Raw genomic sequence first — 144,179 nt, forward strand, 5'->3', positions numbered from 1 at the left:
GCGGACGCATAGGGGGCGAGGAAGAGAGTGCGGTGATGTCCCCTCTCCCTTCCTGCCACCTACGAAGGAACTTACTGTCAAAAAACCGCACTGACCCTCCTTTCTGCGGTGAAGAAATGCCTCGTTTAAATGTAACTGCCCGCTTCGAGAGACGCTCACAAATCGGACCCTCCACCCGGCACACAGCTGGCGAGCTGATTTGTACTTCGCGGCGCAGTCGTCACAGAGCGACGTTGCTTTTCGTTGGGAGTCATCCCCGCAGCAAGAGGGTGATACGACAGTGTGTTGAAAAGAGAGAAACGCTTTCGAGCAACAAACTTTTCACCTACGCGGTTAAGTTTTTTCGATGCCCTCTAAGCTTGTCGGAGTCGGTGAAGCTTCGGAAGAGTGGCGGTCGCGGTATCTCGAGAACAAGAAATGAACAGCTCAGTGCAGACCATATAGTGCGGCCATCCATTCTGCTGCGCAGATAAGATGTGAATGTTCTTCTTTTCTTCCTTTGCGTAGCTGCAAGCTGTGTGTTAAACATGCCGCAGAGCGCGCCGCTAACAGCGCGCTTGTTCAACCGCCCTGCCGAAAACTTTGTGCAGCTTTTCTGTTAGACACCAAAGCTTCGTGGGGCAGGTTGCGGACGATTACGGGTGATTGCGAAGAAAAACACCTAGATCGCAAGGAAACCAGTGGAAATTATCACACGCCTATGCTACTATTCCATGCTATTGTCCCATGCTAAGGACACAGCTAATTCAGACAGGTGCTGATGACGTTTTCATTAAATTAAAAGTGACATTAAATAGTGAATTCAACTAAAGTTGTGAACGAAGTCCAAGTAAGTTAAGCGGTCAGGCAGCACGTCTACGTCGTCCACCCTCTTTAGACCCTTCGCATCATAATGGCTCATACCATTCTAGTGTTCAGACGATCAAGATATTTGATCTGAATCCTCAACCCTTATTTTCTATTGTTTAAGCCGCAAACGACAGCCACATCATTAGAAATGAAGGGATTTTTCTCTTATTATATACAACGGTCTGTACTTGAAAAACGTCACAACATCACCGTCCAATGGCTGACGAGCCAGAGCGGCATTGCGGGTAATGACCTTGCTTGCAATGCTGCCCTATCGGCCCATAGGAGTGCGCAAGGCGTCCGCGTCTCACTGCAAGCCCGGCCTTTACCGCTGCGGTGCAACGTCGTTGTACCGCTTGTGATCTGGTAATGGCACTCACAGGCGCTTGTTGACATCTAACTGCAATGGCAGACTCTTCAGCGGGTGAGCACTGTAGCTGCGAAGAAACGATAGAGCCCCTACATTTCCCTTGTCCCTGCTTTAACAGCCAAAGAACGCCTCGAGGTTGCATTCCGGCGCTTGGACACAGGCCTCCTAACAGAGGCTAAGGTTCTGGGTTCGTGTCATTTACTTTCTTTAGATAGGAACGCCATCAAGGCGCTCCTCATACTTTTAAAACACACAGGTTTCAGCGCCACGCTGCCGATGGCAGCGTAAGGTAGGGAGAGTAGCCCCCCCCCCCCCCCCCCTTCGCCTATTGCGTAGGGTAGTCAACCTGACATTTCCTTGCTAATCACCCTGCCTGTCCGTTCTTCTGTCTCCCTCTCTCTCTTTATCTTATCTGCTTGTGCCTCGCAACAGCTCATGCTTTTCCATTTCGCTCCATGCTGCTGTGAAGCGATTGGTGTTGAAGGAGCTAGGACACGAATATTCCTGGCTGCAGGACCAACGGAATTGGTTTTTACTGTTGTGTGGAAGTATTTTAATAAAACAGATTGTCTGTATCATGGAAGAAGGAAGGCTCAGGATAGGCCCTCGCCGTCCGAGCTGCATGACAAAAAATATGCCGGAAGTCATGTCTTTTCGCAAGGACTACTGGGAGTCTTTGGCCAATGGCGCAGTCAGTAGTAACGATGGGCGCAGCGGCGTCGTCTGTTACATTGTCTGCCGCGCATGCGCAAGCGCGCTGAGACGGCAGCCAAGTAGTGACAGGGAGCCTTCATGTCCGGATTCAAAAGATGTGACATAACGACCTCTCCTGAGTTCTTTCCTTCCACCATGGTCTGTATCAAAATTCTGCGCCGAGTATTGTATCGGTAACGAACGAAAAGTGGTGTGGTGTGGACCATTAGTGTCTAGTGTCTAAGTTTTAAGTGCCTTGATAGTTGCAGATCAACATGAACTACACAGCAAAATTGTAGTAGATATAGGCCTGCCGTTTTATTGCTGTCGATTCAGCCGACACCCTCTTCATGTTCGTCCTCCGCCCTCTTCCAGCCATTTGTCTAAGCTGCACACTGTCTCGGTGAAATAAAAGGTTGTTGCCTTCCCCGTTGGAAAGGGCGTTCTTGAAAGAAGTGAGTGCCGTTAATAACGCTGACGAAAGGACTCCGCCGGGGGTTGCTGTTCTCGACGCCGCTGTTCGGTGTCAGGGTAGCTGCTTCCAGACGCACGGTACGGCGATAGCGCGGGTAGCTGGTGCGTATAAAACCAGCGCGGTATAAATGCATCAAGCAAGAGGGCAGCTCGGGACTTGATCCTCCCACACCACGACCCCCGACGTTTTTCGCTCGTCGTTATAGCTTTCCCACAGATCGATCTTGCGAGAAGGGCCGGCCGCGTGTGCTAGGCGAGTGGCCCAAGAGCGCGGGACCCGGCGGGCGCGACGACGCGAGAGCGACGCGTGAGACGGCTATTTTCAGTGCTGCCTCCTCGAGGCCTGCTCTGTGTAGCGAATCCCTCGCCAGCGGCGGCAAAGAGTGTGCTTGCAGTGAAGCGCGCGCCGCCCAAGACGTAAACCAAAACACGCGGGAGCTCGCTACGTGTGACAGCTTCCTCCGGGGCTCCGGCCGCGTCTCACGTTCGCGAGATAGCCGTGCGCGCCCACCGACGCCGAAGCGCTTATCGGCGAGCCCGCGGTGCTGCTGCCGCTGCTGTCTTGGACGAGTGGGCCACTCCGGACGGCCTCTCGATGCGGCTTTTCGTAAGCAACTTTCCTCTCGGCGGCGTCTCGATAAAACGCGGCGGCTTTGCTGCCGCCGTGAGGACACAAAGGCATCAAAGCGTCCCGTCGCCGCCCGCAATCTGCCCAAGGCACTCCAAGAAGAGACGGATTCGACCGAATCCCAGAGGAGGATGGGCCGACTGACGGCGCCTGTGCGGAAGTTGGCAGCTATACGGGCAACACAGCTCGCGCGACTGCGCGTTATCGCGCCCTATTCAAATACTCCCGAAAAGTGCGTCGCATAACCAGCGTCTGCTCGATGGGTGTAAGAATAAGTATGAAAGGGCATGTGCTCTAATACTGACTGCTGCAGGGCCGGACACACTGGCCGCAGAATAAAGTTAGTGTTGCACAGGTTATAAGCCATGGATCCACCAACAAGGGTATACTACCTCGAACACTCACTCCCAGAACGATGTTGCCCATTTATTGCGTCAAGCTGTCCTTTAATAGTGTGGGCTCAACTCAGCCAACAGCGAGTTCTTCCGGTAAAAATAGATTTTGGCAGCTGATAAGGGTGGCATGCAGCTGCTTTCTTCATCACTTTTCGACGCGGCGTACCCGGCTCCAATGTTTAGCGCGTATGCGTAAGCGACCTGAACGGGAGCCGTGCGCGGAATTTGCATTCTTCATCCGCGGCCGTTTTCGCGCGCGGGCAGAGGTGAAGCTCGCAGAGAATGCGGCCGCCGAGAGCAGCGCTGATTTATCCCGCGCCAGGGCTGCAGTGCCTGGCGGCTGCAGTCAGGCCCGGCATCGATTCCCTCGGCAGCTCTCACCGCTCAGCGTGTTGTCGGGCGCGCGATACCGTTGCCGCGCCAACATCTCCGACGTACGTGACACGAGCGTGCGTAATTAAAGCTTGACGCGGGAAGAATTTTCTCATTTTAAACTTCACACTCAGCACCACGCGCCCCGTCAGGCAAGGCAGACGCGTCAATAAGAAAATCATTCGCCGCGTGACGGGACACATATTATAGCGGCATTCCAAGACAAAGGCGCCCCCCGTCTATGGCCCCTCTGAGTGGTGCGCTCCGATCGAAGAAACATTGATGGTCGTTAAATTACTGTCGATCGAGGATCGATCACAGCTCGGCCGGTCGACTACCGGCCGAGCAGCATACCGCACGCGGCGCCCTCTCCGGTGTCGCAACACGGCGCGGCCGGGGAGAAGGGAGCCGGAAGAGAGCATTACTCTTCACTGCCGACGCAACATCTGGCGTGCCGGCGCTCATTCTTCCGCGCGGACCCTCGCACCAAGCTCGCCGCCCCACTCCGGGCCTCCCGACATAAAAGAGAAAAGGAAATTTACGGTGCATCACAGTAAAGCTTGTGGCTTTTCTCGGCGCGGCACTCTTCCATCGGCGAAGTCTAGTAATATTGTCTTCGAGCGCAAAGTAACAATCGATATGGAACAATTCCCATCACTGCCATGCACCTTTGGGCCGTTAACGTCTACACAGCTGCTTGAACTCGAGGTGGAGGGTCCCAATGCAGCCGCAGCGGCCTCATTTAAGAGAAGAAAGGCGAAAACACCCACGTATACTCAGATTTCGGTGCACGTTAAACAACCTAAGGTGGTCAAAATAATCCGGAGCCCTCCCCTATGTGGGGTACCTCGTGCTGTTTTGTCCCGTAGAACATGTATTAATAATGATTGTTATGCAAATTACGTTGCTATATAGCCGGATTTCCGGTTCCGTCAATTTTCGTTCTTGTGCATGACTGCAGCCCGAGGCACTTTTAGCGCAGGGACACAGCTTACACACCCTTTAAGTACATGTGATTTAAGGTGGTGGTATTTCCATACAAAATGGAGTATTCAGTGTGTGAGGATTCGCCGGGAATCCAGCGTTGATATCTTTATGTTCATAAATTTTTCACAATAAAAATGAAGAATAAGGTGTCATAAATTAAACTACGAACTGAATTTCGTGAGACGGATGAGTGTGAGGGTAAAGGACCTTATGTGCATAGCTTCGCAAGCTTGTCCACAGCGACTGAACAGAGCGCTGCGGGGTGCGCTGACACCGTTTACGAGTGGCCTAGGGGTCTAAACCGTATCTTTCGCGCGTGCTCTTCCGTATGGACCATACTTTACTGTACACGCTTCAAAAAGCTATGCCAAGCCCAGCAGGCAGTGACAAATGCCACCATAGCACGCCGCAGCACTTCCTTCGTGTGGTCTAGACAGTTGTAGACGTCTGAACAGGAAAAGAAGGAATTGGTGGACACGAACTTTAAAGGAAGTAGCAAGAGTAAAATTTTATAAGTATATCCATTCGGTTCTCAAAAGGCGGTTATATATCGTGCAGCACACATCACTGCGACCGTTTCCAAATATAGAAGTCACAAGGGAGAGAAGGACTTGAACGGATAAACTCTGTCCGAACAGTTTAAGCTTCTTTCCATGCGACATAACCTCCTCGTATTCAGTGGGAGAACGTGGAGCAGCCTGCAATCAGTGGAGGGCTCGGAATTAATTTCGACCTCCCCGGTTTTTACAACATTGCACAGCCCACGGGCGTCTTTTTCACTTCGTTTCTTTCTCTATTCCTTTTTTCGTTCCATTCTGCACCCATTCCTTCACAGGGGCGGCTGAAGTGTCCAGCGAGATTCAGGCAGTTACAGCGCGCCTTTCCTACCTTGATCCCTTTTTCATGCTTCCCCACCTCTTTCACGTGTCGTTAGCCTTGGAAGCTTTAGCCCGCCGTCGCTTAGTATTCGCAGTACGAGAATTTTATTTCTATTTTAATTTTATATTTTCGAAACTTTTCCAGGGAGTCTAACACCACGGTCTTTGCAGCGTTGCTAGGTTAAAAGCACCGCAATACAGCACAGAAAGTTACAAGTGCCACTGCCAAAGTAATCTTGAGAAGGAGGTTGTCGTCAATGTAAATTCGCAATCATCAATCTCCGGTGCGTCTATAAGCGTGCAACTGCGCTCCTACCACCTACCTTCGCTTACAGACGGCGGCAGTGCAAGAAGACACACGAAGTTGGGTATAGCCTTGCACATCGCGTTTAACAGTGTCGTAGGTACGCATAAGACCAAAACTTTGGTTTATGGTTTATGGGGGTTTAACGTCCCAAAGCGACTCAGGCTATGAGGGACGCCGTTGTGAAGGGCTCCGTAAATTTCGACCACCTGGGGTTCTTTAACGTGCACTGACATCGCACACTACACGGGCCTCTAGAATTTCGCCTCCATCGAAATTCGGCAGCCGCGGTCGGGATCCAACCCATATCTTTTGGGTAAGCAGCCGAGTGCCATAACCACTCAGTCACCGCTGCGGCTAAGCCCAAAAGTAGCACAGAAAGTTACGAAAGCAGCGCATCATCTCTATGCGTATGCGGCTAGTATAAATGTGCATTGTGTATAATTTTCCACCACAAATGCTCATCGGTTGCCAATAAACTAGTCCAGATAATCTCCGACTTTGCCTGCCACGCCTGTCAGGAAAGATAGGACGAACTACGTCCGCCACTATGGACGAGGGTGGCGCTTGTGAACACACTCAAGGTTATGTCACACGCAACATAAACACCCCTGAAAGTAGAAGAATGAACAGCCGCCGTCGAAACTCACCGTGTTAGGGCACCGTACGCAACATAGGGAGGCTGTGGACTGGGATCCCATTGGCGACATGTGGTCGTTTTTCTCCTACTTTCTGGTCAGTTATCTTTCAGGTAAGAAAGGATTCAAGTTGATATAAATAAACTTGTTACCAAATAAAGTTTTTACGAACCAAGAAAGGATTACACTACAAATTTACCGTTCATAAACACCACACAAAAATAAAAACATTGCCCTAAGCTTTTCTTTGTTACAGTCACTGCTGGCTTCCTTCGTATGTATGTCTTAACGAGCTCCTGGTTTCCCTACTCCTGCCTGCTCAATATCCTCGTGAATGGGAATCTAAACAAGCGCAATGTGGACAAAATCGACAAGGCCGCCTAGCGAATCAAATGACCGTGAGCTCCGAGCTACGCCATCGCACGACCCGCACTATGCTATCATATCAACCTGAATTTGCTCGGTTACAACCAATAGTGTACGAAAACACAGCCTCATGCCCGTGACCAAACCTGAACAAGAAAATTATTTTGTAAGACGTGCCGATCTTTGAAAAATGTTGACTGGATCTGTCCGATGTGCCCCAGAAAAAGATCTACCCGGCCTGGCCGACATCTCTTTAGCCACAGTGGTTTTCATACACCAGTCAGCGATTACTTGTTTGTCGTTTAATCGAGAAACGAAAGACTGCCTGGCTTCCATGAGGCTGCCGTCAGCGACAAAAAAGCGCGACTTATCGCGAAATTCTTACAAAAGCGCAATTCTATTTATCTTCCCCAAGAAGCAGTCCTCCATAACGCCGTCACTGTGGGTCGATTGAGGCGCCCACTCTGGGTCGTGAAAATCGCCAGTAGTTGCACACCAGTCGGTGCAGTAGCTTATTTCCGACGCAAGAAATTCAACTGCCTGAAAGCCTGTGCAGATATATTATGGATATGAGAATCTAATTTGTACGCATGACAACGTCACATCCACATATTGTGCAGTCTCTGAACGCTGTTCTTCATGTACTAAGCGAAGATGTCCTGTATGTTTTTATGAATAAAGCCCATGTACATTTTTTTGCTGATATAAAACTTCATTCCTCATCTTGCACACCGGTTTGCAATATTGTTTATTGACAAGTTTAGGCTGATTTGATGGTGCGGGGAACTAACAGTCTAAAGGCAGCGCCAGTCTGAAGGCAGTGCAGCTTCTAGAGCGACGCTGTAACAACACTCAGTAAGAATGGAGATAGTTGCGCGGCGTGTCGTTTAAAGTACACATTGGAGATGTTATGACAGCCGGACTTTTTTTTTTTCGCATCACTGTTTAAGAGAAAGTTCAGCATACCTGGCTCAGTTGTGACGGATCAGGCATCACTAAAAGACACACAAAGGAAAGGTCCCTCGGACGGGAAGAACGTGCGAGTATGAACATAGAAAAAATGTTAAAAGCGTTAGCGGTAGCTTGCGCTTTACTTGTAACAGATCCAACGATTTCTATCTTTGTTGTTGGGTTTTCACGATTGGCTAGATAGCGCCAGAATTCTTGCGGCTGGTTATGGAGGAGATTTTTACTGTGCGAAAAATGTTATCTTTCGCTTATTTTAGATCTAGTTTAAATGCTGCAGACAGGTTAGCGTTGGCCAATTTTTTTTTTTCTGCGCAATCTTTGGAATTTTTTTTTCAAGGGGATATTTGAGGGGGAGATTTTTTTTATTTCATTTATTTGCTCTCAGGACCGATTGAAGTTACAGAAATCAATGGGTGAAAAACAAAGCACACATGTGTACTGAGCAGATTAAGGAAGGTGATCCGATACAGCAGACTTGAAAGCGTCGGGTGCGGAAAGGTAGTTCTACTCCGTGCTAGTCTTTGGAACAAAAAGGTTCAAATTAAAGATTTGTTTTGTAGCTTGGCCCCGCCAACTTAAGATCGGTGCTCTATGCGGGATGAATGGCAAGTAGGAGTAATAAAAATGGACTGTCTACTCTTTGACTGGTGAAATAAATTTGCCAAAACGACATAACCGAGAAATGTGACGGCGTACAGAAACCTCAGGAAGATTTATATGTTGTATTTATGAGTTTTGCACTAGATAAACGAGAATAATTGGAAAAAAATAATGAATGAACCAGAGTGATTTCGGATTAGGTTGAGGGCTGGTATAAGACATTTTATCCACGGTGTTTTCTGTTTGTTTTGTGTAAAGTAGGATCATAGTATTCCTCACAATGTTTATCACCTATAAATGTTACCCACAAATTGTTAACATCATAGGAAGGAAGTACTGAAAATCTTCAAAAGCAGTTTCTAAAGACATCATCTGCTTCACTGAAACCTTCCATTTCAGCGTGTGGACGGTTCTTGGCATACGTCTGTGACGTTACTTCGCGGAAGGTCAGTAAAATTGTGTTATGATCCGATATGTCATCTTCTATGCTAATTTTCGTTTTGAGACCGTTCCAGGCAAATTCAAGGTCCATCACTGACGCGGCATCCCCCTGCTGTAGTGTCGAGTGCTGAGCAGAAATAATGAAAAACGAAGCATTCGGTTGATCAACAGGTCACATCTGTGCTTTTCTCCATTCCCAATTGTAGGGCTAGTCCACGTCTATTCCCACAGGATTGGAACCGCCGGTTAATACCAGTTAGTTCTTCCATCCACCTTGGTGCCAAGGAAACCATGAAATTGCGTCGTGCTTCATATTTCAACAGCGCGGGAAGACAGAACACGAAGAACACACGTCCTTCGTGTTGCCGTGTCCTTCCGCGCTTTTCAAGCATGAATCAATACAAACTTCCACAAATACAGGAGAGTTAGGACGCCTGTACCCGCCACCCCTCATAACCAACGTACTGCACACTCAAAAGGTGTACCAGGCACCTGCATGGTAGGCTATGCACAGGTGTTTTTGAAATGAAACGCTCTTCTGGATTACTAGGGTTACACCTCCACTGTGACCGTCACGAGCTATGGGAAAAAAAAAGGCCATAAGACGCTGGAACCAAATGAGAATCATGGACATCGGGGTGCAGCCATGTTTCCGTAATAACCATGGTATCAGGAGAGTGTGGTAGCAAAATTTCTTGGAATGTTTCTCTTTTTATTTATTTATTTATTTATTTACAGAATGCCTGCGTCGCCTCGAAGGCATTACCGCAGGGGAGACAGTTTCAAAACAACGCATTCATTTTCACACAAAAAGCAACAAGAACATTAAGCGAAGTTAACATCAAAGTAAAACAAAACAATAAGTGAACATTATTAAAGGTAACAGAAATCTTGAACAATAGTAGGAAAGGATTAGATTGTCAGGAATACAGTCGACAGTAATGCTGCGACAATGCTGCGTGCATTCAGGCATTAAGTGGAGGGAGCCAGTGCTTTGCTGGAATTTAGCAGCGCTGCGTGGATATTACCCTCTTCATCTGTGCGCTTAAGAGCTCTTACTTGTTAATGGCAGCAGCAGCAGTAGTGGCATTAGCATTAGCAGCAGCAGCAGCAGTAGTAGTGGTGTTGGTAGTAGTAGTAGTAGTAGTAGTAGTAGTAGTAGTAGTAGTAGTAGTAGTAGTAGTAGTAGTAGTAGTAGTAGTAGTAGTAGTAGTAGTAGTAGTAGCAGCAGTAGTAGTAGTAGCAGTAGTAGTAGTAGTAGCAGTAGTGGTGGTGGTAGTAGTAGTGGCGGTGGTGGCAGTAGTAATAGTCGCACTATTATTATCATTATTATTATTTTACTATTACTTACTGACGTGTACAGGGAGGAGATGGACAGGAAGAAAGGGGGAGTGGAAACAAAACCGATTGGCGAAGAAGACTAGTCCGCAGGTACGTACCTATCTCAGGCACCCTGCATGCACCTATATGCCTTAATAATAAAAATAGCAGTCTACAACATCATAAACACCATTTTTGTTTTAAATACAGTTAGTAACCGTATCATCACTCAACGTCTGCGCAATGTCATATTGTTCGCCTGTCTCCGTCCCGGAAGCGCTAAAAGTCCAGGCGTCAGTTGATATCTCCAAAAAAGGATATGTCCTGTGCAAGCATAGCCAGGCTTACGCCCTTGTTGTTATCTCGTAAAACAAACACAAGTGCACGACACTACAGAGCGAAACTTGCATCAGTATAGCTTGGTTGGTTTGGTTTAACGTCCCAAAGCGACTCAGGCTTTGAGAGACGCCGTAGAGGAGGGCTCCGTAAATTTCGACCGCCCGAGGTTCTTTAACGTGCACTGACATCGCACAGTACACGGGCCTCTAAATTCAGCCGCCGAGGCCGGGATCGAACCCGCGTCTTTCGGATCAGCAGCCGAGCGCCGTGTTAAGGTCCTAGTACACGGGCCTGGAAAGACTACTTCCCGACGTGTGTCATCGGGAAGCAAGATGCGGTGTCAAAGTCGAAGAACGCGGGTCTGGGAGAGATTACCACCAGACGTGGGTCGTCGTTAAGCAAAGACGCTGCGAAGGCTAAGCACCGGCGGAAGCAGCGGCGACTGCGGCGGCGTCCAGTGGCCGAGTCTACCCGGGGTCGCCGAACTACAGAGCGGTGCTCGCAAGATCAAGCTGTTGCTGCTCATCGTACCCTCACACGCAGGCTGCTGGCGCGCCCCTACTCTCGACACCAGTCGCCATCTATCGGCGCGCGCGGACCGATGGACTGCAGGTCGCGCCGGCGCCGCGCGTAGAATGCATGTTTACGTGTTCGCTTCTGTCGTTGTAGTGCTTCATCATAACGTATGAGGGTGTGTGCTGTGCGTCACTACTCGCATTTTCCCTCTACCAGACAGTACTGCGGTTATCTTGCGCGCAGTTAGTCGTTAGCGTGACATCTCCGAGTTTTTTTCCGTTCATTTGGACGTGAGTAAGTGCGGCGAGGCAGTGCACGTCTGTCTCGTTGTTTGTGCCCACCATGATGATATTGATATTGATCATTAGCGCTCTGTCTTCACCTTTTCTGTGTCTCGTTTTTCGCGCTACGTTTTTCAATGATGATATTCTGCTGGCTCAGGATTCTAAACGCTGGCACCGCAGCGCGACGCTGCTCCACCCAGCCGCTGGTGCGGCGGCGCTGCCCAGGGAAATTCTGGAATAGTATTGCAAACAGCAAGGATTTTTCACGCGGAGTAGTCGGCCAGGTAGTGTACGGACTGGAAACCGGCACTTCTGAGAAGATTTCTGCGCTGGCGTGTCGTTTGTTGCCGTCTTTTACGTGCGCTATCATCTATGATAATTTTAGGCGCAGGAATATGGATTTATTGATTTGAATCAGTGGTGTAGTAAATGGATAGGCGAGCTGCAGACTGCAGATTGTCCTGACGAAGCGCGTGTTTTCGATCACCTCCTTGCGCTGAGCTTGCTCTAGTTTCCATTAAACACATTTCATGCACGGGATTGTAAGCACGACCGCTACCGATTTCAGCTGCTCTTTCCGCACGCATATCATAGGGATCAAGGGGGGGGGGGGGGGGGGGGGGGGAGGTAAAGGATTTACCGTAGTGTCTTTCTGCTTTTGCTATCTACCTTAATCATAGAAAAATATGCGCGATTTTAATACATTCATTCACACTTAGCCAAACGCCTACGAAACGCTGTCACACGCGGCGAGAGCTACAGAATAAAATGAACGCGACTTCGGACCTCAGAATTCGCGAAAGCTGGATTCGCTGCTGATATCTATTCAAGCTTTGATAATTTGAGCGAAAGTGCGTTCTTATGCACCAGGTTGCATAAACCATGACAAATTTTGTTTTTTGTTGGCGCTGCGACTCAGTTAAGCTCACAGCGGTAATTTGTTGATAAACTGGCGCACCACGCATGCGACAAGAAAGCCCTGTTTGTGGGTGGTACTTTATGGCCGAAGGATTAAGAGTGCATGGGAACTGGAACTGCATGCTAGCCGCACACCTAATACTTGATACTGAACAAAAAGTTTTTTTTTTTTTTTGCAGTGGAGCACCAAGTGGTAGCGATATAAGCACGAGCGCGTTCTAAGCGTCAGCACAATTCACGTGAATGTCAAACTAAATGTCATTAAAACGCATCTATGTGCTCCTTTTGATAACGTGAATACTTCCTGCAACACAGCCACGCTGCGCAAGTATGTTCGGCAATGTTTTTTTAGCGCCTGAAGCGCGGCTATATGCAGGCGCGGCCGCGGAGCTGCCGCAGCCCCGCAGTCCCCAAAGAAACGCCCGCACCGCGGCGCACGAGTCGGCGGAAAATGGCCGCGCCCAGGAGCGGCTCTGGATTAGGAGAGGGAGAAATACTCTCAAACACGTGCGTTGCGCGACACCCCACTGTTGCCGTCCTCCCCTGGGCTGATAATCCGGCGCGCGCAGCAACGTCCGCGGCTGCTTAGCTACCGATCAAGCGCCCGTTTGCGTCTGTGCAACAAAAGCAGCAATGCTGTACGGAACACCAACGTCTTCTAGACATCATTGTTTTATTGTCGGGTGCGGAAATAGTCGACGAAAGTAAAAAAAAAACAATCGCCGCCAGTATGTACGCGCACCATGTTATGCGAAGGTCTCAGCACGTCTGCGGTGTCCATTTCTTCACCGCTTTTCCGCCGGTCCCGAGTTGCATTGGCAGTGGACGTAGTTGGTGAACAAAAAATACTTGCGCCAACAAAAATCTTAAACGTTAGCACACTTTGTGAACGAAATGCAGACAGAAACAAACCCACTGCCTCTGCCTAATATCGGGCGCGGAACGAAGCGCAGTGCCTGGGTTACCAAACTATACTCTGTGCATAATTTTAAGAGATCAAGTATTTGGACGGCCTTGGCAGAGCTCTTTTAATTCACAGTACACTATGTGAGGACTTCACAAATTTGTCCACAACTTCGTTTCGCCGCCCAACATGATCGTCAATATTGGGAGGGTGTGGGGATCGCCACCTGAAAAAGGTAAACATGTCGTTAGTGCAAAAATTCTAATTTAATTTTCACAGCATGGCATGAATAGAAGTGGCGACATGAACTTTTACCTGACTGCAAAGTGAGGAAAAATGCAGCCATGGCAACGTAAGATGAAAAAATACACGACATGCACAGGACGGTAAACTCTGTCATGCATTGGAATAAATTATTCGACTGAAATCGCATCGAATGTACTGTAAAAAAAAAAGAAGCCACACTATGCATAACCGTACCAGAGATACAACAAACGCAGCGACTTGAGCAGTGCCCCGACCCGATTGAGATTGAAATTCTTAACACAGGTGCGGTGATTCTGCCTGTCAGTAAGTGGTAATAGCGTTCCATTAGCGTACCAACCTATTAGATCGTGTAATTGCACATTTTCTGGTATTTGTGCACCAGTGAGTACTGGCGGGAGCGGAGAAGGCGAGAATGCGAATTGCTTTCAGTCAACTGGCTTGTATACGACCAGCCCTACGCAAGCGGCAGGAGGGGCCGAGTTTCAATTTCATCGCGCGTATCTCCGCAAACAAACATTGCAATGATCAGAAGTGGATTCGTTTCAGTCATGTACTCACTGTTTCCAAAATGTTCAGTTTGTAAACGGGGTACTCTGTCGCAAGCTCAGCATCTAAACTGTCACACTCGCCATGTCCAAGCAGGCAGTGAAAGCGTTCATGAAAAACTGCGCTCCACGAAAAGCTAGATATTCATTGCTCTCCGCGATCTTGTGTTTCAACACATTTTGCTTTCGTTTTTCTAACATGCAACACCGCGCCGCATTTGCCCTACAGGCAACCGGTGACAGAAACTACACGCGTGAACTATGAACATGGCACTCACCGATGCTGATCGTTCGCTGCGTCGAGAAATGGTCGCTTGCTCCCAGTTGGTTATTGCAGGAGCTAATGGCATAGCACACACGAGGATGGACACGAGGCGAACGCCCACCCAGAATTTCTAGGCTTGGCAGGAATAAAACGGGCGAATGACACTTTCAGAGATCGCACGCTGCTTCGGCTGCAGCCCACGGGCTGCAAACTATCAGCCCATGATGGCGTCGGCGGTAGGCGGCGCTCGAGTAAAACAAACATGGCGGCGCCCAGGTATCGAAACTAAAATCATGTATACTCGACAGAGGCCTCGTGCTTCGGACATCCGGCGGGGGAGTTCGAGGACGGTCGTTCACCTGCTGGGAGGGAGCGAGCAGAGGACTTGCCGCAGTGATCAAAGTGACCCATCAGTTATAGTGCCTAGAATATACTGGCCAGTATTCTAGGCACCATACATCAGTGTTTGATGACAGTGTTTCTTCCCCTTCCCATCTTCCGAGCTGAGAGAGAGCCAGCACCGCCCCTGCCGTGGGCGGTTCCACCAGCGTCATCAACTGGCCATTCTATTGGACAGCGTTCTTCAAGCTTAATTCCCCAGTCCAGGGATCTGGGGAATGCAAACGTTATTTAACGGAATGTTTTTTGGTGACCAGGGCACTCCCGGCACTCCCGTTTCGACTGTAAATATGTGAATAAACCTTCTGTATAGTTTCCTCCTCAATGGAGTTCGCCATCGTCCTTCAAAGCCTGAACCTGCGGGCCTAAACGACCCACGCAACTCCAGGGCCCCTCCGTCCGCAACAGCCGTAACCACTGAGCCAGCGCGGCGGCCTAATTGCATAAGTATAAGTGATTTTTCTTTCACAGAGTGCAGTATACATCTTTTACATAATGTTTACAGTTTCATTTAGCGCATGTGCTTTCTCGACTGTGCGCCGCAAACCCACTAAGCTGTCTCTGCGAAATCCGCCGATCGCAACGTGGTTGGCACAGTCGGGCGGCAATATGGCATCACCCAAAAGGACAAATTTGAAAATGTGTATAGTGCTAAGTAAACACCTTTCTTCCTGTCACAGCGCAACTTTTAGAGCCAATTTCAACGCCGGAGCATTCATGCACGCAATTTCTCTAGGCCAGAGATTTGAAGGCCGCGAGAGAGACCATGTTTGCTCGAAGACGGCTTATTGTTTGTCCATGAGAAAGCGCACCAACGTCCACCACCGGCATGCACATGCCATTGATGTAACTTTATTGCGCGAGAGAATTCGAGGCAACGAGTGAAAAATATCCGAAGACGATTGAGCGCTCCATTTAGTTTTGTCCGCGCCTGTACATGAGAGAGGAAGTGCAGACACATTATGCTCACGCTTTAGGACATCCCTCCCCGCCTTCATCCTCTTCGGTGGTGGCGTTTGTGTACTATCGGGAACAAAAGTAACTGAGCCCCCCTCCTCCAAGTTTCAAGCCGAGCCCGCATGCGGGCGCCACCTGACAACGCACTCATGGTATCGAGATGAGCGCACTGCATGCATGCAGTGCTGAACGGTTCGTAATTTGCAGGAGGGAGGAGGGTCAGGGGTCAGTTACTTTTGTCCCCGATAGTACAGACTGGGTTTGCCCGTCCATCCGGAGTAAGATACCGCCACTTTCCTTTCTTACAAACTCGCTTCTTCGGGAAATGAGCCAAGAGTTACCAGCGTTGGGGACATTGCGACGCATAGTCCTGAAAATGACGCATGAATTCGAACGCGCTAAGTTTACTATTGAACTTGATTAGATTGCTTGTTATATCCGATTGGCTTTCTGACGAATACATGACGTTCTTCAGGAAGACGCTAGCGGTTGGCCCCAATAACGCTATGCAATGAAGCGCTATAACACTGGCGTTGTTGACTTTGAACGCTATTTAAATAATTGCGAAACAGTTTTCATTCAGTTGAACCACACCGCGCGTATGTCAGTCCACCTAAATGCATATCAAAAGGAGCCCCCCCCCCTCCCCCTCCCCCGAGTAAAAAAAAAGAAACGGCGTTATTCTCTTCTGCGTAGTCGATATAGCCCGGAAAACCCTTAATGCCCAAGAAAGTTGGGACATTTTCTACTTAGCGGTGGCCTACATCGGCTAGAATGGTAGCGTCTTAGGATTGAGGCCCCGCGAGATAAAAAGAATTTTGAAAAAGCCCCCATGCCTCCAGGTCCAATTCCTTTCATGAAATCTCTACACCACGGCCAACCGCCTCGACAACCCTCCGCAGCGCACCAGCGGAACATGCATGCTGCAACGCGAGACACGAGTGTTCACTCACACCGCGAGTACAGCAGGGAAGATTGTCGCGACAAGCCGTTCCGAGCCACGGTCAATATTCATTTTCCAACCGCATTGGGAATCAAAATAACAACACAAAGAAATAAAGGCAGGGCGCGAAGAGGGAGTAGGATCTTCTGCGGCTCCAAAAAAAGTTTGCGTGTGTGTGTGTCCTCCCGCTCGGGCTAATTTATCTAATCCTAATTACGAACGCTCCAAAATAATTAATTATTCGAGCTTAATGATGACGCTGTTCATTAAGGGAGAAAGACGCTTCCATTTTCGCCCCGGCGACGGTAAAGCACACAAATTGGGCGCAAAGTTAAGCGGACTCTCGGAGCGCGCGGCGATTAGCCGGCGGCGGACGAGGGAGGCGGGCAGTAGCTGCGCCGAGCCGAGCTGCCAATCGCCGCCCTCTACTCGCCGGTTGGCGAGCCGAGCTAAGAGGAACAACGGCCGGCCGAGCACTGCTTCGGGTTCGATTGCCGCTGATCGAAGCGTCGTCATTGTGTTCGGCAGAGAGGGTTCGGCTCTCGCTTAAGCGAACAGATCGATTTCTCGCAGCCAGAGCATGCAGGCTTCCTTCGATGGTAGGCATAGCTGCTCACTCCCCTGCGCCTAACTCGATGGCTAGTATTCCTTCTCTCCAAGAAAAAAAAAAGGGGCAGACCCGGCAGGGCTCACTTAAGAGAAGCTTAATGATTTGTGCGGACGCGTGAACCATTAGAAAAAAGAAAAAAAAAAGTGGTAGACGGCCTGATGCTTCGGCGCACCGTTTCAGGTTTGGTTTTTGTTTCCTATCTGGCTGTTCCTGCGATGAGATGAAACGAAGGAAGATGTGCTCACCAGAGTTTTTACAAGGAAAGGCGGGGAACCGACCAGGAACGCTCTTAGCATTGCGCACAAATGGAAGAGAAGAAAAAAGCAGCAAAAGCTGGGTGCTCGCTACTTTCTTAATCCCACGACTGCGAGACGAGTTCGCGGGAACCCCGAGGATAACGGCGATGATAAAGAAAAGTTTGCAGTGAACGGGCAGATGACATTTCGCAGATTGCTTGTTTTCGGCAGCACGTTCGGTGCAGTATTAAAACCGTAAGCTGAAAATACACGGGGATCATAAATTACAGCGAGGCGGTAATATTTTAAACATCTGCGTGGCCATAAAAATAAAACTCAGCCGAAAAAGGTCGATTGCCGAAGAAAAGAGAGGAACGAGGAGCATGTGCGTGGGCTCTTATGGCAATAATTATTTCTAGCAGGGGGATTTGCGGGCTATAAACATATGACCCTCTTGGACTGCGGCAAATAATTAGATCTTGTAGCTGGCCCAGGAACCTGCGGACGGAGCATTAATCTTCAGCTGAGCCCTGATCGGGCAGCGTTTCGTACCTGCCTCTCGCTGGTGCTCCGCGGAAACTGCGGTCAAGCTGGGCCTTCGCGTGTTTCAGGCTGTGCCGTCTTTAATCGAACATCCCTTGCCCTATCGTCCTTTGACGCCGCGCTGCCGCCCACTGCTTTGCGGTGCCGCTATAAATTTTAGAGTGATTATTTCGTCGTGCCGCGTGGAGCCTGCGCTAATAATGGAAAATGACGCTTCAAGCATCGACCGGATCCGGAAGTAAGGAGCTCACTACAGCACTGGATGTTGCGTCAGAAATATCTAAACGGGCTCTGAAAGGGGGCTCCGAATAAAGTCGCGGTGTGCCTAGAATGCTAAAGGACGCCGCTTCAAAAATATCCTCCAGCAAGAATTTTTTTAGTGAGTTTTGTGGAAGCTGAGTCATCTGTAGTCAAAGGTTGAATTTACGCGTCTTGGCGCCTTTCTCTCTCCTCCCGCCACTTTTTGCAATTTGAAATGTCGCCGCTCCTCCGCCGGCTGCCGTCGAGCGTGGGAGGGGAGCTGCGTCCATGGTAGCTGCGTGACGTCAGAAATGGACGTCACGGCGAACCAATGAAAGCCCTTCGCTGCTGACGTAACGAGCGCTGCATGACGCGTTGGGCGCGGATTCGGGCGGAAGCCCAGAACCGCAGGTCAATGCGAGGAATGGAAGCGCGAATTTCTGAAAATACATCGTAAATGATCGGTTCGCTTTTGAGGTCCTGTACGTGGCATGAACACTCGGTGGCCTGTAATCTAAACTCCCTTTTCAGGGACCTTTTAAAGCTGCGTTAACCGGATTGACCATTCTTAAGACGCACTTTCTCATGCCACCGTGTTGTCTTCCTCTCGAATGAAACTAAAATCGCCATTAAATTATGCTAAGAGAAACAAATAAGAGGGGCCAATTCACTGTGATTAGTTTAGGCAAAGGCCAGGCGCGTATTCAAGTAAAGGGGGAGGGGGGGGGGGGCTGAGGAGTCCCACACCCCCCTTAAAAATCAAGCTTACTCTCCCCCCTTCCGTTCTCCTGGGAAGTACTTTCGTTGATCGTGCACCAACCAACACTACCCAGCCCCCCTCCCCCTCGGTATACAAAAAAATTAACTCGGGCCCTCCTCGAAAAAAACAATTCTTGCTACTTGCCCGGCTAAGGCCGTAGCTTTTTCATAATTTTTCGTAATGAAACTCCTGCGTAACGCTATGGAAAAGCTTTGCATGCCGCCTAAAGTGACCATGCCGCGGCGCCGCGTCGAATAAAGGGCACAGCGTTCTGTAAGCGCAGAGACGGACGCTGTTCAATACACACACAGCCTCAGAGATCACCAGTTTCTTGTAATCTTGTACAACACGCAAAAAAACGCTACAAAAGCCTAGAATTCTTCTCTAAATTGCATTCACTGTGAAAATTTAGATGCCACTCTTTTGTTGTTTTGACCAAGTGTAACTCTTGTGTCTAAGTGTGTTTCACTTAATGAAACTAACCCATTCTTTGTGGCACTATAAGTTCTGTCATGACAGAACGGAAGCTTTCTGCCCTTCAATCGACCGTGCGCCTTTCCTAGTGGCTAGTTCTGCTTTCGTGTGAAACTGCGATCAGTAATTATATCAAAGGACCCTACTAAAGCTTAGCATCCATCTGACGACGGCTACCGCCATTGCTTGCACGTCTTCGCCCTTCATCCAGTGGCTTAGAAGTCTCGAGGTTTTGAACGGTAAAATTGTGTTCATTTACCTACGAAGCGCAAGAAATAAGCCGAAGCTTACAATATCTAAGGATATTATAGTTTTTTTTTAAATAACAGCAAGAAATCAGAGACATTCTTATGCATATTAGATTGTTAAGGTTAATTTCTGATCGCCATATCATTTCACAGCACTGTGTTCATGATCCCAAAATTTCACAAGCTTATGTATTTTAAAACCTCTACTATCCTCTACAGCACTGTCAAGCGAGAAATGGAAGAACCGTGCAGCAAATTCTTGCGCTGGTTGTCGTGTGCGTGTGTTTGTAAGTGAACAAGCCCAGGACCATAAGCCAGAGGAGTTGACCAGTGTTTGCGTGCGGACAAACCCACTAGAATTAGTCACTGTGAACGATATATAGTTTTCGCAAAAGCCTAACTTGCACAATTTTCTCGAATAGCGTTAGGCTATTCTAAGGCGGAACTTGAGGGTCCCCTCCATTTTTTTATTCCCCTAGCCCTCATAATTCTAGAAGAAATTATACAACGCGAATTAATAATAAAAAGCTAAGAAAAGTAGGTGGAAATGGCAATGTCCCCTTGTCTTCGCGCATGCATGTTGCTCTGCTTGTGATCACTCAATAAACGCCTACATTTGCTATCCGCCAAACCGCCCCCGGTGTCGTCCGTCTTTTCCTTTTGTCCGTCGCGGCTTTTTCCTGCTAGAGAAGCTGACCAGATGAGAGGGACTGTGCACTGATCTCGGACCAGCTAAAAGAGGAAATCCTTCGCGTACCGGCCCAATGCCTAAACGTCTTCCCCGCTTGACAGCAGGGAGCAACGATACGAGGCTGGTTGGCGGGACAGTAAGTGCTGTCTCGACGTTGCGTTCAGATCTGCTCCGTTCCTTGAGATCGCCGGGCTCGCGGAGTAGTATGTGACAGTGCCGCCTGCTTGGCCTCTTTCGCGTGCAGTACATTCTCCTTTCCTCTCCTCTTTGTATTCCTCTTTCTTCCCTCTTTCCCCCTGCCTCCAGTGCAGAGCAACCAACCATGACGTCTTCTAGATAACTTAGCTGCCTCCCTTTTCACTTTGTCTTCTATCGAGAGCAAAGGTGAATCTAATGCAGCGCAGGAAACGGGTGCACATACAAGCGCTGCAATCCGATAGGCCCCTGGAGTTCTTACGCTGTACTTTGTGTTCTACACACGCCCGGAGCAACAGCCAGTAAATGCGCCGCTGCGGTGGCTCAGCGGCTATGGTGCTCGGCTGCTGACCCGAAAGACGCGGGTTCGATCCCGGCCGCGGCGGTTGCATTTCTTTGGAGGAGAAATTCTAGAGGCCCGTGTACTGTGCGATGTCAGTGCACGTTAAAGAACCCCAGGTGGTCGAAATTTCCGGAGCCCTCCACTACGGCGTCTCTCATAGCCTTAGTCGCTTTGGGACGTTAAACCCCATAAACCAAACCAAACCAGTAAATGCAGCCGCACATTTTACTCGAGTCGCAGGCAGGCATGCAGTGAGTTTGTATTCGACAAAACACTGAAAAAAAAATGTACTTTCATCAATTATTCTAGAAGAGGCAGAGTACTCCTCAAACTTGAAAGCAGCAAATGTGTTTCTGGGCGATGAATAGTTGTCAAGACCTTGTGAGCGGGGCTTGAAGTACTGGACTGGAGAATGCGACACAGGAAGTCTTGCAAACATGAGTAACGAAAGCTTCTTTTCATAACACGTCAAACGTAAGTACAGGTCGCTATAAATTCAATTTGTTCCTGGTCTAAGTTTCGATCCGCTACATTCAGAAAGCAAAAGTTCAGTTGCTACAAGAATGCATTCAGAAAGCAGCGTAATGAATGAGACGCAGAAAAAAAAAAAACCTATACGGGCGTGAGGACAACTTCATCCAAATTTTTGTTTCAGTGGAATTTGATTGCTTGCCTCTTTATAGCTCTGTGGGCTTCGTTCAGCAACAAAAGATGCATTCATTAAGGAATTTGTAGTTGAAAAGGGAATATTTTTTCCCGCCTCTCCATTCAACCTCGTGACGTTAATGACGACGTCGAGAGTACTGTGAACGCAGTGATCTGTATCTGGAGGTGGATGGCGGTGTGGTCAGCCACAGAGATCCAGGCAAGCAAAATATTGCTTGTTTGCTAATTGTAAAAAAAGTGCTTTTCGGCCTTTTACAGCTTAAAAAAGTAGCGCTTTCAGCGAAACCAGACATTCGTCATTAGGACGCGGTATTATGTTGACACAGGCCAATTTAGGTTCGTCCTCAGCTGTTAAGACATACGGGGCTGTATTTCTTTTACTTTTAACGCGACAGCGTTGTAGGTCTAGTTCGGAGGAAAACCCGTGACTGGAAAATCCTGATTGCTCGAGAGGATAGTGGCGTAGACATTCGTTTTCGCTTAAAAGTAAAAATGGCGGCCAAGCAGACCGAACCGCTGTCCATATGGGTCGGGAGCCGGACACGCTCCTCATGCAACACAGAAATGTTCGTTGAGTGGCATAAATGGAGGCTTTGTACGAGCATCCCAAACCGCACACCAAGCGAATTATGTCACACGAACACAAGTTAATTAGGTTCACTAATAAAGATTCACCAATCAATGTAGACGGTGACGTGTAATAATGCAGTATGTGGTGGCAGCAAGCGTGTTGATGTCCGAAGGGTGCGCTAGGTGACCCGCAACCGACCGTAATAACCCACTCATGCTATCGCGTCATACTCTTAACATGAACTTATAAGTCTCGCTCGAATTTCTTTGGAAGGACAAACTATAGTTAAATCAAAATATTGTTCTAGCCGACCTGGCGAAAGAATCACTCAGTGCCGTTTACTACAACCAATAGGAGACACTTTTTTCGTCGTTCCGATCCATTTGTCAGCTACGTCATACTTCGCATTAGCTTCAACCGGCATCGCTAAAGAAAAGAAGAAAACAAAGGATATTGAATCGCTGTCATGTCTGAAGCGGCCCGTACGAAATGAATGCATCCCACACGCGCTTTCGGGTGACTTGAAAAAAGGCGTTCAGCCTCGCGGCCTCTTCAACGCTGCTACACGGCATACGTGCTAGAAGTGCCGTCGGGTGCACTATACCAGTGTATCGCTTTCTTCTGCCGCAGATCCTCAACACTGTAAACCCAGAATTCAGTAAGCAAGATTTAAACCTGGTGACCCGAAAAGAGCTCCACAAGCTGTCCGCCACCCTTTGTTATTTTCGTACGCAGTTAGTGCGCGAGCGTCCGCCTTATTTATTTATTTATCTTCTTTTTTTGTGATGTGTGAAAAGAAGTGGCTGTAATCTCCACTCACCGAAGCTCTGTCATGGTAGCATAAGCACAGGGGCTACAAATTCCAGTTTTCGTGAGCCTAAACAGGGTTCTACAATGCAGATCTACTTTGAGACGGCAAGGGCCCGTATACTGCAGCTTTTCAAGGCGCATATTTCTCGGTAATTCTAATTATTTCCTCAATATTTTGTTTTGTGCCTGAATAGAGGCAGGCGGCTTGGCGTATATAATTTCCTCTCAACTCTATTTTACCATGCTCTCTAGAAGTTCAGTGACACGTTCAAACATCGGGGCATTATTAGCTAGCTGCAGGCTAAGTATACAAATACTCTGCGCAGAGCGTCAGAAACCTTAAGTACCTGAAGTATGCCATTCATTGCGCGCAGCACGAAATTGGCGCGAGGCTCTTTTCGCTACGACGGAACACCGTGTGAATCATATCGAGCTTCCTTCCTTGGAGCCAAACTAAAGGTGATAAAGTACCGCAGGCTCGTATACTATTCAGCGGAAGGCGGCAATAAGTTCCCGTTCCGAGTGAAGTCGATTCGTTTATATTTAGAGTCTCTCGCTTCCTTGTCTGTACAGTCTACAGACGACTAATTACATACTTAATTAAAGCATGCAAGGAAGTGTACAGTACTACTAGACAACCTGATTTCGGTCTTTTATTTCGTTTTTCGCTAATAAAAGAGGCGGCTAGAATAAATGGCAAGAAGAAGGAAAAGGAGAAACGGAATTAAAATAAGTGCCTGCTATTTCCGGATGTGCAGTACTGCATCGTCGGTGAACAGCAAGACTCGCTTTGGCTGTAGTGTCAAAAATATTGCCCTCCTAAAGCTTGACATCAGCTGCCCTCCTTATTCTTTTAGGACGATCCTACCTGCACATTTTTCTCTGTGCGAGTAGTGAGTTCACCGGCTCAAAGGTTGTTTTTCGGTTATTTTCTTCGAGACTACCTTTGGCGGAAATCTCGTGCAGTTTCCATTTGGTCATTTTTTCTCATGATTTCACCGCATTGTTTTGCAGGCTTTCAGCAGGTTTTCTTTGCGGCGCCAAGAAGGGACTAGGGGCTGCGTCAACCATCCCAAATATTTCTCGGGCCCCCCTCTCTCAATTTGACGAGCGCATCCTTCAGACCCTGACGAGGAGGGCGTTTCCACATACAGGAGTCCATATTAGGCCCCATCGGTGGCAAGCGAGTATGCTACTGAGCTGTCGTCGCTGCATTTTGTTCACTGAGTTGTCTCTAAACGATGCCACAGAGGCATCATGCCCAGCCAAAGTTTCACTCAACCCTTCAAGGACCCTTCGCATTCCTCCGCACCACCTTACTACGATTATCCTGGTGCCGTCCCTGTGTGTGAGCCCGTCGTGCTTTGCTCCTCTCTACGTCTTGATAATGGCTTTTTTTCTCCTAAGCGGCGATTTCCTAGGGAAGTCTGGAGCCCCCATCATGGCCTGTCGTTTCGCAGGCTTAGCCACTGCCACCCGCCCATGGACGCAGAGTGCTCCTGATGTTGGAACGGCATTGTCTCGTGTGGCCCTTTCTTCCCGCGATCACAGGAGGGTCGGTAGCATTTCAACGGAGGAGGCGAAACGCAGACCCGTTTGTGTGCTGAGATTTTTGGTGCACGTAAAAGGATCCTAGGTGATCGAAATTGACCCACAGCCTTCATGCCTAAAACCACAGGCTTTGGCACGTTCATGAATTATATTTTTTGTTTCAATTTCCATGTGAATACGGCAGATAAGACAGATAAAGGGACGATATCAGCTCGCTAATTTTGTACTCTAGAGCATGTATGGTCGCTGGCACGTCATTAGCCCTTTACTGTACAGTGTCCTGAATTCGCGACATACGATTTGCGCGCCGTCCTATTCGCAATTGCAGATCATTGCTCTCCACCTAGCGGCCTGCGCGAGAAACTGCCGATTCAGTTCCAGCATAGTAACGTGCTTCAGTTTTTCCTTATTCGCGTGCGCTGTAAAACGTCATCTCTGTTCTCGACGAGTCTCAATGCTGTCGCGCTATGGACGAAAAACGTAAAAGCGAACGTCTAAAAATTTTACTCGTTCCATTTTGTGTGCCTTCTCGCTTGAAAATCCGCACAGCGTCATTTTTCCTTTCCTGAGGGAAGCGGACGACGCGCTCCGGAGAACATTATTGAATAAAATACTCAGCACTGGAAATAAGTGACCGCGGCCATGGTCGGTTGTTCGGACCATTTCACCCGGGACAACTTCTTCCTTTCCGGTAATCATCAACTTACCTTGTAATCACTCGCTGAATATCGCACGATCGTGTTGGGATCGCGGTTCCGTTTTGTACGCGCGCCGCCATTGACAACTGAACTTGCTGGAGCATTCCGTAGTATCTATAGGTATTACGTTGTTGTAACTGATGCTTGCCCTGGACGAGTAAACCATGATGCTAACAGTCCCTCGCTCAGAATAGCCGTATGTAAAAGCGACGGTGCACTGCAGAACTGTGCAGATTTTATGAAGGACAAGGAAGTGATGAAATGGTTAGACAGGCAAACGTAGATAATGCACTACGGGATGTCTCCGGGATTTATCTTGCTCTTGTTTTCTCAACCTCCAACAGCCATCCTTATCCCCCCCCCCTCTCACCCTTCTTACTTCCCTTTAAATCCGCTCTTGTGAGGGACCTGCACAAGGAAGTTGCAAAGCGCCCACGATGTTCGCATGCTGCCTTCCTTTCTCGAGGCCACACGTCTCACACAAGACGCAACTACCGGTCATTGGACAAAGACGGCGAATCGGTCAGCGGAGGGAGGTATAGGTCTATGTAAATCTGTACGAACGCGAAGCGACTTCTGTATACGTTCCCCTCGATATACAGTTGTTTACCTTTTTGTTACACCATGCATGAGAATAGTTTTTCTAAAAAAGCAAGTTACACGAGGGCCACTGTTTCTTCGGTATACCGAGTGGCTTAATGCCTACGCGGCTCGGCCCCCCAGAAGTTGTCAAAGCGGGGTTCTTAAATTCTTGTCAGTGCGTGGCTTACGAAACTGCGGATTCACAGCAAGCGCAACAAGCTCGCCGTTTCTCATGCCACCATTTCAAGCTGCTCGAATGAGGCAGCAATAGCCGACTGCACAGAAATCCAGCGTCTCACTAATCAAGCGGTTAAGAAAAGTCGAAAGTTAGCGTTTGTTTATGGAAGTGAATAAGGTATTAGTAGCTCATCGTTACAAGACAGATATAGCGACGATAGTACGAGGACGAGACAAGCGGCATGCAAGACGAGCGGTGAAAACTTCAAACCGACTTGCCTGTAGCAATGAATAAGTGCCGCACACACGGATTTACACCTTTCAGAAAAGAGGGTAGTGCGCTCGCCTCCCAACGCGTCGGGCTCACTGAAGAGGCATTTCATCTAGAGCCATCTGGCGCGGCTAACGCTGCGATCCTGGCGTCTCTATTCACAGAGTTGCATGGCTGCGATTTCGACGTGGTCATCAGCGTGATTCTCCAATCCGATTAGGCAGAACGACTGGGTCTGTACAATCCGCTCGCCTTCGACAATGCACCGCGATTCCACTGCACAACCCAGAAATCGAAGCACAGCACCAAGCGAGAGTGGCGCCGCGTACCCGGAGAGGATGGCCAACTTTCCTAATGTTGCGCGCTGAATTTTGTGCGGAGTTGCGAGGTTGATGTCAACATGCTCTCAGGAGACAGCGCTTTCCGGTCAAAATATTTGGCGTTACTGTGATGAAGCTGTGGGAAGAGAAAGGGGGCTCGAATGAGTGACTTCCAGCCAGCGTCCGACAATTCCTCCTCTCTTATTTTCTGACAACGTTTTCGGAAACAATACATAGAAGACACATTTGTAAGAGAAAAAAAATTGATTACTTTCTCTCGGGTTTAGAGTTGGTTCGAGGCCTTCGATTTTGTCTCGCACACATCTCGGACTAGCTGCACAAAACGGACCAAGTGCTAATTGTTCAATTGGCGACGCATCGATTTCTCAAATTTGAACCGCGCTAACAAAATTTCGTCATTGGTTTTTGGGTTTGGGTACACCAGCTAGCATAGTGTGAAAGTAATGACTTTTTTCCTTGATTCCTTCATATATTGGGCAATAAAGGGTTAAAGTTCTGCATGGTTATTTGCACCTAGTGCTTGCCTCATGCCGTCATACTGACGCCTCAAAGGGCGCATTTAATATTATTATTATGATTTGGTTGGAAAACATGAGTCCGTGTAATTTGTTTTTAGACTCCAAGTTCAGCTTCCAAACGTCTTTCATATTGCAACAAGGAATGACGCAATATACGAGGAACAAGAGTGAACTGTGGTTTGGGGAACGTCGCCATGTTGCGACTCTGAAGCATTTGTCTTTGTTTCTATTATATATGCGTTTATACACATTTTCTTGAAAAGTACTCCACCATTAGTTCTGACGCCATCCATAACGTTAATGGAAGAATATCGACGGCATAGCTTTGGCTGATATTCATTGCGATGTAACATCGTCAGTCTGGCTCGGCTGATCGCATGTGACATAGCAAGCACTGCTGCGTCAAGTGCACTAAGTAGTTCACGTGGATGGAGGTACCAGAGGCTTTGCGATTTATGTGCCTCATAATAAATGAAAACGACGCAGAACGGAGAACGGACGAAACTTCAATGCTATTTTATACATAGGGTTCAGCTTTTCGGTTTAAACCGATAAATGTGCTACGAATTCAATTTTCGAAATCCGGTTTTAACTGAAGAAGGCCAGTACCCTTGACATGCACGCGGCAGCCAGCTGGCTATCGAGTAGAAGTTGCATTCAGTAAAAGGACCAAATTAAAACTAATTGCGGAAGTCAGGGTGGTAAGAAGGTAAACAATTGAATTAAGCAGCGCTGTTTTGAGTTATGAAGTATCACACCGCTACCTTACAGGCCTCTGCAGACTGGAAGGCTGCATGCTCATAGTCGCCAAAGGTTGGTTGCTACCGTTCGGAATCATATCACCCGCTTTGGGTGATGAAGCCATGCGAAACTTACGCGAAACCATGCATGAGCGTCACGAAGAAGTGTCATGTTCTGGCTACCGCGACGGTTAAGCGACAGTTCCTTCGCTGCCGTCAACACACAGACCTCTCGCTGATCCCTGCACAACAACCCACAGCAACCCAGGGAATGTATCTCGCTGCAAGGAGCAAGCGACGTTCTCGCTGGCCATTAGCTAAAATGAATGCAGGCGTTATTTCACTGTGTCGCCTTGTCGAAAAAGGGCTGGGAAACTGTTGAGCCATACGATGCTTCTGTTGAGGCCACGAAAAAATTGACTGGGCTATTTACGCCGTCGTGTACAGGGTGTATAGGAAGCAGGTTGTGCGAACAGGGCTGCATTTTTCTCATTGCGCTTGACGAGGGTTCATTGGTGCTGATAGAGAAATGATAAAACTTGGTATTCTAAGGTCAGTGTTGCAGTGGACCGGAAGACAGATCAGCCCATGCCAAGTAGACTGATTCATTGTTAGAGAGCACCGGAGTGTTTCCTTACCGCGATCAGGAGTTGCCTGGGCAACAACAGCTTTAGCTGTCTCGACTACTCTAGCATGTGGGGGTTCATATTAGGCCGTTAACCTTTTTTGAGGCCTAGGGCGCGAACTCCCCTTCCGGTAGCGTACGCCACGTGCCACCGTCTTTACGGCGTCACCGAGGCTATGCGAAGCAGGACACAACACAGAGAATGGGACAGTTTGCCCGGTGCCAAACATTTATTGGGTGCTTTCCCAAAAGACTGCTGGCTGCTGAGATGATCTGCGACCCGTGGCTTGGTCTGGCGGCTGACGGGCAACATGCCGACAATAATGGAAGGAGCCAGGGGTGTTTACCTCACGTCGTCTCGCTGTCACGGCTCGGTGTGGTCTCTCCCCGGCCGCGGCCGGTCCCCGCCGGTTTCGGCATATTTGCCCGTCCTCACTTTCGGGCAGTCAGCGTCCGCTTCTGCGGTGCTCGCGATGCGCACTAGCGACCGGTTTGGGGAAGAGGGGGGACCCAGCGCTCCCAGGCTGGCCGCTTGGCTACTCGTTCTTGGAGAGGCAGGAAAGTCTTCGCTCCCTCTTCACCCACCGCGCGCCTCGTCTGCAAGGGGAAAACGTGGCATTCCATAATTCCTACAAGCAACGGGCAAACTCTTTAGGTGTTTAGAAGCATACGACGTAAATAAGTTTCTACCGGAATGTTACTGCACAGTTGCACAACTTATCACCTATTAAAAAAGGAAAGGAACCTCTTCTTTCTCGTACACAAAAGAGAGCGTTGTTCCGTGAAGAACTTGAAGCAGCCGCATATATGAAAGCAACTTCCTGTCAAGCAGACCTTTCCATCGGGCGAGGATGTTGTCGAAACGCTTCCTCTCTGGACTGCCGGAAACCGGTTCCGCCGCCGCTTCCACCGTGCTAGCGCGAGGTGCCCACTACAGTCGGAAGATATCTCACGCATCGGCTTTGGTGGACTTCTTCGAGTGCGTATGGACAAGTACTGCTGCTGTCGATTGTTTCACCGGTTCAGTAAAGGGTGCAGACTTTCTTGCACTTACCAAAACTCAGTGCACTGCGGGTCAACTAGGCGCTATAAGAGCGGTGTCCGCATCTCATTTGCCACAATTATGATACCGACAGCTGCGATGGATTTTGTACTGGACACCATGCTGCAACGTAGAAAGCTGCCGGCTATTATGCTGGTTCCTTCACTCAAATGAAATTTATCATCGACGCCGTGTGGTGCTAAACTTCTTGCTTGCTTCATCTCCGCCCTGTGAGGGACTCGTGTGAACTCAGAAGACTTTCATATTACTTTGCAGTCTTGTCAGGACGACGCTACTCATTAACTGCATTATATTAGCTTGTATTACACTTTATTCATCATGAAAACCGTGAGATGGCATATGGAGCGAACAACGGCATAATCTATTTCGAATAGTGGGCCACTTCAGGGTATTCAGATATTGGGAAGCAACGATCATCTAAACATTCTAGCACAGGAAAGGGCACTCCACCAAGAGGGGGCATGTACTTGTACCCGATGACCAGTGCCATGGCTCTCAGCATCCGGCCTTACTTGTTTTCAGCCGGCTTTGTGAGTTTGACCCATGGTTATCAGAAAGTTCTAGACCGGCCGCGAGCAGCAGCCGCGGTTGGTGTAGACCATCATGGCGCAAGTGTAGGCTTATGAGAGAGAGAGATTGCTAGACACCTTTTCTAATGTGGTATAGGCGCTCTGTAATCGTCGGAATTAAGTTTGTATATTTTGAAAGCCATAAGGAGGAGTGAGATTATACTTCAACAAGTTACCGTGCGTGTAGTGGCCGCCCTGTAAAACCTTACGTTAGAGTCTGCTTTCCCGCTTTGGGTACAGCAGCTGTCTTGAACGGCATGGTACATCGTGTGAAATACGACATCTGTATAACACGAGAATGGTCCTAACTCAAGACGAGTATTATATATAGCCTTCTCGTGCATGAAAACTTCTATCACTACTTTTATTGCATAGCCCGCGCACGAAGCCGCGACTGCGCATATACCTCGCAGACACAATACAACATAACGACACCAGTGCACCATCTCTGAAGCCTTTCAAAAGTCGCTGCCATGTTGCAATGGCCTTGCGCTGTAGCTTGGTTGCTGTGGGCGTCTGTCAAGACAATGTTAGTAGACAACGGGTGTTTTTAATCTTATGTCGTACCTCCTACTTCGTAATTTTTTGCCTCAGAGCTTATTTCATACTCTTTCCAGCTCAATACACGTAATGTACGTCCTCATGCTGGTAATCTGTAGGCAGAAGCGTCGGTCCAGGAGGTTCGCGGAGAAGGTCCGCTTTACATTGATTCGCAACTGCTGCCAGAGTGTCCGCATGCGCGACGCGAGGCTGCTGCTCTTTATTTCGCATTGTTTCCATCACGTTTCCGACTGCATGTGTTTTCTTTCTTCTCTTGCATTTGTGGTCCTTGTTGTCGGGGAAGAAAGCGAGGACCCCTTTTTCAGGTACAACTTTAAGTTTCATTCCTGTCTTGCTACGCATTTGAAAGTGGTTCCAAGCCTGCTCGCGATTTGAGTGACATCGCTGGCAACGACTAACGGGAAACTGAAACCGCGCGACCCCTTTTCATTGCACTTCGCACTATAGGAAGCGGCAGTGGTCTCATCTTGTTTCGTACAGCTAGCCTACACATGTGTGACCTTATTTCCTGGAGTCCTCGTTGCGTGCTGCGAGATCGTCAGGTGCCACTGATAGCGTGACCCCACGCTGACTTCAGTATTGCGTGAGCGTATTGTTACTGGCATGTAAGGTGTCCCGGCTCTGAATCCAAGCCTTGCGTCATTTGCCTTAATAGCTCTGCCTTTTTTTTTCTATTGTGTACCCTTCGTAATCAACAGGGGGCCAGCCGTGTCAGTAAGCTCTATATAGGACATAGTCGGCTGCCCAGCATTCTCAATCATCCGCATAAGGCAAACGGGCTGGAAGAACGCAGTTCGACCTCATCACTAGAAGTAGGAGAACAGTTTTGAGAGCTTAACTTTTCTTATACCATAGAGTACCGCTCGACAGTTTTCTACCAACGCAGCCTAGCTGCCCCTAATATTGTGTTTCGTCTGCAAGCAAAAAAAAAAAAATGCTTAAAAATTTCGCACGATTTCGAGGCAGAGATATTTCACGTCATATACGAAATAGTCATAGCGTTCAGGCGTCGCATAGCGTTGATAGGAATGTACTGTGCATTGTAATCCTCTAGGGCAGGCATACATAACCGACCCGTGTGGCTGCAGACGTGCTTGCACTTCAAGCTTCTGAGAACGCGAAACAACCACACTGTCATCGATCCTGTTTTGTCTTGGCATGTAGTAGCCACATATGACTTACGTGCTGCAGGAAGCTTACTTAGTATCGAGGGATTTATTGACGCCTTAAAGCGCAGTGACCTTACTTTCGGAAGCAGGGCAATTTTGAGAGGTGTGCCCCATCTCCATCGCTCCAAGCACAAATTGGGCAGGGAGTCTGTGGGTGTTAGAAGCAAAAAGAAAAGAAGACACGCTATATACTCTCCTATACCCCTTTATTCTTTTTCCCGCAGACTGACGCTTCCGTTTCTAGCATTTGGGCAGTTAAACCAAGTTTCGTTTCCTTTCTTCTGGACGATGCAGTAAAGTGCTCCTGCCAACAGGCTGCTCAGCATGGCTTCACGTGGTTCAGGAACACGTATGCAAAGCGGCGCAGGATTTAAACAATAAACTAAGAGAGCAGAACAACCTAAAATATCATACCCCGTCCAGCAACGTATCCATACCACTAACGAGCAAACTGACGCATCAAAATCAAGTAATACAATGATACCGATCAGACAAATATTCGTTGAACAAGTAGCCTGCAAGGAAAGCAACGAACATTGCTAACACTATTTGAAAGAAAATGAAAATAAACGCAAAGCTTTTCTGACATTTACCGGCATAGTCATAAAGCAAAAAAGTGCACGATTGACACGTAACACTACAGGGCAGTGAACGCATAAGGACTTGTATGAACACCGCGCTGCCTTGCCCGGTTTATATTGAGGTCAGTCAGACATTTCTGTGTATTAATGGTAGGTGATAGGTTATTGTTCAATGCTCATAACTTGCAAAGGATAAAGACTAGCGCGTGTGAGTGGCTATTACAAAAGCGAAAAGTGTCTGTTTGCGAATACAGTTCTGAGCATACAAGGGGAAAAAATATTAATCCCGTATAGGACAGTGCGTCAGTATCCTTTCTTGTCATCACTTTAACTTTTCGTACGATGGCTGTTCTAATGATGTCTTTGTGATTTTAATGTCATAATGAAAAATAGTGCAGCCGCGAATGCACACAATTTTCCTGCATCTGCTGGGATCACACTGTTCAGTTTCCATTCGCCTGATTCAAGCTGGAAAACTGCCAAAATTTGAACCAGGCCCTCGTTCGTGGCGAAATTTCTCCCAGTGGCACTTCGATAGTAGTAGTACTTCAGTTTATTTAGGCAGCAAATTAAGTGCCCATCAAGGCCAGGGCCAGTTGGTCCTCCGGTGCGGGGGACTTCTGCCAAGCACGCCAAGAGGCAAGATGAGGGTGGGGAGTAACGGGGGGATGGAATAGCGACAGGACAAAGGATAAGACAGTGCTCTCCAGATTAGCGGAGTGGGCGGTGCGGTTGGGACACTAGGGACCGAGACAAAAGTGGTGGAGGCCGAGACGCACCGGGGTGGTGAGGGCATTCGCTTGGACGTTGCGAAGGATGTGGGGTTCGGCATATTTACTCGCGCAAAAATAGTCCCTCGGTATTGCTCCGGGATGTATGTACGAGCCGAATTTGCCCCGCATAACGCGACACCATATCTCGGCCATATCAAACACTGCATTAGTACCTCCTCTCTGCAGGGGAAGCCGACAGCCACCGTGGACTTTACTCAGCATTACAGGAGAGCAGTAAAGTGTGCCAGGCTTTTGAGCAATATATTATGGAAGCTATTCAATGAAACAATTTAAATTTTTAGCACGCGCAGACTTTCTATGCATGCCATATAATTTATGAAGTGCATTATCAAGACCAAAAATGGAAAAAAGAAATGCTAAATTCAGTAATAAACTGGAGCATGATGAGGTGGCGCAGAAGCGTTCTGCGATTACCGTTCACGCCTCCTGTCTTGATTGACCTGTTGTGCAGTACGTTAATCTCGAGGGAACTGTAATCCCCCCTTTTAGGAAGCTAGACGGAGAAAGCTATTCCACGCCGAGACCTGAGGCTTTCGAAGACAGCCCGCATGCTGCTCACGGGCGGAAGAGCGAAAGGGAGAGCGCGCAGAGGGAAACCAGCAGCATCATCCCTCATCACCGGCGGGAGGGGCGCGTGCAAGGCGTGACGCGCACATGGGCGCGAGCAAGCAACCCAGAAGCTCGCTGGCCAGCGGTGAACCTCGTTTCCTCCAAATTTGGCGCTCATCACGAGAGCGGCGGGACAGCAGAACACCTGCGTCCGCGCGGGCGGCTCCTGCAGCTGCGTCGCCGGACGGTCGCCCTCGCTGCCCCCTTGCGGAGGAGGGCGGCCCGGTCGCAACCAGCTGCGGCCCTGGCCGAGCGGTGGCCACCTAGACGACCCGCGGCCCAAGCCGCGCACGTATAAACCGGGCGGAGATAAGACCTCGTCGTCGTAAACGCTCGTCAGCGGACGGCTGCAGGCGGGAGTTACGGCTTCCGTGTGGTCGAGAGGCGCCTTCTTGTTCCCGCGACCCCTGAGGAGGACAACAACCGCAGAGGTGATCGCGCCTCCCGGGTGTCGTTCAGTGCCTCTCCTCGCGTTCTCCGCAATCCACACTTCGAACTGATAACGCAGATGATCTCTTTTGAAATGTATCACGCAATTCGCTTCTCGAACGGCACCTTGAAGAAAAGTCAGGAGCTTTACCAGTCAGGAGTTGAAAATAGCGAGAAATAATGAGGGGGGGGGGGGGGGGGTTGTGGAGGTTTTCTTGCTTTTCCTCACACGGATAAATCATGCGGCCATTGACCCCGGTCACAATTTATACGCTAAAGCTTTTCGTAACATCACGGTGGAAATATAGCTCGGCCAGAATTGCTTTCAGCGGGTGTACATCCTTCAACGAACAGCCACCGTTGAGCTAGAGAGGTAGAACCATAAGGATGCATAAAAAAAGACAAAGATTGAGAACACCATTTGTAATGACACATTTGAACACATTGTCCAATCCACACTGCGGAGATCCAAATAAAATACTGCCATTTGAGCTGCGATGCACCTTTAAAAAAGTAACACATAAAGACTGGAACGGCGCGGTAGAACACCTGTGCGACGAGCTTTCGGATTAAATCACGATGAGTGGAAAAGACAAGGCCGTTTCGTACACAAAGTATACAGGCAAAATTTGTGCAAATAGATAACCGCAATTGCTGTGTGCTCCAGGAAAGGCAAGCGCACGTACTTCGAAGAAAGTAGCTGATGAACCGTAAACCGCATATTTATGTCGATTCTAATGCGACAGACAAGGTGCTTGCCATACGTACAACCTGCTCTAGTTCTCTGCGAAAGAGACGTCTGAGGCCGGGTACTTGGAAGGTAAAAGCGGCTGTTAAAACAGTAGGACCCACGTCCTGGTCTTCGCATATGCGCACAGCGCTTTAAAGTCTGGCTCCATCAAAGGGGGGCCCCGAGTGATTCGAGCGTAGGGGGAGAGGAAAATAAAGAGGGAGAGAGAGAAAGTGGCTGGGGGTCTGTTTCTCACATTGTTTTATAAAAAGGGGGAGAAATCATGTTTAAATGTCTTTGTTTGCTCACCTTATGACACAGGCCTGAAACAAACGATACGCACGCTCTGCCAGTGTGCTCGTTGTTATGTGCGTTGTTGTTGTGTAGGCTTGAAGCTGAGTGGACAGCTCTGGACTAACTCGTGGTATGAGAGCAAGGGTTTATCTTTTTTTTTTTTGAGCCTTTGTGTAGTGCTGCGGGCTCTTTATTTTTCTCCGTCTCAGGTTTTAGAAAACATCTCAATGATTCTTACTAAAAATCCGAGCGAAATTTTCAAAACGATGGAGAATAACCGTTCCGAACACCGCTTAAAAGAAAAATAAAAAACTGGTCGCCTGCTTCGGATTCACGCAGTTCCTACATTTTGGCACGGTGGGTTTAAGGTCCCTTAGCAATACCGGTGGGGTGTCTCAGATCTGCCGAGACCCCACCTGACTTTAAGCCCTTCCTGGACAAAGACAAGTCCTCTAGTCGAAACTTTGGCTTGCGTATTGAGTCTTCCTCCCGCCCCTTGTTCTTGCCGGGTTTTCTAAACGTCGGAAGAAGCATAATGACGTTTGCAACTGGTAATGCTGAGCTCCATCTGCAAGGTGTTCAGCATTATAGGCGATCTTGCTATGGCCAGAGGGAACCAAAGATAATTATTAAAATTTTTGTTAAATATCTGATTGGCCGCATTTCGATCGAAGCGAAGTTCAAAAGCGTCTTGTGCTCTGATTTCATTGCACGCTACAAAATCCTATACGTTGCCGGAAATAAATCCGGAGGCAGGTCCCGTAGCTCATAGAGTTGGTTCGGCACGTAAAAGCCCTATAACCAATTGAGTTGATTGCAAATAAATGTATCATATTACACGCAGTTGTCTTGGAACCTTTTCCCCTGGGGCAAAATAAGTCAATTTAAGTATGAGCAATAATATCAGTACCAAAGTTCATTATATTCCGAGCGTGACAGAGCGTATAATGTTGTGTTTACATGACAAAACGTTAAGATTGCACAACAGTGACACTCTGCAAAATAAGTTTGTTCGTGAGAACACACACAAATCGGCATCAGATCCAGCGGTAAATATTTGGCAATGGGCCTATATTTAAAGCTGTAAGCGTCTGTCTATATGGAGATCCTGCGTTGTCTGATAAACACAAAAGCGCCGACTTACCCTGTCAGCTAAAAGAGCATCAAGTGCGGATAAAATAACTTTTTTTCTTATTTCTGTTTTCTTTTTCACATTTGAGCTCTCTGACTGAGAAAATGAGGGCACAAAAACAAACTACTTAATTCTATGTTCTCTATGAACATGACAAAAACGCGGGCAAGGGCTACAGAGGTCCCATTCCCTGCCACCCCATAACAGTCCTGCCTGCAATGTGTGTGTTTTTTTGTAGCCAGTACTCAAATGGAAAATAAAAAGTGACACCTGATGCCGATCAGCCAGCTCAGCGGCAGAGGATGATATGAAGTATTTATAGACATGATTGTTTCAGGCTGCGAATACTTTCAGAGAGAGATATCATCGGAATAAGCCTTGCACAGCAAAATGGCTACGCTTATACTATTGCAATCGAATTTTGCTAAAATAGGCAATTACATAATTTGCGGAACAAGATACCACAAATGTCATAGAGCGGAGCACCTATAAAGCAAATCGTTATGTAAAAAACTTTAAAACCGTAAAAAAGGAAGGGTACAAGGATGATTTTCTTCCCAGGAGAATCTTCGAAGGGTCGATGAGATTTGCAAGAAACGAGAACCATGAGCAGTGGTGGATAAAGATGATTCAAACGCCTTTTTTTCTTTTTGCTCTGCAAAGTATAGTAGAGGTAGCTAGACACCCAAACGCCCCAAAGGCGCAGTAATTGCGCAGTATAAAGGAGTCTGTACGAGTTCAGTCTAGTCAACTTATTTCAAGGCACCGGAAGACGAAAGTAACAAGCGAGATGAAATGTCGGCTAGGATAATGAAATGACTGCACTTTTTCTTATGTCTGTTGTGTGTATGCAAGTTGATGCATATATTTATTTCTTGACCAAATGTTTAGGGCAATCCCTCAAGGTGGAGTAGATTTGTAATAAGGGAGTAATTACTCATTGACGTCCACCCGAGCGCAGCCATACGGCTACAAAGGAAAGGTACACGGCTTTCTCAGAAACTTAGAAGTTAAGGAAAATTTCGTCCTGGTTCGGGGTTCAAACCCGGGACCACCGCTTCAAGCTTGCCGTCACGATTAGCTCAATTGGTAGAGCGACTGCTCCGGTGAAGCGGCAGTCCCGGGTTCGAACCTCGGACCAGGACGAATTTTTCTTTAACTGCGAAGTTTCTGAGAAAGCTGTATAGCTTTCCTTTGTAGCCGTTTGGCTGCGCTTGGGTGGACGTCAATGAGTAATTATTCCGTTATTACATTTATTTCTTATATCGATCTGTGCCTTAAATACTGACTTTCGTTAGTTGTCGCAACCGCTTTACGTTGTTTCAGTGCTGCACTTGATCTTCCAATCAAGTCTTTGCAATCCTTTTTCAAATATTGCACATTCTCTACTATCATAGGCCGAAACACTGTGACTCCGACGGAGGGGCGCGCGTGGCACATGCGGGCACCGGCGCGACACAGGCCGTCGGATGTCGCCAGCGCGCGGCGATGAACCGTCGGCGCGAAGCGACATCGCGCCGCGGGCGCCCACTCGGAGTCGCGCAACGTAACGCTGGAGAAGGCAAAACGAGGAGCCGCGGATCTTGATCGAATACGTGAGGCGTTGGCGAGAAAAAGAGAAAAAGGGCTTTGAGGGGGGGAGGTGCTCTCCCCTCATCCAGGTTGCATCCTGCTGGCGCCGCCCGCGATGCAGGTTCCTCCGGCGTGCCGTTGCCAGGGCGACGGAGCCGCCGTCCGGTCGTCGTGGCAACCGCCTCGGCCGCCCGACACCAGGGGCGACAGCAGCGGCGCGGGAGAGGGACGTTGCGATGATGGGAAGGGTCGTCCGGTATATTGAGCCGCAGCGGCGGGCAGAGTGGCCGCGCTGCCCCTGGGAGTGGCTGCTGCTGCCGCCGCGCGGCTTGGCCGCGCTCGCGCACTGCCTGCAGTTCCCGCCACCGTGCGCGCCGGCGACCGCGGACCCCGAACCCAGGCTGCCTTTCCACGCGGCGCACGCCGGCACCATCGATCTCCGCCGCCCGAGGTGTGGCATGCCGGTGAGTCGCCCACGCCGCGCGCGCGTCCCAGCCCGGGCTTTACTCGCCGGGTTCGCTGCCCTGCGTGCGCGACCCCGCGCCGCCGGCATGGTGGATCCATTCGGCGGCTTCGCTCGGTGTGCCCGCGGCTCGGAAACAGCGGCCGTTGTCACCGGACCGCCTCGGCCCAAGCTCCAAGAACCTCGCGACACGCGTTTGTGCGGACTGGGATGCATGCGCGAGCTGCCTTGGTGTGCGCGGACGCACGTGTGCGAACCCCTGTGCGCGTTGTTTTTGTCCTCGGAGCAGGTAAAAAAAAAAAGCGCCTCGCTGGAGGGGAAATTCGCTGGGCGAAGAATGTCGTTTCCCGCAGTTCTTTCTCTCCCAGTCACTGTTCCCTCCCTGCCTCGGTCGCTGCACCCGCGCTCCCCACGTCCACCCGCACAGCCCTCCCGATTCTTGCGCTCCCCTTGCTCGAGCGAACGCGGCTTTCACTACTGCCTGCCCGCTCGTCTTTTCCCCGTCAGTTCCGAGAGGAAGCGCCGCCTTGCTAAAGCCGTGTAGGGGTCGACATGTGAAAGGCGTTTTGGACCCTTTCGCGAGCGCGTACCACCCGGGACTCTGCACGGCGACCCATTGTCTCAAGATGAAATACTTTGCTCTGAGAGCCAAGTGTTTCAGCTAGAGAAAAATCGCATGGATTGCTCATGTAAACAGCACGTCTGTGAGTATCGAAGCTAGTTTTTTTTTTTTTATGTCTGTGCTTGCAAAGTACCGCAAGGTTCGAGCTTAGGTTCGAGCCGTTGTCTGCATGCCACATCTTTCGGCTCGATTGTTTGTGGAGTGGTCCAGAGTACATGGTCAGATAGTAGTATTGCTTGGTGTAGTATTCTAAAGTATATCTTCGCTCCATGCCGACTGTCCGTGCAAGCCTGGTGCTTTATTGTTGCATGTGCATGCTAAAACTTCGCTGCATAGTTACTGAAAAATTATCTAGCTTGAGCTTCAGAAAGCAGACTGAATGAACCGAAGAAAATCGACGAGCAGTATTTTGCCCACCGAGCCATAAATTTCTCGCAAGATGTCCGGCTGGTCATCGGAACTTGCCAATGATTGTTGGATATATATTCTTAAAGTCTTACTGCCCCTTACTGATTCAGTTTGTGTTGTCCTCAGTGAAAACAGCAAAACTGTCTAGAATCGTAAAGGGTGTTTTCGAGTGCGTCTTTGTCAGCAGCAATGTTCTGCTCTTTCACCAATTCGGTTTTTCATAATATTTACAACGCGGCTAATGTCAATCGTGAAAGCGAACAGGAAAGAAGTCATTCCTTTGTATTCACCCTGTTCATCGCAAATCGCTATGCACACAGGTTATGTGCGTCATGTGAAGTGCGCGTTAGCAAAGCGACTGTCTTATAAAATGGCAAATTGCCACAGAGTTCTCTGGAGAATAACGTACGTTAATCGCATCCATCTTCCGTTCCGCGTGTGTGCTCATATTTGTTTTGAAGCGAGCGGCGTTTCTAATCACCGGATATATTCGAAGTTAGTGTTGTTCATTGAATCGCAGTTGCCAAAGTTATTTTGCTCCAAGCCTTGCGTAATGTGCCTCCATTGCAAAATACTTCAGCAGTTGCATTAACAACATTGAGTACCATTACGTCGGCTGCATGTTCAAGGTTATAATGGTAACTTACTTCATTACCTGGTGTATTTAAGTAACTTTTCCCGGTTTTTCGTCCCCGAGCCTTGGCAGTAATTGCTGTCTAATCTTGCATGAGAGTTGGTCTTTGGCCGCAGTGACCTCTTTGCGGGTGCTTTTTACTGAGCGAGTTAGCAAAAAGAACACTTTGGAGGTGGAGTAGCATTCGGTCAGGGAACTTTTGGAGTTCGTGCACCTGCGGGTATCGGTAGCTGCAGGACGATTTTGTCGTTACTTTTGAAACTTTGCCGTGAGGCGAAAGCGTGTGCTGGCGGGGGAAGGGCTACGACACGGACCGCTGCCATTACACTTGCGTTATAGGTAACCAAGAAACTGCCCCCCCCCCCCCCCCCCCTAGTGGCGGTCCCAGCGATCGGTTCTAGTGGGGGCGGACGGACTTCCGAATATCAAAAAAGGAAAGAAAAATAGAAACAACGATTTTTTATTTGCACTCTATTTGTACAACAATTTTTGTGCACTTTGTTGTTGAAAAAACAATGGCGAAAGATAAGATGCTTTGAATGCTAACGGCTACGTGAACAATATTCATATGTGATTCATATCTATTTGTGATTTATATATGAATATTGCTCACGTAACCATTAACTTATATAATTCATATATATTTACGCGGCGGTCGAGTTTCTATCGAGAAAAAATTCTAGAGGCCCGTGTACTGTGCGATGTCAGTGCACGTTAACGAACCCCAGGCGGCCGAAATTGCCGGAACCCTTCGTTACGGCGTCTCTCATAGCTTGAGTCGCTTTGGGACGTTAAACCCCTATAAAACACACAAGCAAAACAGATATATTTATCTCACAATATTTCAGATTGAATGATAGTGCCAGTCATGAAGCGCAAAAGTAACTGTGAGGGCACGGCAGGACCACGATACCTCGACAGTCACGTACGAATTGCACTCGTATAACTACCAACCTGAACAACTAAAACTTGTAAGACAACATTAGCTTACAACGTGACTTAGTAGCAGTAGGAAACTGGTGTGAAAAATGGCAAATGTCATTAAATACTGCTAAGTGTAAGGTCATACATTTCTATAGACGCTCCAACTTAATACCACATAGCTACTTTATCTGCGGTTCTCGTTTACATGCTTACTAAAGCATGCAAATATCTTGGATTACACCTGTCTGACAATCTTACGTGGTCAACGCACATCAATCACATCACTGCAGCATCCAGCCGATCTCTTGGCTATCTTCAACGCTCAATGAAGTTTGCCTCAGCACATGTAAAATTACTAGCTTACACCACATTAATGTGCCCAAAATTAGAATATGCAGCCGCCATTTGGAACCCACAAGAGGAATACCTTTCTGAGAGCATAGAAATTATCAAAATCACGCCATCAGATTTGTTCATTCCGATTATTCATCGTACACAAGTGTAACCCATCTGAAGAACCGATCCAGCTTGCCATTATTAAAGCAGCGTCGAAAACTAGCCAGTTTAGCCCTTTCTCATCGTTTATACTATTACCTTCCGTTAAGCATCTACGTCACAAAACAATCCCTATTTTCAGCTCGTCACAAAAACAGTCAATAGGTGTCGTACCTCTGCCCAACAACACAAACATTTGCGCAGTCTTCATCCGAACAGCAAAAGATTGGAACGGCCTTCCCAATGCCGTTGTTTGGTTTGTTGGGGTTCAACGTCCCAAAGCGACTCAGGCTATGAGGGACGTCGTAGTGAAGGGCTCCGGAAATTTCGACCTCCTGGGGTTCTTTAACGTGCAATGACATCGCACAGTACACGGGTCTCTAGAATTTCGCCTCCATCGAAATTCAGTCGCCGCGGCCAGGATCGAAACCGCGTCTTTCGGGCTAGCAGCCGAGCGCCGTAACCACTGAGCCACCGCGGCGGGGCCCCAATGCCGTTGTAATAATAGAAGACACGCTTGTATTCAGATAAGCTTAAATCTTTTGACGCATTTTACGTTTTCGTGTACCTTTCCCCTCTAACGTTGACCTATGGCACTTTGTTTTACTGTGCGGTTATTACTGTTCTCTAATTCGTTTTGAATTCTTACCCACCGTTCAGCGCTTCTTCCTGTCTTTTATTCTTGTCTTGTTTTTTCTTTTGTATTCGAGAGCATTTGAGCGTTTTGCATTTTGATTTTCTCAGCTGTTTGTCTGTTCCGTTAGTATTTTGAACCTTAATGTTGGCATTGTACAGAATATGTTAGTTTTTGTTGATATTTCTGTACAACCCAACCCTGATGTAATGCCCCTTGTTTGGGGTATTTTAGGTACTAAAATAAATAAATAAATAAATAAACCTGTAGAACGTAGAATTGTGTGAAATGAGGCAGCGGCTAATACGGTGAAAGTACAAAGCAGGGGAGTACTTGACGCATCAGAGACGAAAAAGCTTTCCATTTCTACGTCAAAAATCACATCTCGCACTATGAGAGCCCGAAAACGGACAATGTGCAAAGGCTTTTGGGGGAGGGGGCGACCCCCCCCCCCCTCCCCCCCAACTTTCATCGGTAATTCGTCAAGTTGGCTTCCCCAAGTTGTGCTTACCCTGACAATAGCGTCACTGACCATCAGTAAAACGATGATAAAGTTCTGAAAGCATACGGTTCTTGATAACGTGCATGGGATGTTGTCACGGGAACCACGCTTACATGTCCCGCTTCATAAAACACGAACTGCGGCTGTATATTTCTGCTTTCAAGCTTTACTGTGCCGTCATTAGTACGTTGAATCAGGATTTTGGTCTGTGCTAGTGGGTTCATTGCTATCAACAGATTAATCCAGGGCGAAAGAACGAGGACACGAGAAGTGATTGGTAGGACATGCTACATTAAAGTGAAGCCGTCTTGACAGTTATGAAAAGGGTCCAAAGCGCCGCTGACCAGTGCTGACTCGTATCTAACTCTTTTTTAATGATTGTCTGCTGTGCTCAGGCGCAGCAAGGCTGCTGCGGAAAGCCAGTTAAGATTTCCTTGTATGGCCAAAGATAGCCGCTTATATCCGGAATGAACTAACAGTTTTCAACACTAGGCCGTTCTCATTGTCGCACCGTGACCTGCATGCACCCTGAGCATGCCGTTGGACATGCCTTCCAAACTGTCGTGCATCACGAACATTGCGAGTGTTGCGTCGGAGCACTTGCTTGGTGCTTTCACGCCGTGTCAGACAACAAGCACGGACGTTTATTGTCGCTGCGGCCGCAGGGGCGGGTGCCTTTTTCCGACTAAGTGCCGTCCGAATCGTCGCGTTGCGGAACGACTGCCTTCTGTGTGTGTTGGCGCGCTTGTCAGCGCCGTGCAGCGCATTCGCGGCACGCGAGATGGCCATAGCGAAAAATGGGTTTCATTATTTCCAGCGGGACAGTGGCAGGACGCTTTTGCCAAAAGACGGAGAACGCAACCGAGAAAGTAAACAGGGGCTTTTCGCTTCTTCTCTCTTCCACCAGAGGCCATCTCGGCACTCGCTTGCGCCCCAGTGCTGGCCGTGGAAGAGACTTGGCGACTATTGAGCGGCAGGCCATATAGACAGGCGACTCGCATTACGAGCCGCCTTCGGAACGGGAGCAGTCCGGCCGGTTGGGGAGGCGCTGCGTCAGATCGAATGCGAAACAACTTTCGCTCCCCCGAAAAGATGAATCAACCGGACGAAGACAGCGTTTTCTCTTTCTTGTCATTTCTTTACTTAGCCGAACGAGAAGCATTAGCTCTTTGTTGCGGGTGAATAAACCCTTTGGTTATGCCCGGCTGTTACGGACGCGCCAGATGATCCCTGTGGCTTGGCGCCTGCTGACGACTGTATTTCGGTCGGCCCCACTGACGCGTGGTGGAAATGCATACGCGGGGACACTCGGAGGGTCGCGCATAAAGGAGGCATATCTCGCGGCTCGAAGCGTCAGCCCTAGCCTTGCGAATGGGGCCCAGCAATCTCGTGGCCTGTGCCAGGCGAAAAGAGGCCGGGTTATGCGGAGAGTAATGCGATCCTGTTTTTTCGCGTGACCCCCGTTTCGCTCCGGGGTGCCCGTAAGCGGCAAGACGTGCCTCTCGCGGCGGTGGCGTCTCACATGACGAGCGGCGGGGCCTGGCCGCGGGGTGTGCAAACAGCCCGGAGGCGAGGAGGGCCCCAGCCGGGCCTCGGCGCTGTCCGCTAACGACCATCGATCGCAGCGAGCGCTTCTGAGGCGCGCAACCCGTCCGGGCTAAGACGGCCATCCATATCTCGGACGACAGCGGCGGGGGCCAATTTCCATCCCGCGTTCTCCCGGCTCCGCTGGGAGCGCGCTTCCGCACGCCGGGATCGGCTACCTTTTCCCGGGCTGCCAAGCAGGGAGCGCCTCTTCCGCGGAAGAGTTTTTCGCGCCGTGTTATTTGTCAGCGCTGCTTCGGTGCCAGACGCCGGGATCAGTGCTACCGCGCACGCGTCTAGCGGTCGCCGTAGAAGGATGTTAACAAAAAGGGAAGCCGGGAGGTAGCTCGGTGGGTTTGCATCTCTTCGCGAATGAGCGTGAAACTGAACGCCAGCAAGCAGCGCTGAAAGAATACACCAGTACTACTGTCTAGTCGCTGTCCGAAGTACTTTCATGTCCTGACCGTCGTTTCACCCGCAGGCTGGCGCGTATACAAAAAAAGAAAAAAAAAAAGAAATGCGGCACAGAAAGGAGGAACAGGATTCTTCGCAGCGATCAACAAGCCCAGCCCTGATTAATTTTGTTTCTCCGTTGGGCTCTATATCCTGCCGGCGCCCTCATTTTATCAGAGCCCTGGCTTTTAGCGTTGTTTTTGTGCAGATAATCGACCGGCTAGTTCAGCTTCGTAGTCGCGTTCTCCTGTCTACGAGCCTTAAGCTTAATCATCGTAACAGTTAATTATTATAATCTTAATTATCTCCTCTCAAGGCCGCCATTGCTGTCGCACTGTAGTGGGATACAACTCAAGAACGAAGGAGCAGATCCTCTCAAACGAGGTCCTCCAGAGGAGTCACTGTCGTCGACCGATTATCATCATGCTGCGGTTAATCCCCTTTCATGTACCACCCCCTGAGATGTCATGCTTGCATGTCCAGTACGATTAACCACGGAGTCGGGAGAAACGGTCGACGCCATTGGCTGGAAGGCATCCTTTGAGGGTCATCTGCTGCTTCCTTCTTGAGCTCTATCTCACTATAGTTATTAGCTCTCTATAGGTTTCGTATCTCTTTCTATACCAAAACAAGTGGTCTATATGTTTACTGTCCTTTTCTAACGAGGAACAATACTCAGTGAGGAAAAATAACTGCGTAAATGCAAAGGAACACATTTCAACACGACACCGCAAACAGAGCATCTGTGTGCACTGCAAATAAAGAACACATTTTAACACAGGCTCAAGGCAAACAAAGCAACAACACATCTGAATTTGGAGAGGCACGCCAGCTAATCTTCGGACGTGTTTAAATCATTTTCTCTGCACCGAGATATGTGAGACAGATACTGCGCCATTTCCTTTCCTGAAACGCGGACCAAGATGATGTCGGCATTCACTACAGCGCCGGCTCATCCTCTATATTTGTATATTAAAGCTTTGCTCTCTCTCTCGCTGCAACCGTTATGGTGTTCTTGAAGTGATCAGCCATAATTTTACTTTGAGTATGGCTTCTTTGAATGACAGTAATGATGGAATTTCAGTAGACACCTAATTAAGATAAAAGGTGATATAGAAATTTCAGCACCTTTATCCATAATTAATAAGCATTCATGGAATTGGAATGACTGCATAGGTGAGGTGTTATTAGTCTTCGCTTGTTTTCGGGTTATTTAAACTAACTTGAAAAGCATTTTCTGCTAATTACGGTGTGTATGAATAAGTCATGAAGTATACATCAGCTTCAATCATCATTGCTTTGCTATAGCCCTGTACAGCCTTACCACACAATATATGAGTCAGTATCCTTTGGAATAACTCATGAATCTGATTTATCCTTGACAAAGCGCAACAGTCATAAATATTCAAACAGAGCTGCCTGTAGCATTAAATACAATTTACCGCCGCTTAAATGAGGTACTAAATTTTATCCTGCGCAGTGGCGTAAAAACTGCGCGGATACGTTTAATGACGATGTCAGTAAAGGCTCTCACGGATATTTTATTGTAAAAACGTGTGCCCAGATGAAAAGATACCGGAACACAATGGAATCTGGAGCATGAAGTACCACGGAGGAAAACGGCGTCTTTTAAAACGATGTTCTCATGAGGGTTTCTGAATTAAACCGGGGTTGTCCTTATCTTAGTGTGCACTTTCTCAATGTTCCTTTGTAAATGGTCTACAGCCCTACTGTAGAAATTCCACGTCTTTAGCGTAGTGGTAAAGTGTAGTATTTAACCTGAAGTTTGCTGCATCGCTCACATTAATATTTAAAGCAAAAAAAAAAAAAGAGAAGGCGTTCTAAAAACGGACCCTTGTGTACACGAACTCGTATTGTGAATCGATATCCTGTTGTTTCGAGGGAAGAAAGAACAGAAGAAGGTCCAGGGAAAATTTGATCCGCTTTTCGAAAGCCCTACTTTCTGTGGGGACGTGTGTACGTAGGAGAGAACAGCTGAGGTAGGGCACCGTAGCGTAGGTTAATGAAATGTGCACGGCACGGCAGGATGGCAAGTGCAGCGACTATGATCTCTCTGCCGAGGCGCGTCGCGAATGGGAAACGGACACCGGAAGTCCATCGTGGTGCGCCCAATGGCCGCGCGCATTAATCTTGCTTCAGTGACGCTCCATTAATACGCGGACGTCACGCCGTTCATTACTCATTAGGGCGTATTTTCTAAACATGCCAGCCGAGAACGTTGCCGACAAAAAGAAAAAATAAAAGACGGGGATGCCCGCGGACGGTGCTCGCTCGCTTTCTGTGCGCATGCGTGGTTGGCATATACACGCTTTGTGGGAATCAGGGAAGGGAGTGGCGAAGGAGAGGGGCTTCCAGCGAAGCTCGCCCGTCGTCAAACATGCAACAGTCCCTCGTGTAACACTAGAAGCCGGCAGTTTCTGCCACAGCAGCTCCCACGTCGGAGCTCCCGCCTGCAGCTGCTGCTGGACAAGGCCTCTGCCGTGCTGTGCCAACCTGCTAACCAAAACGATTAAAAGTAGAGATGTTCGCTTATTTCTCTTTTACTCCTTTGTCGTCCACTTTTTATTCGTGTTACAAACGCGTACGCATTCCGTGCGCGCTGGCGGGGTAAACAGAGCGCGCTATCTACAATTCGGCATGAGCAACGCTCTCCACATCCGGCTGCCAGATCGTGTGCACTGTGCGACCGTGTGCGTGTAGACAGGCGCTTAGGGATGCGCCACTATGAGAACGGCATTCGTGTCTAGCGCGATTGGACTAGCTGTTCCATACGCGCACGAGGAACACTGATTAAAAATTGTTCATAATCGCAGCCAGGGTTCACATTAATATGCTGCTTATTTATTTTGCCGATAACGCAGTGCGCAGATAAGATCGCTCACGACATACGAGTGTCATGATTGCAATACGGGAAATATATGCAATATAATATGGACTTTTAGAATAGGTGCGACCCTATCGATTAGGGAAATAGGGGAATAGCTGGGTGCCAGTGCGCATGCGCGGAACAATAACGCCCCTCGGGTTATTGTCCTGCGCATGCGCTGTTCCCCTATGCCCCTAATTGATAGGGTCGCACCTATTCTGAAATTCTATAATGTCACGTGCGTGACTCACTGCGCAAGCAATATCATTCCAAGTGGCTTCAGCGAGTCAGTCCCATATACTCAGAATACGGAAATAAGTGCCTCAGCGCGGACAAGCAAACACACAGAAAAAATAACTTTTTTAACTATTTTTATTACTACATAAGTTGCGCATTTTTTATTATTTAAAACTGCCTTCGCTGACAATAAAACTTCCAAGTGCACATTTTAAAAGGGAAAAACCGTGCGAATGGCATGGGTACTGCTGCTTTCTTCTTACTTAAAAAATCCTTAATAAGGGAGTAATTACTCATTGACGTCCACCCGAGCGCAGCCTTACGGCTACAAAGGAAAGCTAGACAGCTTTCTCAGAAACTTCGTAGTTGAAGAAAAATTCGTCCTGGTCTTCTTTTTCTTCAACTAAGAAGTTTCTGAGAAAGCTGTGTAGCTTTCCTTTGTAGCCGTATGGCTACGCTCGGGTGGATGTCAATGAGTAATTACTCCCTTATTACAAATCTACTCCACCTTGGGGGATTCCCCTAAACATTTGGTTAAAAAATCCTTGCCAGATGTCTGTGCGTGGCAGTTGCCGCGCTTTACAGTGCTTTTTGACAAAGGAAGGAACTTAGTGTGGGCCTTGCTTTCTCCGCTGAAGTCACTCTGATTTGCTCAGATGGAAAGGCATAGTTTCTTTTTAAAGCGGGTCGTCGATCTTTGGAAGTAGCCTCGCTGCTGACCGCACACCACTGTTCGCCTGCTCTCTTCAGTTTGTTTTAGCCGGAAATTCTTCCCACTTCCGGAAAGACTGCTACTGCGAAAACAAAAAGCGACGTAGGTTTGAGTGGCTACCGCAATTCTGAATTTTACTGTTTTCTTTAGAGGTGTCCTCAAGCAGGGTGGAAACGAAACAACGCAAAAGTCTATGGGCCATTGCGGTCATCGTAAACCCACTCTGAAGATAGGGCCGCTTCATGATAAAATCGCTCAAAGTGGCTATACTTCAGTGCTGTCATATCAGGAACAGCAGATAACAGCATTTGTTGTCTCAACTGTTTAAAAATGCCTGCATTAGTGAAACTTATGTTATGCCTTACGTCTAATAAATTTATTTAGTCCTTTAATTCGCTTCATGTAGTCATTACATGTTAACGCTTAAGTTCGATTTCCACGCGAGCCGCAACATTCATTTCTTAAACTTCTGGACCGTCTCTTATTCACTGTCACATGCGCCCCATTTTAATGCTGCATTAAACAGCTGTGAATAAATCCCCATGCGGGCAGCGCAGGTGGTGATGGCTCTCGAACTCAGACCAATGAAACAAATGTTGCAAGATGGTGTCAACGAAGATTCCTACTTGCGGCGCTGTTCGCGTACTGCCATCGCCACGCGTGACACTTGAGCAAACGGATGGGACACACCAGGCGTCACGCTATTAGTGTGGAGAGGACAGGGGAAGAAACCAGTCAGATACTGAGAGCAGCTTTACAGGAGGATAGTTTAGGGCCCCTTTCAAGCAGTTTTCTTCTATCGTTTCAAAAAGAGTTGGCGACTTGGCCTTCAAGTGAGATTAACATTCACTGGGATCCCTTCTGCAAGGCGGCGGTTAGTAGCTGTCCTGTGCTCGGAGCCGCATTGTGCGCTGTCTGCGGTCTCGTTGATTGGCCGCGTCGGCGCCTGAGCAGATGCGCGGGGCCGAAGAAGGGGGGGGGGGGGGGGGGGGTTCCAAAGGGGGCCGTGCAATGTGTCCGCGGAACGGGAGCGCATGCAAAGCAGGGTTACGCCGCCCCGTGCCCACGGCTCGCGGTCGTTGGCACGGCCGGAGGGAGCCGGAGCCCAGCGCCCGTCCACGCGGCGGCGGGTATCGATAAATCGATAGAGACCCCCCCGCCCCAAACTCGGCCCTTCTATCGGAATATACGTCCTTCTTCTTGCTGTCGATACGGCCGCTACGCGCTTCGTCTTCTTCCGGTGCCTTCAATTTGAAACTCGGCGGGCGGCCCGAGAGTGAGCGCCGAGAAGAGGAAAACAAGTTAAGGGAATAAAAACACAGGGGCTCCCTCCCTCCTCCGCCCACCACATCCTCCCCGGTTCCTGAGAATGAATGCGTCGTCTGGGGATTTTCAGTTTGTCCAAGTTCCACCGTCCGTGTAGTCGCTCCCCGCTCCTCGGAAGGGGCCCTCGGCAACGGCGCTCAAATATTGGGCATGAAAAGGGTTTCACGCGGACGAAGGGATGATCGATTGCGCGGGCGCCGAGCGGGCGCCCCGAGGCCGCCGGATGCTGTGAGCACATTGGCGAGGCATCGCGACTCTTAAACAGGAACGTAGATGGGCGTTGCACGGGTACCCCCCCCCCCCTCCCCCCTCGCTTCTTCTCTCTTGCCTCCTCGAACACCGGATTACAGAATCCGCTTTTTAGGGCTTAGACCGCTCAGACGCAAGCAGAAAACTCAGATCGCTCCAATGATCGCACACACCCACTTTGATGCGCCGTGATGTACAGCCATGCGCTTGGAAGCATGGAAATCATACGTATAGGTATGTAATCAAAACTCGCCGTTGAAGCAAACGAATACGTGTATATGTTGGCGTTTTTGGTGAAGAGAAAACAAAACTAGGAAAGGCATGAAGGTCGACGAGGGTATAAACGTTGAGAGTATCAACTTTTTATAAGCCCGTGGATTGATGTATTGCACTGACGTCATAGTACCCGTTGAAGGACCAGAAGCTCGGCAGGAACTTGCGAATCTGTCTTCTCCGTTCTCATCCGCCTGCGATGTAGAAACTGCGCGTAATGCAGCGTCATGGCGCCCGTGACGTCACGGGCAGGCCGTCCACACATATGGTGTCGCAAAGAGTCATACTCGCTTCCCGGAGGCTTTGATGCTGGTGTGCTCACGTTTCAGTGAGGCGAACTGACTATTTTCATTGATTTTTGTACGCTTCCTTAAGGGCGCTCCCTTTTGCTCTTACCCGTCATTGTTGTCATCAGCGAAGGCGCCGCTGCCACTTTTGTTTGCTTGCGGATAAAATTAGGCTGCCGTTTTATTCCATAAGACTCTTCATTCTTACACGAGTCTTTTAACGCGCCTTTCTAGCGCGTCAGTACGCCTTGCATGTGCGGGCGCATCCCAGGACAAGCCATGCTTTACTACTCGAACTCGCCTTTCATGCCGCCGCTTCTCGTATCCTTTCGCGCTGTTAGTACTCAGGTGACAGCAGCGAGATGTTGCGAGCCAGGCTCGGCGTCCTTGCTGCTGCGTCGTCTCTCGGCTCTCCCAGCTGATGCTGTATTACCCACGCAAAATCCTCCCACGGTGTACTCGTCCGCCCTCTCGTAGTAGACAGGCACCTGGCTCCTGTGAGTGTCTATTGTTCTATTGTCACGCGTACTATTTACAGGCGTTGCGTGTACGCTGCCGTAGAGGATCACCGGTGCGGGCACCGATCAGTCAGCGCAGCTATTCAGTTGCCACGAGATCACCGCCGTTTTCCGGGAGGGAGAGGTCCCGCCGTGCCTCAAGCAGAGTGTCATTCCCTTTGTTTCTGCGGTGATGCTTTCGGTGGCTGCCCGTTACGCTGACAGAGTGACGTCCCGATTTCATGGAAACACGCGTCTCAGCACCATATTTCTCACTGTGGCGTTGTCGGCGGTGCAGTTGTTTACCCTTGTGTAGTTCACAACACGACCACGCATAGTGCGCGCTCATGCGCTAGAACGTACCGCAGTGTCGAGACGTCAATCCGTGTTCGATAGCCGGTCTTGTTTACGCGTTGAACGATGTGTTAAGCTCAATGGTTGCCTTCCTACGAAGCTTTGAAGCCTGTCTGTACCGCACCACTTGCGTCGATGCTTATGCTGAACGCGTCCGCTTGGGACGCGTGGGGGTTTTCCCTTTGTGCTACCTGACTCACCTGAGCTTGCAGACCAAGCGGAGACAGCCAGCCGTGCCGCTGCGCTCCCGTTATGCGACACAAAAGTACAAGACGGAACTATGTTACGGCAGGAAGGAACATCCAGGGAAAGAGGCGGTTGGGGGAGGTTAAGGGAGACAAGACGCGCAGACTGCGCGAGTCAACCATCGGCCGCAATGAACTTGAAGTGCTACAAGAGCTCACTTCTCCTGATGAGCTGCTGGCATGTTTCCACGGTACTGCCATCAGGCGCCTGTAGTGGTCTTGTTGCCGAAACGTGAAAGACAGAGCCGACTCATGCATGAAAAGGGCGACTGTCTAGTGAACTCGCGCCAAACGTTCGCGCGCAGCCAACGAGGCAGAACATTTTTTTTTCTTTTTCAAACACCCCGGCGCGCTTCATTCACGAGGGCGTGATGCATTTGTCGCGGCCGGCGTGTCCCTGTGTTTCGTCGCTTTCGAAGGGCCGGCTGCGGCCACGCGTGTTCGGAGAGGCAGGCAGTGGGGGAGTCGGCGGGAGGCGGCCGCACTATGCGCGGCCTGATCCATATAAATGGGCTGGGGCGCGCGTCCCGCGTCCCGAGCGTAAACCCGGAGGAGAGAGCGGCAGCCGAGGGCGGTGGTCTCTGTCCCGTGATGGAGCACTGGGGGCCCCTTTTGTGCGCGCCGGCTGCACTTGCGGCGACCGTCGCGCCTCCCCCACCTCCTTCTCGGGCCCCCATCCATCGCTCGCCGGCAGCTGCCCGCGTCACCTGGGGTGAGGCGGGACGCGCCTGTCAGCCAGCCTCGCGTCCGGCGCGACTGCGCGCATTCGTTACAACCGGACGCGCGTGAAGTTGCTCCGAAGAGGGCGATTCGTTTGCATTACTCGAGCGCTTTTGGGCGAACAGGCCGCCGGTTAAGCTGCGACGATGAAGTGGCTGCCACTCGCGGCTATGACGGGTGACCGCGCATATGATTCCTCTTCATTCTCGTGCTAGCAACTGTACGGCGACTTTTAGTCACGCTCAGCCTTTCCGTTTGGCCACGAATTATTTCACTCGTGGGAGCAGTTTCCTTACTTCTCAAGAGTGATTCCATAGCGTGCACGCAAACATACAGCCGCACCCAACAGGCCGAAGAAACGCTCTGCATGCAGTCGAGAGCAATTTTAACGTTTTAGCGGTGGTGCGTTTATAACTGCCGAAGGTTGGTGGAGCTGCATATTATATGTACTACAACAATGTAATAAATACGCCAGCGCTGGCACATTCCTTCTTTATGCAGCTTCAGCGAAGGATAATGAGCGTGCATGTTGAACATTAGTTTCATAGTCGTGACAATGTTAATACGGCTATTATCAGTGGAATCAGTAGCGGCACGGTGAGCGCAGAAATGACCGCCGCTCCAAAGCTGTATTCTTTTCCCTTTTCGCCATAAAAACTGGGTAAGCAGGCATCTTCACTCTTACACTAACGTCGTGCTTGCGTGCAGGTCAATTAATTTTGGATTTATTTCAGGGGCTGTGGACATACGTGTTCTGCTGTAGTCTAAAATTGCAATTAAGCAACTATAATCCACTGCTTCTGAAACTTCTGCGCGACACAAGACATCCAACTTGTGAAGTCACGCCAACGTCCGGCGGCTTGTCGCGTCTAGAAAAGGAGACGAAAATGCCGAAAAAAAAAAATGAGTTGGGTGGTCCTCTCTAAACGAGTACTGGCGCGGACTGGCCCGAGTTGTAAATATGCACGCGCAGCGTTAAAAAACAAATAAAGAAAACCACAAGACGAGAGACTACAGTCGGCTGAATGCACTGAAAAGCGTCTGACGTCACCGCTGCTTCTTCAGAACGCATTCTGTTGGCTTGCCGTGTTTACTTTAAGAGCGTGCGAACAAAAAAGTGTTTCGGAGAGAGACCTTGCGAAAGAGTGGTGTTACTTCTAGAAGCGTTATTTCTAAGAAGCGTTTAAATGTTCAAAGAGGAAGGATGGGAAAGGAAAGGGAGGGACGGAAGAAGAAATAAATAGCCAAACAGCCAACATTACCATAAAAGCGCAGAGGGTGTTGATGCAGCGGCCGAAAAACGAACGACAGTCTAGTTTTCCAAGCAAGTGCAATCCGGCTGCTTTCGCTGGGGCCTTTTAGCTGCCTCCATTGCATGCGATTAGCGCCGCTGCATGCGGCTGGAGACGCGCACAGTCGAAAAGCGGTACGAACAACGACGTCAAGTCGTCGCTAGCAGTCTGCCTCTAAGTGATAGGAAGGAACAGTTCAGTTCCAACAAAGTGTACCTCGCTACCTTGCAGCGGTAGGAGGAGAATAGTGGATGCTTCTGGCATAAGGAAGTTCAGTCACTCGACGTTTCTAGCATGCCGAAACGAAGGCACCCTTTTATTTAGGGAGCAGCAGCAGAATTAAATTCCGTTGCAGTCTCTTTCGGGACTAATACTCGTAATTCACTTGTACCCCTGCGGATGCCCAGTGCCTTATACAGGGTGTTTCACCGAAGATTTTCCACAATTTTTAAAAATGGGCTTTTTGAGTTAGAAGAGGGCTTTCCTGGGCATAGCATTGTCAGCGGCGTAGCACAGTATAATACAGCTCAAATGTGCTAACTAGCAGGATGGTTAACTAATATTGAATAGTTAACTTTTTAACTTTTACTGTTAGGCTCATTGATTATTAACAGGCGTGTAGACCAGCGTAAATATTATCCATATCAGTTTTTAGAATTTCGAAAACGCGGTTACCCTGGACAAATTTTGGCTATTTCGACGAGTTAAGTGCTCTGGAGAGGCTGCTTTGCCTGCGGGCTTCTCGAGGGCGCGTGTATTTTGGCGCGATGTGGCTAAAATTTGTAAGGCCACAGCGCCGAGGGTAACTGTGGTTTCGAAATTCTAAAAACTTATATGGATATTACTTACGGTGGCCTACACATCTCTCGATAATTAAGGAGCCGAACAGTAATAGTTAAAAAGGTAAATTTTCAGTATTAGTTAGCCAGCCTGCTTAGCGCATCTTAGCTGTATTCTGATGTACTACAACGCTGACAACGCTATGGCCAAAAAGCGCTCTGCTAAGTCGAAAAGCATATTTTTAAAAACTGTGTGAAGACTTCGGTGAAACCCCCTGTATAGCGAAATAAAGCAAATGCCTTTATTTAATGGTCTGGGTCATTCGACTTGTTGATAGGAAAGGCTCTTTGGTTACCGGAGCAGCTTAATGAGCAGCGTACGCTGCTGCCTGCCGTTGCATTACGACGTTCCCTTTCGAAACGAGGCCCGGCAAACCTTCAATACACCGTTCCAGCCCTGCACCTGACATGGGCTGTGAGGCACGCTGCTTGGCGCAGCATTTTTTTTTTTTCGGGTCCGCGCATGCGCAGTAGCAGTATTGCCCAAGGTCCTCTCCATCCAAAGCCAGTTCAAGCACGCCCACCCACGCACAGCACACCCCGTGCAACACAGTGCGGACAAAGCACTGCGCCCGTAGTCCGGCCGGCAGTCGTCGGCGGCGGACCTGGCGCGCGCCGCCGCCGTCGGCGACATGATAAATCGGCGGGCATTCCTCCCTGCGCGATTGTTCTCGGGCCCGCGTCGAGCCATCGATCGCCGCGGCGAGGGCACCCGTAGGGGGAGGAGGAGGAGGGTCCCGGTTTTAATTATCTGTAATGCCGCCATTGCGCGCCTTGTATCTATCGCGGGCCCGGTGGCACCATTGGGGCCCGTCCGCGGACGACATTTTGGCTCCCGTTTTCGGCTCGTTTTCGTATCGGGCGTAATTATGCGGGAAGCTGGAATTAAGCGAAAGATAAAAGCGCGCTCCCCGAACGCAGCCGCCGCCTCGGACCGGCGCGAAGCGCGTGGGCCGCCGGCTTTTGCTTTTTGGGGCGCAGATAAGCTCGGCACCGCGGGTTGGGACGAAGCTGGGCGATACGATGTCGGCAGGGCGAGTTTTCAGCGGGAAGGCGCCTGAACGCGTAAGGCAGCGCCTGCCGATGCCAGGCACGGGTCGAGCGAATGGCTGCTTTTACACCGTCGGCTGGAATCTTTGTTCTTTGGTTTGCTTCTGTCGGGCCTGCCTTTTAATGCCCGCGAATTTTAAGAGTGGCGGTCCCGTCCGCCATCCGTGACTATAGTTGAACGGTTAGCGTGTCGCTGCCTATCTGCAGCCGCTGTAAAGGCGGGCGAGTCCTGTGCTGATAGGTCGGAAGACTTGATTTGTATGAATGGCTGGTCACGAACGCTAATGTCCACAACGGTCCATCCTGACACATCTTGGGCACCGGGCACTGCTTTCATGAAATAAATTAGGAGCATAACACCAATAGTTGTACAACTCGATATGATAAATTACGAGAGACGGCTAGTTTACATGCGGGGTAGTTAAAAAAAAATACACATTCCAACAGAAATACCTCTTATGGTGAAGAATTTCGTGAAAGTATCGTATAAGAGTGCCTCATTTGCTCTGCTGTTTACTTTCCCGCAAACCTCCTACTACGTCTGCAAGATGCACACGACACGCGGAAGGTGTCTGCCACCCCCCCCCCCCCCCCCCCCCCTCTCCGTGAAAAGTTCGACTTTTTATTTTAACGTGTGGGTTAGGAAGCAGATTTAGGTTTGGTTTGGTTTATGGGGTTTAACGTCCCAAAGCGACTCAGGCTATGAGGGGCGACGTAGTGAAGGTCTCCTGAAATTTCGACCACCTGGGGTTCTTTAACGTGCACTGACATCGCACAGCGCACGGGCCTGCGATAGGAAGCAGATTTAGCAAAGCGGCAGGGAACAAGGTGGCGCAATATAAGGATGGATGTTCGTAAACGATGCGTATACGCTCTCAGTGCGTTCCATAGTTTTCAATGTCATGATAAGGCGATGAAACAAAAAAAAAAGTAGTTTTCTCCAACGTTCATAACCATGTTGCCTTCGCCTTAAGCGCGTTCTAAACACCAAACGTTAAATTAATTCGCGCTGCTTTACACGAAGCACAAGTGCACACACTGGAACGGTCTTTACTTGAGTTATCGCTGTGTGACCAGTTTTCCCTTTGTGACCGGCCTGTCGGATTAGGACTGAGAGATTAGCTTTGTTATGAACTCATTAAGACGCTGACTAACGAACGCCTTCTTTCTTGATAAGTCGGACAAAAAAGACGCCGTTGCGGCAGCCTATTTCACTTTCGGAAGTTTTCCTAAACCCCCTGTTTCTTTAGCATTTACTCATGAAGCGAAGCAAACTGTAGCGAGTGTACATTTTACTGCGTCGTATGTGGGCTCTCGAGCATTTAGGAATGAGCGCTGAGCGAAACAATCGCGGCCAAAGTAATTAATCTTTTTTTCACCGGCCCACCATGTTTGTTTCCGTTTTGCTTAGTCTCTGAATCTTCAAGCACCATTCTTCCACATGTTGTAAACTTTTCGAAAACTTCGTTTTGTTAGGAAATTCTCCATCAATAAACACAGCAGGGCAAAATGTTGGCCGAACTGAAACGTGTGCCGAATATTGTTATCGAGTACCGCGATGTAGCAGAACGACTGCCCGTTTATGTATAAATAACTGTTAAATATGTTACCTGAATAGAATAAGCGCATAATCTGCGTTGCCTCGTCGGACTAAGTGGCATTCTACCTCTTTTTGGTGATGAATTTTGAAAAGAGTTCGTGCCTGGAAGTTTAACCACATATGTTTCCTGCTTACCACCTTGCAAGTGATGATTATTTATTACCCCTTACTTCTCGCGTGACACTGTTTGCGACATCAGCGAGAGTTTTTAACGGGCGCGCTTCTTTGCCGGGCTCCCAAAAAATTATATATGAATCAAGGAAACATTTGGACTTAACCAACACGCATTATCCGTTTAATAGGTCGAGACTCTCCGCTCGGTTGTAACCTGCTTGATTCTAATCAAGATATGGCTAATGACCAAAACTGGACCAAGCAACTTGATTAAGGGAAACTTCTTCCTTGAACCCTGTATATTTTGGGCACGCGCTCTCTCGAGTTTTTTTCCTCTCGCACTCGTGACTCTCCTTTGCCACCACGACAGGTCCTGCGCGATCCTCACGAAATGCAATTAAAGGGTAGCCGTACTAGCTGGTTAAGAATACCTAACGGCGGCACATCCTACGAACCAGCCAGCGGTGACAGTAAGCAACGGCAAAAACAGCTGCTCCATTAGCGAAGTGAGATTGCGCTGGTCTGCTGACTGGTAGAGAGGCAAGACGGTCGGCCCAACTCGGCGGATCGAGCCCCTTGCGCCGTGGCGCCTACCACCTCGCCTGATTTACGCGGCCGGTGCCGTCGACAAGGCGGCGCTAATTAAAGCGGCGCGATTAGAGGCACGCGCCGCGGTGGCCCCGATTTATCGGGCCCACTCGTCGAAGCGACACGCGACTCGGCGCAGCGCCGACTCATTTCCCGTAATTTGGCGGCCCCGCCCAGTCGTTCAGGCGCGATCGGCAGCAGCGGGCCGCGGTTATAGGCGCCGGGCGCGCCGCTGTACCCCGGCACGCGACGCCGCCGCGCAACACATGCGCCGCGCCGCATACTAACCAGTTCGGGCGGACTTCGTGCAGCGTCCGAGCTTCCGCGGCGATCCGGCCTGGCGGGGGCGCATTACCGGCACCAGGTGGGGCGCGGCGGGAAGGGGGCGAACGTGCGCACCGCCATTGTGTGGACTGTGCGGTGGAACGGTGATGCGGGCATCGCGGTACTGCCTCCACCGCCCGAACGAGGGCTTACCGTGCATTCAGAGGCCGCGCTACTGTTTTTAGGAAGTGCCGGCGGAAAGCGAGGCACTGCAACTCTGAACAACGCGGACCCGCGTGTAGCTGACTGCGTTCGACAATTGCGATCGCATTGAGTTATAGAGAACGAGGGCGGTCGTTGATGGGAAGATTAAGTGTCTTTAAAAAAAAATTGTCTATCTCGTCCTCTAGAGTGGATGTAAGTATGAAATGCACTGCAGTAAAGGCGTAGCGTAATCTAGGACGGCTCATAGATGGTGGTAGCCGCAATGGAGTCTTGAGAACTTTTGTTAAGCCCGTGTCACACTGCAGAAACGCAACATTGACATCTACCGAACATGTTCGCCAGCGAGTCGTCAACAAGTTGCCGAACCAACTCGTTCCCTAAAGTCTTGTCACACTGCACGAACGGTAGAGAAACAAGACATATTGCTGCGGTGTTGCCTCGGTATGGCAGCTTTAGGCAATCAGAACTAGAAGCAAGCAGGTTCGTCGGCACGGTTTGGCCCGTTCGTCGGCTGGGCGAATTTCCTGACGACAACGCACCAACCAAAGCATGCACTTTGCGGTGATTGACCGCTTTCGTGCCTTTCCTGGTTGCAAACGTCGTTTCCAATGGGTTCGAAAACGAAAGGGACCTGTTTCCAATGGGTTCGTGTTGTTGCAGTGTGACAGGGTCGGCAACACTGCGGAAACGTCGTGTTGGCGAACGGAGTTTGCACACTGTTTCCGCAGTGTGACTCGGCCTTTAGCTTTTCTTAGCGGGCGGCAGCGCGCTCGGCTTCCTTCGCTACTTTTTGTGCGTGGAGACCAGCTTGACCAGAGCTCGCCGTGTGCCGGAGAGGATGTGACGGCAGCACGTGCTGCGCGGAACGCTGGGACGTTCGACTATGAGCCACAATACGCGCACTGTGGCATCGAAGCGGACCTATACTACATGGTATCGGCCTGCCAAGACAGCACAGTAACAATGGAAAGGATACAATAATCGACGATTGAGCAGTGGGAGGAAATTCTGTCCGGCTCCGGGCCGAAAGTTCAGTAGGAGCTGACCGAAAGGGCAAGAGCGGCTGCAAGGTCCAATGGACTCCCGGCATAGGGGGACCACTAATATTAGTTTCAATGAAAATGTTTTCATCATCATCATCCCTCCAAGACAATCTTAACCGAATTAAATCATGGTGCAATCACTGGTTGATGACACTTAATCGAAATAAGTGCAAGCCCATGTCTTTTCATCGCCGTCGCAACTCGCATTTATTTACTTATAAGATTTCTGGACCTCCTGTCGAACTCATCCCGTCCTATACTTAATTGGGCATTACTATCAGCAATGATTTATCGTGCCGCGAGCACGTAACGAAGCTAATATCGTCTGCGAATAAAAAACTAGGCTTTCTTAAATGTCATCTTCACGACGCCTCTCAAAATGCAAAGCTACTTGCTTATAAATCATTGATCAGGCCAAAACTTGAGTATGCATCCGCCATTTAGAATCCACAGCAAGCATACCTCATTGATTCATTACAAGCCGTGCAAAACAGAGCCGCCCGTTTCATTCACCGCTCATACTCATCCCATATTAGTGTTTCATCTCTCAAACTACAGTCCCAATTATACAGTCTTTCCCTCCGTCGCCGTATTTCTAGCCTGTGCCTGTTTCACAAATGTTATTATTCCCAGCTCAAACAGCAGCCATACATACATCTGCATACCGCGATCACGCGCGTCTCACCGCATTGGTCATCCGCTGAAAGTTTCACGCCAACATGCCCGTACGACTACATTTTCCAAGCCATTTTTCCTTCGAACAGCAAGCGACTGGAACGACCTTCCCCATCAAATCAAATCAAATCAAATCAAATCAAAAGTTTATTTCCTATCTAGCACTACAGATGGAGGAATCGTAGAAAAAATCTGCCCTTGGGCAGCTTGACGAGTCTACAATCCTAATTATTGACAGGGAGGCAACACAAGAGTTTATACAGTTTTAAAAAACAAGCACATCAAGGAAGCACCGGAGAATACACGAAACAGCAATGTGTATACATAATGAAACTTAAACAATGTTATTCAGAAACAAATTATGTAGTTCACGACGTGACAAAGAAAACAAATCGAGGTTAATGTGGATATACCTATTTAGAAGAGATGCAAGTGTGTACTGAAGGCATTCCCTACCAAGATTTAGTCGAGGTGTTGGCACTGTCCATTCTTCCCCACGTCTTGTTGGATAGACTGATTCTTTTTTCCTTAGTTCTGCTAAATTTTTAAGATTTGTTATATTCTTCTTGATTTCTGTTTTAAAAGTAACACTGAGGCGATATTTATAAAGACTATGTGCTTTAATAACTCTGGAATGACAAAAGAAAGCTGCACTTGGATGTCGGAACGGTAAATTATATGCATTTCGGAGATATCTTTTTTGCATTAAATGAATACGTTCAAGGTTAGTGAATGTTGTAGTGCCCCACACCAACTGGCAATAGTTTAAATGCGAGTTGAATATTGAATTGTATACCAGCATCTTAGTTTTTGTGGGAAGTATGCATTTTAGACGGCCTATAACACCAGTGATTTGAGCTATTTTTTTTCAAGGTATAATTGGTATGATAATCCCATGACATACTGGCAGAAAATATGACCCCAAGGCATTTAAACTGCTCAACAATTTCTACAGCCCGCGAGTTTAATATAATATTATCGTGCAGTGGGATAACTTTATTTTTCGGCCTAAATATGACAGCTTTGGTCTTACTCTCGTTTATTTGCATCAGGTTAACTGCAGACCAGACCTCAAGAGCTTTCATTGTGGCATTACATTGTTTGATAAGTTCATGAACATTTTCACCCGAAAAAAAATACGCTCGTATCGTCTGCATAGATGAAAAACTTTGTATTATCGCTAATGTTGACAATATCGTTTAGGTAAATATTGATGGGCAGCCATCACCTGCCCATCAACATTCCTAGAAAATGTTACATCCCACCTGTCATCATGAAAATAATCTTTTGCTCTCTCATGTTAACCCCACCCCTTATGTAAAACCCCCTTGAAGGAAATAAAAATGAAATGAAGTGAAATTCGCCTCGGCCGGACGCCGCCGCCGCCGTTCAGTCGACCAGCATGTCGTCTCAACTGCAAGAAATGCGGTAGTGGTCGTGCAGTAGAACCCCAGGTGGTCCAGATTAATCCGGAATCCTCCGCTACGGCCCTTCATTCTCTCTTTTTCTCTTTTTGCTCTTCTTCATCCCGTCCCTTTTTTTTAATTGGTTATCTGGAAAGGAAAGGTGGGTCACCCGCTGATAATAGCGTCAGGGTGGCTATGCAGTCTTCGGCGAAGCGTTTGAGCCATTCAGGGCGGCTAGTTTCTGCACGGACGCCACGGATGCGGTCTTCGTCGAAGGCGTTTCTGCCCTTCTAGAGAACGCGGGGCGCAGCTCGAACAATTTCAAGAAGTGTCTCCCACTGGAAAGCACATGAACGGAAAACTTAAGTTGCTTTTCTTACAGCCAAATATGAATGATTTGCATTGTCTTCTGTTTCCTGAGTCTTGGCGGAGGGGGCGATGGCGAGGGGCAGGCGGGGTTAGCTCTACATTTGAAATTTCGGCAGTCGCTTCCAAGGGCGTCCGCAGAATTTTTTGCAGGGGGGGGCTCCATTGGTTCTTGGCGCCAGAGGGGGGGGGGGGGGGTATGTTCGTAGCAAAAAGGCACTATTTGCGGAGTAAATTCATTTATTTATATATAAATAAAAAAGAAGGGAAATACGCACATGAAAGAAAAATTACAAACAGCAAATTAAAGCGTGGCTAGGAGAGATATATTGGAGTTTATCAACGAAGAAACAATTAAAATTACTAAAAAATGCAAAAAGATACTGTCACTTCGTGGAGAAGAGTGCTCAGTCTTGCTGCATACGGGTTCTCGACTCACCCGGATTGATGACCAGCACACAGCACAATATGTTCACAAACACGCAACTACAGTCACTCGTCAGTCTTCCTTGAACAGCAACTGTAGGCGCCTCGGATTTTTCTGGGCGAATTGCGTAATTACACGGGTGATAAATTCATTTCCGTGCTTCATTACACGCTCTCGGTGCACACTCATCATACACATTGATTGGAAAAACGGTTGAACTCGTACGTTGAAAACAAAAGACGACTATATATACAACGGAAACTTATTTACAAGATAAATGCACGCTCGCCGCTTCATACACCTCGCTCCATCTTGCTCGCGCATCCGCGCAGTCGAGCAACCGCACACACACTGCTCGCCGCTCGTCGTTTTCTCGTCCGCTGTTGTGGTTGTTCTCACCTTCGTTGACAACCGGCCACTAAAGACACCGAAGCACAAACACAGAGGCGCGCACACGTGCAAGGTAATATCCCCGAATGCGCACTTTGGGGGTGAAAGGAACGCCGCGCGACTTCCGAGGGGAAGGGACACTCGCCACTCCGGTCGGAAATTTTTTTTGTGTGTTTTTACGGGGTTCAGAGCCCCAAAACGACTCAGGCTATGAGGGGCGGAGTAGTACAGAGTTCCGGATAATGTCGACCACCTGGATCTCTTTACCATGCACTGACATCGCACATGGGCGCTGTTGGGATTTGAGGCCCAGCCAGTGGTGACAGGCGAGCCAGGCAGGCGCCATCGGGCTGCGTTCACCAAAGGCGCTGGTTTTCGGAGAAGACGCAAGGAACGCTGGTGTGGGGGCGCCTCCGGAGACTGCGTCGCCGTGAACAAAAGCAGCTAATCCCCTTTGCCGAAGATTCTGAAAGCGGCGCTTCTACCGAACTGCGCTCTCCCGTGTATCGGAGGAGACAGTGAGCGGCGGCGGCGCCAACTCATCGCCCGCTTGCCCCTGAGCAGCCCGACAAAGCGGGGGTGGACACGGCTGATTTGTCCTTCCCTCCTGAAGAATTCATCGGTGGCCGGCGTACGAACGTATCCGAAGGCGAAAACAACATGCCCTGTGCACTGTTTGTCTCCGTGTCGCTATCTCTCTAGAGATCAAAGAAACAGACACCCATCTCAAGACGGCTCGAAATACATGCTCGCCGGTGCCGCTGCATGTCTGCAACAGGTCGCCCTTTTGTAGAACTAATGATGGCGTGGTTTGACAACGGCGGGACGGCGCGCGCCCGGACGCGGCATTTCGCAGATGTGCCCCAAAGCGTGGAAGCGGGGCTGATTTTACCCTTTTGGCTGAGCTCACCACCGCCCCTGGCGTGCGGCCATCACTCACGGTTCGAGTGAGTGATTTTCCAGGGGGGTGCAGCCGCCCCCCCTTGCCCCCCCCTCCGGACGCCCATGGTCGCTTCGCCTGTGTTATCGCATGGTGTAAACAAAAAATAACACCTAGCTCCTCTTTAGAAGGCTGGCGTCCTCTGAGAATAGCACAAGGACGGACGCAGAAAGTCGAGGCTTCAGCTGTGCTCTAAATGTACTGCGTACTTATACGCATGCTGTACGAAAGTGGAAGGCCAGAGTTTTTTCTTTTTTTTTTTGCCGTTACGGCTCTGTGACGGAGTTTGACGGGGATAAAACTGACGTACTAAACAGAAAATTCCCGCCTTCACTGTGAACCTGAAGGCAGCGTTGCCAACAACTCTTTGATCATACCAGTTGCTAAATTGAACATGGGGTCCATGTATTGAAATCAGGTTGTCTGATAGGGACAAAGCTCGGGAAGTCAGCTAACTGTCGCGACAGTATAACTGTGTACGAGTTACGAACTCCGAGATGTGGTTGATGACTGCGCTAGAGTCTGGCAACACAATCAGTGAAACAGACGCAGTAATAGAAATGAGAAGTTAGAACAGTCATAGAGATAAATAAAAGCTAAAACGCGCAATTAATTTCAGCTCGTCTGAAAGTAATGACTACAAACGGCAATTGTTTTACCACCGCTGCCGCCCCAACCTGCTAACCATCAGGTTTCGAAGCGGAGTTTCGCAAATTGCATGATCAAAGAGCTGCGAGTGTTGCCTATACTGAGCCAACCATTTGAGAGGAGTGCAGACCGAGTAGGGGGCGACAGGTCACTACCAGTGGTTGTGCGGTCTGGGGGATCCTGGTAGCGGGTGCACTCTGGGATGCCTCGAGCCAACGCCGCCGTTCAAGGTAGTGACGTCGATTGATCGAGCGGGAGGGGCAATTTCGGGTCGCAGAAATTAAATAACACTCTCACACCTGGCAGTAGCAGTAATGAGCGGCCTCGTGGCTCAACGAATCGAACAACATTAAGTCTCTGCCCCAAATGATGCACAAGTATTCACCTTGCGCAGTGACGCCGAGCAGTGGCGAAGTGCAGTGTTGTAGTGCGATACGGCTGTCGCTACCGTATACCGCTACCGCGTATACCGTAACGCTATGCTAGAACTCGGTTTCGTTGCGTGTTCTTCTGCCCAGCGGAAAAATACTCGGAAGGTTCTCTTTTTAGCGCAGCAGAAAACGAGTCGGGTGCGCGGTTTCCCCAGATCTTCTGTACGTCACGGAAATCCTCATCACGTGCAACGGAATGCAAGCGTGAAAGAAAAAAGAAAGCGCGGCGCCGGCCGTGGGAGAGGAAGTCGCTCCTCCGACGTCCTCCGGCCGTTGGCGACAAAGGCTGATGGAGCCGCCAACGGTGGGCGATCAGGTAGCGGACGAAGGAAAGGCGCATATTTGAGCTGTGACGCGCTGAAGATAGCGACGTCTGGACTCTCGCGACGTCTGTACTGTGTCGAGTGCACGGTGCCGCGACGACGACCGGCCGTTTGCCGCTTATAGCAACGAAATGAAACTGTACACCCTTCACGCGCACCACGCAACTCGCCCCCGTACACGCGTCGAAAAGCGTCGTATTATATCACCGCATTCTCACGCGCTGAACGCTCCGATGCCACAAATCCTTACTTGAAGCAGCAGTCTTGGCCTCCGCACGGATTGTGACGGTGCTCTTGTTCGTAGACAATCTTATTTCATTATTCTTTTTCATTTCACCTCGTCCCTCAGTCTTTTTGCTGACCTAACTTAACTGCCGGGAGCTTACGGTAGTTGTTACCCGAAAGGAAGCCAAATCGCTCGGAGACTGTATTAAGTTTTAGAATAGGGGGACCCTGTCGGTTGGGGGGGTAGCGGAGCGCAGTGCGCATGCGTAGAACAAGAATGTCCCTCGGGTTATTGTTCTGCACATGCGTACTGGCGTCCCGCTATTCCCCTGTATCCCTATCCCAATAACATCTTGTGAGTCCGATCGTGAACTGCGCCGTGAGCGACGGGACTAGCAGTACTATGGCCTTTGAGCAGTCACGACAACAGCGACAGGAGGAACGAGCCCAAGGACGCCTTCGGAAGGAGTAGGATAGCTAGGTGGGAACGCATACAAGCCTGCCAATTCTCCGTTCAGGCGAGTTTTTGAGCAGCGATGTGAACGTTACTTACCTTGTTTCCTGCAGGAAGGGAGCTTGCGAGCTTAGAAGAATGTGCGGAGATAGACACGTACTTCAGCTTCCACAAAGCACAGGATACGCATGCGTGTCTGGAATTTCCATGTTGTCAGTGGGGACATGAAGCTTCAACACACGGCAAAGAGAGCCGACGCCAGGATGCTCCTTTGAATGAAGGGTAAATATTGATGACAATTGTCTTACGAGTACACTGTCGACTGCATCTCGAGCGTGACTTTGAAACCTATTCGAATCGACTCGGGGCTCACGGCGCGCTCTTCTTGCGCCGTCACTGAATTTGCCCAAGGCGTGCCTTGTTTTTGAACGCGAATCTATCTCCACGGCTGAAGAAGCGACGTAGACGGGAGGCTGCTCATTGCACTGTTCTCTTTCAAATGAATAACCAGCATGCCCAAGCATTCTTACAAGTATGGTGCGTGTCAAACTTGGCAGCTTCCGGAGAAGGCAAGGGACGCTCCCCACCTGTTATTCAAAAACTTGCGTCTTCCACAGAATTATAGAACAAAATATTGATTTGGCGCCCTAGCTTTGCCAGGAAAATTGTATGCGGGTTTGTGGTTTAGTGTTATGGGCCAGGCTTTCTTAGATTCTGCGTCACGTGGGGAACTGTGCCGGACTTAGTGTTAATATGCAACAGAGCACTGCACTCTGCAGCAAACGCATAGATGCGAATGTACGCTAGTCAGCGCCGTTCTTGTCATATGCGATGACTCTAGTATTAAGAACCTGTAGAAGTGAAAATCCATGCATGCATTGTTGACGCGAATGATATTACAGAGCTCTTTGAAAGTGTTTGATCGCTAGAGAGCGTCACACCTGCAGTTACCACTCGAGCACAGTCACAAAACGCGCGCGGTGAACCTCTGCGCATCCCTATACAAGCGTTCGTTTACTAATTACACGTTAAGCTCTGGCTATCAAGGCTCTGGTCGTGTAGAAATGTGGCATCCACCTGGGCATCCACCTCCCGCTTGCGAGGTGGATGCCCAGATCACTAGGGAACAGCTGAAGTATATTTTCACTTGCAATTGGCAATAAAACTAAAGCGTTTGGTGAGATGATGCTCGAAGATGTTGATAATGATCGCCTACCCTTCTTACACGCTGCACAGTCTGACATAAAATGCTTCCCAAGCTCGCGCCGACTAGTTCTGACGACCATAGGAAACCAATAGATTGTACCACACATCCAAAATTTTCGCGGTAATTTGTGATGTTCAGCACCGTGCAGCACGTGGCGGCAGCTGCGCAAACTAGAAGCCATTGCACAGGTGTTCTGGGCTCGTCAAAACCATGCACAGGTGTATCCGATAAGCAGGGTATATCTGACCATGGGTGTCCGGAGGGGGGGGCAAGGGGGGGCGGCTGCACCCCCCTGGAAAATCACTCACTCGAACCGTGAGTGATGGCCGCACGCCAGGGGCGGTGGTGCGCTCAGCCAAAAGGGTAAAAGCAGCCCCGCTTCCACGCTTTGGGGCGCATCTGCGAAATGCCGCGTCCGGGCGCGCGCCGTCCCGCCGTTTTCAAACCACGCCATCGTTAGCTCTACAAAAGGGCGACCTGTTGGAGACATGCAGCGGCACCGGCGAGCATGTATTTCGAGCCGTCTTGAGATGGGTGTCTGTTTCTTTGATCTCTAGAGAGATAGCGACACGGAGGCAGAGAGTGCACAGGGCATGTTGTTTTCGCCTTCGTCGCTCGCTATAATCAGGATACGTTCGTACGCCGGCCGGCGATGAATTCTTCAGGAGGGAGGGACAAATCAGCCGTGTCCACCCCCGCTTTGTCGGGCTGCTCGGGGGCAAGCGGGCGATGAGTTGGCGCCGCCGCCGCTCACTGTCTCCTCCGATCCACGGGAGAGCGCAGTTCGGTGGAAGCGCCGCTTTCAGAATCTTCGGCAAAGGGGATTAGCTGCTTTTGTTCACGGCGACGCAGTCTCCAGAGGCGCCCCCACACCAGCGTTCCTTGCGTCTTCTCCGAAAACCAGCGCCTTTGGTCAACGCAGCCCGATGGCGCCAGCCTGGCTCGCCTGTCACCTCTGGCTGGGCCTCAAATCCCAACAGCGCCCATGTACTGTGCGATGTCAGTGCATGGTAAAGAGATCCAGGTGGTCGACATTATCCGGAACTCTGTAGTACTCCGTCCCTCCAGAGTCGTTTTGGGGCTCTGAACCCCATAAAAACACAAAAACAAATTTTCCGACGGGAGTGGCGAGTGTCCCTTCCCCTCGGAAGTCGCGCGGCGTTCCTTTCACCCCCAAAGTGCGCATTCGGGGATATTCCCTTGCACGTGTGCGCGCCTCTGTGTTTGTGCTTCGGTGTCTTTAGTGGCCGGTTGTCAACGAAGGTGAGAACAACCACGACATCGGACGAGAAAACGACGAGCGGCGAGCAGTGTGTGTGCGGTTGCTCGACTGTGTGGATGCGCGAGCAAGATGGAGAGAGGTGTATGAAGCGGCGAGCGTGCATTTATCTTGTAAATAAGTTTTCGTTGTATATATAGTCATCTTTTGTTTTCAACGTACGCGTTCAACCGTTTTTCCAATCAATGTGTATGATGAGTGTGCACCGAGAGCGTGTAATGAAGCACGGAAATTAATTTATCACCCGTGTAATTACGCAATTCGCCCAGAAAAATCCGAGGCGCCTACAGTTGCTATTCAAGGAAGACTGACGAGTGACGGTAGTTGCGTGTTTGTGAACATATTGTGCTGTGTGCTGGTCATCAATCCGGGTGAGTCGAGAACCCGTATGCAGCAAGACTGAGCACTCTTCTCCACGAAGTGACAGTATCTTTTTGCATTTTTTAGTAATTTTAATTGTTTCTTCGTTGTTTGTAATTTTTCTTTCTTGTGTGTATTTCCCTTCTTTTTTATTTATATATAAATAAATGAATTTACGCCGCAAATAGCGCCTTTTTGCTACGAACATACCCCCCCCCCCCCCCCCCTCCGGCGCCAAGAACCAATGGAGCCCCCCCCCCCTGCAAAAAATTCTGCGGACGCCCTTGTATCTGACCGAAGCTTTAGGCACGGAATGCATACTTGCTTTACAGCTAGCTAAATGGGATTTTATCGTCGCTTTGAACGTGTGATTCTGCGCTTCCGATAAATTTACACGCCGTTAGTAAATTGACTCCGCTTCCTTTTGCGAGACACCGTATCGCTTAAGGTGCTGTTGAAGCTTGGACGACACGTATTGATGAAGCGCAAATGACTCGGCCGGCTGATTCTGGCCGTCACTGTACATCTGACTTGCTGAAGTAATGTAGACCACTGCAGTACACTCTAAGACCTGCAGTAGTTGCAGTAGTGGCGCTCCAGTATTCAGCTTTCTGGAAAAGGTCGCACCTGAGCACGTTCTCTCGTTGGTCTGGGGCCAAAAGGTCTCATTGTACCTCCCGCGGTAGAACATGAAGCGATAATTTTTGGCGAGCGTCTTGATCGTGAGTCGTCGACGTCATCCATTGTTCCTTCTGTACTGGCCAGTTTTCCAGAGCAGAGCCAGCGCTCGTGTCAGCCCTAAGGTGGCCGCATCACACACTTCGGAAGCCTTTGGAGGCGTGGGAATGAGAGAAATGACCATTTTCCGGGACAGCTGACGTCAAAATGCGCGCCGCGTGGGAACAGAATGTAGCTGAGCTCCAGCCCTGTAGTCTGCCCAAGGTCCATAACCATTCCGTCGGCAGCCCGTTCGAAGAAAGCTTCGGAAACCGGAACGACTGTCGCCGCACTTCGATTCGGTGGTGGCCACTCCGGCACACACACAGAACCGTCTGGGAAGTGCACCCACCAGTCCGATCGAAGCTCGGCCGGAAATCGAGACTTATGGATATGCATCGCGCGGCCCGCGGAAAGGAGCGGTCGCGAGGGAGACCGTTGAGCAACAACAGGTTTATGACCGGCACCGGGCACACAACACACACATACTGTCCCCTGACGTATGTGCGCTCGCGCAATTGGATGCGCTGATCTGGCGTGGCTTGCCCTGACCATAACTCAGCCGCCGCTACGCAGTGGACTACGGCGAGACGTGAAAATAGGAAGCGGCGGCGGCGCTCGCGACGCGCGCTTTACGGCCCCCGCGGGTGCAGTGGCCGGCTTGTGGCGGTTGGACGCCTTATTTCACGGCTCGGGCTCCGCCGGAGGGCCGGAGGCGACACAAACTGGAGTCCGCCGCCGCCGGCGTCCCGTACGGCGCCCTGGGCGGTCGTTGCTGAGATGATCGCGACGATTAGGCTTTCCCGCTGGCAGCAGGCGCGAGTCGCCCGTCCACTTCCGCCGGACGCGTCAAAGAAGAATCTGTCTCCTCCTCCCCCCTTCTCCGGCCTCCGCGCTTAGGCTGGCCTCTCGCCTTAACGTCTGGCGAGCCGCGTGCCCTCGCAAACAGAAGATTGTTTGGGTCCCGTAAGCGTTGTTTGTGGCCGACTCCGGGACGAGAATGCGTTCGATGCGTTATGGTAATAACCGCCGCGGCGTCCGCCAATCCGCGCTCTTTCGTTCCTGTCGTCGGTGCAGCTCCGCCCGCGCTGGAAAGGCAGCCGCCGTCTGCTTTTTTTTTGCTGCATGTGTGCTTTTGTCGCATGAATCACTGCGGTGCTTAGAAGTTTTTTTTTTTTTCACTCTTCCTTAACGTTGCTTAAAGTGCAGCCGTACATCACGCGTGTTTTGAACGAGAGAGCCCCTCTGTCTCGTTGGAAGCGAGTGCTGCAGTCTCCCCGCGTTTTGCAGGGCGCCACCGCACTGAAAGCGGGCTCAAGTGAGAGGAGGAGGGAGGGGGGCACTTGAGCGCGTGGAGAAATCGCGCTACGTCCCAGTGCGGCCGCACAGCGCACAATGGCCCTGTCACTCAGAAGCGCCTCGAGTCTTGGCGGCGGCCTTCTCGGCTGGCCCCATTGTGTTGTTCTCTTTCGAGAGGGTCGCCCTATCTGCGCTGGCTTTTCATTACCTTGTTAACCTGGGGTGAATCAGAGCAGGCATCCGATCACCGCGACTATGACGTTCGCCGTTGACGCGCGGCACAAACCGAAATGTAAAAGCCGCAGGTTTTCACGCCAGTAATCAAGATTTGGAATACTGTAACTTTCCACCCCATGTTATTTCTCAGTGGCAATGACGTTTAGATGCCAAGCCTAAGCTAGCGGCGTACAACCCCGGCCACGGCGGCCGCATTTCAGAAATGCGAATTCACCCGAGTGATGTGAGATAGCGCACGTTAAATGACGATGGACACCTAATTTCAGTTGCATGTTTTCGTTTTCAAGTGATGCTTCAGACATTAGAATACATGTTTTACCTCGTGGTATCCGTCTATGACCACTAAATGATTTATAATTGAAGTTTTCCCTCATGCTGTTTCGGTTTCATCGACCGAACGATGGCTGTGGCGTGCATTTGTTGTTTAGGTCACGCGAGGCTCTAAAAAACTGCAATATGATCGCTGATATGCAGTTTTAATTCACCACAACACTCAAGCCAGCCTGCTTCAAGGTTTGGAATGAGAAAAAAAAAAACAAAAAACGAAGGCTCAACAATGTTAGACTTTTTTTTCATGACTCAGGTAACCTAAACACCACCTACACGTCACAACCATCGTTAGGCTGATGAACCCGAAAGAGCATCAAGAAGGAATTCACATGTAAATTATTTGGCGGCCGTAGGCGACTACCACGAGGTGATGTATGTATAACACTAACGCCTAACGCATCATTTCAAAGAAGAAAACACGAAAGCAAAAAACTGGTGCATATTCTCCTTTAAGGAACCCGAGGTGGTCGAAATCCATCCGAAGCCCTCCACTTATTCGGCGTCTCTATTATACCATTTGCAGCTTTGGGGATGTTAATATATAACTGCCGAGAAATGTGGTGTGGCGAGTAGCGATCCATTGGCTATGGGTGAATCTCTCAAAACTACGCGTGGGCTATGCACGACGCCGCAGGGGCGGGCTCCGGAATAATTTCGAGAAGTTTAACGTGCGCTGGAATCGCATAGCACACGGGCGTTTCTGTATTTTGCCGTCATCGAAATATCGAAATGTCCTCGCCAATGCCGGGATTCGACACCATGTTCTCGGGCAAAACAGCCACTAAGCCATTCGCGCAAGCTCGCGATGAGCGGCACTCAGGAAAATAATAGCAACAGGCGACTCTTGTGCTTTTTTGAATCCCGTTCCTCGCGCTGGCTTCTTTTGCTATGGAATCCAACTCAGCCGTTTTGCAGCTATGTAGCGCACATGGGTATTTTGTGCAGCATGAAATTGCAGGAAGAGTACAAACTCGCTGTGTGAAAACTGGAAGTCGCTCTAAACAACCAAGCACAACACAGTGATCGGGGTGTTTTGAAGAGGTAATTGACACGTTCGTGTCCCTGGCGCAGTTGTCAAAAGAATAAAGCGAAAGTTAGGAACCAACCAGCACTCTCCGTACGCGAGTCATGTTCTGCATGCAACGCACACCCGCGAGCAGAAGTAGCAATAATAACAACGGCGGCTTTATTTGCATCATGAATACACCATACCGTGAAAGGCCTTGCTTTCCTTTCCCAAACTACGTTCCATTTTGTCCGATACTGCAGTTAGTTATTTTTGTTTGTTTGTTTGTGTGTTTGTTTGTTTGTTTGTTTGTTTGTATGTTGCGGTGCATCTAGGAAATAATAATAGCTTGAATAACGAACAAGAATAGCATTTTTCCTGAAAACGCAAACGCAGTCCAGAACGCAAAATGTGACGGCGGCGTTCGGTACAAGGGCACTAGAGCGCGTAACACCGCTCGTATGAGAAAAAAATACCACGCTGTCTCGAACTGAATAGAAGTTCGGAACATTACTTGCGTACTCTCTTAGAATCTCTCATCAGGTCGAAGCTTGAGTGTGGTAGCAAGCGATTTGAGCCTGTCACGTGTATTCACTCGTTTTCATTCAAAGAATCGCCCCTTTCACTGCGTGGACAGAGGCGTCAGAGAGCTAAGCCTGGCTTTCATTAGTGCGGTGCCAGCAGACACATCCTCAAATTCAGACCAGCTGTATAGCCCCTAATGTGTGGCTAGCTGCTAAAGCGATACCAGTGTATTCAAGCCAGGTGCACAAGCGCTGACGGCATCAACGCACTCAAAATTGCGGCATTCTGCAATTGGTTACTGGAGAACAGACTGCAGGCCAGCCAGCCTCGCTGCGGGGCGGTCGGGCTTCCCGCACTGTGCGGGGCTCGGAGGTGCGGGGCTTCTCACCGCGGGGCGGCCGGCCGGCGCCCATCGGCGGCCGCTGCCGCGACACGTGCGCCGAATGCGGCGCCCGGGCGAAAATCAGTTCCGCGGCTGAGCGCAGCAGCACAATAGATCACCGAAGGGAGACCGGGGCGCGCGTCGCGTCTGAGGTAATGCACCGCGACAACCGCGTTTCCCGCCCCGCTGGGCCCGACACGCGACGGGTCCCCCCCCCCGTGGGCTCTGTCGGCGCAACCGCAGCTTCGATTGCGCGATGGTGCCAGGCCGCCGCGCGACTGCGGGGACGCGTCAGCTTGGCCCGCGCCAACGAAGCCGCATCTGGCGCGTCGGGCGACGTGGCTGGCTCTAGCCTTTCGCCCACGCTTCGGCGGAGCGCCTACCACCTCCGGGCAGCGCTGCCCGGCAAAGCGTTCAGCGCGAAGATGGCGTTTTTTGCCGCGCATCGCGGTGCCGGTTCTTGTATCACAGAAAGCAACCGGGAACGAGTGAACATAGGACCGCACTAAGCAAACGGCGGCTTATTGGAGCGTAGCGGCAATGCCTTTGAGTGCGCGATGCGCTAAGTAAAGGCCGCCGGGGGAAGTCGGCGCCCCGCGCGAAACTGTACTCGTCAGCATCCCACCCTCAAGTGCTACAAGTGAACTGGAAATCGGGCTATCCCCCACTGCGTTCGAACAAAGCCCAGGCAAAAAAAAAAAGAAATGCGGGAGGGGATGAAACACAGTGTAGGTTCGAAGGAGCAAGGGGAGTATGAGGATGAATATTAAGAAGGGCTCCAAGGCGCGGCACGCAAAAGAGAAAGACGAAAAGTGGCCATCCAGTTTATTGTTATTATACGCTCATTCCGGGACACTGTGCGGGCATTTGCGGAACGACGGCGAGGCAACACAATCATCATTTGGACCCAAAACAACGCGTCGTCTCCGGCGCCTGCCAAGGGCGCCCCCGGGGGAGCGCCCGGAGAGCGCCGGAGGTTAATTCCATATTCAAGGCGCTTTCTTGGCCAGCGCCGGCCGCGCTAACCATGATGGGCCGGACGGGCCGGCGAGAGCATTTACAAACGCGTAATGGAACGCTGCACCACCCTCCGACCGTTAGCGCGCGCGCGCGCCCGTCTCGAGACGAAGCCAGCCAGCCGGCAGGGGGCGCCGCGCCGATGGCGGCAAGAGAAAAAGAAACGGTTCCCGCTTACAGGCCTGAGCGCTCGCCTTCGCGCGCGGGCACCAAAGGACTCCCGTCGCGAAAAGTGAGCGCCCCACGGCATGTCCCGAGCGCATCTCTGGAGCGTGCGCACGCGCGCCGCGGTCTGCCTGTTTACACGGCCGGCGCTCCTGCCGTCGCACCGCGCTCCCGCCGACTGCCTATCGCTGTTTACACGGGCTCCAAATGAGGGGTTAATTGCCGGGGTTGCGCGCGGCGCGTGATTTACGGCCCCCTCGTGACAAGCGCCCTGTTTACACCAACGCCCGGCGCTCGTGGACGGACGCATTCCCCGCGTGCCCGGCGTGGCCCTTTCGTTTACAGAGCGGCGCACGCCGGGCGATCGCTGGCAGCGAGAAGAGTCGCATCCGATCCTCGCGCGCCAATAAACAGAGCGCGCGCCTGCGAGAGCTGCGGGGCGCCCTAATGAGGAAGTCCAATCTCGCGCGTGCCGTCTGGCTCGAAGGCGTCGCTGAAGAAGAAACATTTCTTCCTCCGCCGAAACGGAAATTTATAGCACCCTCCCTCCCGCGCTGTCGTATCGATGCACTGAATCGCTCGGCTGCGTGAGCCTGGCTTCCAGGGTGAACTGTTGCTCCGACCGGACCCGTCACAGAGCGTGAGCGCTGGCGTTGCTGGGCATCTACTGCGCCGATTTGAAACTATGAGGGCAATATTCTGGCGGCTCACATAATCGCACCAAACTTTGGATATGTACAGCTTCGTGTGACTGCAACAAAAACAGACACACAGGTTGCAAGCTGTCGAATCGTATATAAAGCAACCGAAATAAAGGATTAAATAGCATCGATCGTCCGTGTGAGAGTCACACGTAAGTTGGCTCAATGGGCTCAGCCTGAGTGATGATGAATGAAACGATGCCGACAACAATCGCAGTGCAGTTTTCTTCACCTAGAGTTTAACAGCTAATATCTGAACTTTTCGTCATCCACCCTACGCAGGATTTCGAAATCTGAATAAAAGGGGCCTTTGTCTGTCACTGCAGTTTTACTCCTTCTGCCACCTCAAGCACAGACCGCTTTTATTTCCTGTCTCTCAAAATTTCAAGGCCGTTTACTGAAGCAGTTACCACACTAGAATAACGGTATATTTAGTGGCGCGTATCAAGTAATATTTTTGCTCTGATGGTGACCAAATAATGCGGCTCAAATTAAAAAAAAAAACTAAACAAAAAAAAGACGGAACTATTGACGCTCGTCAGATACAAGGCAGTCATATTTCAATTCAAACTCCGTAATAATGGGCGTTCATAAAGACCAGAAGCATGTGGCATCCCTTTGGTTCTGCGGTAAATCAGCGCCTCAATACCTCCCCTTACGCGAGGACTTGTGCGCTATGCTGCAGTGGTGAGACGCTGTGCCTGCGACGTACGTAAATCGCACGCCACTTTTGTTTTTAATACACAGAGGCAGTTTAGGATTTGAGAAATTACCGCCGTGCCTTTTAAGCGATCCAAAACTCAGGGCGACAATTGACAGCAACTCGTGACAAAAAAGCAAATGGCGTACGATTTAGCGTGGTTAGGCGCGCTAGTACTTCCGTTTTGGTTCGAGGCTCGGTTTTCAGTGTCACGCAGGCTTCACACACAGATCGGTGAAATCGCTGAGTGGATGTCTTAGCTCTAGCGCGCTGAAAAACTATGGGGATGCTTAACGCACCTTAAGATGCGATAGCGGCGTGATCTGGATCCTGCGCATGGACATATAAGTTGGTGAAGACGACGACATCCAAAGCACAGCGCGGAATGTTCGGTCGCGGCTATGGCGTGGTGCTATAATGCAGTGGCCAGCGAAGCTGCTGTTCGCGCCGTCGCGGGTTCGAAACCGACCTGCTTCCATAAAGTGTCGTAAGGCTGGTTCACATGCAAGCGACTGAGCGATTGAGCGGCGCGTAGCAGCGAAAATTTCCAAGTTGTTGGAACCTCGCCGCTCACCGCCGCGAGGACTGTAAACAGGTTTTTGCGCCGCGGCGGCAGGATTCGCTAGCGTTTTTGCCTGCATGTGAAACAGGCATTGCTGTAGTTTATTAAGGCGAAAACATTGCGTGGTTCATCGGCAGCGAAACCCGATGTCCAGAAGAAGTGGCGTCCCGAAACACATGGGCTGAGACAAAGAATAAAATTTCTTCGGAGGGTGCGGGGAATCGAACCCAGGACTTCTAGATTGCGAGGCGAACATGCAACCCATCGGCCACACAACCACGGTGCTTTTTGGCGAACAAAGGTGGGCAGCAAATGCGTTGCCTTATGACCGCTTGCTAACGAGTAGGCGTGTCATTAGAAAGGAAGAAAAAATAAATAAAAAGGAAATAGAAACAATGCTTTCTCATTCAAAGCACGTTATTAGCCTTAAGTGCCCTCCGTGATTTTTGTTTAGTTCACGTCAAGCAGGCTTCAGACAAAGGGTCGGCGAAATCGGTGACTGGGGGCCTTGCTGCTAGCACACTGAATATCTTATTGTTAGAAGTTAGTTACGGTTGGTGGCATGATCTCCTTTACAGAAAAAAACGCATGGCAACGACTGCGCACTCTGAAAGACACGCACGCCCGATTTTGCCGCCTCCTTCGAGCAGTAAAGTTCCCAAACTTCGCGGAACTGTTCCCGCGATGGCGATAAGTCAGCAATTTGCGGCCCTCGGCTCTGTCGTTCGGCGGCACGCCGCGAATAGTTCCATATGTTCGGCACTTCCGCCAGAGTGATAAAACGTTCATCCCAGTGTCTGCCGTCGTTGCTTATCATTTCTTCCGTGTCGAATGGGATCGCAGGCACGAAAGTGTGAGTGATCTTGACAGAGTAGTCGACGCGCACGCGCGTTTTGGGCAGCTCAAGCTCATTGTCAGCCCTAAGAAATGAAAATACTCTCTCTCCGTTTTTTTTTCTCTTCTCCTTAAGCGTACAAGAAGTATTCTGCTTTGTTCTAAGCGCATCCGCATCTGTCCTAGCAGAAGACGTGAAAGATTGCGTGTCTGCATGCAAAGTTGTTGCAGCGACACGTATCCACTCGTGTGAAGATTCTACTGACATTGACGTAACGAAGAGCATCAAGTGTGGGCGAAAAACTTCTCATATCAGTGTATCCGAACGAGAAGCAGCAAATGCTATAGAGTGCTTACGATTGGCATCCAGTGGTTTCAAGGGTGGAGCACAGCCTTTTGGCTGCTGCGATCGCACGTGCATGTTGTGTTGACAGTAATGGCCTTACCACGCCTAAATCTGTGTTTTCTTTTCTGATTTGCTGAATTCCACGGGACGCCTTCTAAGGGTGAAAGTGTTGGGGAATTATCTTCCGAGGCCCCATGCTTTAAACTTCTTAGCACGAGAAAGAACTTTTTATTTGACCTTACAGTGCACCAATTTTGGCAGTTATTGATCTCTTTCGGCTAGCTCTATACTTTCCCCACTGTAGCGTTTTTTTTTTCTTTTTTTTTTACTGTCAACAGGCTCAACGGGAGTGTTCAACTGCGAGCTGCAGTACTCAGTTATGAGGGCTGCCGACGTTTCAAGTTCGCTATCCTTGAAACCAAAAAGTACCGTGTTCGATCGGCGTGCTCCGACCTCCGAGCCATCGTGCCTGGGCTTAATGATCGCGCTGGGTTTAGTGATCGCACGTTGTCTGTGTATTCCTTTATTGCACTGAATGTGGAGCAGTTTTCTGCAGTTTTAACGAGTCGGCTTATAATTTACTCAAGTGTTTTTTTACCGTGGGAACGCAAACACATTGTGTTTCGTTGTGTGCAGCTAGTATACCACTGGACGCGCTTCACTGGAGCGAGTGTAATTGTATGGCCCAGCGCAATGTTAGCTGACAGAATTAGTGATTGCTTGGAAGCAATCAAAGGCAGTATGAACACAGCAGCTTAGGTTCGGCAAAATCGATAAGCAGCGTATCGATGTGACAATGGCTACAGTGCTGCCGAACTTACTGGAGGAAGTGCAGCGAGCTGTTGTCGCATTCATACGGCTGTGAAGGGGCGAGTGAGTTGATTTTCATCGCCCAATCCGGGAGCGGCGGCGATAGTATTAGGTAGTTTTAGCTGAGCGTTTTTACGGCCAGCGGGGCGGAGCGGCCGAGCGGATACACCAGCGGAGACGCGCGCGAGAAAACAGTTTTAGCCGGGCGGATCGCCCGTCCTCTCGAGCGGACTAGAGTCGAATTGCTCTGCTGCTCCACCTATAGGTCACAATTCGAGTTAGAGTGAAAAGAATATCAATTAAGCCTGCTAATAATGCGCTGAAACTGTTTAGGAAAGGCATATGCTGTGTTTTTAGTTAATTAATTGGTAAGCGTGGCGTTTTAGATATACAAAAGAGGCTGCCATCTTGAATACCCATACACGGCCGCGCGCTCTTACGCACGCTCACGCGCTGCCGATCGCTCCGCTGGAGAGGGCTTCCCAGCGGGCGTAAGCTTCGCTCCGTAAAAACGCTGGCCGGCCCAGCGACGTGCGCATGCGCAGTGGCGTCTGCGCTCGTCCGCTCCTCTCCGCTGGCCGTAGAAACGCTCAGCTAAAACTGTCTATTCCTTATGCGGCGGCGCTTGCGGGCGCTTGAATAACGGGCGCTTGTAGCACCCGTCACCGTACCATAGGAGACAGATGAACAGCTGCTTGACCCACAGGCGCCGCAGGTAAGTTGCCGCGATCATGCAGGGCTGTGAAGGCCAGACATGAGCTGTATAAAGAGGACTGCTTGACTGGGTGGCACTTGTATGGTTTATGGGGGTTTAACGTCCCAAACCGATTCAGGCTATGAGGGACGCCGTAGTGAAGGGCTCCGGAAATTTCGACCCCTGGGGTTCTTAAACGTGCACTGACATTGCACAGTACACGCGCCTCTAGAATTTCGCCTTCATCGAAATTGGACCGCCGCGGCCGGGATCGAACCCGCGTCTTTCGGGTCAGCAGCCGAGCGCCATAACCACTGAACTACCGCGGCAGGGGTAGCACTTGCATGAGCAGCACGTTTAGTTCAACTTTATACGGCATTTAACATCTCAGCTTTCAACGGCAATGTAGTTTGTCGCGCCATGCAGCAATTTTTTCTCTTTAGAGTGCTTAAATTAGGGGCTAATTTGCTTAGCCGCTGTCTGTCCTGGTACAGTGAAAACGAGCTGCGCTTATCTTGCACGCGTCGCATGTACTGCGCCTGTTCGCAGCGACATCGTGTTCGAAGCCTTTCGGGATGGCTAACACGCGCTGAAAAGAAGCCCTGCGACCTTTCGCCGCGACTAGCTTCTCCGAGCGCGTTGAAGCTTCGGGTGTCGGCGTGGGTGGCATCACCGCTTTGATGTGTTCGCCGCCCGCGCTCCGAGGTGCTGCAAGGATTGCGCGATTCCGCTTGCGTGGGCACCCGTGTACGCGGACATGCGTGCGACGTGCGCGCTCACGGCTGCGCTGCCACGTAGTCCTTCAGCGAACGGAGCAGCGACTCGCCCTGTTGCCTCTCTTCCGAGGTCGTAATTTTCCGGGCGGTGGCGAGAACAAGGGAGCGGAGGCACAGGTTGGTTAATTCTGAAAGGTCGCTCGAAGGCCTTCCCTCGAGCCTCTTGCTTTCGTTTCGAGGCCCCGTGAATATTCCGCAAGAGAGCAGGTGCGGAGAGCGTTGATATTGTGTTTTCATGAGCGCGAAGAAAAGTTTACTGTTTCAGTACGCTCGCCATATCTGATTCTCGTTTTTCCTTTTCGTCATTGCTCTTTTTTCTTGCATGCAGCTCCCTTGTGGAAAGTACCGCGAGTGTCGACATGAGCGCACGATTTGGTACCCGCTGGCCCATGGGGCACATTTGTAAGAATGTTTCGCACGTTCGTGCGTATTCATAACAATACGTTGGTCTAACATTGCGCGCGTTGTTCTGCAGGGGAGAGTACGGCTGCCAGCTGAAGTGTGCCCTATGCTTCGCGATTCGTTGAACTAGTAGGCTCCAGAAGAAACGAGAACAAGTTCGTGCGATCTGAGCGCGCTTTGGCAGCGTTTATTAGGCCTCCTTTCCTCTTAAGGTGCTACGGACAACGCTTACGTTGAGCGTACCCGATGTGCAGTCGTCAGCAGGCCTGTCTAGAGCGCTCGAACGACGCATTGTCGCACAGAGAGAAATTTTCAAGCACATATACGGTTCTACAGAGACGATGCTTGGCTGGAGTGAAGCAGCATACACATAATTTGCCCTGCCAATTCCACTGTATCGGTAACAGGTGAGCTTAGTGAAGATTTCAGTTTGATTGTTTCGCAACACATCGCGCAATCTCTCTAAACAGGCGTGCTGACGACAGTACATTAACTGCAGTGTACAGAAAAGGAAAGAACAGTTGGGCTCGTCCCAACACATTGCTGCTCATTATCGCACTACACACTGTCCCACAAAAATGTGCCAGCCTCGTGGAGGTTACAACTCGCGTCATCAGATCGACGGCAAAGTCGAAAGCCAGTCTCACTTCAGTACTGTCTTTAATTGATCGGCGTACGTACCACATATGCCGGCCTGTCACGACTGCTGAGGCAGGGGATAGGAGCCCGTGCGAACAGCACTGACTAGTTCGATCCTTGAGTTGCTGACACTAGTTTGCAGGCAAGTGAATTGGAACAGGGTGGGAGTTTGGGCTAGTTGGTAAGGCATGATCTGAAGGCAGGCTTAACGCGAAAGAAACTAGCACGTGAGAGGGACAAAAGACGAGCGCTAACTTGCAACTGAAAGAACTAGAAGCGAACTTAACGTGCTTGATGAATCAAACACGCATGCCCAGATATTCCAGATATTCACTGATTCCCGCAGCTATCCACGGACATGAGGACATGGGCCGGTGCCCGTCCTGTGCCCCTCTCATGTCCTTGTTTCTCTCGCGCTAAGCCCCCCTTCAAATCAAGTGAATTAAAGCTGCAGCCATTCAGGGGCTGAACAATCAATGCTGCTGTCACACGCCGCTTGAACATGTGGACAGCTCTGGGATTTCGGCACCTGATTTGCTGGCGTGAGGTGCACCTTCCACTCCAGTGGCTACAGTTCGCGAGAGACAGTATAAGCCCACTTGATTTCCCTGAACGTAATGATACAGAATAGGGATTTCATCAATGGTCAGTTCACATTTCATCAGTCACAGCTGCGGTCCCCCATATCCACGGACGTGCTCAGCGATCGTGTTCGAAATTGTGGTGTGCTCTCTGGCGCACCGTTAGCAACCTTCTGCCTATCGTTTCTCCGAGTAGGAAAATGGCTTTGTTGTTCTGTGTTGCTTTCGCTTCCTCTTCTCTAGGCTAAGCTGTAAGGGCCACGTTCGCACTACTTCGTCGACTGCAGAGCCCTTCAGCTCAGAGTTCATTCACCTCGCTTTTCGCAAGTGGCCGTTTTTCGTTGGAACAGCCTACAGTGCGGCCGTTGCAGACGCATTTTCCGCCTAGCCTTATCCCGTCCTGCTTCCGTGCGCCATCGCCGGACAACGCGGGCGCAGAGCCGCGGTTCAAAGGCGAGGCGTCACCGCGTCGCCAGAGGGCGTCGACGCCAGAATGTATCGCTGCATCGTTTGTTGGCCTCGTCATGCGCGCGCGGCTCTTTGCACCCCCTTCGATTCCCGTTACGCTCGCTGCCGACGGCGAGGGTTCGGGGGGTCTTTCGGGGCCGAAGATAAACACTTGGCCGCGCCGCGCGCACAAAGCTGTCATTGAGCGCGGGCGCCGCGGCCCCTTCAGCCTCTCTGGAGGCGCGCATCCGTCTAGGCGGCCGGAGACGGCGACCTTGAGCAGACCCCTCCCGCCGCGGAGATGGCCGGCAAGAGCCGCTCTCCGCGGTCCCTTTTCCCGCCGTTGCGCAAACCGCGTGCAGGCAACTCTCCCGAGTCCCCTCCAGGCGCTGGCTTTGCGGCGCGAGAAGCCCGGACGGGCGGCTTTGGAGATTAGCAGCAACCCTGAGTGGAGGACCATTATGGATCGGCTGGCGGCAAGAATGTGTCAGGCGGGGGCCGCCATCGACGCCGGCTGCCTCGAGGGGTGACGTTGCCCATTCCCGCTGGCGCGGTTCGACCGCCTCGGGGTCCCGCAGCAGCGGGACACGTCTCGCACCGAGGGGGCCCTGAAGAGGATTCGGGCTCCATCCTGAGGGGCCCAACGACTGCAGTTTTGTTTGTGCACAGTTGGGTCTGCGCAAGTTCTCTTCGCGAGCGTTGTCACGCGTGATCCAGGGGAACGAATATAAGCTGCTTGGATAAGCGACAGGCCCAACACAACTGCGGGCTGAGAAACGCTTCTGTTTGTTATTCTGATTCTTTAGGACAGAGCAGAGGAGGGCTGCGCATTTGCTGCTTCGGGGCGGGCGCAAAACCCGAATATACCGACAGTCTTGCAGGTGTGCGGAGGACATCCAGATGACTGCAGCTGCCGGTCACGCCTCTTCGTCTAGGAATACTGCGGCAAAATTTTTAACGCTGCTACTGGGGTATCCTTATTTGCTATTGAGCCATAACTGACGCACAGGTTGAACGACTGGCTACCGAGGAGCCGGTTATTCGAAAATTAAATCAGAGCAAAGTGTGCGTGTGAAGTGTTTTCTTATCGAGCGACTTTAGCAGTCCCAAGGTGCCACCTTTTCAGACAGCTTATACCTCGGTAAAGAATACTCGAAAGTGGCTCCTACTTAGCTAAGGCAGTAAATGTGCTCTCATGAAGCAGTAAAAAAAGTCTGGTAACGCTGTCCGTTGTTCTGAAGTTCAGGACGCTTCCACGCGTCGAAATCAAAGAGCCGTGGCCCCGCTCAGTTCAGCACTGAACGTTGACACCAAGCAGAAGAGCGTCCAGGCGGTGGTAGTGCTCTTCCAAGGCGAATAGAAAGTGTTGAAATCGACCCGTCCATCGGCGTCATGATTAGGTTCTAAATGGGCTGAGAGACAGCGCTCGGAGGCGCGACTTTTCGGACCCCCGGCGATAAGATCGGAATGAGGGCATCCGGTGCGAAGAAGGCGGCCGCCTGTTCTAGCGCTTTTCTTTTTTCCCGTTTGCTTTTACGGCGGCGCATAAAAACCGGCCGCTGCTGGAAACCTGGCAACCCGAGCACTCTGTCATAGCCGCGGTGACATTGACCGCCGAGCGCCCCCCGCGCGCGTCTCCGATCGGCCCCAGAGATGGGGACAAACACGAGAATCCACTTAAGGGGCCGCAGGAGCCGGCGGGCGCCACCTATCTTTACGAGGTGGCTACTGATACTTATGAAAGGGGAAGCTGGCTCGCGATGTGACGCCACAGCAGTGGCGGCGCGTCCACGCTGTGGTGACCCATGCGCTCCTCTGCCGCGCTAATGGACGCGGAGGAGGCCTGGCGAAGATGGGGCCTCCATTTGAACGCTGCGCTCATTGACACCGCGGGCCGATCGGTCGACCGGCGCTCCGTCCCACGGGCTTCCCCTTGTATGGGCAGTGGCTGACTGGCTGGCACCTCTTCGCCCAGCCTCCAGGCATCTCTCGTCTTATTCGTTAAGGTTCCATGTCGAAATGAAAGCTGCGCTCGATGTCAAGGGCGCCTGAGAGTCAAGATATGCCCACGTTATAGCTGTTCTTGAATTATTCTGAAACGCTGAAGTTTTTCGGGCACGTGTGTAGGGATTAAAGGACAAAAGACGACGCAGAAAGCATTTTACAGCGACTGAAGGACTGAAACGCCAAAGCTGTTTCGGTGGTGGACGCGCCCCCACATACCGCCATGCTGTTGACACTATAATGAGTCCACGCTACCCCATGAATGCTCGTGATGGCGAGGTGCAACTGCTCCACGAACCACTCTGCGAAGCTGGTCTGCTTTTAGCCGTATCGAATAGCACTTACGGCACCACTAAAAACTAACCGCTGATGAAAGGTAAGGGCAGTGATTCCACTTACTCTGTAGAGAAGATAGTGCTGCAGGGGTTCCAAAAGTGCCGCATTGCATGGTTAAAAGGCTAACCTAGTGGCCTGACATTTTATTGCCAAGCCTGTACATTGTTGTTAGGCCAGAGTTAACCTGCGTTTTGTGCGAGCCAAAGGGAAGTGTTGAATTTTAGTTTGACTTTATTACATGGCAGTACGGCTGTAGTCAAGACACTAAGTTGCGCTTTCAGTTAGCTTATAGCACTTGTGGCTTCTGGGGCCCTGTTTTACTAAGCTCGCTGAAGTGCGGGTGATTTTAGGCTGCACTGGATTGACTGGCCACTGCCGCCCTGCTACTCGGTCGATGATCATTGAACTCGTCGCCCTAACACCGGAAGGCGGAGGCGAGAGACTCTTCAGTCTTCGCGCCCTTAATCTACATCTTCGATATCCTTCAGAAGGGCGCATCAGGGTTGGTGCTGGTGCCTTGTGTAGCCTCGCAAACGCGGATTGGGAGTAGACGTGCGTGTCCTGAGCAGCGACCGCGCGTTAAAATGCGGTAACTGCGTGCGCAGTGCAGCTGCCTACTCAGCAGTATAGCACCCTGCACAGTAGACGGTACTCAGAACCGAACGAAGCCTGCTCGCCTGCAGGGAAAGACTGTAGCGCCCCATATTACGATAAAACTCGGAGATAAACTGTAAGCAGCTTAATGTGTGCCACGCAGAAGCAACTGTGCGCGCAGTGCTTTGCTTGCTCTTTTTTTGTCCTTGCAGCGTTGCGCTTCGGAGGAGAGGAGCGCGCGCCGCCGGCGTAACGACGCGATCGTTTTCGGCCTTCGCATTTAACGCGAGAATAAACGCCGTCCTCGGAGCCGGCGGCGCCCCAAAAAGCAGCGCAGGTCGTCTGCACAGGCAGAGCTGCTTTCCCCCCCCCCCCCCCTTCTTTCCCCCCTGGATAAGTTGGAGATCTTATCTCTCACCGGGGGAGATTCGGCCGCGCCGGCAACGGTGGGGATTCCGCGAGTGATCGCGCGATGACAGCCAGCGCGTGATAAATGTCGTGGGAAGCGGTTTCTGCCTCGCAAGCCTCTTGGGCCCGACTCGTCCGTCTTCTCGCTGGAACCGCTTCGGGTGTGAAATGCAATCTCTCTGCTCGCGCTGGCTGCGTGCTTGGCCCGCGCGACTTCCTCCGTGTCAAGTCGGAAGCTATGCACTCGGCACACGACTGTCGGCCTCAGCACGCGGGATGGCGCTGTGAGCTCTAAAAAAAAGGGGAAAAAAAAAAAAAAGAGCAGTCTGTATTTCTCGCATGTTCCGGTCTCTACCTTTTAGTTAGACCGAGGCTTATTCGACATACTACGAATCGAAATGGTTGGCGTCACGAGAGCGAGATACCGACTGCAGTACGCTAGAGTGAAAAAGAGGCCACGAACACCTAAATGTCGGCTGCGTGTTTTGGAGCGCAGAAAGCACGCGCCCATGCAAGTTTCCCGATTAAGGCATGCACAACACACGAGTACTATCGCGCCCACTACGATATGCAACGCGTGAGCAGTGGCCAGAGCGCTCTGCGGGCCGAAATGGTGCATCGCGCCTGGGAACAAAAACTAAAGGTATCTGCCATTCCAAAGGCGCGAACCATTCCCCGGATGTTTTCCGCCGCGTCGTCTTGCTTTGCGAACATCCGCCAACGCGATAAGGCAGTGACGCGCCGGTGAGCGTGATTTCGTGCCGGCAGCGTGGCTTGAATCGTTGTAGCTTCGCGATGCTCCCGCCTCGTGATTATTCTGTTGTTACTTTAATATTGCCTTGAACAGAATCAGCGGTCCCGTTGCATCATCGGAATCCATCGTGATCTGGAAAAAAAACTCGTGCAGTAAACTCGTGCAGCTCATCCCCCGAGCGGTAGTTGTGCAGTGATCTTCGTAATCGCAACGCTCTCTCTGCACTACGCGCGTCTATGTCGGCGGCATGAGCACTGGTAGAAGCGCGCTTCCAGTAGTGTTGGCGCGTCCGTACGAGACTGAATGAATGACGGAAACGCCCATAAGCACGTAACATATGCGCATATTTTGTGCAGTACGTGTCGTAAACGGATATTTATTTGTTTATATATTTAACCATACTGTAAGTCACTGCTTCGGTTCTAGGAGGAAGGGCATTACAGCAAAAATATAAATTCAAAACTCATTCTCATCCACGTGTATGTACAACGCCGTCAGATAGGATACCCTTTGAACCTGCGCTCAGCGGAAAAAAGAAATTTACCGGCAAGCAAGCGTATGGAAGGCCGCTCAACAGGTGCTAACACTGATATTTGCGTAAACTCAGCGCTTCTCCCAGTAGGCACTCTTTTTCTGATTGCCATTCGTAACTGTTAATAGTCGGACCAACGTGCTGCGGTTTTCATTGTTTCACGGATGCCTCGTTATAATCTCGCCCCTGACGTTTTTCCGCGGACGCGCGCCCCCCGCGGCCTGCGGTCTACTCGTCGCCGGGATGCGCGGTGGCCGCACCTGCCTCCCGGCTGTTTGCTCGCCGCTGTTCGACACGGGGCCGTGAGTGCCCTTAAGCAAGCACTTATTACTTGAGCTTCGCGCCTCATAAATCGCCGGTAGCGCGCGGTCGCGAGCGTGACCAGCGCCAATAACAAAAGCGGCCGCCGCGTCGCCCGGGCGATCACACGCTGTTGGGTTCTGCTCGACAAAACGGCCCGGGACGTTAACAGCTCGTAAAAATCACGCAGCCCCGGATTTACGGCCCCCCTCCCCCCGTCGCTGGCGTGCGCGGCGAAATAAGCGAGGGGGTTGCGTCGGATTGCGACCGCGCGCTCGGGCCCCCGCATTGATCGGGTACCTGCCGCCGCCGCGCCACGCCTGGCTGCCGGCGCCTGGGTGACGCCCCTCCCCCTCTCTTTCGCCGGCCGCGATAACCGCGAGGGTGCAACAGTCGGTAATAAAGGACATCACGAAGGCGCTGCCGATGCCCACTGTGTGAACCGGGACTGGCCGCATTGCGATGACACGTGCCAGCTTCTCGGTGCGCGGCAGTGTTTCGTCAGCAGGACCACTCAGTTCCGCGCACGAGTGAATAATTGCACCGCGCACAAATTCGGCGCGCGTGTCACCGTAGGGACGCTGTTCGATGTTCGGATGCGGTTACAACTTCCTGGAAATCGTCGTCTCATTTCGCAGCAGGGAGGCTGGTTTGTTATCGCTTCACCGAGTGGGAGTCTCGACTCTGCGGGGCGGTTGTCTCAACCGGTTCTGCGGCGTAAAGATAGGGGCCACGCCCGAGGGCTGTACGTGCATGCACCTCGAATGGGGTGCCTCGGCGTGCGTAACACCTGCGAGCTATTTTTGTTTTTTATTTTGCGTATCGCCAGGTACCGCGACAAGTTGCAGAATGTGAAAAGGTTAGTTAATAACGCAGGAACTTTGGTTTAGAGGCACACCAGTGGCGGCAGCAAGGACAAGTTTTGATGCCCACAGGTTTGCTGATAGTAGTGTTAGCTCGCGGTGTATAATGTGCAGCGCTCTTTATATTTTTCTGATGAACTCGGGTAGCCAAATGCCTTGCATAATTCTGCTTGAGGCTAACCTTTCCCTTCTTTGAAAACGTCAGTTCTTGGTATTTGCACGTGCCAACATAAAACCGTTACTGCGCGTATATAACTTACCGTGTCGCCCCATTACACCGGTGAATGCTCATAAGCACATGCGACAGGCAGCGCGAAGTGTGTGTTCGTATAGCGGATACGCCTCGAGCTGTAATCTTTTCTAACGTTTCCCCACGGTATTTCGCCAGACAGCTTGAACGGAACACCGTTAGGCTGGCAAATGAGGTGCAACAACTGACGCGCACAGCTATTCTTCTCGCACTAAGTAATGGCTTAAAGGAACTGTTGCTCCTTGAACCAGTATCTGTCGAAAGCCTCGCATAAACTGGCGACCTGGAGCATGCAATTACAAGTTGTGAGAATGCGCTGATGTTCGACGTGTCCTTTCGAAGGATGGTGACGAACAAAACGGTGCACCTTTACATCCTAATTAGTAATCTCTAGACAGCGTGTGAACGATAAACGGATGTTCTCTCTATGGGACGGCACCGACCGGACACGTTAGAATTTTAGCACAGTCTTGTGGTAAGTACGCAAACTACGGCAAAAAGCTGTGCAAGCGCGTCAAACGGTAGTAATGGCAAAGCTTTACGGCATTGGCCGTACGGTTGTGTCAAAACTCAGTCAACTGGGGCTTATTCCTGATTAGCTGACTTTTACTCAGCCGCCGCATGACCTGGAGCAACAACGTTCTGTGCGCACTGCACAACATAAACGCTCAGTACAGCGTCAAGGGCTAACGCGGTTTCTATAGGCGTCCCGAGGTGTGCCGACCTCCCACTTTTTTTTCTTCTCACCCTTCGTACGTTTTCATTGTGGCACATTTGTCAAGTGTCTTGCTTCCTGGTGCACCAAGAGAAGAAACCCTGGCGTTTTTGCGAGGCCTCGCGCCCGACAGCCCCTGGCGGCGTGCCACGAGGCGAAGGCGGGCCGCCGGGCTGACGCCCCCGCGCCGGTGCTGGCCAGGCCCGGGCGCCCGTCTTTCCGCTTCCTGCCCCGGTCCTCCCTTCCTCTGGCGTGAATTTGCCGACCGGTGCTATCGCGCGGAAGTGCGGATTTAGATAAGCTGGGATTAGACACTGGGGGTCACTAATGGCCCCGGACTTAGCGGCTCAGGTGATGGCAGCTCGCTTCCCTCCCTGCGATTGCCCCCGCATCCTGGGTCCGAAACAACTCGCTGTCATTTCGCCTCGCACGTGACCGTTAATCGCGCTCATGACGCAGCGTTTCTTTCCCTTCCAGAGCATTCGTCGCATTCGCCTATTCTTTTTCCTTTCGTTCTGTGGATCTTTTCTTGGGGCTTTCTTCCTGAGCCGTTCACCCAAATGCTGGCAGTTCTAAGACAGCTTTGCCAGTCTGGCTGTGTACAACATTCGCCCTGCCTTGTGGTGAATAGGCGGCGACGTGCGTTGCTGTCGCCTGTCGCTACGAGGTGTGTCGTACAACGTGACAGGTTGCCAAAGGTCGCGTTGCATTACAAACAAGCGCAAGGTACCTTTGTGTTATATCAACCATCAGGCATGAATAACACTATTAAATCTGATCAGTGTTCTCATTTAAGGCGAAGTACCTAGGTAGTGAAGTGTTTTTTTTTTTTTAATCAGGCCATCCTGTTCGGAAAAACCATTGAGAAAATCGGACCACGAAGTTTGGAAAGACCATCACGCCATCGTAGATAGCTGCCTACGATGGCAGAGCAGCTCCCCTCGACTTTCAATGATGTTTGATGTGGCAAGTGGGCAATTCTTTCCTTCAGTTTGCTGTAGCGCTGTGACATTTAGTGTCTGTGGCGGAAAGAAGGAAATGAGGTGGAGCTAACCGTAGCCGTTTCGCTATTTGACAGCTTCCTGTGAATTTTCAAAGGGGCGACTTTCCGTGCCTGGAATTGTGATGAAAGCCCGAAGGCTATCTGCGACTTCCGCACCGTCGCCTTTCTGTCCCGTCACTTGATTTAGAATTGAATTTTTAGCGAACTTGCGGAGACTTGCTCGTTCGTTTTCTTTCGAGAAGTTTGCATCCTCGACCATAGCAGGCGAGGATGGCCAGATTTTATATTGGCGCCGCAAGCAGCAGCAGTAGCAGCAGCAGCAGACGGCTGTTGGCCGAGCTAACGACCGCGCGGTCGAAGGGCAGCGCGCCCCTCCTCGGTTAACCACTTCCGCTCTCCCGTGTGCTGTAGCGTGCTGTGCTTTCTCTTCGCAGGTGGCAGGTGCAGCCCCCCGCGGCCGAACGACATGCTGCGAGTGGGGGGCCGGCATGCGTGAACGCTGAGCCATGCGTCCGCACGTGCTTCTCCTGCTGCTGCTGGCGTCCGCTGGCGGCGGCTGGTCCCGAGAGCGCTGTGAGGACATCACCATTCCCATGTGCAAGGGCATCGGCTACAACCAGACGTCCATGCCGAACCAGTTCAACCAGGACACCCAGGACGAAGCCGGCATGGAGGTGCACCAGTTCTGGCCCCTCGTGGAGATCCAGTGCTCGGATGACCTCAAGTTCTTCCTCTGCTCGCTGTACACGCCCATCTGCATGGAAGAGTATGCGGGCAGCGTGCCGGCCTGCCGCTCCGTCTGCGAGCGCGCCCGTGCAGGCTGCGCCCCCATCATGCGCCAGTATGGGTTCGCGTGGCCCGAGCGCATGAATTGCGACGCGCTGCCGCAGTACGGCGACCCGGACCAGCTCTGCATGGACGCCAAGGAAGGCGCGCGGCCGGACAGCGCCGACACGAGCCTGGTGGCGGCTCCCCCAGCGCCTCCGCCCAGCAAGCCCCGGGGCGGCTCGCGGCCCCGGCAGCGCGAGCGCCAGCCCGGCCGGGGGACGGCGAGCGGCGACTGCGACTGCCCGTGCCAAGCGCCGCTCATCAACACCTCGGACCCGCACTTCTATGCGCGCGGGCTCTCGTCCCGGCCGCCCGAGTGCGCGCTGCCCTGCCGCATGGTGTACTTCAACGGCTACGACCAGACCTTCGCCACGTACTGGGTGAGCACATGGGCCGTGCTCTGCTGCGTCTCCACCAGCCTCACGGTGCTGACGTTCCTCATCGACACAGCGCGCTTCCGCTACCCCGAGCGGCCCATCATCTTCCTCTCCTTCTGCTACCTCATGGTCTCCGTCGGCTACCTGGTGCGCCTGGCCATGGGCCACGAGCCCATCGCGTGCGACGGCAACGTGGTCCGCTACTATGTGAGCAGCCGACCGTTCGCCTGCACGCTCGTGTTCATCCTGCTCTACTTCTTCGGCATGGCCAGCTCCATGTGGTGGGTCATCCTCACCCTCACCTGGCTGCTGGCCGCGGGCCTCAAGTGGGGCAACGAGGCCATTGCGGGCTACTCGCAGTACTTCCACATGGTGGCCTGGGCCGTGCCCACCGTCAAGACCATCGTAGCCGTGCTGCTGAGCGCCGTGGACGGCGACTCGGTGGCCGGCGTCTGCTACGTGGGCAACCAGGACCTCGTCAACCTGCGCGCCTTCGTTCTCGGGCCCCTCTGTCTCTACCTGCTGCTGGGCACCTCGTTCCTGCTCGCGGGCTTCGTGTCGCTTTTCCGCATCCGCTCCGTGATCCGCGCCCAGGCGCGCGCCAAGGCCGACAAGCTGGAGAAGCTCATGATCCGCATCGGCATCTTCTCGGTGCTCTACACGGTTCCCGCCACCGTGGTCATCGCCTGCTACTTCTACGAGCACCACTACCGGGAGCCGTGGCTGCGCCGCCTGCGTTGCCCTTGCCCACGCAACAACGAGGCCCCCAGGCCGCACTTCTTCATGTTCATGGTCAAGTACTTCATGTGTCTAGTCGTGGGCATCACATCTGGCTTCTGGATATGGTCCGGCAAAACGCTCGAGTCCTGGTGGAACTTCTACGCCAGGCTTTGCGGAGGCCGCCGACGGCGAGGCCGCAGCGTGGCCGGAGGAGGCGTGGGCGACTTTCCAGATCCCCATGTGCGAACATTCAAACAGTCCATGAGTCCGGTGAGCCACATCGGGCAGTTATCCAGCCATGGCGGTAAGCAGTTACCGCTGTCGCACGTGTGAGGACGTTCCCTGCTGGCAACCGGCGCATCGTCAGCATCTTCCGTCTAGTCCGCCGCCCGGATTCGTGCTTACGTTCGTTGCACGTGGAAGCAGCACTTGTGCATCGAAATCACGCCTGTGACGTCAGCAGACGCTGCGGGTCAGCGAAATAATTTTACAGCACGCCAGGTGTGCACTGCTGATCCCCTCAGTTTCTTTTTTGTTTTTCTGTGAGAGGTTAAACTGTAAAGTACTCGCAAGTACGCCTGCCATGCAGTAGCTACCTGCAAGTCTACTCACTTCAATCACGTGCGCTAGGTCAAGTAACCGGCAATCGTAGCAAAAGCGGTCACTGGAGCCTTCCATCCAGCTGTTCGTATGGCTGTGCTGGAGACTGCATGACCAGCTCCGCCAGACTTCCCAGTTTTGTGGCGTCCGTGTTCGCGTCATTTCTAGTGTGGATCAACCGTTTATGTTTGCTATACAGGTACATTCGATGCAGCCGTTTGCTTCAGTGCGTCTGTAATGACTGTAATAACTACCATGCCTTTTTCTTTACTATGTGTGTGATATGTATGAAGTGGTATAAGCGTTTTGGGCGCCTTCGAAAAGAGATAGCACGCCTCGTGCTCAAGAAAAGAATTGCAGACTGCAGAGCATTAACAATATAGCAGTTAAAATGGTTTTTGCATTAGCTGAACTCAAAAGAAGGAAGATAAAAACTCAAGATTAATGTAGAAACTTACTCATGCAATTGTGCATAGTTGCATTAATACCTTCGTCCTGAGTACTTCTAGAAGGTATCTCATGTCATGCTTGTTTTATGTTCTTCACAGGCTGAACTAATTTTGTAGTGGGTATGCAAGGCTAGAGTAGAAACCGACGAGAACAAAACGCTTCCATTACATGCGTATCTACATCCTCTACTGTTGACTTTTAGACACCCGAACGCCCTATTGTAGGTCCTTCGTATGCTTACTCTGCAATACTATGGCGCACGGCTACGCATTGTTGAATATCCTTGGTAGAGGGCAAAGGCTCGTTCGCCGGCCGCTCCTTTGTCGTACAATTTGTCGATGAGTGACTGAAATCCGTGTCTGTTATACGTAGGTTTGATATCTTCCTGTCCTTGAGGGCTCGCCCACTATGGAATGCCCCGATTCTCCTGTAGTAGGAGCTTACCGCAATCGAAGCGCACGGCTGGAGCTGTCGCGCTGTTCAGAGGGATACGACGAGCAGCCAAGCCGCCCCTTGAGGAGCTTCGCCACCTCTTCGCTGCCCTGTGCAGTGGGCACAAGCAGCTAGCGAGCCGCTCAGGTGCAGGCTACGTGTTTGGGTGTTGGTTGCGTTTGTTTTGAGTGCGTCGCGGGAGCGCGCGTCTAGGGGCGGCTGGTCGCGGACAGCGCGCCTCACGTCGAACGGAGCCCCGCCGGATGTGCCGGCCGCCTCGCGGTGTGGCCTTCCCGGGAGGAAGCCAAGAGGGCGGCTCGCGGCGGAGTCGCAGGAATGTCCGCCACGGCTCCAGCTGTCCGCGCCGTGTCTCTGGAAAGCCTCAAGTCAGAGCGAGGAGCCCTTCCGCCATTTGTATGCGGCGCGCGGCGCCGCGCGGGCTCGGTACCTCGGCTGACCTATTTCGTGGCGCCCGTCCTGGCTCCCACCATACGACATCGCTTCGCCCCTAGACGCTCGCGCACTCAATGTCGGAGCCTGTGTCGTTTGTGAAAGGCCCCGGCTTTGCGAGTACCTCGCTTCTGGTGGACTGGAGCCGCTTAGGGAAAAGCGTTTCTCTGCTTTTCCGTTTTGGCAAGCGACGGTGCACCGATGTTACCACCAAAGACATGGACACACGTGTGCGTTTCGGCGGCTGTGTACGGCAAACAGTGTTGTAAGTCTGGTGACCTACTCCGTGAAAGGAATCCGCGAGGAGAAAGTTAATGCGAGTTTTCAATCCCAACTGAAACAAGTATCTTGCCTGATATATCCATTCCCAAAAGGCCAAACACGTGAAACAGTTTCGATGCCCTTCAGGTAATTTGTGCTGGCCCAAGTGTCTACAGGAGGCGAGTTAAGAAGGAAATTTTCTGTGCACTTGCTCAAACATAGCGCCAAAATGTTGCATGTGCATAGGTTAATCTTTGTACACAAACCCCCTTTTGTAAAATGTCACCACAAGTTCCGTGCAGCATGTGTCGTGTGTATCAGGTGGTCTCTGTGTGGAAGGAAAGCAAAGAGCCTCGCCGCTCTGTGCGACACCAGCTTCCTTCTTCTGTTCTCGGTGCCGATAACTGGCTTCAGTTAACCCTCCTGTTGTATGTGAGCGAGTGTAGACGACGACGCTCGTTGCACCCTCGAGACGCCGCCGGACGCGCGTCGTGGCGTGCTGCGAGGCGCGGCTGCCGGGGGGGCAGTCATTCACGCGGGGTGGCCCAGAAGGGAGCAGTCGTCGAGAGTTGTCAACGCGGTCGCCAGTCCAGGGGGCGCTGCCGTCCTTGCAGACTCCTGGGCCGGTGACGCTCTGTTACGTCATACGTATTGCCGCAGCTGAGCCGCCTCAGCGACAGCCCATTCACTTTGTCACGAATGCAACGCCCTCGAAGCTCGGCCAACTTTCGAAGCAGTTCCGCTGTCCCGGCCATCGGGACAGCTGCAGAAGAAGGAACATATCATAAGTGGCCAACAGTTTACACCTCTATTGGAAACGAGTCGCGTCTTTGTACAAACACTTTCTTTGTGTCTCTCTCTCTCTACCACTTTGCACAAACCACAGGGTCTACGCTGACGAAGAAAGAAAAATAATTCCGTGCGTTGATGGTGTATGTATACATGCTCATGTTCCACGTTAATTTGTCACGCCATTTTTCTTTTCCTTCGCTTAGGTGTAGCATAACTCGTGTACATTTTGTTTCTGTATATATGGATGAAATATTGCTATTGTCATTGCTATTATCAACTATCACCAGACGTTGTCACTTCCGTCGCCATTACGCAACGTTCGCTGGACATCCGTTGAGTGTGTATAATTTAATGTACATTGCCATTAAAGAAAAGAAACGTATTGTTGATATAAACCGTGCGTGGCTCTCTTTACTGCCTCTTGGCCCCTCTGGTGAGGGAGCTCTTGTCGGCACCTGGCAGGGAGACCCAAGATGGAAAAGTGCATGCTTTACGCGGAAGCTCCTACAGGGCTCCTGTTCGTCGTGCTTCGTCTGCGCGCATATCCCGGTAATCAGCAGCGCCTGCCAGCTAGTGAACCCTTACAAAAAAAGTTTTAGACAGTCTATATTAGACAGTCTATAGCAGTCTGTATAGAAGTCTGTAGACTGTCTATAGACAAATCCTAGAGAACAGTCTATAGGCAATACAAATGCCATAGACATTCTATAGACAATCTATAGATAATCTATAGATTTATGGCCATACACTTTTAGTAGGCTTTTGTCTATAGACTATGAATAGGCAAAAAGCATATTAAAATAGGAAGTCAAGAGTCAATAAGCAGGCTATAGACTGTCCATAGACCATTTTTATAAGGGAAAGTGTAATTTAGAAGCCGTGATAGCGGGTTTCGCGTGAGTGACTCTATGCTTGGGGATATTTATGTGTCGAATAACGCGAGGACGCGTTGCCATTTGGCTACAGACCATGTGCTCCGATTACTGGTTTTGGCTGTTGTGCGCTGCAGGCATTTTAAGTTGTGCTGCTTGAAGGCGTAGGCAACCGAAGTGTATTCCTGTGAAGCCAAAAGGAAAATGCTCCTAACAGCACCTTATGCGTTTCGGTGCGTTAAAAACAAGGCCCTTCGTTTTGTGTTGTCCGCTATTCCGGAGGTAAAAAAGATTCTTTAATATGAAATTCGGGTGCAGATTGGGTTATTCCGCAAAATGTTAGACAATTTGGAGTTGTTCGCTTTTTTTTCTTTTTGCCGGCAGTGTTTTGAAACAAATTTACTACGACCCTAGTCTCTGTGCGGACATCAAATCACCTTATTTGCTCACTATTCAGTACACATGGAAATAGCATGTACCACTGGGTACTTAACAATTCTGATTTTTTTTTTCCCAATAATTCCAATTACTTCGACGCATTCGTCACAATCTCAGCAGCAGCACCTCTGGAGTCCGTTCAAGAGCTGCCTGCCCTTGTTTATGCACTGCGGAAGGATTCAGTATCACAACGACCATTTTAAACGCATAAGGGCCTAGGAGCATGGCGCTTGATACAACGATGCCTCTGGTCTGCAGCTACGTTTTAGCCTCCGGCTTCCAGTCAACGTTTCAAACTTCAAATCAAATTTAGCTGAATCATGTATAACAGACGTTAAAGGACTATAGATACCTGATTCTATTCGCAGGTTTTATTCTCTAATGATGCTTGGGACCACCACGTGGTATTCGCCTACGAACGCCAAATAATTTATCACTGAATTTCTCTAGGTTACTCGAGGTATGAAAAAAAAAACTGCAATATAAACGCTGATACGTCGCTTTTTGTCATTCAAACTCTTTAAGCAGGCTAGCTTATGCACTGTAGTCAATTTAGAACTAAGTACCAGTGATTATACTGCAGTTTTCTGAATGCCTCACGTGACCTAAACACTCCTTACACGTCACAGCCATTGTTCAGTTGTTGAAACCGAAATAACATCAAGAAGAAATTCGATTATAAATTATTTAGCGGTCTGAGGGGATACCATAGGGTGATCCAAGTATGCTAACGTTTAACGCATCATTTGAAAGAAGAATACACGCAAGCAAAAATTTGGTGCGCAGGGTCCTAAAAACCTCCAATTTACTGAAAACGCCTCTCTGGAATAAAGCTTGAGATACCTGCTAATATTCGTAAGCTGGGTTTCTTCAGCTTTTCGCATTAGAGAGCCATGTTGATTAGAAAGCACATTTTGGGGTAAAAAATGGGTTTAACCTGATCTGGAATAAATTTGTTCTGGGAGCAAGTATCGGATAAATTCGTGTTTCAGTCGAAAATGAAGGGCTGTAATCGTAAATAATGAAGTTGTCTGTCGCATCATACGTTTGGGGAACATTTTTTTTTTTTTTTGAGGAATGTTTCTCATGTAGGAGATAGATAGATTGCCTTAAGGTGAACGTTGTAAAGGCATGTCGCGTGGCTTCAAGTGGTCATGCCCTCGTAAACTAAGGCACGTCTTGCGGAGGACGCAATGTTCCATCAGGTATGCCAAGAATTTATTACGTTTTCTTTTTTTGCGCAGCGCCTTTAGCTCGGATCTTCGATTACATAACAGTGGAGTACAGCACTACCTGTTTCTTTAGGGGCCACTCGGAGCCCCACTGAACGAGTGGCGGGGTAGCCGTCTATCGATCATTACGGTCTTGGTCGTTTGTCACCTATAGGGTGGCACTTGAATGATCATTCGCCAATAAATGTGCTTTGTTCACGTATTTTTAGTTCTTTCTTGCCGAGGGTTAGTGGACTATCAGCTTCTTCAGAGCTCAGGAACCCATCGGAGCAAAGAGATAGCACTTCGAGAAGTGCGGCTGAAGTTTACTCAGGCTTCGGCTGCCCTTCTTGTTTCTACAGGAAAGTCTTTAAAAAAAGAAAACATTCAAACAGCAGCAGTAAAATGGCTTTTAAAAGTAAGTATCGGAAGCTAACATTGGCACACAAAGGTAAGTGATCACGTCGGCAAGCGGTGCACGGAACCCTTGCGTTGTCCTGGACGCATGTCAGGTAAACAGTGTAAGTTGCCATATGCATGCGTGCCGACGGCACACTTAGCTCAGTTCGCTTGAAATATGTATATTACGTAACGCCCGCGATGAGGACGGAAACATGGCTAACGTACAAATGGAAAACGTTTCTAAGGAGTGACTGTACGCCTTAAAGAAGTTCAAGCACCAAATTTGTGGATGCGTGTTTCCGCCTTTGTAATGATGCCTAAAACATTCGTGTGCTTGGATCACTGCCTGAATTTTTATCTCGAAGCAAGGTCACGGCGGCAGTGCACAGGAATTTTCACCGCGCTAAGGCGGTGAAATTAATTGCAAATTGAAAATTAATTGCGTTAATTGCATTTGATCATTATACAGTCGAGCCCGGATATACTGTACCGAGATATATCGAATTATTCTTTACATAGAACAAGCCCTTGAAAATTCCATGCAACATTATAGCACTATTCGCGCATGTCAAACTCTCGTTCATGAGATATATCGAAGTATATCGATATAGTTCGATATATCGGAAAATGCGCTCTTCACAACCTTTCACATGCGGAGACAGATCACTTGCGCAGCCTTGGGCAGCTGCTGGTAGTGCTGACGTTGTGAAACCGCGCGGCGAGGTGAACGTGAGGAGTATTTGAGGGAGACCTGCTGTGTCTTGTACTCATTTTCCACGACACATTGCTGTCATGCGGTGAAGTTAACCCAACAAAGCCCTTGCGGCGGCGCTCTCCTGGCATCATGAACTGGTGGGCGAGTTGGCATGCGAGTTGGCACCGTTCTCCTGGCATGCTTCGCTGCTGAATTCGTTGCTGAAGCCAATCGCACCGTTCTTTCCATGAGGTTATTGTATTCACACGTTGCCGGTAACAGGGTCAAACATCTTATGATTGGCGGTGATGTTGCGACCCGGGTAGCATGGCCGGAGGCCGGTGATGGGACGAGGAGGATGGGAGACTGGGTTTAGAGGAAGGTAACGAAAAACTTTATACACTTGTTTACATTATTTACATAGAGCGACTGAGAAAGACTCTCAGTGGAAGGGGAACGTCTTCGTCAACCGTAGTCGACTGGAGCTAGCAGGCTTCTTTCGGCCACACTCACGGCCGAGTTAAATATGGTTCGGATTCCCCAGATCCCTGGCTGGGGAATAATGTTCGAAGAGCACTGTCCAATCAGATGGACCGAAGGGGACGTTCGGGTTACCACCCACGGCCGGGCAGGTGCGGGCTGTTCCACTCTCTCGCAGCTGGGTCGATGGGAAGGGGGAGATGCTGACTCATCCAGCCCGGCTGGAAAGGAATCTCCCGCAGTCTTCCAGCAGGTGAATGCACTTGCTTCCCCTCCGGTTGTCCAGAACACGAGTCGGAACACAGCAGTCTTCAATTAACAGCCAGCGTGACTGGCGCCGCCACTTCGCCTCCGCTTCCGCTGTGGTTGCTCTGACAATACCTCCTGCGCGTCTCCTGCCTTCGCCGCTGCTGCCATGGTCACCTCCGCTCAAGGAATTCCGCTGCACTAATCCACTTAGGCTCGGAGGGGGGCATTCGAAGCACCCCACTGCACCACCGCCGTCGCGAGGTCGTCGGCCTTGTCGACGGTTCACGGTAGCTGCTTGATCGGGCCCACGTGGCCCAAAGTACGGTCACGACAGTGACTAGTTCCAAACCGTCTCCTGTGGCAGATTCTATGTGAAGCAGCTTAGGCGTCGAAACGCCTAGCGAGCTTTGCGCTTGCAGCACGTCGCTGCAAGAACGCGTCAAGCGAGAATGCAATGTATTCTTCCTTCTATGTTGCACAAAAGCTTTTGTACTGCCATTTTTATATATCGAATGATCGATATATCGAACTATTTAGCGATCCCCTCCGAATTCGATATGTCTAGGTTCAAATGTAGTAGAGTGAATCCGCAGAACACTTCGTGCCAAGTGCGTTCTGCAGCGAATGTCAGTTGAGTTAATCGGTGTAATACTGCACTAATGACACCAAAAACGAGTGTGGAAGCCGACAGTCACCGAAACCAAGTAGCATAGCGGATTTTTTTAAAATTTGTTAAGCTTACGCTCTTAAAAACGCGCCTCAATTAATCAAAACTTCTGTTTAGGCTAGATGGTGCATAGCTTATATTGAAATGAATTTCCTGTGGTGTTTCCTGTGGTGTTCCTGTGGTGTTCTCCGCACCGAAGAAACTCGCCCAGCTTTGCTCACGCATTTCGTGCGCGGAAAAGAAGAGTGGCTGCAGGAAGAAGCACTCAAAGAAGTATGTCGACTGCTGTTCCGGTGTCCAAGGGCGTCCGCAGAATTTTTTGCAGGGGGGGGCCCCATTGGTTGTTGGCGCCGGAGGGGGGGGGGGGGGGTATGTTCGTAGCAAAAAGGCACTATTTGCGGAGTAAATTTATTTATTTATATACAAATAAAATAAATAAGTAAAATACACACATGAAAGAAAAATTACAAACAGCAAATTAAAGCGAGGCTAGGAGAGATACATTGGAGTTTATCAACGAAGAAACAATTAAAATTAATAAAAATGCAAAAAGATACTATCACTTCGTGGAGAAGAGTGCTCAATCTTGCTTCATACGGGTTCTCGACACACCCGGATTGATGACCAGCACACAGCACAATATGTTCACAAACACGCAACGACAGTCACTCAGTCAGTCTTCCTTGAACAGAAACTGTAGACGCCTCGGATTTTTCTGGGCGAATTGCGTGATGACACTGGTGATAAATTCATTTCTGTGCTTCATTACACGCTCTCGGTGCACACTCATCATACAAAGGCCGTCCAGTCTGTCGTTTGTCATCGTTGAGCGTAGCCACGTTTTCACTCTCCTCATTGTACTGAAGGAGCGTTCGACCGTACAGGTAGTAACTGGCAAAGCCAGAGCCACCTCAATGGCTTTTGCAACACCAGGGAAGAATGTCTTGGCCTGATGTAGAAGCTCGCAGTAAGTTATTTCTGATGGGTCCCCAGTTTTGTTGCACCACATCTCGTACCAAGAGATGGCCTCTTCCTTGAAGTTGTCGATGCCGTAAAAGCACTGGAGTTCTTCGGCGAGAACAGCGAACTCAACACGGCTCAAGTGCTTCATTTTTGATGGATGCAGCTGGAGAAGTTTGAAGCTCCTCTCATTGCTTTCAGAAAAGCGCCGAGCTAAAGAAGCAGTGAGGGAGTCCAAGTACGGCACATATATTGCCACACGGTAGTATTCCTCTGGCGACTGAATCCCGTAGTTGTCTCGGTGGGCCTGACGAGAGACTTGTCTTGGTACAGATATCACCACATTTAAGTGATTGGCTGCCTCCCTTGCTGCATTCATGATGTTAGAGAACTCCTCTACAGCGTTTGTCCGGTGGCCGCGAAAAATACGTTGTAGCTCAGTGATGTGGCCATGCACAGAATGGAAGTCCATGGATACACCTTGCAGAATGTTCGTAGCTGGTTCGAGCCGAGCGCTGTACTTCGCTACAATATGCAAGCAGACGATGAAAGATGAGCTTGTTGTTGCGCAGTAGAGGATGTGAGCTCGTTGTCTAGTTGCAGCGTTCGAGCATGATTCCGTGGACGCGAGCTGCTCGAGTGCTTCGACTATGGCCACGTAATGCTGAGAGAAGATCCTAATAGACTTGTACTTTGCAGACCATCTTGTCTCACACAGCATCGGAATGTTGGGCACCAATTTTCTCCGGAGCACGCTCTCGCGGAAGAAGTTTATGGTTTGTTTGATTATCCCAATTGTGTTTCGAATTTCAGAGACGTCGTTCAAATCGTTGATGACGAGATTTAGTTTGTGACTTGCACAGTGGAAAAATAGTGCCTTCGGGAACTGTTTTTGTATAATTTTGTTCACTCCAGCTTCTTTTCCAGCCATTGTAGAGCATCCATCGTACCCCTGTCCAACGAGGTTCGAAAGAATCAGTCCGACATTCGTCAAAAGCTTCAAGATTGCCGCGGCGATGCAAGCGGAGTTTAATTGCTCTAGCTCTACAAATCCCAAAAACTGCTCTCGAACGCACACTTCGACTTCCGCCTTGTCAATAAAGCGAACGCCTATAGACATCCGCTCTTTTCCTGAAATATCTGCAGTTTCGTCAGCAAGAACGGAAAAAGCAAACGCTTTGTTAGTTTCGGTAACTATCTGCTCTCTCAGGATGTCGCCACAGATTGTGATGATCTCGTTCTGGACGCGGACAGAAGTGTACTTGGCATTGCCAGCAGAAGAAGCGAAGTGCTCCTGAAGTAGAGTATCTCCAGCTTCTACACGAAAGTCAAGCAGATCATTGAAGACTCCACTATCGGACTGCTTGCCGCGAATCGGCAAGTCATGCGTCGCGCAAAAGACAATGGTGGAAACTATTGGAAATAGTTTCTCACGGTTCCTTTCAACTTGCGCGTGCAGTGCTCTGTTCAGCTGCTGTACAACGGGTAGCTGCTTGCCTTTCATCACATCCATAAAGTTCTGTGAGGCCGTCATTGCCTCCTGGTGCCATTGGGATTTTACGTGATCCCTGCACGCCTCGTGCATTTTTCTGTAGTTACTGAAAGCGCGCACGATAAAACTACCTTGAGTACCCCGGTGAACACGCGGAGGAAAAATGACGCAAAAACGACAAAAGGCGCCTTTCGCTGTCGCTGAGTACGCAAGCCAGGGGGCGTAATCTCCCAGCCACTGATGTCGAAAAGGCCTCTTTCCAGGTGTTACATCCTTCTTAAAATCATATGTGACATTTGGCGACCATGGCTTAGTAAGAAGACGTAACTTCAAAAAGTCCGGTATGCCAGTGAGTTTAGCTTTGCCTAGAAACTCTCCTAAGTCATATTCTTGAGGCAAGTTATTTGTTTTCTTGATGTTGTCTCCGGACTTCGATCCCTGCGTGACCGGAGCTCGCTGGTGGAGTTCCTTCCATGGAGACGACGACGCCGGCTACTGTCCGGTGATGAAAGGTTGCATCGCTCTGGTCAAATCCGGACTTGAATCCCAAGAAAGGAGAAATGGAATCATCTCGGCCTGCTGCATCACCTGAACTCACTGTTGACAGAGTCCCTTCCATGGAGTCGACGACATCAGCTACTGTCCGGTGATAAAAGCTTGCATCACTCTGTTCAAATACTACACCGTTGTCACATGTCACACCAGAATCTGCAGGGGCGTATTTGGATAATGCTTCGTCAGACAACCGCTGACGCTTGAAGAAGCGTCGAATATCCATCATTCGGGACCGCGCGAGACAAAGCTGGCTATGGAGTTCCTCGGGGTTGGTAGTGTTAAAAATATATACACATTGATTGGAAAAACGGTTGAATGCGTACGTTGAAAACAAAAAATGACTATGTATGCAGCGAAAACTTATTTACAAGATAAATGCACGCTCGCAGCTTCATACACCTCGCTCCATCTTGCTCGCGCAACCGCACAGTCGAGTATTTGCACACACACTACTCGCCGCTCGTCGTTTTCTCGTCCGCTGTCTTGGTTGTTCTCAGCTTCGTTGACAACCGGCCACTAAAAACACCGAAGCACAAACAAAGAGGCGCACACACGCAAGGAACGCCGCGCGACTTCCGAGGGGAAGGGACACTCGCCACTCCGGTCGGAAAATTTGTTTTGTGTGTTTTTATGAGGTTCAGAGCCCCAAAACGACTCAGGCTATGAGGGACGGACGGTCTCTTTACCCTGCACTGACATCGCACAGTACATGGGCGCTGTTGGGATTTGAGGCCCAGCCAGAGGTGACAGGCGAGCCAGGCAGGCGCCATCGGGCTGCCTTGACCAAAGGCGCTGGTTTCCGGAGAAGACGCAAGGAACGCTGGTGTGGGGGCGCCTCTGGAGACTGCGTCGCCGTGAACAAAAGCAGCTAATCCCCTTTGCCGAAAATTCTGAAAGCGGCGCTTGTACCGAACTGCGCTCTCCCGTGGATCGGAGGAGACAGCGAGCGGCGGCGGCGCCAACTCATCGCCCGCTTGCCCCTGAGCAGTCCGACAAAGCGGGGATGGACACGGCTGATTTGTCCCTCCCTCCTGAAGAATTCATCGGTGGCCGGGGTGTGCACTGTCTGCCTCCGTGTCGCTATCTCTCTAGAGATCAAAGAAACAGGCACACATCTCAAGACGGCTCGAAACACATGCTCGCCGGTGCCGCTGTATGTCTGCAACGACGCGTCCCCGGACGCGGCACTTTGCAGATGTGACCCAAAGCGTGGAAGCAGGGCCGCTTTTACTCTTTTGGCTGAGCGCACCGCCGCCCCTGACGTGCGGCCATCACTCACGGTTCGAGTGAGTGATTTTCCAGGGGGGTGCAGCCGCCCCCCCTTGCCCCCCCCCCCCCCTCCGGACGCCCATGCCGGTGTCGTTTACGAGATACCTTTGACCTGCGGGCATTAAGGGGTGGAGGGACACATTTGGCAGACCATTGCGCGAACTGCAGAGCGTGCGAGCCGCGGCTGAAGGAGATAAAGATACTTGGCAGAGGCGGTGATAAGACGGCACGTGAATTATTAGAAGCCTTTCACATCAGGAAGAGGGGGCATGACTGTGTGAGTGACACGTCAGTTAATCTTTTGCAGGCAGAATACAGATATCTTGAGCACGCATTGCGATATGACGATCTGTTTCTTTACTGCGCATGTCTCGTTTTATGTGTATATTTTCGCTCTCTTACCTGCGAATAAATCAGATGAAGTTAGCGCCTGTCCTGTGTGTTTCCTCCTCTTGTGTGCGTGTTCTTGTGCGCTTAAATTCATTTCAATTAATCACATCCCCCAGATCTCAAACCTGAAGCGCCTAAAATAGAAGCTTGGGCCAGCTGCTAATACACCGAGCGGAATTAAACAGCGTGAATTGCAGGACTGGGACACACGAGGACAAGTGCTCTTCCTTGTGTGTCTTCCTTTGTCTCAGATCGCGCTGTTTCTATCCAATGAAACACCTTCTGTTTTCCACAGGCATATATCCACGCCCTTTAAAAACTAAATTCCACGTGGAACGAGGTTGCGAGGTCAAGCGGTAGCATGTGCGGATAGGTGTGGTCTCCGGTGCGCTGACGGTATTTGCACTCTCGCGACTATTAAGCTTAGAGGATCGTGCGTTGACACTCACAGCAGGCTTCGTTGTCTTGCTGCAATGCAGCGAGATCTCGCTTGGATCTTGTCAGCGTAAGAATCGCCCGTATCGCACTTTTTTCCCCGCGTTGCTGTACTCGTCTTATTTCCCGAATATACACTACTGCCACCATCTCCCCTTCACCTGGGGCGCAAGGCGCGAGTCATTTTCCAAAGAAAACATCTGCGCACAATAGTAGAATAGACAGCTGGCACCGACGTCACAGCAGCCGCCATTTTGGCCAACCAGATGCAGTGCGACATGCTGAGCGTTTGTTTAACGGGCTAACCGCCACCTGCTCCGGCTTGCACTGCGGAAGCTTCTTTTAAATATTTAGGGGCCATGTTTGGCTGCCACTTGTCTTGGAAGGAACAGGTGCACAGTGTGTGTAAAAGGTTGCGTACGGTTGCTTTACGTTGGCAAAGGCACGGCGGCACTTTCCACCTGTTATTCTCAGATTACTGTATTTTTCATTATGTCACAGTCATCTCAGTTATTGCAGTGAATCATGGGGAATCACATACAAAACGTATTTATCACCATTGCTAAGACTACAAAAACGTGCCTTGAAAACCATGGGATTACCTTCTTCGTATAGTTCTAACAATAATATTTTTGACGCAATGCAAATCATGTCATTCACAACCTTACGCGATTACAAAAATAGTTCTAATGGTTAATAATATTATAAATACCAACTACTCCTTACCTCTTGGTGCATTCAGTATTCCCGTCCGCAACACTAGACAAGCCAGCAATGGCAATTTTAATCTTCCTATTTGCCATAATGCGTACGGAGAAAGACGAATAGAATTTACAGGAGCGAAAACTTGGAACTCGTTGCCAATTGAAATAAAGCAAGCTAGGAATTTCAAACTGACATGCAAGAAACATTTTTTGGAAATCGAAGCAAGGCTACAAAGTTAGTTTTTCGTCCATATGTTTGTGATTGCTGTCCTATATGTTATTTTGTATTGGACCGCTGACTAGCCTCATTGGCTATCGGTCCAAATATCTGTGTATACATTTTGTTTGTGTTACTCAATAAAGACTTCTTGATTCTTGATTCTTAGGTGTGGCGCACCATCATGGCGCCCGTGCAGTCAGGTGCAAGCCGTTAAGAAAACGGGGCCGGCTCCAGAATGCGGCATTTGTGCATACGTAGGCATTTATGGTCAAAGACCCAAGGCTTCGAGCCCGAGTGATCAGGGAGTTCACTGCTGGGAGAAGTGCCTGCTCATACGCTCAGGCTAATCATGGCAGGTAAATTCAACCGAAAGCATTTTGCGCAGAAAGGGAGAAAACAAGACCTTTTAACGAGGAGTCCGTTTTGTCTTTTGGTGGCTTTTCGTAAAATAATGTGACGCCTGTCGTCGAACACATGCGCCGTCTGAGGACCATGACAGCGGCCAGAGGACTTTCCCGCACTTCAAAAGCAATTTATTTGTTTGTTTGTTTGTGCATATTTTTATTTATGCACCCGCGATGTACTCGATAAATATTATAGGGCAAGGCTTAAAGATCACTAAAGAACACAGAAAAGTTACGTGCGACAGTACAAAACTCGGCACAACGGTTAGCATGAATTCATATGTGATAAAAAAGGGATAAAAATGCCAAGAAAAGCTACAGACAGTAAGTGCACAGTAAATGAGCTAGCTCATGCGCCACTCATTAAAAAGCAGACAATAAATGAAGATTATTATGCATTAACTGTTCTGACAAGAGCGAAATCATTTGGCTGACGGACTAATATCTATAGAGTCCGCCCCGGTCCGGGTCCTTCCCTGTCAGTATACGGACTGCAACAGCGGTGGCCGACCGGCTACTGCGGGCAGCTAGTAACAAGGAATACAGTGAATGTAAAAATCATGCGTCATAAATATCTCAAAGTAATGCGAGACGAGAGAGAGAGAAAAACTTTATTGAGGCAAGTGTGTTTAGACCCTCCTCGGGTCCCTGAACCACCGCATGGTCCCACACTACGTCGAAACTAATGCGGCGCAATTTTCAGTGCGAAAGCACTTCACTAGCAGAGCTGAAAAACCCGAGGTATGTGTGAAGCCTCAGCCTTTGACGGAGCGCCAGCTGCAGCTGCTCCGTCAACGCGTGCTCCGTCAACATTCCCTAGAAAATGCAGACCGCGAGCGTTTTGCCTCAGCCCCAGTTCCAGGTGTGTCGTCAAAAGAGGAACTTTTCGGATGGCTGCATGCGCTGGCTGGCAGAGATGAAAATTCATGAGAAGCTTGTTCCCAACCCTCGCAGTACCCGCCTCGGTGGCTCAGTGGTTATGGTGCTCGGCTGCTGACCCGAAAGACGCGGGTTCGACCTCGGCCGCGGCGGCCGAATTTCGATGGAGGCGAAATTCTAGAGGCCCGTGTACTGTGCGATGTCAGTGCACGTTAAAGAACCCCCAGGTGGTCGGAATTTCCGGAGCCCTCCACTACGGCGTCCCTCATAGCCTGAGTTGCTTTGGGACGTTAAACCCCAATAAACCAAACCAAACCAAACCCTCGCAGTGACAAAGAGAAACCTTCTTTTGGCAAGAGCTCTCGCCGTGTGACAGACTGGCGCGGACTGACAAATGGCAGCGTATACACCTATATTTTCCGGCACTTCGATGTACTCCCTCCGTTCAGCAGATGCAGAACGGACGCGCCGTTCGAACGCAAAACGAAGAGGCGCGTTTGGCCCAAACCTCGTCGCCACGGTGGAAGAAGCTTGAGCGCAAGAACACCGATAGGGGCCTCCGCCCCGCGCAGGCGTTGACTGATAAGCCGTGCCCCTAAACCGTGATCGAATTCTGCTGGTGGCAAGCATACAGATATCGGGTGCCAAATCCGCGTGGGCAGTGTTGATAGAGGCCGCGGCTTCCGCGGCGCTCATTGGATTTTGTTCCGCGGGGATGTTTGCCTGGGCCGTTCGCGCCGAGGGGAAGCCGGCAGACCTGTTCCGTTCGCTGTCGCGCGCCTCCCATTAGGATGCAAAGCGCGTCCTCGCATTTCGCTTTCAAATCGACACGCGGAGCGCAACGAGGCGGAGAGCGAAAAACCAAGAGAAGGCAGCGCGGTTTGCTGCCGCCGCGGAATACTGATGACGCCCCGGCGGTCGCAAAGTTTCCGAAATTATCTCTCCTAGCGGGCGATTATAGGGGCGCAAATTCCGCCACCAGGTCTCGCTCGTGCGACGCGCTCTTTTTTTCTCCTCGGCGTTTTAACGTACGCAGTCGGGCGGGCGATGCGAAGGGGACGAACGGCGCCTGTTGCCGCTCTCTCTCTTCGCGCTTTAGTCTCTAAGGGCATTTGCCGTCACCTTAAGCAAGCAAGGCGGCATAAGCCGAGACGGACGGCGAAAGCTCGATGAATGAGTCCGAAAAGGCTGTCAACGAGAAACGCGGAGTGCGAGACTTCGCAGGGCGCGGCGATATGTAGAAGAGGAAGCGCGAGAGACCCCGCATGCTTAGCCTTGAATATTTTGAGTCATCGTTTGAACCAGTTGTGCATTCAAGGGCATACTTGGCAGCAGCACAAGCGCAAAGCGAATTAAGGAAGTCAGCGCCAATGTTTTGTGCTGGTGAGAAATAGAACTTTCTGAGCTTGTTTAGGCGGCAGAGTCATAACTGTAGAGCTTACGACGAAATTTCAGAAACATCTGCGCTTCGATTTAGCATGCCTCCAGGACAATATGCGTACTTGTAGTGGAACATATGAACCCAGCGCACACATCCTGTGGTGTGGCTCCCAGAAACATCTGAAGAGGCAGTTTACAAGGTCACTATTATTTTCTCAACACCGATATCAAGGTAAGTATGCTTCGAAAAGGGCCTTTGGTCACCTCACACTCCCACGATGGAAAATCTGTCCGGAACGCAGCGGTGGCCTATCGGTCTGGCATTCGAGGCGGCATGCGGGAGGTGCGGGGTTCGACCCCTATTACTGACGGCTACCCACCTGTGATAAAACAGTGCACATGCTTTCCCCCGGCCTGATGTTTGGCTTCTTTGGGGCGAACTGCGCTTGGGAAATGTGGCCTTGACTCCACCTTGACTCCTATGCCTCTTCAAAAGCCTGCGGAGGACGCGAGTCATGAAAAAAAATAGACCTCGTTGTGCAACCTGCACCTTGAAGTTGAACTCCGCAGCGTGCTCGGGTGATATCAGACTGCGAGAAATTTCACTGGCGCCGAATTGCGGCCGTCTGCGTCCAGGTTAGTGTTGTGTACAACTACGACAGCATTTCTCTGTCGTATCTCGTTGAATTTAGTTTTCTTCTTGCGAAAGAGGAGAATGCTAGCGAGGCACCTTTCTGGAACAAGCTCAGTAAAGCAACGCACAAAGCAAACACAACAGTTCGTTGCACCACTTGATGCGACTGGCGCAGGCGTATTCATCAACCGCCGCTATCGGCCGTGTTTCTGTCCCGCGTGTCTTTGTTTTCCTTTTTTTCTTTGCACATAGGGTTTCTCCGCGACCGGATGCCGCAACACTCCTGACGCCGCCGACGCCCCGTCTTGCTCGCGATATCGCTTCCAGTCCGCGGTCCGAGTGCGCGCCGCCGCATCCATCATCGAAATTATATACGGGAGTTCATCCACTGTGTCCTCGTATATGAGTGGCAAGCACTGTCGCAAGGTTGCTGCGGTCGTGAGGCGCAGTCCCGAAAATCATGCTCGCCGAAACAATGTCCCAACTGCGGCAGGGCCCTCCGTTCGGACGGACGGTGTCGCAAGCGTTCAACTTCCATGAGAGCCCCGCGATATGCGACTGACACGCATGGCGTGTCCCGCGTGCTCGCGGGCACGGTAGGACGAGAAGGCGTCACTGCGGGCCCGGCCTTCGTGCCCATGTTCCGGCATTGCCAATGTAGATAAGGAGAGTCAACCAGCCGAAAGAATAAATGCCGGCTGCTGACGCAAGGAGTAAACTTCGGAGCGATGTACGCAATCGACCGGCCGGTGGCTGCAGGCACGCCTGTCACAAGTGTGGCACAGCAAAGGTGTGTGCGCCGCTAGCAACGGGGTGGCGCAAAAACTATATACCGCACGTCGCAGTTCAGAGCGGCTCTCGCTGGTTAGGTTAGGCGGGGACGGCGATTTCATGTCGAGGCAATCAGTTTAGTGGCAAGTTTTAGGTGCTTATCTCTTTACGCTATGTACAGTCTTTGCCAAAAGTAACCAGGCTGCACGTTTTTTTCTTCTCAGTCGTATATGGAAGCTATTATGCCAGCCCTCCAACTCTAAATCTCTGTATGGTAAGTAGAACCCTTGTCCTCACATTCAAAGAACTTTTTGATGTTAAGGGAAGCCGTGAGGGCACTGTTACACAAATGAGAAACAAACCATGCAGCCTGGTTACTTTTGGCAAAGACTGTACATTTAAAAGAAATAGCCCAAAGACGCCTCGTAATGCCGTTTATGCGTTTTCGCTGACACAAACAGTGGCCATGTTGGTGAAGGAGTGGATTTTGCGGGCTCTACTTACGTGCTCTATGCAATGTTGGAAGGGAGGGTGATGCTGCATGAGCCTTTGCAGGTTATCCGCGGCAGTACGTTTAGGCAAGCCTGGAGACTTGTTGGAATATTGTGATCATCTGTATAATGGCCAAACGATCCACACTGTACAGACATAAAAATGGTATGTATTTTCAGGATACCCCTAAAGGCCCTCACTGAAGGTATTACATAGAGGGTTGGAGTTTATAGTGCACACTACAACTATAACAAACAATACGAATAAGGAAAAGGTAGAACTGACAGGATAGTGATAGCATGGTAGTAATAAGAACACGACTAGAACAAAAACGAAAGAGAAAAAACATTAATGAACATTATAATACAAATCCAAGGAGTACGCGATAACTTTTACGGCACTACACCCAATGAGAAAAGTAAAGGCGTACTTACGTTTTTGGAGACAAAGAGAGTAAGAAACAATCGGAACAGTACAAGGCTCAGAAAAAAAAAAAAAAGAAAATTTTGTTTCTAAATGCCAACGTCACTGCTTATTCGGTTGCGTTAGGTTCGATGGCTGTGTGTGCTGGTAAGTTATTCCACTTGATTATATTGCATGGTATACTTTGCAAATGTAGATGGACGGCATGCGAAGCGTTTAACTTTGAATGGATGGCCGAAACGCGGAAAGAAGGCTGACGATGACTGGAAAAAAATCGTGTTGCAGCGATGGATGATGATAAAGTTCACGAAAGAGCGCTAGTCGTGAAAGTTTCCGACTGTTCTGATTCAGCACGATTTTTTAAGGCAGTGACAGTGGAAGTACGTGAGTAGTGTGAAAAAATAAAATGCGCAGCACGGTTTTGCCAGGACTCAATATTACCTATGGGATAGGCTTGGTCAGGGTCCCGAATTGTTGATGCGTATTCGATTTTCGAGGGAATGAGTGTGATGTAGGCAAGCGTCTTCAGATGCGGTGGAGCATGTTTGAGGTTATGCGTTAGAAGGCCAAGAGAGCGGTCAGCGGATGCTGAAGTCAAATTAATGTAATGATGCCATGTTAAATCTGCTAAAAGGTGAATCCCGAGGTATTTATAAGTAGCGGCAAGTTCGACAGCATCCTTATTTGGGAACTAACTTGTGGGCATGCGAGGAGAACTGCTAGTGAAAGACATAAGCTTTGTTTTAGAAATATCAGATGACATAAGCCAAGATGAATCGTGCTGACTGCGGAATACTGAGGTATCTTTTTGGATAATTGCGAGGTTGCCACACTTCCGGAAAGTGTTGCCAGTCCAGGCGCGGTGTTTGGCCGTGGCTTCTCGGCGCCGGAATTCTTGACGGGTTCATCCTGCTTGCATTGGGGAAGACGGATATGGCCGGACGGTTGTTCCGCAATGCAGACTTGAGTGGCATAAAGTGGCTGGTCGGTATGGACGACTGCAGGCCGTTAAGAGACGCCTGACCTTCTCGGGACATCTGAAGGCGATGAAAATGACAATTCATGCGTACGTCGTTCTGTTCCCCTTGCAGTGATGAGGAGACCCGTGGCTTTTTCTTAGTTTTTAGCGACAAAGGGAAGTTCCCCGAGCACCATATGATCGCAGGCTCCAAGAGTTATTTCCAGTCTAGATATCTGGCCTTCATCCTAAGCTGCGAGTTCATTCACGTGAAACATACTCGGCAGAGAAACGGACATCTGTGGAAGCATGTTACTGACTTCCTTCCACGATACAGAGACATGCGCGAATGGTCGCTTGTGGCGCGGGTCCGCGCCAGGTCTTAAATGCGATGCTGCAAGAATAGGAGCGAGCGGGGAGACCGCTTTCATCGCTGCGCCCAAACACCACGCCGGTCCGCGCTGACAATTATGTCGCAAGGGTGTTCATTATGCGCATCTAATTATGGAATCAGATGTCGCCGACAGGGCGTCTGAAAAGGTGCGCACCGTCCTGGACAAAGGCATCATCGCATTTTGCGTCGCGAGCCGCATCGCCGCGCGCGTCCCTCCGCAGCCCACGTCGGGGCTTTCGCGCCGGCTGTGAGCGCGGACGAAAGAAAGGCTCGTCAAAGCCGCCTCGCTGAGCGTTTCATTCAACTCAGTGAATCGCCGATAAGGCGCACCGAGACACGTGCGCACCAGAGCACAAGCGTTGCGGGACGGCAGCTGAGTGCGGTTATTGAGTGCCTGCGTTTGGGAAGAAAGACACTGTGCGCGTCGATTTTCTCGCACTGTCAGTCCGCACGTCGAGCAAGCGATCTACCACCATGGTTGCTTTTCTGGCAAGATTGGATGAAGTGCCTTCTTTGTTAACAATATGGATTTTGTGTGTCAAATACACACTGTGGGCTATGAGATAGTGGAGGACTCCGGAATAATTTCGACCGGCTGGGGTCCCTTAACGTGCATCGAAATCTCAGGAGACGGGTATCTGCAGTTCGCCTCCATTGAAATGCGGCGGCCGGATTCGAGCCCGCGATGTCGGGCTCAGCAGCTCCTACTATGAGCGTGTTCAAACTATGAGGCTGCTATGCATGCCGCAGCCTATACAACCAACCAGTTCTACTTTCACTGCAGTCGGTGCCTTCATGCTAGCTCTGAGCACTTCAATACTTCATATGAACTACTTAACGCTTCCGCAACGAAGCACTGCGACTTACACGGTGTCATGAGCGAGTAAATAGCGGTTTTCTCCAGAAACCGCAATGTGACCGTGGACGACTCAAATATATAAAGGAACCAGCGCAAGAGTTGACTAGCTCTTCAGTCACGTAAATTTATCCCATGAAATTATGACGCATCATACTGTTCGCAAATTCCAGCCGTGCATCAATGCCGAGAAAACAGGTCTATCAAGCTATACTCGGTGTACTCACGTCCAAGTGTTCTACTGAATATGTCTTATGACCTGGATTCGTTTTTCAGCTCTCGCTACATTTGACATTTGCGGAGCTCCTGTGCTGCCAAGACGCGTCTTTATGCGCGTAGCTCATTACGTAATAGAGCGCGCATATATATCTCAGCCATCGCTTGTTCACCGCGGTGCAATTCCGAGTGACACCCTCCGCTTTCATTCCTTGCCGCCAGCACGAGGGGCGTGTTGTCGGTGGCAGTGTTTCCATGGCAACCGCCGAAGAAGCGTAGCACATTTGATGGATTACCGGTCGCGAACCCCATCCTGTTACGAAGCCGCGCGGCTGGCAGCAGGGAGCTGCACCAGCCTGATTTATTGATTGGCGCCCTCATATGCGCGCCAGAGGAACCCCAACCCCGTCCGTGCAAGGGCGCCGCCACGTGCTGAGTCGGCTGCGACGACCCCGCCACTCTTTCTAAAGCCGCGTACACGTGGCCGCCGAGCAGCGCGCCTCTCTCCGCCGCCAAAAGCGCCTTCTTTACTCGCTAGGAGGAAGCTCCGTAATCAACGGCAACAGCGGGGGCGGAAGATGAGCTACTGTCGTTCAAGCGACGCTGCTTCTCGAAATTTACTGTTGGGACACGGTCCGCTGCTGTTCTACGCATTCAACACTCGTCCGAGGAAGTACTGGGTAACCTTTAGCCACTATCGGGCGCGATCTCCACCACTGGTGCGAATGGCACTAGCGTCGATCTTGCGCCGCAAGTGGGATCACATGACTATTCTGGCTGCGGGAGCAAAGGGTGCTGGAGAGAATTTCTGCGTTTTAAAAGTCGCAGGTCGCGTTATTAATGCCATAGCATTTAGGTCGTCCTCTTGCAGAAACCACCTGGTTTCTCCGTAACGAAACTCCTTGATTGGTCGAGAGGGTCGTGACGTCATCAATAGCACCAAATTTCAAAATCTGAGGACTGAATGTACGAGTACTTTCCATTGGATTATCGTATGGAATTGTACTAACACGACCTACTAATTCACCTTAACCCACCCACTAATCCCAACTAATCCACCTTAATCCATTTCTGCGGAGGACCTACTTCCAAAATTTTGGGGGCCCTTGGAATTTTTCGTGATGGGCAAACTTCAAAATGCTTCCGCATTTTCTTCTTTAAGGATATGGTTAAGAAGACCCCAAATCATCCTTTTATTTTCTTCATGTTAGCGAGTTCGTGCGTTGCACATTGTGATGAAGTGTCGCCGTGGTAACAGCAACACATTATTCATGTCTTTGTTAGGGTAGCTTATTAGTGGTTTAATGCGAGACGTGCGATGCCGAGCTCGGTACAAACTCCGATCTCGATCCTAAAGATGAGAAGCTTCGAGAATTGTGGTTATTTATGGTGACAATGGCGAAAAAAGTGAGTTCCCACTGTCTTGTGGGCAGCATGCAGTTCAAGGATCAAGTTTAAGTGCGCGGAGTTGTCGCTAAACTGTTTAGCAAGCAGCAGCTGACGCCGAAGGAGCTGGCTGAAACATACCTCCACAGTTTAAGCATTTAAAGATTGCTCTTTGGCATCCAAGACCTGGTATAGCATGATGCGATAGTAATGCGTGGATTCTCATCTATGCAGAAGGTCATTCTCTACTTTGCATTCACAGATCCCTGGGAGTCCTCATGCCCCTCCTGGCGCAGAGGTGCAGCGATTAGGTGATGTGCCACTTCCCTGCAATGGCAGGTGCTCCCAGCGGTGGGTCTTGTGCAGCTCATGGGTATACCGTGGAGGTTACTCTTCCCGAGCGACCAATCATTAATTTAACCGCCACCTGCCCCGGTTGGCAGTTTGCTCACTATCCGGTGGGCAGGTAGTGATGACGCCCCAAGGTCACGTGACCTAGGTGCCCCACCTGCCCCATAGGTTTCTCTCTGCGGACCACCTGCCAGAGCCATGCTCGTGATTTTTCGCTCACAACGCCGACACTGGATTTTTATGGTGAACGGGGCCTGTAACGCAGTCGCGTTAAATATGCTAGGGGTGTAACGTAGTTAAACCGAGCAGGCGTGCGAAAGCAGGTGTTCATTCTTCGATTGGAGGAGACAAGGGCATGACGAGATAGCTTTAGTGGGTTAATGCCCACTAGTGGGTTAAGGCTTTTTGTCCGTGCCCCTAAGCATCGTAGGATGTTTAAAGGTGCACTGAAGAGCAAGGGCGTCCGCAGAATTTTTTGCAGGGGGGGGCCCCATTGGTTGTTGGCGCCGGAGAGGGGGGGGGGGGTATGTTCGTAGCAGGAAGGCACTATTTGCGAAGTAAATTTATGTATTTATATATCAATAAAAAATAAGTTAAATACACACATGAAAGAAAAATTACAAACGGCAAATTAAAGCGTGGCTAGGAGAGATACATTGGAGTTTATCAACGAAGAAACAATCAAAATTAATAAAAAATACAAAAGATACTTCCACTTCGTGGAGAAGAGTGCCCAGTCTTGCTGCATACGGGTTCTCGACTCACCCGGATTGATGACCAGTACACAGCACAATATGTTCACGAACACGCAACTACAGTCACTCAGTCACTCTTCCTTGAACAGCAACTGTAGGCGCCTCAGATTTTTCTGGGCGAATTGCGTGATTACACGGGTGATAAATTCATTTCTGTGCTTCATTACACGCTCACGGTGCACACTCATCGTACACATTGATTGGAAAAACGGTTGAACGCGTACGTTGAAAACAAAAGATGACTATATATACAACGAAAACTTATTTACAACATAAATGCACGCTCGCAGCTTCATACACCTCGCTCCATCTTGCTCGCGCATCCGCACAGTCGAGCAACCGCACACACACTGCTCGCCGCTCGCCGTTTTCTCGTCCGCTGTCTTGGTTTTCTCACCTTCGTTGACAACCGGCCACTAAAAATACCGAAGCACAAACACAGAGGCGCGCACACGTCACACGTACAAGGGCTTACTTGCCGCAATATCCCCGCATGCGCATTTTGGGGGGGAAAGGAACGCCGCGCGACTTCCGAGGAGAAGGGACACTCGCCACTCCGGTCGGAAAATTTGTTTTTGTGTTTTTATGTCGTTCCGAGCCCCAAAACGACTCAGGCTATGAGGGACGGAGTAGTACAGAGTTCCGGATAATGTCGACCACCTGGGTCTCTTTACCATGCACTGACATCGCACAGTACATGGGCGCTGTTGTGATTTGAGGCCCAGCCAGAGGGGACAGGCGAGCCAGGCAGGCGCCATCGGGCTGCGTTGACCAAAGGCGCTGGTTTTCGGGGAAGACGCAAGGAACACTGGTGTGGGGGCGCCTCTGGAGACTGCGTCGCCGTGAACAAAAGCAGCTAATCCCTTTTGCCGAAGATTCTGAAAGCGGCGCTTCTACCGAGCTGCGCTCTCCCGTGGATCGGAGGAGACAGCGAGCGGCGGCGGCGCCAACTCATCGCCCGCTTGCCCCTGAGCAGAACGACAAAGCGGGGGTGGCCACGGCTGATTTGTCCTGCCCCCCTGAAGAATTCATAGGTGGCCGGCGTACGAACGTATCCTGATTATAGCGAGCGACGAAGGCGAAAACAAGATGCCCCGTGCACTGTCTGCCTCTGTGTCGCTATCTCTCTAAAGATCAAAGAAACAGACACCCATCTCAAGACGGCTCGAAACACATGCTCGCCGGTGCCGCTGTATGTCCGCAACAGGTCACCCTTTTGTAGAGCTAACGATGGCGTGGTTTGAAAACGGCGAAACGACGCGCGCCCGGACGCGGCATTTCGCAGATGTGACCCAAAGCGTGGAAGCAGGACTGCGATGGCCGCACGCCAGGGGCGGTGGTGTGCTCAGCCAAAAGGCTATAGCCTTTTGGCTGAGCACACCACCGCCCCTGGCGTGCGGCCATCGCTCATGGTCCGAGTGAGTGATTTTCCAGGGGGGTGCAGCCGCCCCCCCTTGCCCCCCCCTCCGGACGCCCATGCTGAAGAGGAATCTGAACTTGTCTTTTTGCCGCGGGAACTCGATCTACACGTTCCGAGCTTTCTTAGAAACTGCGATTTACTGCCCTGTGTGGCCGATTTCCCCAATTAAATCGAATTAACGTCCGGCTCCCGCCTTTTTTTTTTTTAATTCTGCCTCGTACGGTGGGTGGAGTCGACCAACGCGTGGAGCGCCTTTCACCCAGTCCCGTGGAGGCTTGCCGCTCTGCCATCGGCGGAGTAATACGTAGTAGTCCGTAGTAGCAAATAGTCCGCGCGTATTTTTATTTGTTCCGGCTTATTTTGCGGTTATATTATCTGCGAATGAAACTATTTATTCATGGAAACCTAAAAAACAAAATAAAGCGAAAGCAAAGCCTCCACGGGACTGGGTGAAAGGCGCTCCACGCGTTGGTCGACTCCGCCCACCGTACGAGGCAGAATTCAAAAACAAAGGCGGGAGCCGGACGTTAATTCGATTTAATTGGGGAAATCGGCCACACAGGGCAATAAGTCACTGTTTATAAGAATGCTAGGAACGTGTAGATCGAGTTCCCGGGGCAAAAAGACATGTTCAGAATCCTCTTCAGTGCACCTTTAAATAAACTGATTTGATTTGATATGCATAATTGGTCATTCTCTACTTAACATTCATAGACCACGACCAGTCCTCATACCCCTCATTGCGCAATGGAGCAGTGGTTAAGCCATGCACCACTGCACTGACAGGTGGCTATCACAGCCACCGGTAGGGATTGTGCGACCCATGTTGCTCCTCCCAAGCAACCTCTAGCGACCAATTTATTTAACTGCCACCTGCCACGTGCCTACCATCGGCTACAGCTTGCGCGACGCTCCTCCGAACTTAGCCGAGCTTACTCGGGTAAGCTCGGGTTAGTTCGAAGCACGAGACAAGATGACAACATTCTTGCGTGGGTTTGGTACGTGCAGTCTTTGTCAAAAGTAACCAGGCTCCATGGTTTGTTTCTCATTCGTATAACAGAGCCCTCACGGCTTCCCTAAATATCAGAAAGTTCTCTGAAGGTGAGAACAGGGGTTCTCCTTACCATACAGAGATTTAGAGCTTGAGGACTGGCATAATAGCTTTAATGTATACGACTGAGAAGAAAAACGTACAGCCTGGTTACTTGTGACAAGGACTGTACGTCTGGAGTAGTACTTTCGCACTAAAACGAGCGGGATACGGGAGCAGAAGACCCTGGAAGACCGGACAAGGGAAAGAGAAAATGTAAACTTATATAATGCATTAATATCCTAGTGATTCAGTGCAGACCTTCACGGGTGAACTGACATTCCAGGACGCCTTAGCTGTCTGGCGAGCGACGCGGTAAGTATGAGCGACTTCTTTCTAGCAGCGCCTTAGGATGCTCGCCGGCGTTTGTTGCCCTATTGACGAAAAATTCTGACAAAGCAGTCATGGTTCTCAGTGCTGAGTTGCTGACACTTACACTCTCTCACAGCGAAATTAAGAACTTTCGGACAGCGTACTTACTAGTTATCGGCTTTGTATCGGCATCGTATTGGCAGTGAGTGGGTCAACTGCTGGGCGCCGACCCCTGTCACGGTACGTCAGCGGCAGCATTCCCGGTACCTGTGTTCACGGGGAAGAGAGGGGCCATCGACTCTGCGGCGCGTGCAACGAAGGGATCCGTCCCGTCACAGCAACAAAACTCCTTTCTTTCCCCGACTGGGGGAAGCAGGCAAGTGAAAGCAGGCATCCTGGTAAGGCGGCGTTGCTGAGGAGACAATGGACGTGCGTGACGGAAATTAAACCCTTCAACCCCCCCTTGCCCATTCTTCACCTGAGAGACCGGAAGGTATGTTAGATCAACGTTCTGATGTGCATCGGTGATCGAGAATACAACAGCAGAAATGTGATAGGGCTACTCTGAAAGAATTTGCGCATTTCGGACCTCTTAAATAAAGCCAGATGACGTATGTTGCCGTGCTTCACTTCTAATCTGGTAAATATGCAATTCAAAACCCTCTTTTGCACAGTCCTTTCTTTGAAGCCCCTATTTGTACTGCACTACGCACAGCAGCAATCCTTCGAGTCAGGACACGGGGCCGCGACCTGGCAGAGAGGAGAACGAGACGACTCAAGGTTTCCACCTAACACTGGCGACAACAGTGGGATACAACGGTGGACCAATACCAACTAGACAATCACATGCCGGTTTGACGCAGAAGCGTCTTGCCGAAATGCTAATGGTTACCTGAAGCTAGGAGTAGCTTGCACAACGCTGCATGGTCTCAGTGAAAAAGCTCGCAGTTAATTTTTTTTCCCCAAATTACAACGCTGCGCTGTAAACCCTTTTGAAGCCTTGTTGGTGTTTTACGGTGCCTAAAACTCGCATCCTTACGTCCCTAAAAAAGGAAATTTGTCCATGAAGCAACACGCCCTTGCAATTCGTGTTTTCGTCATACTTATACATATTTGAAACATCAGTGTTTGATCAGGAGCAGAAATACGCTTGCCATTCTTAAAATGCAGTGACTCATAAAAAGGTGGCGCCTCTTTCTTCGGGACATTCGAGAAGCAAACAAGGTATACAACCACAGTAACCAGCCTCGAGTAGACCTGCTCGAACGCAAATTACCTGTGTTAACCGTATAGAGCCACAAGAACGCAAAGAACTAAGCTCACATATGAGAATTAGAAGTGTTTTAGGGGAATCCCCTTAGGTGGGCTAAATTTGTAATAAGGAAATAATTACTCATTGGCATCCACACAGTGCACCCATACAGCTGCAAAGAAAAGCTATAGAGCTTCCACAGAAACTTCTTACGTAAAGAAAAATTCGTTCTGATCCGGAGAGAATTAGCCGTGCAAAGCAACCGAGGTGACCAAACTGTACATGTAAGAAATGCGACACATAGTAAGCAACTTGAGCTCCGCGACTGAGTAATGGGCGCTGAAAAGCGGCACGCATAGCATATTTTCACTTGAAGCCCGCGTAGCGCTTCACCACTGAGCAAATAAATTTTGCCTAACCTTGATGGCGATGACGATGATGGATTTTTATGACGCCAGGGCAGCTTTGGCCAAAGAGCACCATGGCACAGGGTATTTTTTCTTTTAGACATGTGGCCGCCGCGGTGGCTCAGTGGTTATGGCGCTCGGCTGCTGACCCGAAAGACGCGGGTTAGAACCCGGCCGCGTTGGACGAATTTCGATGGAGGCGAAATTCCAGAGTCCCGTGTATTGTGCGGTGTCAGTGCACGTTAAAGAACCCCAGGTGGTCGAAATTTCCGGAGCCCTCCACTACGGCGTCCCTCATAGCCTGAGTCGCTTTGGGACGTTAAACCCCACAAACCACAAACCTTTACACAAGGTGGGCTCAAGAGACCCATTTCTCAAACAATTTACCCCCGGTAAGCCGAGCACCAGGCCATGGGAAAGCTTGTACCCATTTTACCACCGGTGGGTATACCGGGCGGCACTCTGGATCAAATCTCACACCTCCCGCATCCTGTTGCTTAATTCTGAATTTAGCAAGCGGTAATGGTAAATGTAACTGCACGCTTACAGCTGCAAACATCTTCTATAAGAAAAGCCTTATCGCTACACTGTGACAGATTCAAGCATTGTAACTCTAAAAATAGCTGTTGTGAAAGCCTAGAAGCCAGCTTGTACCACATGCTTGCACCGCTTGCGAACAGACGACCGTTTTCATGGTCAAGAAATTTTCAACTCTGAAACTAATGGTGCAGAGTGGTTGTTTGTTGTTTGTTCCGGTACTCCTAACCCCTAAAGGGTGCAAATTGGTTTACAGTGTGGAGAAGAGCTTAAGTGTTTGTGCACCTTGGAGTAATTAGATTAATAATAATAATAACAAAAAAGTGGACGAAAACATACGTGCGAGCCTTCTTGACACGCTCCCGGTGTGTAAAGAACTCGACCGCCCCGACGGCTGCAGACGCTCTATAGGCAGCAAGCGCAGACAAAAAGTAGGCCCTTCGCGAGGTCCCGTCACGCCCCAACCTAAATTACGGAATATTCTGCGCTGCCTAAGCTACCATGTAATCCAGCGGCGATCGCGGCGCACGTGGCACATTAGAAAAATGAGCCCCCCTTTGTTTTTATCCTTCTTTCACAAAGTGGTGCGTGATACCTTGCGCAAGATGTATGGTTGGCGTTCTGAAGGACGCCTCGCTCAGGAACAATGATGCAGGGCTCAGAGTCACAATTTTGTTGGCAGGATCAAAAAATACGGCGTGATACACAGAAGCCAGACTATCAGTAAAGGCGACCCTATAGATCGCGTTTCGGTCCTACTTGCTCAACGAAGTTTTCTTTTTTTTTTTTAACCGGGCTGAAAAGAAATCGAAAGGGAAGCGTGTAGCCATGCAGAAGCAGTATGTACGTAGACTTAAAGCAGTTTCTCTCGCACACGCCGCGAATATTTCGCACAAGCGCTGGTACGTATACTTCATTGATACTAACGTATATTCCCTATGTCTATTGCACATTAAGCAGAGAGCACGTCCTTCAAAGATATAAACTCGTGGGAAAACTACAGACATCAGAAAAAGAATCACTGTGTATAGAGGGCTGGGCATGATACCAGAAAAAAGTATCCTTGATACCGATACTCGATACCCTGAAAAATAGGTATCGAACCAAAATTGATTTCCGATAGGTACTGGGTATGTATCGTCGATACTTCGATATAACACAGAAATCGCCAATATTAATAAAGTTGGTAATATGACTTGCAAGGGTAATAAATTTATCCGTGGTTTCTGAAATATTTAGTGTATTTGATATAGCCCACTGCACTTGAAAGGGTTTTAACGAATACAGCCGAACGGATTCTTTAAGCTCCACTGTAGCGCGCAGCTGGTTTCTCTAAAACTTGAGCATCGGAATGAAACCATGGTGACGTTGAAATGATCATTTCGACAAGAAGCCTAGCAAAACCGCTGATGTTATCGCGCGAACTAGTCTCTGACCACTTATCTACATACGAATAAACTTGAAACTGTTTCTGGCGCTCTACATTTGTTACTACAGTATTTACCAGTTGTCTGTGCCCTGTGGTGAAAGGTGCAAGCTTCATGCGCTTGGGAAACAGTTATTTTCTCAGCGCTATATGTTTAATAGCCGTTTGAAGTTGAACATTCTTCCTCAGAGTCTAAAAGGAAAGCAACTGAGAATAAAACGGCTAAGTGTTTTTATTAAACAAAACATATCTTGAACTTTACATTTACATTTTTTTACTTAACGGTAGTAAGAGAAAACACTTCCTCAAACCGCCGGTCCGAAAGCAAATGAAGAAAGCCTCTCCACAGGAGAACGCGAGCACGTTGCCGTATTGAACTTTATGAAAGTGCCTTTTATCAACGGATAAGACTACAGCATAAATCCACGCCGATTCGAGGATCCTCGAGGTATAGTTAAGGAACTCTAGTTTCCCTAGCGCCTCTTGAGAACTAATTGTTGTAGCGTTGCTCCTATAAGCGAAATGAGTGCGTGAGCTGGTGCCTTTGACGCTGCAAGCGCTAATGACCCCCGTGACCGGCGTGTGAAGTGTTTGTGTGACCTTTATTATGCTTACAAAGTAAACCACAAATGACCTGTAAGCTCCTGAGCATGAAGGCGAAAGTCTACAATTTCTTTTGATAACTACCGCAGCTTGGAATAATTGTCAAGGGGTGTTGTTTCTACCATAAAGGTGAGCCTGTCTTCTCGTCCCTACTGTCACCGAGTGGGCAGAAGCGCAACATGTATGCCGTCTATCTGCCAAACAACGAACGTAGGAAGAAAGACGACTGACCGGGCCAACAGCATCGTCTCTTCCCAATTTTTTTCCTTTATTCAGCGCGCTACCGCTTGAGCGAGCGCCGCCGGCCCGAAGTCTGACTCACAGCAGCCTCAAAATCTGCGACACACTACTTTTTTATTTTTTGATTATCGAATATCGTGAAAATAGACGATACACTAAAAATGTATTTTCGATCTCAATACTCGGATAGTTTCATTTTTGGCAAGCAATACCAAATACCGATACATAAAATGAATCGAAAGATAGTATCGAAGATGCATATCTGTCTTCGATATTTGCTGTTCCTAGTACAGAGGATATTTTCGATTCATGACCGAAACAAAAGCACTTCAGAAAGTGTGATAAGGGGTTTAAAGGTTTCCGTAAACATTTTTCAAACAGCAAAAAGAAAGTACTGTTTTCGAGAGGGCTTTAGACCTGTGTTACGTGACGTGCATATAGGCTAGTAACTGTGTAATCCCACCTCGATGAAACCGAATTCTCTAACTGTCTGACAATGATTTAGTTGCCTCCGCAAAAGCGCGGGCCAGAATTACATTAAAAAAAACGCTTTGTTCTAGTTTCACCCCTAGCCTGGCATTCACCAGCAGCCACCAACGACGCCTCCTGCGTGCAGCGGAACTCTAGAAAGTCCCAGTTGTCACCACGGAGTAGAGGAAAACGAGGTAGCGGTGAACAAAAGGTTGTCGCTACCTTTTCCTGGTGCAAACTGCATAGAAACAAACGTGAGATATTGTGCGGTTGCGCAACCACTCGTTCGTTGAGACTCCATACCGGAGATTCATGGCGCATATGCATGTTGCATAACTCCGTTGAGTAAATTGCTCTGCTTCAGCTATTGAACTTACGTGCCCAGTCAACAGTAAAATTTTACGGGAGCGGGTATATCGGCGCTCTCACCCATGCCCATCGCCTGAAATGCCTGCAAACTGAGGGGACGCGCATTCCACCCTATCCGCTAGCAGCATGGGATCCCGGGGCCACGGGTTCCCGAGGCGGCGCTGCAAATAAATTTGTTTCCAAGCACACGCATCCTGTAAACTTTTGTTACCGACTGCGCAGGTTCTCATTCGAGAGCTCTTGATTTCCAGCGTTGTCCTTTGTACTTCTCCTCCGCGTGAATGCGTCCTTTTCGCTGGTTTTCTACTTACCATGCACCAACTGGCTTAACAAGCTACGCTTCTTCGATACTCTAGATTACTGTTTCAGAGGGGTCACGATGAGTTCGTCAAAGCAGCATGCATACCTGCATCGCGTCTTCCATTTGTCGCCCCTCAAGCTCTGCTATTTCACCGTACATCAAGCGACACATTTTTTCGTTGTTCTGTCATCTAACGGCGGTGAGAGTGGGCATTGCTGCTAGACACCCCATAGTTACGAATACTTGCATTCGAGGTGTCGGAACGAAAAGCACAACGCTGTTCCTGCGACAAGCGAGCCACCTGCAGTTGAACATGAAATGGGGTCGCGAAAACGCCAGACTGTTGTGCAACTCTGCTACTTTCAAGGCACGCGACATTCGTACAAGCATACTATGGCGTGCCAATTTCTCTCCTTTGCACTCACTTATGTCAGAAAATAAAATATTGGTCATCTGATTTCAGTTGTTTCGTCTCTCTCCAAACAAATATTTCAGACTAAAAATTGGAACCGCAATACTAGGGGGAAAATTATATATATATGATATATAACCGTTAAGACACGCTATACATACGAATGCTGTGGCGTTTTTTTTTTTCGGTAACACTGCTGATTCAGACAAAATAATAGCAGACTGTCCTGACAGTGATGGAGTCCACTGGCCAGTACCAAAAGAGGCTACGAGCAACAAGCAAGGAAGCAAGTAAAACCAGGACGCGAGGATGACGAGAAGCCAACGCCCTGCAGCGGCGTTGCCCCGAATTGGGTCCAGATACGGAGCAGCGGCGACAGGCGCCGCGCGCCCGCGGAAAACGCAAATGAGCTCACATCACGTGGTGAAAGACTCGCCCACGCATGCGCCCCCGCGGGCGTGAGCGTCGTGTTGTGACGCGGCGTCGCAACATCCGGCTGCGCAAAACGGATTGCTATGCAGTCTCATATGTCGACAGGACTGGCTCTCCGGTTGCGCGTGGACAGCCGTGTTAACCCGAGTTTTTCCTCGCCCGCTTCATTTCTCTTTCTTTTTTCTTTCGCAAACAATCCTGCCGCTTTTGTGTCCGGCCCACAATGCTGGAACCCGCACGCCGTGCGCCGCACAAAGGAAATTTTGAGTTCCTCTCAGGGCAGCTCTTTTTGCACCGTGTTTCGCGGAATAAGAGCTGCCATGCAGTGATCCCTGTCCACGTGCGTCTGGCAACTAAAGCGCGAACACGCGCGCACATGCGCAAAAAAAAAGATGAATCCTCATTCTGGAGAGCAGCGTTTCGACAAGTGGACCTGTCTTCGTCTTCTCGCCTCATTCACAATAAGATACCTCAAAGACGAAACATCAGACCAGACTAGTGGGTGCGGGACGGCGGAAGCAGATCAGGCAACCCTCTTGAGCAGTCGGTTTCCCCGTCGCCTCTAGCTTTTCCGGATTGATACGTTCGCTATCTTTCTCACTGAAAGCGTAACAGAAAGCCTTAATCTACGAAGGAAACAGAATCAAGTGCGAATTTGCATCTAAGGTGCGTAAGCGGTGTAGTGGAACGGCGGCACGCCAGGGCAATCACCGCCAGGCTCGGACTAACGCGTTCTATTTCGCTCCCGGCCGCTGCGGCCACTACTTTTGTACGGGTCAAACGCCTCCGTTCGGGCACATATTGTTGCTTGTTCCCCATCACTCGAGTTTGCACCTCTGTCGTTATTTTGTTATTTGTGCATGTCCTCTATTTGAACGCTGACACCTTGGCACTCTAAAGTACACAAAAAACACTGATTGATTGATTGATTGATTGATTGATTGATTGATTGATTGATTGATTGATTGATTGATTGATTGATTGATTGATTTGTATTGGGAGTCCGTCCCGCGAACACGAGCGACACAGCGGCATGACACGCGAAGCGAAAATGACTCATGACTTGGAGGCTGTGCCCGTTCCACAACAGAAAAAGCAAGCATATCAGGAGCCGAATTCACGACGCTAGACGGGAGTTGGACGAAGTAGCCATCCATTACGAAGGGAATAAAGCGCTGTGCGACAACGACGAAAAACAAATATACCAGGGGCCGAATTTTGTTAGATTTTCTTTACCGATGCCGCACTGCCGCTACCAACTGGGATGTCAGAGCTGATAGCTAGCAAGCAGTTTAAGTTGCTGGCCCAGCCGGCAGGGCCAGTGCTGGCTAATGGCACAGAGGCAACGGGAAGGGGCTCGTGGCAGATAACAACATGCATCCAGTACTGCGTCGAAGGCGCTTTGTCCCTTTCTTGGCGTCGTTGCTGAGCACCGATTTGGATGGAATATCTTTCAGATGGAGTATCTGCTAAACTAGTCGAGTTTATTAATGCTTCGTTATCGACTGGCGTTCGTGCACTGGTCGTTCACGATGTTCAACGACACAATGTAATCAAGGCCAGCATGAGAGATTTTACGAGCTTCCAGCTCTGCTAATTATACCGCTGAGCCGGTGTAACATTGCGACTGTAATTCAGTGGTATCCCATTCTTACCCCTTTCACCCCTTTTCATTGGATCGGCCAAAGTCATGCCACCAAATCTATGAAAAGAGTATCGATAAGGGAATAAGAGTATGATAAGGGTCAGAATAAGAGAAGTAGGTGATGAGAGCAGACTTGATAGAAAATGAATCTAATCGTTGTGTATACCCTCGGCCTGCGGCATGTCAACGAGAAAGCGTTAAGGCTCCCGCTCTGAAGAAAATCAGGCGTCGTCGTTGTCGGCATTGTGAGCGAAAATTCCCGATGAAGCAACCTAGGTGCGCCACCCAGGTCACGTGACCTTGTGACGTCATCACAACCTGTCCAGCGAATTGTGAGCAAACGGACCACCGTGGCAGGTGGCAGTTTAATTGATGGTTGATCGCCAGAGCTTGCTAGGAAAGAGCAACCTGAGTCGCACAAGCCTCACCGGTGGCAGCAGCACCTGTTATCGCAGGGCAGTGGCGCATCGCTGCACCGCTGCACCACTGTGCCAAGAGTGGTAAGAGGACTCTCAGGGATCTATGAACGTAATTTCAGGAATGACCAATTCCGCATATATGGGCATCCATCCATTAACGTTGTCGCGTCATACCTTAAAGGCGGAGATTAAGTGTCCCCTACGATTTTTCTCATCTGACTGAAATACTTGTAAAGCGTCGGTGTAGAAAACCGTCACGACCTCATTTCCGTGACTTGCGCAAAAGCCTATACATGCACAAACGGGCAAATGGTCGTAATGCACCCGGGCAGGTGTAAGGAACGGACTGTCCTCGTTCGATTGTACTCCATCTGTACGTTCGCCCACGAAGCCCACTGACAGACTGCGGAAGCGAATATTTATTTATTTATTTATTTATTTATTTATTTATTTATTTATTTATTTATTTATTTATTTATTTATTTATTTATTTATTAAAATACCCTAAAGGCCCTTTTCGGGCATTACATTGGGGGGTTGCCCGGTCACATGCCCACTCTAAACACAAAAATATGATACAAAATACACAAGCACAATGAAATAAATGCACAAAAACTGGTCAATAGCAGCAACAAAATACAAAATTTATTCTGCGAACAAATGGACCCTCTTCAATCAGAATTTACGTCAAAAACATTGAGAATTTGCGGTAAAAAGCACTTTAGTTTCTGAACAAAGGCGTCAAGGTTTAAAAATTGGCAGTGGTCTAGCTCTGGTTAAACCTGGAGGATTGGGAAAGCAACGAGGAGAGAGAGAGAGGCAATGGAGAGCGCGCGGCAGCGGCGGCGGCGGCACCTCTGAGTCATCCGCGTGGAGGTCGGTTATTACAACTGTCTCTCACAGGAAAGACCACGTAGAAAGCCATGTTGATTTGGGGAAAGAAAGCTGTCCTCGGTTAAGTACTTCATTACGGCAGATGATAGGATATGTTCCAGCTTCCAAGGTATAATAGTTACCCTATACCGGACAGGTATACCTGATTTAAAGATAGGGGCAACACTAGCAAACGTCCACGAGTCAGGTACGCAGCGAATGACAAGAAATTGCTGAAACAAGGCAGCAAAAGTGCGAGATATAACTGTTTTTGTTAACTTCAGCAGTTCTGGGCATATACCGTTGCATTCGGTCAACAGCCTTTTCTATCCCTTCATGAGTGATGATAACATTATTCATGGTGGCACTAATACAACCGTGTTTCAGATCAGGGGTGAATGGTATCTCCTCAGTGAATACGAAACTAAAAAAATCGAAAATGGAGAATGTAAAGCATCACCGTCGAATTGTTGTATCATCCCAGGCAGGCAGGCTAACTTCCACAAGCTTTCTCCTTTTATTCTCTCTATCGGCGTCTCTCCTTCGATGCCTGCCGACGATTCGTGTGGCATCCTGACAGTGCTCAGTACAAGCGCTGCTGTTGCGGGGGCCTTCGCGGGATCATCAACCGCCCGCCCGGGTCATAGTGTCTGGCAGCCCCTTCATAATCAGTGACGCTCGTCCTTGTTCCCCTCCGCCATGACAACGTTTTGAAGCGTCTCTAGGGGGCTGGCCACATCAGCGGAAGCTTGCAGCTTCGTCTGCAAGGCCTGCCTCCTGTTCACGCAACACCCGGCATTGCTGCCTTGAACTACACCCTTCCCGCGTATCAGTGCGGTAGCACTACTGGGCGCATTTTCCGGTTTCGGACATACGTACGTGTCGGAAGCCTGCTCTGTAGCAAGAGGCCCACCTGCCCACCGGGTTGTGGGTAACCTTATAGGTGTGTACACTTGGCAGGACTTCGCGAAGGCCTGGGTGAAGGGTACACCAGGATGAAGGCCTACAAGGTAAATACCTTCAAGGGTAAGGGCCTTTAGGGCAAATGCCTTCGGGGTAAATACCTCTAGGCCTTTAAGTCAAACGCCTCTATTGTAAAGGCCTTTGAGTGAAGAGCCTTTAGCCCGTAAGGACCTTACGTACCAACCATAACTAGTGCTACTACACGATATTCCGCGCTCAGCCATGCTAAATCGTCTACTAATTTTTTTTTCTCAGTCACGCTTGTTTTTACCTGTGAAAGGAGCAGTATAGTCATTTAAAGATTGTCAGTGGAATATATTAACCGCGTTTCAGGTCTAACTTCCCGGTGCTTACTGCGGACGCGATTTTTTCAGCACCAAAAAAAAGCTAAACAAAAAGAAAACAAGACATTAATGCTTTATATAACAAGATCCGAGGGATGCAACACAGCGACGTCTACAGGATTTCCAGGTAACTTTGCAAGCCATCACGAAACGCAAAAATTCAAATAAGAAAGAAAATAAACGATTTCGCAGCTACCACTAGTCGTTGCTTCAAGCCGATTGCATCGATATACAGACTTTGTACAGTTTTTAAAAATAGACCTTTGGAGTTAAAAGAGCACTTTTTTCGGCATAGCATTGTCAGTGGTGTAGTACACCGGAATACAGCAAAGATGTGCTAACTAGCACGCTGGGTAACTAATATTGAATAGTTAGCTTTCTAACTCCGTTAAGGTCGTGGTCCACTGAAGCCCACCGTAATATCCATATCGGCTTTTAGAATTTCGAAAACGCGGTTACCTTCGGCGCCGTGGCCAAACTAATTTTGGCTACATTGCCGCAAAAAACATGCGCTTTCGAGAAGGTTGCTGGCAAAGCAACACCTCCAGTGCACGTTACTCGTCGAAATAGCCAAGTTTGTGGGGCACAGCGCCGAGTTTCGAAACCAGCGTTTCGTGTTTTCGAAACCATGTTTTCCGTGTAGCCGTGTTTTCGAAATTCTAAAAACTAATATGGATAATAATTACGGCGGGTTGCACGCCGCTCAGTAATTAAGGAGTCTAACTGTAATAGGTAAAAGTTAACTATCCAATATTAGTTAACCAGCCTGCTAATTAGCACGTCTTCATTGTATTCGGATACACCGCTGAGAATGCTGTGCCAAAAAAAAGCGCTCTTCTGACTAAAAAAAAAACTATTTTTTAAAACAGTGTAAAGTCTTAGAGATGAAACACCCTGTACTTCAGTAGTTTTGGCTTCGACGGGGCTTATGACAACGTGGTGGTAGTAGTGGTTCATTATTAAAAAAAAAATACAAAAATGGGAAGGCGATGCCGTCAGTCCCGGCAATCGCTAATACGAGCTGCGGCCGGCGGAAATAAAGGGACAGGGAGAGGAAAGCAAATTACACAGGGAAAGTGATAGCGAGGGAAGACAGGGCTAGAGGCTTTCTGTCTGAGAAGCAAAGAGCAAGCAGCGCTCGATAACACGTGGCGCCATCTAGGGCGTTTAGAGCAAGGCGCATTTGCTTTCCCAGTTGTCGGTCTTTGCGGGATGTTTTGACTCGTAAGCTCGTCGGTGACTGTTCTCAAATTCTCTTAAGCTATACTACTACTTGTTCTAGTACTTGTTCTTGCTCTATACTAGCTATTTGTTATATAATCAGTGGTGACATTACGTCCCGCCATCGAGCACCTCCGGCAAGTTTCAATTCCACTGAGTTCAAGAACGAAGAAGCGCACTAATATGCGATATTACAGAACTTGAAACTGAGTACGTTGTACCGCATAATACATTATATCATAGTCCTTCACTATACACTGCATAGAAGCCAAATTACAACCTACTTCAAAACATAATGGAAGGTCTCGAAGCAAACTACAGAAAACAGGACACTCATTGCATAACATTCACAATGAGAGAAGTGAGGGAATTGAAGAGAAGAAATTTCGTTTCATTCCTGACTGGTTCCTTGTTGCGCTTGGCTGCTTATTTATACGGCGTAACGTCGAAACCACCGGCAGATTTTTTTTTCCTGACCTTTAGAAAGGTCAAAAACGCTTTAAGCAAAAAAAATAATGCGTACATCAATATATCAAGCATATGTCAGGCTTTAAAGCTATTAATGATGACAGAGCATCATCTCCACTCCAAACTGTTCTTTTCTGCACAAAGCTAGAAGCACCAAAGCAGCCATGAGAAGCATGGGCGGAAAGGATCCTGATGGCTTTTTACATTCTGGCCCCTTTGTTCAATTAAATTGATGGATGGCGGAGGTGACACCAGTCTTAAACTCGGTGACCACACACTATGGGCGCACGTCGGGGCCACCGGTGCCCGAGGCCGTGCAGCTGCATGGAGGCTCGCTCCGGAATGGGCTCTTTTAAGCCCAGTGTTGGGACCCTAGGTCGTCCTTGCTTTTCAAGTAATGCAGATTCGCGTGGCCAGCAGACGCTGACGCAATCGAATCTCGCCGCCGGCGATCGGCCCGAGTGTTGGGCTCGCAGCAGCGTGGCCTTTGGCCCGCGCGCGCAGGCGTGGGAGGAAGCGCGAGACCATCGGAACTCGGCCATCTGTCTTCGGGCGCAGGATATCCCGCTGTCGCGCACTGAGATCTCCATTTAGATCGTTTAGGGAGCCTGCCCTCTCAGAGACTGCTTTCGCCCGCTCGTGCGCGCTCGCTCTTTTGGGCGCCTCTTCTCGCTTCCAGGGAGGGGGGAGGCCCGAGCGAACCCGTGGACAGCGCGTGATCATCGATCATGAATACGATCTCGCACAGCTGGGCTGGCGTACAAACGAGCTACTGCGAGCAAGGCGGACCGTGCCGGAATGCGCTTGTGTACGCGAACTCCTAGGACACGAAGTTACGAGAAGGCGCTGCTCCGGGGCGCCCGCGCTCGCCTTCTCCAGCCGTCAGAGACTCTGCTCGCTCGGGCCGCCCGCGCACCTCTGACAAGGGCCTGGCAGAGGTCTAATGAATGATGCGCGCCCCATCTGCGGCTCTTCTGTCAGCGTGGTCATTAAATGGCTGGCGCTTTCTTCTTTTTTTTTCTGTTCTCTCCTGTTTGTAAGTCATCGACCCCGAGTTGCCGCGGTTATGCAGAACGCGTCGACGTTATCGTACAACGTCGCAGATTAGTCCTTCCTTTTTAGAGGCTACAGCGTTTGTTATTACGCGACAGCTTAAGTGCCCCGTTTCGCAGAAAAGACGGTGTCGGAGTGACAGAAAATTCCGGATTGGCTGAAAAGGTGGCTGTTACAAGAGGCTCCCATAGATGGCGTCAGCCACACCAGCGACGCATCGGATCTTCAGGTATCGGAGCAACCGCGAGCAACGCCCCAAGCGCACGGACCGGCGGCCACCGTCTCAGCCTCATGTAAACACATAGCAGACGACGACTCACGTTACAAGCGCCGCCTCTCAAACTGCTCCGCAGCAGACCCATCGATGTATTACTCGTAACCGCACCTACGTTGCCTACACAGCAATCGAACCCCTGACCCCCGAGTGGCTAGTCAGACACGCTGCCGCTACGCCACGCAGGCACATTTGTACGGCTGGATAAAACGTGGTTTATATACTTGTCGCGTGGTCTTTCACATAATGATTGTGATTGTGAAAGAGGAAGCAGTCTTCACGTCTGCGTGGGGAAGGGAATACCCTTAAAGGCGGAGCTTAGGTGTCCCCCTAAAGGTTTCTTATTGGTCAAGCATCAACAAAGTATACATGACTAGAAGTAAGAAAGAAACTCAGTGCACCCTTTATCCTTAGATATCACAAACCCTCACACACACACGCACGCACACGCACACACAGACACACGCGCGCGCTCACACGCACGCACGCACACACATGCACGCACACGCACGCACATACGCCAACACACACGCACACACGCACGAACGCACACACGCGCACACACACACACACACACACACACACACACACGCGCGCGCGCGCGCGCGCTCGCACGCACGTACACACTCACACGCACGCACACACACACGCGCGCGCGCGCACACACACACACACACGAATGAAGTCAAGCAATTAGATGCCCTTATACTCTGCTGCGCATTGCTACTGGTCATGCAGTTTCTTGTGCGCGCGATTTAAATCTATACCAATGGTGCAATTTTGCAGTCATGGCTGAGCGTTCTTATCTTGATTGTTCTGCGTTTATTACTCCCAGGTCAGCTATTGGGCTGATTTGAGTCCAACTTGCTCTAAATCTACCCGTTGAAAAACTGATCAGTTTTTCTTTTACAGCCTAAATATTTATCTTTGATTTTGCCTCTCTCTGGTGTCGGTTAAGCGACTGTTCTCAAAGCGCGTGCTAAACTGCTGACATCTGTTCCTTCTGCGAGGACAGCATTGCTATTCGCGAATAAAAGAAAGCTGATTTCCATTAAAACTTTTTGCCGGGCTTGTTGGCTATGCCACATGATGAACGAGAACAGAAAATTTCCTTTTTAGCACAGGTGAAGAAAGACAAAACACGAGCGCGGATGATTGCATCTCGAAATCACCGTTTCTAGAGTCGTGAATGATATCGTATTTGCTGCTAGCAAGGTTCGTCATTGGTCAGGGTATTGCACTAAACTGGTCACAAGACGAACAACAAATAAAGAGAGGATTATTCAGACGAAGCGCGCACGCACAACTGATTTTGTCGCTGGAAAAAGAGCGCATTTATACACGAACTTATATGTGAAGCAAGGAATGAGATTACAACACCGACAAAACCAGAACAAAATCGCTTCAAACAAAAGAACAGCAACGCACCCTTTTTACTGTAACCAGTACGATAACCACCGCCATTCGAATTAGCTATCCAAGAGATCAACTGATGCAGTGCCGACACAGCCTTCCTTCTTTAATCTCGCATTCTTCGACCGATTCCCTTTAAATTTTTGTCTTTCCATGAGCTATGATGGGGGTGCCATCATAGCAAGTTTAGCACAATTCGCTCCACAATGAACAACCAGCTTGCCACCATTCTTGCCTGTTTATTTTTCGAATTTCCGCGGAAGAAGAGAGGTAGTACACTGAACATATAAACACTGCAGTCTCTCTAGTCGTCGAGAGTAGAAGTAACACTGAAACGCTTTGCAGTACCGCTGTGGCACTGTTTAGGATGGATGCTAGCTCAAGAATGGTGCTAGCTGCATTCTTGAAATTTTTCCCTTTCAGTTCATGCCACGTCACAGCACAATACACTTCTGCCGCCGACCTCGCTGAAGCGTAGAAGAGGCCAGAAATTGCCGCGCTCACCATTACGCGCTCAAGAGTCAACACCGCGCTGTGTACAAACTCAAACTGAACCCTGTTTCAAGGCCCTGTCTCTTCTAAACACAACGATAACATCTGTGGCACCGCTCGGGCGTGACAACGTGCGTCCCTAAGCAGCCGTTCAGCACGTACCGCACTCACTCTGCTTTTTTTTTTATGGACGCCCCGCGCCTGTTCGTTGTTTATCCACAAGCTGGGACACACGCAAACGCTACCTTATTGTTTGCGGCACTTCCACGCCGACGAGCGCCGCGGTTTGTGAGCGATGAGAGAGAATCGTTTAATGCACAGTGTTACGTGCTGTCGACGTGATTGCAGAGCATTCGAAGGATCGCACGGCGCGCATCCGCTCGGACGGAAAATTTCTGAAAGGTTTAGGTTTGGTTTATTGCGGTTTAACGTCCTAAAGCGATTCAGGCTATGAGGGACGCCGTAGTGAAGGGCTCCGGAAATTTCGACCACCTGGGGTTCTTTTAACGTGCATTGAAATCGCACAGTACACGGGCCTCTAGAATTTCGCCTCCATCGAAATTCGGCCGCCTCGGCCGGGATCGAACCTGCAGCGTCTTTCGGGTACGAGCGCCGTAACCACTGAGCCACCGCGGCGGGAATTTCTGAAAGTTCGCTTCATGCTCTCTCTCTGGTTCGCCGCGGTTCCCAAACAATATTCGCCTGAGTTTCCCGAGAACGGAAGCTAAAAGTATGTCATGCTCGAAACGCTCGTAGACTTTTAGCCTTCCTATGGTCACCATCATCAGCCTGAGCACGCACGTGCAATTCAATCGGCTGCGCTGAGGTGAACCCTCAAGCGGGAACGTCACAGCGCCTCAGCGTTGCCAGGCGCTCTGGTGTAGGAGCATGTGCACAGGACCCATCTCACATGCACACCGATACCTCGAAATGGGAACTTATGAGGGCAATTATTTCATTAGCACCAGCAGTTGGAAACGGCCCGATGTGAGCAGCGGTTGAAATAGATGGCACCGCTGAACTGTATGTCACTATTTAATTACCGCTGTAGCTGATGTTGAAGCAGAACATCCAGGAAACAATGTGCTCGTTTAAGCATCCAAAATAGTCGTTTGAAGCGACAGGAAATGGCATCTTCTCTAAGTCAGCAACCAAGCTGTGGATTGTGAAATATGAAGCGCAAGAGCAGCTCTTCACTCACACTCACAATAAAAACCTTCTCCCTCTTTTAGGGAGAAATGAATCAAAGTGCCAGACGTATTTTTTCATCATGGTTCGGGAACTTGAGTGCGAGAGTTGAATGGCTTATCTGACGTAATTATTGTCCCTATGTGCCTCGAAATCGGTAATGAGAACCTAAATCGCTTTAAGTAATAAGCGGCTTCCTTGCGCCGATTCGCCTGTTTTTGAATTGCAGAACAAACGGTACTGTGATAACATCGGATATACGAATGCTGCCGCGAAGCTTTGTATTTTGGTTTGCTCATGCTTAAAGCCGCCGGCACGGGGCTTTATCACTTTGTGGGGCGAGATGCGAATCATTCAATTCTATGTGGGTGCGAGTCAGCCAAATAGAGAGTTCTTGAAGACTTTTCGCTGTCTTCCTGACAGCCGTCAGCTCTATATTTAATGTTAAGAAAAAACGCAAGCGTAAATACATCAGCACCCAAAGTAACACTGCCGTCACAATTTCACGTCGAATCGCACTCGGCGATCAAAAAGCATGTACGAGTGGCCTGGTCACATATTCGTTGCCTCTACTTGTGATGATATAGGCCTCCATCCGTAACAGAGTGAAACTGTCCTTCTGACGATACGGAATACTTATTTCAGCGGAAAGCGTTCTTGTCCACTTCCTTCTCTTCGTTCCACTCATAGGAGCCGACTTCGGGGAAGATAGAGGGTCGGAGCCCAGCCCCCCCCCCTTTCGGAGACTGAACGATGGGGTCAGGGGCCAGCATATCTTCTGCTACGGAGTGGCGACGGTCCAGTACCAAACGCGACTATAAAAAAAGCTCATTTTGTAGCCCTAATAGTTGGGCTCCTTTCTAGATATGTTCTTACCAGGTTGTCTCGAGCGCTCAATAGAAACAAACTGGCGCATGTACCGAAATAAAGTGTCTTAACTGATTCATCGTCTTACCTCTCTTCGGCGTGTGTACTCCAATAGCCATGCTCCATGGTACAACAGATATTTAAAACGATTTTCTAACAAAAAGAAAAGACTTTTTCGAACTGCCAAGTATTCATAAAACTTGCCCATTGGACAGCATACAAGTCAGCTGCTTCAGCATATTAACGAGCAGTGAAGTCGATTAAATCCTCCTTAAAGTAACCCTCCTGAACATTCTGAATACTAATCCAAAACGCTTCTGGAACATAATAAAACTTGGAACCACCAATAAAGTGTCGCTATTGCACCCACCGGCGAACCTGCTCCCGTCCACCTCTGTGCTACTGTACTAAATGGTACTTTCGTTAAGTCGTTGCCTTCTTCATCTAATGTTATCCACCGTCCCGATCTCAAACTGTGCGATAATTTCGCGATGGATCCCACCATGTTCGACTTGCAAGGCATCATACCAATTACCGATTTGTAACTAACATCTTCTACCGGGATTGATGGCATAAATGGAAAACTTATACGGAATGTTAAATAGTACAGATTTATTATCATGAAGTGCATATTCTCACAATCGTATCATCATGGTGTACTACTGAAGACAGGAAGACTGCTGTGGTCATACCAGTGTATAAAGCCGGAGATAAACAGAATCAATCTAGCCACTGACCCATATCTTTGAGATGAATAGCATGCAAAATAATGGTACATATATTTACCCATCCTGTTAATTTTCTGGAGGATAACAATTTCTCGTCCCTATCAGAGCATGGCTTCCGAAAGTTTTTCTCTCGTCAAATTCAAGTACTTTCCTTCACTTAAGACTTGCACTTGTACTTGGACTCCACTTTTTCGTCTGACTGCATATTTCTTGACTTCGCTAAAGCATTCGATAAAGTTAATAACTCCCTGTTATTGCATAAACTAAGTGTGTTTAACACTGACCCTGCAGTTCTTAACTGGATCCCTGGATTTCCTTCTTCTCATGTTGAATTTGTCAGAATTAATGACGCTGATTCCTCTACTGTACCACTTGGCTCTCGGGTTCCTCAAGGATCAGTACTTGGCCCTCTTACCATTTTTTTTCTCTTCAATATTGCTGTTAATTGCCGTTTCCCTCTCTAATGTACTCTGTATCCTGAGGGTAAAATAAATAAACAAATATATCTTCCCAAGGAGCATGCCCGCAGGAGGGGGTAGGGCGAATGAAAGAGAGAGAGGGTGCTAACTGGGCTCCAGAACCCCCGGAAGACTGAAAACTCGTTGCCTATGGTTCCACGTGTGTACAGTACCGCTTTTTCTATAATGCATGGTCGCCAAATATAGCCCAGCTTGCAACTCAACTCATTAATCTCTGATACTGCTGCGCCCTTAGCTCAATAGTACAGCCGCAAAGGTGAGATTTACGTTTCGGACCCCGCGTTTTTCAAGCAAATCTGTGCTGTGAAAAAATTTAACTGCGTTCAGTTACACTGATAGATGGCAACGCTTGTTTGTGAGCATACGTAGAGATTGAAACTCGCACGCTGCTCGCGGCATACTTACTGAAAGTACAAAATGTGGTCAGAGTCAAGACCAGGAAATTCTTCTGTTTACACATATTTCTCGGGCACACTGCGGTAGCAACCAACGAATCTCTCTCGCGGCGACACGGGACGGGCGCGTAAATGCGCTCGAGGAGATGCGAGAGCGCAACTCCCAAGAAGTCCCTCCGCACTGGACCCGCAGGGCACCGTGGAAGAGGCGCACTCGATGCCGGGATTCGGCACATCCCGCGCTAACGAGAAAAGCGGCCAGCTAAGCGGGAAATAATGAAAGGCGCTCTATGCGCTGTGTACGGAGGCGTGCTCTGCCGACGTGGCCACGTGCAGCCGCCGCGATTAATCTGCGCTCCCCTTCTCGCCCCGAGGGATGCGCCTCCGCGGGGCAATCACGCGGCGCTCGTAAATTCGCCAACACATCGAGTCGTAAAACGAGAGGTCCGCCGAACGCAGATTTATGCGCCGCAGGAAACGGCGCAGTTTGGTTTCAGAGGCCCGCAGGCGCGGGATGGCGCCCGCATATATGCGGCCGGCCGGCCGCTGTATACGGCGTGGTCGGGGTCTCGAAATAACCGTCCCGGCGGATAGCAACGACTGGCGTCGAAAGTGGCCCATGTCACGTCTCCGAACGCGGGCCGAGACGCATCTCGAGAAGAGTGAGGCGTCAGGCACTTTGCGTTCTCACGATGAGCTGCGCCACGGGTTTTGCAATGAAGCCCGCGCGCTTTTAAGTGGGCGCGACGCCGATGATGAACGCTGCCTTAGGCCTTAGGGGAGAGAGCTGCGACACTTGTGACGTTACGCCTTAGAGGGGTTAAAAAAAAAAAAAAGCTCTCACTAGGACTTATCACCCCCTCCAGGGAACGCGCAAGCTGTAACCCCCCCTCCATGACACTGCTCACTCCAGGCAAATGTGGATGATGTGGTCAAAAGCCGCGCAACACAAGACGACGTATAGCAAACGGAGCGACTGTACGAACGCTGGCTAACGAATATTAAAAAAAAAAAACAGAACTCAAGCAAAGGATCACACTTCTATGCACACTTCCCGCACAAAACCGTCAACAGCAACAAAACATCAGTGCACTGTTTCAGGGAAGTCAGTTGTTAAGTTTGAAGGTCGGACATTTCTGCTTCCAGCTGATGAATAGCACTCACGCGTGAGCAGATAGGCAATGAAAAATGCCTCCATGATTTCTGTGATACGCTGATGCTTGCATTTGGCAACCGGAAAAAGGCCAGACTGTTATGAAATGGAATGGGTGCCCTTGCAATTTTTTCAATGCATGAAAAGACTCGGGCAAGGCGTCCTGTTGCGCTTATGCAACCGTATGCTGAGGCATCTGGCAGTTTGACGGACGTGTTGCCTTCCACGAAATATAAGGATAATTTTGCTATTGAGATAAGGATGTTCTCTACCTTTAATATGTGACCAGAGACCGGACTTCTCAGAAAAACAAGTTTTGTCGTAACTAATCGCGAGCGTTTCACACAGTCTGTTTTTTATACAACACATTTGCGCCAAAGTCGCAATCAGGAAGACGCTGATGATGTCTGGTCAAATGGTCCCGTTGGCACTTCACGGTGTCGTCGCGTCTTTTCTCGTGCCGCCCCTCAGTCTTTCCTAGAGCGCGAGTACGGTTACAAATGCATCAACTTGCACGAACTATACTTTTGTTGTGTTCTGTTGGGTTTGATGGCACATAGGCAGCTAAGGAATCGACCTTTGTTGAGGTTTCGCTGTATTAACGTGATGTTCAGAGGTAAGTGCACGTTTAAGCACCTCTAAATGATCTGTAAGAATTCGGCTGAGGGGTGGTTTTACTTGGATTCTGTAACAGAAGTTTTCACGTAAGTGCTCACAAAAAAAAAGTACAATTATTGTCGATATTATTGATATCAAGGTCATTATTCTGCAGGGGAGCACTTAGCTTTAGACGCCGTTAGCTTTCGCGCCATAGAGATATAGTCGATATAGAAGTCGTGAGGGTTCCGCGATCTCTTCGTTATAGCCATTGCTTCGTTACAGCGCGTAGTTTGCCTCCGATATATGTGAAGGAGCCTTCAGCATGCGCACTGGGCGCCCCCGACGCGGACGAATACGTTACAAGCCTCGCCAACGCATGCCCGTTTTTTCCGCTGTTCGCTTTGGCTGCAGCGCTACAAAACGGGTCTCGGAGAAATAATGCCGCAGGTGACAGGGACGGACCTTCCGTGAACCACTGGCCCCATTTCCTGGGCGCTGAAGCCTGGTTTCGGGCTGTTGTGAAGGAGTGCACGTGGCGACGATTTCCGCGAGGGTAACATAATGGAATCTGTGATTCCATGATGTCTAAACAAAAACTAAGAAGCCCAGCAACATACCCAGCTGCCCGTTTTGGTTGGCTTCACCTCACGACCTCGTGCATGCCGGCCACAATACTTCACCGCATAGCAGCAATGTCTTGTGGGTACGCCAGATCGAAAGCTACCGAAAAATAGTTTGAAGAGGGCTCTGAAGTTCTTCGGAGACAATGGATTTCAGCTTTTTTTTTAGGTCGTAGTAAACCGAGGGTGAAAGCGTTTGTGACCACTTTTTTACCGACGATTGTAGACAGCGGTCTCAGAACTACGTCATAGTCCTTGGCTATCTTAAATTTTCTCGCACCCAATGCAAATGCTTCGGTTATGGCTACCTTCTCGTCACCGGAAATAGTATTGCACTTTTATTTTCCACCGCTGTCACTATTTTTGGTTTTGGGTTTTATTTTGGGTCAAACAAGCCAAACACACTGCCAAACGACACGCAGGGCTCGCAGCGGGCAGCTTGCAGTGAGGAGGCTGTAGAAGGGGAAAACTCCAACTACCTTAGCCGCTATAAAGGCGCAGCAGAGCACAAATGACCACGCGTACTGGTTTAAAGGGCTGCTAAGGACTAATTTATGGTTTATGGGTGTTTAACGTCAAAGCGACTGAGGCTATGAGAGACGCCGTAGAGAAGGGCTCCGGAAATTTCGACCACCTGGGGTTCTTCAACGTGCACTGTCATCGCACAGTGCACGGGCCTCTAGAATTTAGGCATCGACAGACTAAGACATTCAACGATACAGAGAGCGCTCTCACCTAAAACTGAGCTTTTATTAGCTAGAACGAAAAAAAAAACATTAAAACGAAATACTGGTGTCGCCACCAGAGGCCGATTTCGCAAGTAAACTACGCGCGTCGACACCGAATTGAGGGCGCGGATCCTAGAGGCTGTGCTACATCGCCACTGACTTCAAACCGACGGCAACCAGGCCTTCTCGGTGTAGGTGTCACGATCGTGAAACCTACACCGAGAAGGACCGAGAAGAAAGATTTCCCGCCACTCAATTTTAACTAGAGTTAAAAGTGAATGGCGAAAAATTTATTTCATTGAATTTTCTCAGCCACAAATGCGTCTTTTGCTGCCGGACAAACTAAGCACACCCAGCAAGAGTCAGAGAATCACTCTTTACTGAGAACAAGAATTCACGACGATAAAACAGCGTGTAACAAAACGGGACAAAGAAGGAACACACGATGACATGAGCGCTGACTATGAACTGTTTATTCATGGTCGTTGCCACGTATAAATACAGACATGCTCCGCCAGCCTGAAATGGAAAAGAGCAGTCAGGTTAGCTGGTACACACTGATACAACTCAGCCCTTCGCTGGTTGCCACCGATCTAGAAACGCGAGCTCTTTTACTGATAGTGCCAGTGGTGCCACGCTCACACACCTGTTGCCTGCACTTGCAATATTCATAGCCTTGATATCTCCCTAACCTGCTTGTCTTTGTGACGGCTTATAATTTGACTCCGTTCAAACAAGAGCACACATGGCTTTGGACAGCCTCTTGCCTAAACTGGGCCCCGCATTGACGACACTGCAGGCTTAGGTGGCCCTGTTTGCTCTCATTAACACTGTAGTGATGTTCCTTTAACCTGCCATTCGCGCGTCTGCCTGTCTGCCCAACATACTCATGGCCACAAGACAACGGTACGCGGCAAACAACACCCTCATCGCAAGTGACAAATCGGTTCTCATGGTCAATTTTGCACACTTTTTTCACATGGTTAGCGCATGGATTTGCATTTTTTCTAAGCTAGACAATAGACAAAGGACAGGCAATTAAAACAATCAATACCCTCTAAAGCCTACCGTGGGCAGGTCGAACTCCACTGACAAGTCCTTTCATTCAAAAATTTCTTTTGAGGATTGTTTAAATAAATTCTGTGGAACGAGCATCAGACATGATACCTTTCTCTAAAAAAAAAAAAAAAATCCCGGTTGCATGCCTACACTACAAAGGAACAGCGTTGACAACCGATGGGATGCAGGCTCTGCTGCGCACAGATTGTACATAAGCCTGTTGCCAGAATACATCCTCCAGAGCTGTAAGAAAGTTACCACCGCACAACGCAAAACGAAGTGTGTCGCTTATGATAACTGAAGTGTGTCGCGAAATTTAGACAGCCGAAGCTCCGAAGGTCCTTCGCAAATGCCAAATTCAACGCTGTGGGACTGTTCGTGGTTGGTTTTAGGTCAGCGTTGTGCAGACCTGTGCAAGTCAAACACTTCTGCCATTAGGTCTTTTAGCTTCGCATTGCTGTCACGCCACACATTGACATTAACTTTCCAGGCCCCGAGGAGCGGAGAGTTTTGGGTCAGTAACACACAGAGTCTCTGCAGCAGGAATTCGTGTAGCTAGGTTTAAGATTTATTGGGTGACACGTACGCTGCCAGCAACATTAATTTTTGGCTATTTCGACGAGTCACGTGCACTGGAACGGTTGCTTTGCTTGCAAGCTTCTCGAAAGCACATGAATTTTGGCGCGATATAAGCAAACATTTGTTGGGACGCAACGCCGACAGTAACTGCGTTTTCGAAATTCTAAAAGCTGATATGGGTATTCCTTATGGTGGGCTACACGCCTCTCAATAAATAACGAGACTAACAGTAATAGTTAAAAAGTTCACTATTCTAGATTAGTTAACCAGCGTGCTAGTCAGCACGTCTTATCTGCATTCTGATGCACTACACCGCTGACAATGCTATGCCGAAAAAACCCTATTTTTAAAAATTGCAGAACATCTTAGGCGAAACACGGGGTATATATTTATTGATCTGCCACTCACTATATCTTCTAACACCCAGCACTGCCAATGTTTCTATCACCCTCCAGAATGGCCTTTCTAAAATGTAACATTGGTATAACACGTGTCTTTTGTCCTTCAATATCTCCAAGACCTCACTGATTTACTTTCACCGCCATCCGAACTTTATTGCGCCTCTATACACTATTAACAACTGTGCAGTTTCCTCCATCAATCCTTAAAAGTACCTTGGCGCCCATATTTCCCGCGATCTAACTTGGATTGACAATGTCACCCACATAATTTTGCAAGCAGTGTCCTCGGCTACCAGTGGACCAACCTCGCTTTAGCACCCAGTTCTACTGTATATTAAATCACTGGCTTGCAAAGCGTTCGTCTGATCAAAACTCTGATTCGTTAACTCTGGGATTCCCGCGAGACTAACCTGGCTAACCCCGTTGGGTCAATTAAGAATCGTGCTGCCATATTCATCTCCTCTAGCTGCTCTGATTATACCATCATCTCAGGGCTACAATCTCGATTACATTTACCTGCACTCTCCATCTGTCGGACAGCTGGTCGTTCTGTTCATTAGTGCGTAAGCATTATAATTGCCTCATGGAGGGCGTCCACAGAAAGTGTTAACAGTAAGTGTACACGCGTCCATGGTAAGTGTGAACACTTAACCGAGCTTACTCGAGTTACTCGGTAGTAACTCAGGTAAATTCTGAGCAGCATCGCACCAGCTGCGCGAGAGGTTGCTCGGGAAGAGAAGCATGGGTCGCACAATCCCTACCGCTGGCTGTGATAGCCACCTGTCAGTGCAGTGGTGTATTGCTTAACCGTTGCACCACTGCACTGGTAGTGGTATATGAGAACTCGCCGCCATCTATGAATGTCAATCAGAGAATGACCAATGCTGCGTAAATGGACATTAACACATGCAGCTCCGAACGGTGTGCGGTTTGGTGGACAACGCGAACTGAGTTAGTGCAGTAGTAGTGCACAAGTGCACAAGTAGTGCAGTAGTAGTGCAGTAGTAGTGCAGTAGTAGTGCAGTAGTGCACAATGCTTTCGCATTCATTGCAAGAAAACAGACTTAAGTGCCCCCGTTAGTTCTTTCACGAGTTCTTTCACAATATTCCAGTAGCCAATAAAATCATCCCTCAGGCACATCGCATCTCCCACCATAACCGCCCAAACGCTGTTCACCCAGAACGAGTCCATACCACAACATTTCAGAAATAGTTAGCCTTGAAGACTGCCCGCGACTAGACTGGTTTTCCGACAGATGTGGTGACAATCATCCACCCTCGAATCTTCAAATCCGCCATCGAGGACGCACGTCCCTCAGTAAATCGTCCCTCGTTGTAAATAATGTATGCAATGTTTCTTTTGCAATTTTTATGCCTTACCTTTATGCAATGCCCCGCATAGGGACCTCTGAGAAAAAATAAATAAATCACAAAAAAAGTACCTTGCTTTATCTCTTTCGTGATGGATCTCCGGCATCTGGTGTCGCTTCGATAGAGATCTGT

At 49.9% G+C, this 144,179-nt stretch overlaps 1 protein-coding gene across 2 annotated transcripts; it reads left to right on the forward strand.

Moving 5' to 3' along the window:
• Positions 1-38,262: 38,262 nt before the first annotated feature.
• On the forward strand, positions 38,263-94,900 carry fz2 (frizzled 2). 2 transcript variants are annotated; one of them, XM_089579080.1, is made up of 3 exons: positions 38,263-38,478; positions 65,934-66,102; positions 90,030-94,900. In XM_089579080.1, the coding sequence occupies exon 3, from the start codon at positions 90,102-90,104 to the stop codon at positions 91,851-91,853; it is 1,752 nt and encodes a 583-aa protein (XP_089435206.1). In that variant the 5' UTR covers positions 38,263-38,478; positions 65,934-66,102; positions 90,030-90,101; the 3' UTR covers positions 91,854-94,900. The 2 variants fall into 2 exon arrangements, with proteins under 2 accessions (XP_089435206.1, XP_089435205.1); XM_089579079.1 differs by lacking the exon at positions 65,934-66,102 and having other exon boundaries at positions 38,264-38,478.
• The last annotated feature ends 49,279 nt before the right edge of the window (positions 94,901-144,179 follow it).

The sequence above is a fragment of the Amblyomma mixtum genome, chromosome 3, assembly GCF_055824585.1.
Source record: "Amblyomma mixtum isolate Tamu chromosome 3, ASM5582458v1, whole genome shotgun sequence".
Taxonomy (NCBI): Eukaryota; Metazoa; Arthropoda; class Arachnida; order Ixodida; family Ixodidae; genus Amblyomma; species Amblyomma mixtum.

Bases quoted from the DNA above. Each gene is read 5' to 3' on its own strand.
- fz2 (XM_089579080.1), top strand. From the start codon at position 90,102: ATGCGTCCGCACGTGCTTCTCCTGCTGCTGCTGGCGTCCGCTGGCGGC.